This window comes from Crotalus tigris, unplaced genomic scaffold (genome assembly GCF_016545835.1).
Source record: "Crotalus tigris isolate CLP2741 ecotype Arizona unplaced genomic scaffold, ASM1654583v1 scf7180000020317.251278, whole genome shotgun sequence".
Taxonomy (NCBI): Eukaryota; Metazoa; Chordata; class Lepidosauria; order Squamata; family Viperidae; genus Crotalus; species Crotalus tigris.
In genome coordinates this window covers 117,961-251,278 of record NW_024097961.1, presented here as the reverse complement: position 1 = coordinate 251,278, position 133,318 = coordinate 117,961, and the positions used below count along the sequence as shown (strand labels likewise).

The 133,318-nt window shown below is 39.2% G+C and overlaps 1 protein-coding gene across 1 annotated transcript; it reads right to left on the bottom strand.

Annotated features, from left to right (window-relative positions):
• Window positions 1-12,073: 12,073 nt before the first annotated feature.
• LOC120318604 (collagen alpha-1(XIII) chain-like) lies at window positions 12,074-117,833 on the bottom strand. The gene is made up of 31 exons (XM_039366420.1): window positions 117,749-117,833; window positions 117,241-117,248; window positions 115,910-115,936; window positions 112,583-112,618; window positions 109,544-109,570; window positions 107,435-107,485; window positions 89,884-89,919; window positions 88,357-88,383; window positions 87,838-87,864; window positions 79,014-79,040; window positions 78,395-78,421; window positions 72,214-72,270; window positions 66,748-66,846; window positions 66,277-66,309; window positions 64,661-64,687; window positions 63,820-63,855; window positions 58,968-59,030; window positions 51,959-52,003; window positions 48,994-49,020; window positions 47,874-47,936; window positions 38,669-38,764; window positions 36,662-36,730; window positions 35,843-35,866; window positions 32,823-32,876; window positions 32,036-32,080; window positions 30,699-30,788; window positions 26,349-26,393; window positions 26,083-26,124; window positions 23,955-23,981; window positions 18,455-18,535; window positions 12,074-12,151 (listed from the first exon to the last, which is right to left on the bottom strand). The coding sequence occupies exons 1-31, from the start codon at window positions 117,831-117,833 to the stop codon at window positions 12,074-12,076; spliced, it is 1,479 nt and encodes a 492-aa protein (XP_039222354.1).
• Window positions 117,834-133,318: the final 15,485 nt, after the last annotated feature.

The window sequence follows — 133,318 nt, the reverse complement described above, 5'->3', positions numbered from 1 at the left end:
CCTTGTCTGCTGGTAGGATTATTATGCTTGTGTCTTCTTTCAGGTTACGTAGTGCTGTCTGTTCCTCTTTGGGTAAGTTGCTTTTGGGTGGCTTGCTGGTGCAGAGGATGTTGGTGATTTTGAGTCTGATTTGGTTAGCGTCATCGGGGTTGATTTTGGTCAGGCTGGTTTCAACTCCACATATAATGGTTTCAGTGGGGATGTGTTTGGGAGCGACTGCAAAGTTGAATCCTTTGGAAAAGACATTGGTTTCGGCTTTGGTGAGGATCCTATCTGAGATGTTATGCACTGTTTGTTTCATGTGTGGCTGTGAGGGAGGAGGGGTTTGTTTCTGGCGTTATTGTAGTCTTCGGAGTTTGTTGGTGTGTGTATCTGTCTTGAGGGTGGTCTGTGTTTCGGCTCTCCAGACGGCGAGTTGTGTGGATTTGTCCCAAAGTGCGGGGTGGATCTTGTTGCTGAGTTTGAGGTGGAGTGTGAGGAGATCTTTGTTAATTCGGTCTAGGAGGAATCTTTTTGTGTGAAGTTCATTTCTGATTAGGGCCAATTCTGTTCTTTTCAGGATCCGTTTGGTGGCTGCAGAGTTGGAGTGGAATTTCATTTGGAAACATGTGGGGATTAGATTTTGATCTCGGCAGTTACGTAGGAATGCGAGGTCACATAAAATGGAAGCTCTTTGGACTTCAAGTTTTTCATAGGTCCTGGTCAGATGGTGGATTTCCTCCCCGTAGAGGTTCGATATTTGTTTTCTGAGGTTTTCGCGGGTATTTGTATATAGGTCTTTGGTTGTTCGGGTTTTCTCCCGCGTAAAATTGGAAGTGTATTGGCAACGTTTCGACGAAGTCACATTCGTCATCTTCAGGCTGGTGTTTTTAGCTTCTTGCTTTGAGCAGCAATGTGTGGTTTTAGCTGTTTCTTCCTTTTAACTGCCAGTGAGGGTATGAACTGATTGGATGGGAGCTTGGCTGTGTTCTGATTGGGTGGAGGTGTGTTCTGAATGGTTAGGGGCTTGGCTGTGCTCTGATTGGCTGGGGGAGTGTTCTGTTTGGTTGTGCTCAGGTTAATCTGAGTTGCAGAGGGTTTTAAGATTTTGGGGTTAGGGAGTCGTTTGTCAATAAGGGCAGGTTTCCAAATGGCTGGTAGGCGGGAGGTATCATCTCGCTTGTTCATGCTGTGTGGGCGTTTTTCTATCTCGCTGGCTTCTCTGATTATTCTGTTATTAAAATGTTCACTTTTGGCAATGGTTCTGGTATTTTTAAAGTCAATTTCATGTCCTGTGGCTTTAAGGTGTTGGACCAGGGAAGATGTTGGTTCCTCTTTTTGGACTGAGTTCTTATGTTCTTCAATGCGTGCACTTATTCTTCTGTTGGTTTGTCCGATGTATGTGGTGGGACAAGTGGTGCATGGGATTTCATATACTCCTTGATTTTCTAATTCAATTTTATCTTTGGGGTTTCTAAGGATGGTGGATATTTTTCTGTTTGTGCAGAATGCTGTTTTGATGTTGTGTTTAGGAAGGATCTTACTGATTCTGTCTGTGGTGCCTTTTATGTATGGGAGGAGGGCTTTGCCGTTTTCTTGTTCTTTGTCTTGGATTTTAGTGGGGGTTTCTTTTGGATTAGGTTTGTAATCTTATTTCTATGGAATCCATTGGATGTTAGTACATTGGTGAGAGTGTGTAGTTCGGGTTTTAGGTGTTGTTCGTCAGCTAAGCGTTTTGTTCTGGAGATGAGTGTCTTGGCTACAGAGGTGATCTGTGCTGGGTGGTGGTGTGAGAGAGCGTGCAGATAGCGGTTTGTGTGTGTTTAAACCCCTCGGAAACTCAGATTAACCTGATGCACAACCAAAACAGGAACATTCCCCCCAGCCAATCAGAGCACAGGGCCAAGCCCTTAAAACCATTCAGGAACACACCTCACCAATCAGAACACAGCCAAGCTCCCATCCAATCAGTTCATACCATCACTGGCAGTTAAAAGGAAGAAACAGCTAAAACCACACATTGCTGCTCAAAGCAAGAAGCTAAAAACACCAGCCTGAAGATGACGAATGTGACTTCGTCGAAACGTTGCCAAGACACTTCCAATTTTACGCGGGAGAAAACCCGAACAACCAAAGACCTATATACAAATACACGCGAAAACCTCAGAAAACAAATATCGAACCTCTACGGGGAGGAAATCCACCATCTGACCAGGACCTATGAAAAACTTGAAGTCCAAAGAGCTTCCATTTTATGTGACCTCGCATTCCTACGTAACTGCCGAGATCAAAATCTAATCCCCACATGTTTCCAACTGAAAATCCACTCCAACTCTGCAGCCACCAAACGGATCCTGAAAAGAACAGAATTGGCCCTAATCAGAAATGAACTTCACACAAAAAGATTCCTCCTAGACCGAATTAACAAAGATCTCCTCACACTCCACCTCAAACTCAGCAACAAGATCCACCCCGTACTTTGGGACAAATCCAAACAACTCGCCGTTGGAGAGCCGAAACACAGACCACCCTCAAGACAGATACACACACCAACAAACTCCGAAGGGACTACCAGGAACGCCAGGAAACAAAAACCCCTCTCCCTCACAGCACACATGAAACAAACAGTGCATAACATCTCAGATAGGATCCTCACCAAAGCCGAAACCAATGTCCTTTCCAAAGGATTCAACTTTGCAGTCACTCCCAAACACATCCCCACTGAAACCATTATATGTGGAGTTGAAACAAGCCTGACCAAAATCAACCCCTACGACGCTAACAGAATCAGACTCGAAATCACCAACATCCTCTGTACCAGCAAGCCACCCAAAAGCAACTTACCCAAAGAGGAACAGACAGCACTACGTAACCTGAAAGAAGACACCAGCATAATAATCCTACCAGCAGACAAGGGCAACGCCACGGTGGGTATGAACACATCTGACTACCAAACCAAATTAACCAACCTACTCCAAGACTCCACATACAAACCCCTAAATACAGATCCCACCACCTACCTGGAAAAAACCACCCGAACCAAGATAAAAGCCTCCCCCATTAGCGAAGAGATCCAGCAAAGAATCATTCCCAGAGAGAAATCATCCAGATGCCCCAAACTCTATGGTCTCCCAAGATACACAAAGAAGGAACCCCACTCAGACCCATAGTCAGCTCCATAGGCTCACCTCTACAAAACCTAGCCAAATTTCTCGCCAAACAACTACAGCCCTATGCAGAATCCATCACCTCACACGTAAAAAAATCATTCCAGTTTATAGAGATCATAAAGAAACAAAGCTTACAGCCCAGCGACCTACTAGTGAGCTTCGATGTCATATCCCTCTTCACCCAAGTGCCTATCAAAGAAGCCTTGACAGCTATTCAAAACAAATATAACCCCCCCAAACACATCTTAGATCTGACCAACCACTGCCTATCCAACACATACTTCATCTATAATGGACAAAAATACAAACAAACAGAAGGAGCACCCATGGGATCACCCATCTCACCTGTCATTGCCAACCTCTACATGGAACACTTTGAAACCCAAGCTCTAGAAAAATCGGACCACAAACCCAAACTCTGGCTCAGATACGTAGACGACACCTTCATAATCTGGCCACATGGGAAAGAAAAACTGGACAACTTCCTCACACACCTCAACAGCCTACACCCCAAAATACAGTTCACCATGAAACAGAAGCTAACAACCAACTTCCCTTCCTGGATGTCTTAGTCTACAAGAAATCCAATGGCTCCCTAGGACACACCATCTACCAGAAGAAAACACACACAAACCGCTATCTGCATGCTCTCTCACACCACCACCCAGATCAACTCCGTAGCCAAGACACTCATCTCCAGAACAAAACGCTTAGCTGACGAACAACACCTAAAACCCGAACTACACACTCTCACCAATGTAATAACATCCAATGGATTCCATAGAAATAAGATTACAAACCTAATCCAAAAAGAAACCCCCACCAAAATCCAAGACAAAGAACAAGAAAACGGCAAAGCCCTCCTCCCATACATAAAAGGCACCACAGACAGAATCAGTAAGATCCTCCATAAACACAACATCAAAACAGCATTCTGCACAAACAGAAAAATATCCACCATCCTTAGAAACCACAAAGATAAAATTGAATTAGAAAATCAAGGAGTATACCGAAATCCCACATGCACCATGTCCCCCACATACATCGGGACAAACCAACAGAAGAAATAAGTGCCACGCATTGAAGAACATAAGAAACTCAGTCAAAAAAGAGGAACCCAACATCTTCCAGGGTCCAACACCTTAAAGGCCACAGGACACGACAAAAAAAAAAAAAATTGACTTTAAAAAATACCAGAACATTGCCAAAGTGAACATTTTAATAACAGAATAATCAGAGAAGCCATCGAGATAGAAAAAACGGCCACACAGCATGAACAAGCGAGATGATACCTCCAGCATACCAGCCATTTGGAAACCTGCCCTTATTGACAAACGACTCCCTAACCCCAAAATCTTAAACCCCTCTGCAACTCAGACTAACCTGAGCACAACCAAACAGAACACTACCCCAGCCAATCAGAGCACAGCCAAGCCCCTAACCATTCAGAACACACCTCCACCCAATCAGAACACAGCCAAGCTCCCATCCAATCAGTTCATACCCTCACTGGCAGTTAAAAGGAAGAAACAGCTAAAACCACACATTGCTGCTCAAAGCAAGAAGCTAAAAGCACCAGCCTGAAGATGACGAATGTGACTTCGTCGAAACGTTGCCAAGACACTTCCAATTTTACGCGGGAGAAAACCCGAACAACCAAAGACCTATATACAAATACCCGCGAAAACCTCAGAAAACAAATATCGACCCTCTACGGGGAGGAAATCCACCATCTGACCAGGACCTATGAAAAACTTGAAGTCCAAAGAGCTTCCATTTTATGTGACCCGATCCTAACGTAATGCCGAGATCAAAATCTATAATTCCCCAATGTTTCCAACTGAAATTCCACTCCAACTCTGCAGCCACAAACGGATCCTGAAAGAAACAGAATTGGGCCCTAATCAGAAAATGAACTTCACACAAAAAGATTCCGCCAGATCCGATTAACAAAGAATCCCTCACACTCCAACCTCAACTCAGCAACAAGAGCACCCCGCACTTTGGACAAATCCAAACAAACTCGCCGTCTGGAGAGCCGAAACACAGACCACCCTCAAGACAGATACACACACCAACAAAACTCGAAGGGACTAACAAGAACGCCAGAAACAAACCCCTCCTCCCCACAGCCACACATGAAACAAAACAGTGCATAAACATCTCAGATAGGATCCTCACCCCAAAGCCGAAACCAATGTCCTTTCCAAAGGATTCAACTTTGCAGTCGCTCCCAAACACATCCCCACTGAAACCATTATATGTGAAGTTGAAACCAGCCTGACCAAAATCAAACCCGATGACGCTAACAAAATCAGACTCAAAATCACCAACATCCTCTGCACCAGCAAGCCACCCAAAAGCAACTTACCCAAAGAGGAACAGACAGCACTACGTAACCTGAAGGAAGACACCAGCATAATAATCCTACCAGCAGACAAGGGCAACGCCACGGTGGTTATGAACACATCTGACTACCAAACCAAATTAACCAACCTACTCCAAGACTCCACATACAAACCCCTAAATACAGATCCCACCACCTACCTGGAAAAAAACACCAGAACCAAGATAAAAGCCTCCCCCATTAGCGAAGAGATCCAGCAAAGAATCATTCCCAGAGAGAAATCATCCAGATGCCCTAAACTCTATGGTCTCCCCAAGATACACAAGGAAGGAACCCCACTCAGACCTATAGTCAGCTCCATAGGCTCACCTCTACAAAACCTAGCCAAATTTCTCGCCAACCAACTACAGCCCTATGCAGAATCCATCACCTCACACGTAAAAAACTCATTCCAGTTTATAGAGATCATAAAGAAACAAAGCTTACAGCCCAGAGACCTACTAGTGAGCTTCGATGTCATATCCCTCTTCACCCAAGTGCCTATCAAAGAAGCCTTGACAGCTATTCAAAACAAATATAACCCCCCAAAACACATCTTAGATCTGACCAACCACTGCCTATCCAACACATACTTCATCTATAACGGACAAAAATACAAACAAACAGAAGGAGCACCCATGGGATCACCCCTCTCACCTGTCATTGCCAACCTCTACATGGAACACTTTGAAACCCAAGCTCTAGAAAAATCTGATCACAAACCCAAACTCTGGCTCAGATATTTAGACGACACCTTCATAATCTGGCCACATGGGAAAGAAAAACTGGACAACTTCCTCACACACCTCAACAGCCTACACCCCAAAATACAGTTCACCATGGAAACAGAAGCTAACAACCAACTTCCCTTCCTGGATGTCTTAGTCTACAAGAAATCCAATGGCTCCCTAGGACACACCATCTACCAGAAGAAAACACACACAAACCGCTATCTGCACGCTCTCTCACACCACCACCCAGCACAGATCAACTCTGTAGCCAAGACACTCATCTCCAGAACAAACGCTTAGCTGACGAACAACACCTAAAACCGAACTACACACTCTCACCAATGTACTAACATCCAATGGATTCCATAGAAATAAGATTACAAACCTAATCCAAAAAGAAACCCCCACTAAAATCCAAGACAAAGAACAAGAAAACGGCAAAGCCCTCCTCCCATACATAAAAGGCACCACAGACAGAATCAGTAAGATCCTTCATAAACACAACATCAAAACAGCATTCTGCACAAACAGAAAAATATCCACCATCCTTAGAAACCCCAAAGATAAAATTGAATTAGAAAATCAAGGAGTATACGAAATCCCATGCACCACTTGTCCCACCACATACATCGGACAAACCAACAGAAGAATAAGTGCACGCATTGAAGAACATAAGAACTCAGTCAAAAAAGAGGAACCAACATCTTCCCTGGTCCAACACCTTAAAGCCACAGGACACGAAATTGACTTTAAAAATACCAGAACCATTGCCAAAAGTGAACATTTTAATAACAGAATAATCAGAGAAGCCATCGAGATAGAAAAACGCCCACACAGCATGAACAAGCGAGATGATACCTCCCGCCTACCAGCCATTTGGAAACCTGCCCTTATTGACAAACGACTCCCTAACCCCAAAATCTTAAACCCCTCTGCAACTCAGATTAACCTGAGCACAACCAAACAGAACACTCCCCCAGCCAATCAGAGCACAGCCAAGCCCCTAACCCTTCAGAACACACCTCCACCCAATCAGAACCCAGCCAAGCTCCCACCCAATCAGTTCATACCCTTCACTGGCAGTTAAAAGGACGAAACCAGCGAAAACCACACAGTGATGCTCAAAGCAAGAGCTAAAAACACAAGCCTGCTGAAGATACGAATGTGACTTCGTCGAACGTGGCCAAGGACACTTCCAATTTTTTACGCGGGAGAAAAACCGAACAACCAAAGACCTATTACAAATACCCGCGAAAACCTCAGAACACCAATATCGACCTCTACGGGGAGGAAATCCACCAAATCTGACCAGGACTATGAAAAACTTGAAGATCCAAAGAGCTTCCATTATGTGACCTCGCATCCTACGTAACTGCCGAGATCAAAATCTAATCCCCACATGTTTCCAACTGAAATTCCACTCCAACTCTGCAGCCACCAAAAGGATCCTGAAAAGAACAGAATTGGCCCTAATCAGAAATGAACTTCACACAAAAAGATTCCTCCTAGACCGAATTAACAAAGATCTCCTCACACTCCACCTCAAAATCAGCAACAAGATCCACCCCGCACTTTGGGACAAATCCAAACAACTTGCCGTCTGGAGAGCCGAAACACAGACCACCCTCAAGACAGATACACACACCAACAAACTCCGAAGACTACAAGAACGCCAGAAACAAACCCCTCCTCCCTCACAGCCACACATGAAACAAACAGTGCATAACATCTCAGATAGGATCCTCACCAAAGCCGAAACCAATGTCCTTTCCAAAGGATTCAACTTTGCAGTCGCTCCCAAACACATCCCCACTGAAACCATTATATGTGGAGTTGAAACCAGCCTGACCAAAATCAACCCCGATGACGCTAACAAAATCAGACTCCAAATCACCAACATCCTCTGCACCAGCAAGCCACCCAAAAGCAACTTACCCAAAGAGGAACAGACAGCACTACGTAACCTGAAAGAAGACACCAGCATAATAATCCTACCAGCAGACAAGGGCAACGCCACGGTGGTTATGAACACATCTGACTACCAAACCAAATTAACCAACCTACTCCAAGACTCCACATACAAACCCCTAAATACAGATCCCACCACCTACCTGGAAAAAACCACCAGAACCAAGATAAAAGCCTCCCCCATTAGCGAAGAGATCCAGCAAAGAATCATTCCCAGAGAGAAATCATCCAGATGCCCTAAACTCTATGGTCTCCCCAAGATACACAAAGAAGGAACCCCACTCAGACCTATAGTCAGCTCCATAGGCTCACCTCTACAAACCTAGCCAAATTTCTCGCCAAACAACTACAGCCCTATGCAGAATCCATTACCTCACACGTAAAAAAACTCATTCCAGTTTATAGAGATCATAAAGAAACAAAGCTTACAGCCCAGCGACCTACTAGTGAGCTTCGATGTCATATCCCTCTTCACCCAAGTGCCTATCAAAGAAGCCTTGACAGCTATTCAAAACAAATATAACCCCCCCAAACACATCTTAGATCTGACCAACCACTGCCTATCCAACACATACTTCATCTATAATGGACAAAAATACAAACAAACAGAAGGAGCACCCATGGGATCACCCCTCTCACCTGTCATTGCCAACCTCTACATGGAACACTTTGAAACCCAAGCTCTAGAAAAATCGGATCACAAACCCAAACTCTGGCTCAGATATGTAGACGACACCTTCATAATCTGGCCACATGGGAAAGAAAAACTGGACAACTTCCTCACACACCTCAACAGCCTACACCCCAAAATACAGTTCACCATGGAAACAGAAACTAACAACCAACTTCCCTTCCTGGATGTCTTAGTCTACAAGAAATCCAATGGCTCCCTAGGACACACCATCTACCAGAAGAAAACACACACAAACCGCTATCTGCACGCTCTCTCACACCACCACCCAGCACAGATCAACTCTGTAGCCAAGACACTCATCTCCAGAACAAAACGCTTAGCTGACGAACAACACCTAAAACCCGAACTACACACTCTCACCAATGTACTAACATCCAATGGATTCCATAGAAATAAGATTACAAACCTAATCCAAAAAGAAACCCCCACTAAAATCCAAGACAAAGAACAAGAAAATGGCAAAGCCCTCCTCCCATACATAAAAGGCACCACAGACAGAATCAGTAAGATCCCCATAAACACAACATCAAAACAGCATTCTGCACAAACAGAAAAATATCCACCATCCTTAGAAACCCCAAAGATAAAATTGAATTAGAAAATCAAGGAGTATACGAAATCCCATGCACCACTTGTCCCACCACATACATCGGACAAACCAACAGAAGAATAAGTGCACGCATTGAAGAACATAAGAACTCAGTCAAAAAAGAGGAACCAACATCTTCCCTGGTCCAAACACCTTAAAGCCACAGGACATGAAATTGACTTTAAAAATACCAGAACCATTGCCAAAAGTGAACATTTTAATAACAGAATAATCAGAGAAGCCATCGAGATAGAAAAACGCCCACACAGCATGAACAAGCGAGATGATACCTCCCGCCTACCAGCCATTTGGAAACCTGCCCTTATTGACAAACGACTCCCTAACCCCAAAATCTTAAACCCCTCTGCCCAATCAGACTAACCTGAGCACAACCAAACAGAACACTCCCCCAGCCAATCAGAGCACAGCCAAGCCCCTAACCATTCAGAACACACCTCCACCCAATCAGAACACAGCCAAGCTCCCATCCAATCAGTTCATACCCTCACTGGCAGTTAAAAGGAAGAAACAGCTAAAACCACACATTGCTGCTCAAAGCAAGAAGCTGAAAACACCAGCCTGAAGATGACGAATGTGACTTCGTCGAAACGTTGCCAAGAACACTTCCAATTGTACGCGGGAAAAACCCGAACAACCAAAGACCTACATATATATATATATATATATATATATATATATATATATATATATATATATATATATATGTCTTTGGTGGTTGGGTTTTCTCCCGCGTAAAATTGAAGTGTCTTGGCAACGTTTCGACGAAGTCACATTCGTCTCTTCAGGTGGTGTTTTTAGCTTCTTGCTGCTCAAAGCAAGAAGCTAAAAACAACAGCCTGAAGATGACGAATGGACTTCGTCGAAACGTTGCCAAGACACTTCCAATTTTACGCGGGAGAGAAAACCCAAACAACCAAAGACCTATATACAAATACCTGCGAAAACCTCAGAAACACACACACACCACACACACACACACACACACACACACACACACATATATATATATATATATATATATATATATATATATATATATATATATATATATATATTCTGGCCCACAGATCCCTTCTAAGGAGCAAAATTCTTGCATTTTAAAAAAAAGAACAAATGCATTCAGTTATAAAAGACTGATATATAGTTCATCAGTTATATACAAATATTTCATAATTTCAAAAAAATTGAGATTATAGGGACTGGGTGAACTGGTATGAAACCTGACAGAAATAATTGTCCATTTCTAAGAACCCAGAAATCCTTTGGGGAAGAAAATGGATTAATCTATTGGATTGAAATTCTGATTGATAATAAAAAAAAAGAATTTTTAACTCAAGACAGGTATTCTGAGACAGTTAACCACATCAACATGGTCAATAATTCCAATATATTTTAACTATGTACAATCTCTATTTCCTCATGCATATCCTGCATTTTACCACCTTTTGCATAAACAAGGTAATATTATATTACTTTCATAACATTTAATGGATAAAGGAAGAAAGATGAAGCAAAGAAACCTATATTTTTTCCCCAGCAGTGTTGACTTTTCTTCAGCTCACATAATTTTCATATCTGCCATTTGTCTGTGAGCAAGTGGGGCATGAATAACATCAGAGAATAACTGATTGTGTGAACCTGGCTAAACACAGACTAGAAGCCCAAAGTTCTGAACAGCAACCATTGTTAAGCCGCCCACCCATAATTTACATGAGATTAACTGATTAAAATTCAAAATCATTGCCCAATTTAGATATAGATGAAACTGAGATCACTTGCCAAGGTAGGACATTCAAATTTGACATCTGGCAAAGCAAGATGGTTGTGGTTTTACTTCCAAGAGCCCTATCTATCTATAAAGAACACCAAGGCTTTAAGGAGATCATCAAGAAGAAGCTTGAAATGAAAGAGCAACAGAATTGCTTTCGTTTATACAGCTCATGTTCAGTGCATTCTCTTGGCTCAGAAAAATGGGTGGAGATGCTTTAAGCAAGATTTTAATGGGTAGAGAAAAAAAAAGAAGACAATAGACAGCTGACAATATGACAACAAAGGTACATCACATGTACAATGACTACATGCAAAGGTTTCACTTGTATTTTACACAATGTCTCAAAGGTGTTTTTTTTTTTTTAAGGCAGCTGGACTTTCTTTGTTTTTCCTTGAAGGTGTGTTGTGTTTTATCCAAGAAACTTCTTCAGTTCTGACTTCTTGGATGAGAAGTGAAATGTCTTCAAGGAAAAACAAAGGAAGTCCAGCTGCCTTTTGAAAAAGCACCTTTGGGACAGCCATGACCTGGATGACTGAGAATCACCATAAATATTTTGCACAATATAATTACACAGATAAATAAAGAGGCCAATTATCCCAAATCCTTGGAACTTTGTGAATATGTTAGGATATGAAACTGTACTATACTATTACTGAGCATCAAAATGCAGTAACTTCCCTTCTTCTATTCTAGTTTTGTTCTGTTGTTGGAAAGACAGTGATACAAATATGATTATGGCAGGACAGAGGAGACAAATCACAGCATCAGGGAACAGGAACGTAGGGAATCGGAGAAATGACACTCACCGGTGGGCCAGGCCTGCCGTCTAAACCTGAAGCGCCCTGGACAGACAGGGAGGGGTTAACAAAACAAAAGGCAAGAAGGAAGGGGTGAGGAGGGGAAACAAGAGGTGAGTGAAGCCGTGACCAGAGACAAACATGTGCTAACCATAAAACAAAACTTAGCTCTCAAGGACAGGTGATGGCACTTACAACAAAACCAACAAAAAAAAAGCAGACACTGAATGTAATGTAAGCTGGTAACTTGAGCAGGACTGTGAGGGTACAGACTTTGATAAATACTTCAGCAGGCAACGGAACAAAACATTCCCTAAACTTTGCTTTCTCACCTTGAGCAAAACTAGACACATCCCTGTGGTGACCAAAAGTGTTCCAAAGTAAATTCTCTTGGACATTTTTTTTAGAAAATGAAAGTATTTGTTTTGGATGGATGAGTGTAGGCTCAGAGGAATCCCACAGTGATTGCAATGGGCTTCATAAACCATTCATAAACTCTAGTGGTTAATTTAAGTGAGAGGGTTAAAACATTCACTCTGCAGTCCCTACTCAAGAGCATAAAATTGTAATTGTGCCTCTCTCGGGAGGAGAGCGAGCTGCATAGGACTGTTGGTATTATCAGCTTCAGAAGAGGGTTTACAATAAAAGCAGGGTTACGAGTAGTTGTCTTGCTTGGTCTGCATTGAAAGTACAAGTGTCCATGTCACTAATAATTGGAGCATATTTTTAAGCCTCCACTCTTGTGCCATTCACAGACAGAGTTCCGACATCGTGACCTTGGATTTCCTATTCAATCTAGTGATTGTATGAATGCTTAAAGGGCTTCCTACTCTCAGAAGAAGGGGGATATAAATGTATTATACCTGTTTTGGCTTTATATCTTTAATACTAGGACATGGAAAGGAAAATATTTAGCAAACAGGGAATCTTGTTTGTCACTACTTTCTCCATCACTTGCCCAAGATTCTGATCATATTTATTGGCAATGCAGGTTGATAGCAAACCTGTAATAGAAAACTAGTACAGGTAGTCATCAATTTACAACCACCATTTTTTTTTACACTTACGACTGTTGCAGCATCCCCAGAGTCATGTGATCAAAATTCAGAGGCTTGGCCACTGATTCATATTTATGAGCTTTGCAAAGTCAACGGGTCAGCCAGATTTACTTAACACTCGTGTTACTAACTTAACAACTGCAGTGATTCACTTAACAATGGTGGCAAGAAAGATCGTAAAATAGGGCAAAACTCTTAACAACTGTCTCACTTAGCAACAGAAATGTTAGGTTCAATTGTGGTCATAAAACGAGGACTACCGGTGTATGTTCTATTTTGATGGAGAGACTAATGAATTCTGGATTTGAACAATACCAGTTGTTTTCTTCTCTCCAGGCACCAGTTGAAATTGTGACCTTTGATCCATTAAGTGCTGCAGTGCTTTGGAAAGCAGCTCAGGCCCCAAAGTGATGAACATGTTATATGAGCTTAGTTTGATTATTGAATAAAAGAGTTACCTTCATAATTAGAAAATAAAACCAAAAAACAAGACGGAAAAAAATGCGACTAGAGGTTAAAATTTCGGGAGGCAATTTTTGGTGTTGCCTTTTTGTGTGTGTTGGAAATCTTTATAACTTCAGATATATCTAAATACCAAATAATATCTCATAATGGGCCACTTTCATTCAGATGCATTAAACTGAGTCCAATTGAAAATTGTGACGGGCAACACAGTTCAGTGTGCTTCCTATTACTGGGCAGTGCAACTCTGCTTTTTAAAAGCATGTTTGAAAACAAAAAAAAAAAAATATGAAACATGAAAGAATCAAAGAGTAAAACGTGATTATAGAATGCAACTAACTAACAGTAGATCTGAAGTGTCATGGAGGTTATAGTATTATTTTAATATCCTTAGTTACTTATAAATTTATGGCATACATCATTTTTTAAAGGAGAGATTAAAAGTGGCTATTAAGCTTCAAAGTAAAAATACCTGGATAATGTAATTTAATCACTAGATTTATGGGCTATAATCATAGGTAAGTTAGGTCAACATTAGGAATCTAATTTCTTATAAAACTGAAGTATAAAGTCTAAGAATAATAAAACCCAAATTGAGGATGCAGTACAAATATATTCTTACATTCAGAGATTTGGGAAATTAATAAAAATTAGAAAATTTAAGACAGCTTTCAAACTGAACTTCTTAAGAAATAAAAGTTATTTTCAATAATATTTCAGTTGACATTTATCCACAGATCCCTAAGTTTTCCATAGGAAAAGTGGTACTAAAACTACTGGGACTTAACTTAGGAAAGCGACTTTTGAATAAAGGCCTTTTTTTCATTCCAAATATCTGCAGCCAGGGAAGCACGCTATTCTACGAAATGATACATACATTAGCTTGAACATTAGCTTTTGCATAGAAGGATCAAAAGGACTGGTTAATCGTTCAGTATGCACTAGTTGTTGTTGTGAATCAAAAATCTCAAATGACATTGTTCTTCCTGGAGACATTATTAAGTCATCCAAGCATCACTAGTTGCTAGGAGAAGTGAAATTGACCTGATCTCAGGCCTGAAAAGTAGGACAAAGTTGAAGTACTATCTCTGGGGCCAAATGCCTTAAGAAATACTTTAATGTTAGATTTACCAACAGTAATCAACCTTAATTGATAGCAGGTGAGTGTTAGAAGGAGCAAAATAATCCCAGATTACAAAAAATAGGATGCTTTTAGTATACACTGCCATGCATCCATTTTCAGGGTATATGTGTTCGTGTGTGTGTGTGTGTGTGTGTGTGTGTGTGTGTGTGTGTGCATAATTCTTATGTAAAGCTCTTTATGTCATTTGCTGTAACCATCTCTCTTCCCCATTGGTCTTCAGATGAGATGCTTTTTTGTGCTGTTTCCCCTTTTATAGATTTTTCTACAATAACATAGTACATTTTCAATCTACCTGTTTCTAGATTTTTTTCCTTAGCTTGAGTTTTTGAATACTTCTGTTTTTAATCTATTATTGTTTTTATAAGATTTATTTATTGTACACTGCCTTTTTAATGGGTTTGGAATGAAGCTATCAGATTCTTTTCAATAGGCAGACATGTGAAAACAACATTCTGTTGCCATGTGGCTTTCTTAGAAGTCCTTGGAGAGAAAAATATACGCAAAGGCAACACTGCAGATTTTTAGAATGTTGGGAGAAAAAAGGGAGAAGGCATCTCTGAGATAAAGCTGTTAAAACTTGTTTGCTTCTGGTTCGAATTTCATAGATTTTCAATGTGAATTTTAGTGAAAAATTCAAACCAAATTTTATCACGTTGGTTTAATAACCCACAAGGGAAAAGAATTTGGGTGAGAAGGTCTGTCTGTCTATCTGTCTGTCTATCTGGCGGTGCGGTGGCTCAGCAGTTAAGATGCTGGGCTTCTTGGCTGGAAAGCCGGCAGCCCAGGTTTGAGACCCAAGAGCCAAGTGACGGGGTGAGCTCCCATCCTTGCCCCAGCTACTGCCAATCACCATTTTGAAAGCATGCAAATGCAAGTAGATCAATAGGTACCACTTCGGTCAAAGGTAATTGCACTCCATGACATTATGCTGGCCACATGACCGTGTAAATGTCTTCAGACTGTGCTGACTCAATGGCCTTGAAACAGAGATGAGCACCACCCCCTATGGTTGGCAACAGCTTGCAGAGTCAAATCCTTTACCTTTACTTCCCAATTTTCAGTGATTTTCCTTTACCTCAGTTGTTTTTTTTTGGTTGTAAGTTCTGCAAAGCAAATCTTTTCCTTACTTTCAAAGCTTTCCCAAGTTATAAAAGAGGAGAGTATGTCACTATGTTTACAATGTTTACTTCTGAATAAATTATCCTTTCACAGATAATTAATTTTGTTTTTCTTGAGATTGAAATTCTAGACCTGTTATATCTGTGCTGTAAAACTTCAGGCTTTGGGATAATAAAATGATCATTAGGAGCTGCCCAATTGGCTGAAAGATGGGTGGCTGTATAAATAATGTATAAATAAATAAACAAGCAAAATAAATAATTAAATAAATTGCTAACTCTTTGAAGCATCTAGTGGTCATCTGGAATTCTGGAGCCCAAGTAAGCTAGCCCTATACAATACTGGAATAGGGGACCTGAAATTGTCCAATAGTTACTGATATTTCTATTTTTAAGAATGAAAAGGAAGAAAAGCTAATGCTGGACCAATTATTGTCCCATTCAGAAAATTGTCATTGCTAGCAAAAAGGAAGGCTTTTCCTTTCCCCTTCCTCTGAATGGTGCAAGAATTCAGCAAAAGTTTTAATACTATGGATATGATTTCTCCTCATCTTCATTAAACATGACTTTCCTTTTCCCCAAGGAAAATTATTAACATTTGGGTTCCAAGCCACCAAAAGTCTTTTTGTTTCCATTATCAATTGCCTTCAATCAAAGAAGAACAATAGTTTTTCCCAACATAAAATACACAGCTTAGCACATTAAGATTTCCAGAAAAATACATCAGTTCCACCAGTAAGAGACACCTAACAAGTGGGAAACAACGTTCCATAAAACAGCTAATACTAATCTACATCTGATTTGGTATCACATCAAGCTTTCATTTTGAATTTAATTGAACCAGAGGAATAAATATTTGTGCTACAAATTCCCACTTAGGAGTACAGGTAGACTGGGTCAAGACCAGAACATAGAAATTCTAATATTATAATCTGAACTGAACTGGTCCTTAAAATAAATACGCATTAAGAGCAAGGTGCCTACATACATACAAGTGTGCATGTAGGAAAACATATGCTGAAAAGAGTGTTCCCTTGTCCAATTTTTTAGTGCCTCGTTTCTTGGTAAAACAATAATGTTTGTATTTCCACCTCTAGATTTGTTTTGCAATCCATTCAGGTTTAGTATTCTCATTCATCTAATTCTAATTCTCTAATTCTTTCTAGCTCATTGGTTTCCTGCTTGAGCAGGGGCTTGACTAGAAGATCTCCAAGGTCCCTTCCAACTTTGTTATTCTGTTATTCTGCTCTCAACTTTCCTTCTTCAAAAATATGTTAGCATTGCTACTGAGAGGCAAGGAAGAGGCATTCCCATGCCTTCAGAAGTGTGAAAATAACAGCTTTGTCAGAGAGACTAATACTAGTGCTGCTGATTTTCAAATTTCTCCAGTTTTCAAGTTTCTACTGCTACAAAGCAACAATCTCAATAAGAAAATTGTTCAGTATCTACCTACTATTTGTTCTTCCCTACTACCTCTTAATGATGTGGCCTCATGACGGTTAAAAAAAAAAAGTGGATATTGCAGCTCTAACTGCCTGTTACAATGTTATCTACAGCAGCCACCAACATGCAGTGGTTGAGTTCACCGATACAAGTTGTCCTCACTTAACCATCACTCATTCATCACCCGTTCAAACTTGCAATAGCGCTGAATAAGTGATACTTATGACAGGTCCGTGAAGGTTCAGTTGCTGCAGCACCCCAAGTGATCATGTGATTTTGATCTGGGTGCTTGGTGCCTGGCTTGCAATTATGATGTCACAGTTTCCTAAAATCACTTGGACACCATTTGCAACCTTCTATTCCAGCTTCCTACAAGCAAAGTCAGTGGGGAAGCCAGCAGGAAGTCTCAAAGGATGACCATGTGATGCCCTTGCTTAATGGCCATGTAGGATTTGCTTATAGATGACAAGCAGGAAATGTTAGAACTGCTACTGCTGAGCAATGTGGTCACATGACATTGTGCTTTTCAACTGCATCACTTAGAGACAGGAATTCCAGTCCCAATTGTCGTTGGTAACTGAGGACTACCCGCAGCAAACCACTACCATCTGGGCTTGCAAGAGAATCCAGAGAAAGCCTCTTTGTTGTGAGCAAAGTATAAAAAGTTGTGTGTTGGGAAAAATGAGCTGAATGCAGTTGTGAATTAATCCATATGTCAGATACAGGAAATGGAATATTCTTGGATAAGATTTTTCTTACTTAAATAAGAAACCCAACCTAAATATCCATTCCTGAATTCATGAAGAAAACTATACCAGATAGTTCCTGTACCTTGTTGCAGGTCTTCCCCTCCTCTCCCATTTTTGTCAATAAATAAATTCTGTGAGTTATTTCATATCTCAGAGTCTGAACTTGCACATGAAAGCCTTTTACATGATTAGGAATAAAATAATGTTAAAATCCCCTGAAGCACTTTTCTTGATGTCCACATTATCCAAGCGATAATTTTCTGGAGGAATTTCCTCTGATTTTTTGGGGGTGATATCTGAAGTATTCTCTTTCCTGAGTAATTGTATTCATTGTCATGTCTTGCTATAGTTTCCTTTTCTTTCTAGATACTTACGGGCAGCCCCAAAGGACCTCGATCTCCTTTTTCTCCTTGGATACCATTTTCACCTTTTATTCCATCAATTCCTGCTTCTCCCTAAAAGAAAAATATATCAGAAGAAAGCTAATTCTTCTCCAGTAAGTTTCTAAACAGGAGTTAATTGGAGAGAAAAACACTTGGTGACACCCAAAAAGCATTTATATAGCAATGATGAGATGATATTTTGCTAACTTTGCTGAGGACTGGAAAAAGAGAATTTTCAACTCCTGTATGAAAAAGTAATTGAATTTCCCAAGAAAATGAATGGAAAAGGAACATAAAGCAGGGAGGGGGAACGACAGCTCCTTTATGACCTGTGGACTTCAACTCTCAGAATTCTTGACCCAGCTATGCTGGCTCAGGAATTCTGGGAGAAAGGGGCCGTTGTTTCCCACCCCTGACATAAAGGAAAATGTAGAACCTGTTTGAAATGCAGAGAGTGGAGTGACGCTCTTGGGACACCTGGACAAGAATGTTTTGTGGGACATTCATGTGAAAAGATAGTGGATGAGAAAAAAGGTGCACAAAAGAATGATTGCTACAAAAAAAAAAAAAAAGGAAGAATGAGAAATAAAGAAAGATACGGGTAGTCTTCAGCTTACGACCAAAAACTAAGCCCAAAATTTCCATTGCTAAGCAAGACAGTTTTAAGTGACTTTGCCCCATTTTATGATTTTTCTTGCCACAGTTCTTAAGTGAATGACTGCAGTTAGTAACATGGTTGTTAAGTGAATCTGCACTCCTCATTGTCTTTGCCTGTCAGAAGGTTGTAAAAGGGGATCAGAGGACACCAGGGCACAGCAACCATCATAGATACATGCCGGTTGCCAAGCGTCTGAATTTTGATCAGAGGACCACAGGGATAGTGCAATGTTGTAAGTGAGAAAAATGGTCATAAGTCACTGTTTTCAATGCCGTTGTAACTTTAATCAGTCACTAAACAAAAGGTTGTAACTCAAGGACTACCTGTGCTCTATCATGTGTACAGTATACTGAAAAAAGAAAGTTGCAAAGAAAGTAGACAGAGAGAACAAAGAACAAATAGGATTACGAGTAAGAGGAGATGCAGCCTCATTTTAATGGGATTAAAAAGAAATTGCTTGAAAGGGCTGAAGAGCAATGAAGAAGGAACCTCCAGGAAAACAAGTGGAATGAAAAAGAAAAGTAATAAAACAATTTGGGATGGAAGTGAAGACAGGGAAAGACAGGATGAAGAATTTCAGAGATTTGTACAGGAACTATAGTGATGTCAGCAGAATTGAAATGAATGCTGTAAAGGCAAATGTGCAAGAAAAAAAACTAAATAACAAATGGTAGGAGAACATTAAAAATTGTAAGAATGCAGGTAGATGTGGACAGAATATTTGCAGTTAGATTAAAATAGGGATGCCATTTGTTTATTTAATGGATTTGTAATTTAAATAAAGTAGGTCTGAAGGTTGCCTCTGTGCCTTTAGGTGGGAAAAATGCTAATATTGCTCCTTTAGATAGAAACAAAAGCAGCAAAAGTGAATGCAAAAGGTACAGAAATATTTGTTTATTGACCAGGAAAGAGTTTGGCTGAAATCTTATTAAAAAAAGTATAAAAGTTAACAATGCATCACATTGGGATATGCTTATTGTGTATCTGTTCATATAAAGACTGCTCGGAGAAGTAATTCTGAATTATGGAATCTGGCATGTATGGATCTGATTGTTGATTACTGAATAAGTAAAGAATAGTCTATGATTGCAATAAATTGTTCATGACAATAAATGGACTGCTTACTAAATGGTTCAACATTAGCAGGTAGGAAGATAAGGATGGGTGATTTCCCCTTGCTTTTAAAATGTGTTTATAGATGTATGTTTGTGGTATTTTGATCTTAGAAGTGATAGGAATGTATTAATTGTGGCTGTATATCTACTTACATATGTTGACAGTGCCAACATGAATTACAGTGAATATTGCACAGATTGTATGATGCATTGATGAGTCTGTACAGCCCTACATATTTCTGTTTGGAAAGAGAAATGGAATGAAGGACAGGACATGATCTATACATGGAAAAAAGCTAGAGCAAACCCATTAATTTATTTACCTTGATAGGAAGTTGATCGGAGATAAGAAAAGCTAGAGAAATTTGAGGAAATATAAATGCTAATTTAAAGGTGGAGGAGAGTATATCATTCACTGTGAGCAATAAACATTTGTGAAAAGAAATGAACACGAAAAGAGAAATAGAAATTATTGTGTTTCTGCCAATTTTACATATGGAGGTGAGAGTTGGATCTGTCAGAGGAAATATAAATATTGAATGTAGTAGGAACAGAATACTTAAGATGCTTCTGTGGTAAAATCAGAAGACAGAATGTAAAAAATGAATGGATGTTGAGCGAACATGGACTTACTATAAAAGGAGAAGATGGTTTGTTTATATAGTGAGAAGAATAAATGGGTCAAAAAGAAGAGGTGATTGAAACAATCATGAGTCAGTGAAACCCTCAAAAAAAAAACCCACAGAAGTTTAAAGAACAAAAGCTGGTTTGAAATTATTTCCCTGGCTTGGAAAGGTGGCTTCTGCTTTTTTATGGGAAGAAAGGCATTTCACAAATACTGAAAGGCTATAATCTATTTTTATTGAGACACTAAAAAGGAAAAAAAAAGGAAAAGGCTTCTCTCTCCTTTCTTTTTAAGAAATTTACTATTTCTACTTTTTTATATATATACATTACCTTAAAAGACAGGGAAAAAAAACACTGATTTTTGAAAAGGACTTTCTTAACTTACTGAGGACATCTAGTGGCAAAAATTTAATACTGCAACCCTGCTTATTTCTTCTTATGAACTTTAAAACACTAAAGATAAACTGTGCACCTGAGAAGCTGTGGGGGTGGATGTTTCTACATTAAACAAAGCCTCTACAAAAAAGAAAAAGAGATCTCTTTTTAAGCATTAGTATTAAAATGGAGAAACCTCAGATACAACTGAATTGTGCACTTATATTGGAAAAGATTTATGAGGCCACTGCAGAAATTTGTGCTACATTTAAAAACTGTACTTCAGAATTAAGATCCAGAGACTCTACTATATTTGCCCAAATTGATGTCCAGGTTACAATTGATTACGGCATAAATCAAAATGTGCCAGAAGAGGAATTTACAGAGATAAAAGAGGAATTTATTTCATCTGACAATCCCTTCTCCAGCAACTTAGAGAACCAGAAGAAGCAAAGACTAAGACTTCAAAATACAAAGCAACTACATCGCAAAGAGAACAGAAAAAGACGTTTACTGCAGAGGAAGAGATTTATACTCTCTCAAAGGTTATTACAAGCAATAGGAATTGATTTATTGGTTAAAGGAGAAAAAAGATGCTTACTACAGAGTAATCTTTGCTCAAAGATTACTACAAGCATCGAGAATGGATTTACTGGTTGAAAGGGAAGCATCTTCATGGAAGCCAATGTGGCATAGAAAGAAACTCAGAATCAGACTCAAAAACAAATTTAAAAATGTTTAATGGAGCAAAAGACAATGTTGATTTCATGGATTGCTTTAAGGATAATGATTTAGAGCTGAAAAATGCAATTATACACATGCGTGTTTAAATTAGTAAAAATTGTTGAATGGATTAAAAGGCAATATTGGTTCTATGGATTGTTTTAAGGATAATGATTTAGACTTAGAAGTAAGAAATCTACAATTATATTCATGTGTGTTTAATTTAGTTTGATGTCTTTTTTGCTTTATGGCGGTTTGTTTGGTATGGAAATATGAAAGTTAAATGTGGAATGAAAAAAGAAACTTGGCTTTACAGAGACTAAGAATGCATCTCTTGGAGTAATAGATTGATTTAGACTGGAATTTTGAAATGTTTAATTAATTAGGAGATTTTTGTGTATAATAATATGTTTCATTATGGTAATTAATTGGATGAAATTTGGTTTGTTTAATGAATGGAAATGAATTAAGTCAAATGATTTAGATTTAGAAGTAAGAAAATTATAACTATATATATGTGTAATGTTTAATTAATTAAGAGATATTTGTGTATAATAATACAATTTGATATGATATGATAATATTGTCTTTTTTAAACTAAATTAGTTATTATTGGAAGAAGAAATAAATAAGATTGGTGATAAAAAAGGGATGAGAGAGATTAAGAACTTGAATATATTTGCAAGAGATATTTGAAGGGGTAATATGTTGATGCAAAATATTATTTGATTATGGTAATTGAAATTGATAAAGTTTTAATAAACAGATTTAGTAGTAATAGAAATTTAGGATAGAAAGGAAATATATTAAATTTATTATGCTACTTGAGGGAAATAGAGAGATTATAACAAATGTATTAAGTTGCGCTGTTATTGTGTGATTTTATGTTGGAATCTGTGTTTATCCAAACACCACGATGTGTCTCAAACACTTTTTGTTAAAACTATAAAACTAATAAAATATATTTAAAAAAAAAAAGAACAAAAGCTGGCATATGAAGGGAATACAGATAGGGTCCAAATCTGATGATCTGCACAATAGAAAGGCATTGAGAGCAAATGCTCTTGATATAAACTAGATCAGCGTTTCTCAACCTTGGCAAATTTAAGTTGCATGGACTTCAACTCCCAGAATTCCCCAGCCAGTTAGGCTGGGGAATTCTGGGACTTGAGGTCCATGCAGCTTATTTGCCAAGTTTGAGAAACACTGACTAGATTTTCATTTAATTTGTTTCCTTTTTTCATGTCTTTACATACCTCTTATATTTTCCTATTCTTTTTCAATATTTTCCATAATGATGCATACTTGGAAGGGGGATAACACAATGAATGTGAATGCACGTAGAAAAACAAGTGATGATGCAGGTCAACATTCTTAGTATAAAACAGGCTAGACGTTAGTCAGATCAGCCTATTTCATAGTTCTCAAACTCTAGGTTGTTTTTGGATTCTAGCACTAGAAATCAAATGACATTGTGCAACTATTAGATTTTTTTCTCCTGAATGAATGTTCATTCAAAGAACAAAAAAGTGGAAATATATCTGAAATGTGTATCTTGGAGAAATTGAAGTTTTAGGAATTAAAAAGGGCCCTTTATTGGAATGTAATTTCCCATGTTCCAGCAGATGAAGATTACGAAAAATAGGACTCTACAAAATGACCTCCTCCTCCTATTATGCTAATATCGGGGATTGACACATAATAGAGCTAAAAGGGTTTAGCTGTTTTACATTGTTACACATGCTTTTCAGAGATATAACAAATATTTGGGGAAAAAATGAAGGATGGATAATCCACAGCACTGTAGGCACTGTTGAATGTCAACCCTCAAAAACTTTAGGCAAGAAATAGGGATAAATGCTTTTAATCAATCACAGGTTGTTTACTCCTGCTCCAAAATATGCAAAGCCATAATTTTTCTTTTAGAACAGCACACAAAGTATTTTATCTAAGATGCGTACTTGAGTTCAATTTGATTATTTGTTCTTCTTACCTTAGGTCCCGGTAGGCCTTGAAGACCCTATAGTTGGAATTTTTTTTTAAAAAGTTGATATAATTTTCTTTCAACTTAAAATTCTAGCAGTACAAAGACACCCAGATTTTCTCTACTATTGTCATTCTTAAATTGTTCGGCCCAATTACCCCTTTCCCTTACCAAATAATGGCATTATTTTCACAAAACCCCCAGACTCAATTGCTTTACATAAGTGTCTTGTCAGTGGCAGTCCAAAATGGGATCTTTGACTCACAAACAAGCAATTATAAATCATTCCATTACCCTGAGGATATGCCCAAATTACTCACAGCCTTAGAACCTCTGTTCTACAGGTAGTCCTCATTTAATAACAATAATTGGGGCCAGAAAATCCATCACTATATGGTGTTGAGTATGATGTCACATGACCATGCCTCTCAGGAGTGACAATTCTCATAGTCCTAATTGCCATTAAGTGAGGACTGTGTGGGTCATTAAGCAAAAACTTAATATGACTGTGACCTCCAATTTCCTGTTGGCTTCCCCATTAATTTTGCTTGTGGGAAACTAGCAGAGAAGATTGCAAATTACAATTAGGTGAACACAGGATACCGCAATGGTCAGAGATGTGGGCTGGTTCCCAAGCCCCCAGATCATGATTGTGTGGCTGCAGGGGCACTGTGGTGGCTATTACTACAAGGGCCAGTACTACATATTCAGTACCAAGGACTTCCTGTACTGGCTAACTAACATTTTGAGTCACAATGTGGAAGAAATATCTGCATTACGTTTGCTTGCATACTCATTCTTTATGGAAACTAACTGTATGGTTCCAATAATAATATACTGTATGCAGTGCTTTTGTCGATTGACCCTCTTGACAAATCACTTAAAAGCATCTAAATATATCCAATAAAACAGGGAATGTTCATTATGATTTCTATAATTCTGTAATTCCCATAGGACCCAAGGAATCAAGAATGACATAAGAAGTTACTTCAGAGAAGTTTCTTTATCGTTGCTCACCTACAGGTAAAATTCTTCCTAGCCTAAAGCACTTATCTACATAACTATTAGATATAACTTGTGGGCTACATTCCACTATATCCAATGTGTACTCTAGAAATTTGTGGAGCTAAACATTTTGGTCACTGCCCCTCTTTTTTTTGAATATTCTCCATGCTCATAAACCAGACTCCCACTAATGCTTCTTGATCTTGTAGTGGTGTAAGCAATGATCAGCATGGCCTCATTATGTCCATGTGCCCCCCAGCTCTGTTGGTTGCATTGGCTACCAGTTAGTTTCTGAATGCAATTCAAGTTTCTAGTTATCATCTATAAATGCCCTCAGGACATAGGGCCTTGCTACTTGAGGGAACATGATTCTCTGGTTACTTCTGCTTCTCTGCTGCAATCAGGAAAAGGAAGTTCACTTTAGGTCCTAGTGATTAAGCAGGACCAAGAAAATGTGATTTCTCTATCATGGTTCCTGTTTTCTAGAATGATAACCCTGAGATCCAGATGGCTCCCACTATGATAACATTCAGGAAGATATTGAAGATCTGGTTATTCTCCTTGTTAAAAGATACAATGGACAGACCAACTTGAGACAATTGTACTTATAGTGATTAGCAATAGCAATAGCACTTAGACTTATATACTACTTCACAGTGCTTTACAGACCTCTCTAAGTGGTTTACAGAGTCAGCATATTGCCCCCAACAATCCAGGTCCTCATTTTACCAATCTTGAAAGAATAGAAGGCTGAGTCAACCTTGAGTGGTCAAAATCGAACTCCTGGCAGTGGGCAGAGTTAGCCTGCAATACTGGATTCTAACCACAGTATCACCACAGCTAATTACCAATTATTGCTCCTTCAAAAGCCAGATTTGGTTTAAGTCAAGGGTCTTCAAACTTGGCCCTTTTATGACTTGTGGACTTCAATTCCCAGAATTCCTGAGCCAGGTACACTGGCTGAGGAATTCTGGAAGTTGAAGTCCACAAGTCATAAAAGGGCCAAGTTTGAAGACCTGTGGTTTAGGTCAATGTATTTGGTGGAGGATTTTGCCACAATAAAGAGATGGTATTAGGAAATACTTTAGAAAAGGAAAAAATATTTATAGTTCACATTGTAGAAAAGACTTACTGGGTTTCCAGGGGGACCTTGAGGCCCTGGTGGACCAGTTACCTAAAAGCCAAATAGAAAAGCAAATGTCATTGTCATAATAATTCACTTTCATGCTCAGTAAATAAAAGCAATAACCTGACCCTTCCTCAAAAATTATTATGTAGAAATTAAATCTATCATTTTGAAAGTAGTACTTGGGAAGAAGGGATGTAGAAAAATGAGCTATAGTTAGAGAAAGGAGGAGTTTGTCTAATGTTTTAAAACAATGTGGTTGGATCACTTACTGAAGCCCCAGTATCTCCTTTTTCTCCAGGTTCTCCCTTCTCTCCCTGTAAATACAACAATATTGTAATAAAAAAGAGCATCCATGCCAAGTTTTTATAATAGTGAAATTTCAAGATGGCTAAAAGTTCAGACAAAGATATCAGGAAGACGTAAATAAACATGCAATCACTGGGATATTTCTAGAATACCATTAAATGCTTCACTGGTTACTATAATTAACTAGCATTCTAATTTATGCAATGTCTTTAAACAGCTTAAGGATCTTTTGATGCAGACCCTCAAAAAGGGAAAAAAAACCACACACGTGTGTGTGTGTGTGTGTGTGTGTGTGTATGTGTGTATGTGTGTGTGTGTGTGTGTGTGTGTGTTTTCTGAGGTTTTCGCGGGTGTTTGTATGTAGGTCTTTGGTTATTCGAGTTTTCTCCCGCATAAAATTGGAAGTGTCTTGGCGACGTTTCGACGAAGTCCCATTCGTCATCTTCAGGCTGGTGTTTTCAGCTTCATGCTTCGAGGAGCAATGTGTGGTCTTAACTGTTTCTTCCTTTTAACTGCCAGTGGAGGTATGAACTGATTGGGTGGAGGTGTGTTCTGATTGGTTAGGGGTTTGGCTGTGCTCTGATTGGATGGGGGGTTGGCTGTGCTCTGATTGGATGGGGGAGTGTTCTGTTTGGGTGGGGGCTTTGTTGTGCTCAGGTTAGTCTGAGTTGCAGGGGAGTTTAAGATGGTGGGCTGCGTTGCTATTTTTTGGCTTCGCATTCGTGGTCATGCCTCATCTTCATGGTGGGTGTCAGTTTGCTTCATGTATGGATTGGAGGGGTTTAAAGTGGCTAATGATGCAGCTGTGGTCTGGCTTCTGGTTTGTGGTCGTGCCTCATCATCGGTGTGGCTTTGGGTTTGCTTTTTGCATGGATGTGTGGTGGTGACATCCTGTGTGGTTTTAGTGAGTGTGGGTCTGGTGTCATTCTTTGTGTTAGGGAGTCATTTGTCAATAAGGGCAGGTTTCCAAATGGCTGGTAGGTATCATCTCGTTTGTTCATGCTGTGTGGGCATTTTTCTATCTTGATGGCTTCTCTGATTATTCTGTTATTAAAATGTTCAGTTTTGGCGATAGTTCTGGTATTTTTAAAGTCAATTTCATGTCCTGTGGCTTTAAGGTGTTGGACCAGGGAAGATGTTGGTTCCTCTTTTTTGACTGAGTTCTTATGTTCTTCAATGTGCACTTATTCTTCTGTTGGTTTGTCCGATGTATGTGTTGGGACAAGCGGTGCATGGGATTTCATTTCAAATAGCAAGGCAGCCCACCATCTTAAACTCCCCTGCAACTCAGACTAACCTGAGCACAACAAAGCTCCCACCCAAATAGAACACTCCCCCATCCAATCAGAGCACAGCTAAACCCCTAACCAATCAGAACACACCTCCACCCAATCAGAACACAGCCAAACTCCCACCCAATCAATTCATACCTACACTGGCAGTTAAAAGGAAAAAACAGCTAAGACCACACATTGCTCCTCGAAGCACGAAGCTGAAAACACCAGCCTGAAGATGACGAATGGGACTTCGTCGAAACGTCGCCAAGACACTTCCAATTTTACGCGGGAGAAAACCCGAACAACCAAAGACCTACATACAAATACCCGCGAAAACCTCATATGAATATGATAAAAACTACCAAAAATGTGATCACCAGGATCTAGGAATGCTCGTCTTTATAGAGCATTTCTAGATCCTGGGTTATACTTAGACAGCGTCAGCAGTTGCTGACGAAAGCTAAGTGTTTAATAAAGTTTTTAGTCTCAGTGATCACGTTTTTAGTAGTTTTTATCATGAATATACCTGGGACATGCATTATATATATATATATATATATATATATATATATATATATATATATATATATATATATATATATATTTTCTGAGGTTTTCGCGGGTATTTGTATGTAGGTCTTTGGTTGTTCGGGTTTTTTCCCACGTAAAATTGGAAGTGTCTTGGCGACGTTTCGACGAAGTCCCATTCGTCATCTTCAGGCTGGTGCTTTCAGCTTCGTGCCTCGAGCAGCAATGTGTGGTCTTAGCTGTTTCTTCCTTTTAATTGCCAGTGGGGGTATGAACTGATTGGGTGGGAGCTTGGCTGTGTTCTGATTGGGTGGAGGTGTGTTCTGATTGGGTGGAGGTGTGTTCTGATTGGTTAGGGGTTTGGCTGTGCTCTGATTGGATGGGGGAGTGTTCTATTTGGGTGGGAGCTTTGTTGTGCTCAGGTTAGTCTGAGTTGCAGGGGAGTTTAAGATGGTGGGCTGCCTTGCTATTTGAAATGAAATCCCATGCACCGCTTGTCCCAACACATACATCGGACAAACCAACAGAAGAATAAGTGCACATTGAAGAACATAAGAACTCAGTCAAAAAAGAGGAACCAACATCTTCCCTGGTCCAACACCTTAAAGCCACAGGACATGAAATTGACTTTAAAAATACCAGAACTATCGCCAAAACTGAACATTTTAATAACAGAATAATCAGAGAAGCCATCGAGATAGAAAAATGCCCACACAGCATGAACAAACGAGATGATACCTACCAGCCATTTGGAAACCTGCCCTTATTGACAAATGACAAATGACAAATGCTTCACAGTGGAGGAAGAGACTAACAGCACACTTGCATTTTTGGATGTCCTAGTCAGCCATCAGCCAAACGGCACTCTCCACACGACCGTCCACCGAAAACCAACTCATTCAGACAGAATTTTACATTATAGGAGCAATTATCCCATGTTGCACAAAATTGGCTGTATCAAAACACTGTTTAGGTGTGTGAACATCCACTGCAACATGGATAGGACAAAGGTGGAGGAGAGAAGTCATCTATACCGGGTCTACAGGTGAAACGGCTACCCAGCTGATTTCATCAGATGGTACAGCGGACTGCATGAGCCTCGCAGAATGTAACACACAGGCACCCCTATGGCATTGACAATACTACTGTATGTCAATGGAGTGTCAGAGGCAACGGCACGGATATTGGCTCTGTACAATATCAGTATTGCCTACAAACCGAATCAAACCCTATGTGCCAAAATAATGCACCCCAAGGAACCACTTCCCAATGAAGAAAGATCTTCGGTGATATAAGAGTGAAATGCAAGGACTGTCACTGTAATTACATTGGGGAGACGACCAAACGGCTTAGAACTAGGATCCACAAACACGAGCTGGCCATTAGATGACATGAGCAATGCTCAAAGTGTGGGTCCATATGGCCAGCAAAAATCACACACTCGACCTTGCCAGGGCAGAGGCCATCACCCAGGATGTCACCAAGGGCAGTTGGTTACTGAAGGAGGCTTGGCTGTCAGATGAGCACTCAATTAATCACCACATAGAACTAGTGCCAGCTTATCAGGCACTTAAGGAAGTGGGAACAACAGAGCAACAACTCATAGCGGGTGCAACGCGCGCAACCTATGCAAGATCAGAACCGCGGGCTCATGCAACAGCAAAGAATTATGACTGGTGAAGGGGAGAAATCCTCGGCACGATCTGTGCAGGAACCAATGATGGGAGGCAGGGTGCCACATACACAAAGGGGGGGGGTAGCCATAGGACAGGAAGCACTGAGGGACTATCCTGCAGCAACGTGTATCCAGACACGTCCAAAGCAGGCAAAGAGAATGACAACAAGAGAGGCGATGATCCCTGAACTTATGAATATACAGACAGACGCGAGACAATTAGAAGCAATACGATCAACTGGGCGGGTAGACCGGTAACATGGTCTATGAGCAGAGCGCAAAAAGAGCTGGCCTTATAAGCGGGCTTTTGAACCTCCAGCATTCCATTCTGATGACGTTGGCAGTTAGCCGACAAAAGCTAAGTTTATTAAACAGTTGTTTTTTATTTATCCTATTGTTCGCCCATTTCTCTCAACATGAATGTACCTGGGATTCGTATTTTTAGTATAATTAGAGACAATATATATTTGACCTCAGGGATATGCTTGCATGCCCCTTGTCTATTTTTTGTTCCTTCTCAATGACTGTTTTGCAGTTGTTGCTCATAACTTGCAAAGCTGACAGTCATAAGAAGTCTCTTGGTCAAGAATGAAGCTATGTAGAGGAATGGGTCTTTGGAGTCTTTGGTCTTGACAGATCTTGAGTCAAAAGAATCCACTTGTAAATATGCTGAGTGGCCTTAATTGGCTATCAGAACTTCAGCTGAGGAAGAAAGTTCAAGGCATATTGCTTTGCTCAAGGCGTATTGCTTTTATCTCCTAAATAATTTATACTAGTTGACTTTCTTGATGGCAATGGCAACTTTTTTGAGAAAAATCATTTGGTGTGCTTACTGTAAAACCTGGACGTCCACTTGGGCCGATGAGACCAGGAGGTCCAGGCATCCCTTGGTCACCTTTAACTCCATTTAGGCCATCAAGACCCTACAGTGGAAGAAAGATTTAAGGTGGAATTATGCAATGAGAAACTCTAATTGCTTGTTTCTTTCAAATGGGAATATTTGTATATGAGCATAGTTATTGCATACTACCCCCTATGTACTTTTGTTCCTCTTTAGAATCAGAGGATCATATGATTTTATGATTTTATTGAGGCACACGGAGTCCTCTGTGAAAAAGTTAATTTCTTGATGTGTTTTTAACAGTCTCTAGTTTAACACAGTGATGGCCAGGAGCTCTGTCTGAACTGGAGTCAATTCCTGACTGATAGATTCCTCTGCTTCTTTTTTCTTCCCATCCAAGCCAGGAAAACACATGACCTTTCTATTTGTAGCAACATCTTTGAAGATTTGATAACAAAAGAAACGTCAAGTGTTTTTTAGTCCTATCTGTCACTATGGGGCCCTCAAACACCTCACTGTAGACTTGGAGGATTTGCTGTTTTGTCAGTGGCCTCGCCAAGGATTTTGAGGGGTGAATCTTAACATTATATAGCTTGGCCGGAATTGTGAACTGCATCAAACCCAGACGCTCAAATGTTGATCCAAACAATAGCAGTTTCTGATTGGCTTCCACAATCTCAAATTCAAGTTTGTGGATACCTCCACATACGCTGCATTCTGTTTGGAAAAGTCTCAATGATTCCATTAGTTCCCCTGAATATAACTTCAGTTTGTTGCAACTAAAGCAGGGGTCCCCAACCCCCAGTCCATGGACCAGTACCAGGCCGGGCATGCCAGCAACCAGGCCACACAAACAAGCAAAGCCCCATCTGTGGGATGCAGGCAGCAAACAAAACCATACCCCCTCCAGTCCACGGAAAAACCTCTCTCCATGTAACCAATCCCTAGTGCTCAAAAGGTTGGGGACCTCTGGACTAGGGTGAAGAGATATCTCAGGGGCCAGTTTCATTTTGTCTTTTAAACTCATGACATCACATGTTGCACCTGACTCCAGCTGGCAGGGTTGGATTATATTGTTTAATCTGAGATTTACAAACCATTTTTTGCCCTTAGAATTTACAGCACCAATGCATTTCTTTATGTAAACCACATAACAAAGGTCTCTTCCAATTGTTATTCTGTATTCTGTGTAGACAGTATTTTTCATTTATACAAACTCAAAAATGCCTTTGTGCATCAGCTCCAGCTTCAGAGAGCAGAGACACTTTTTTGAGAATGTAATGTTGTATTCAGTCATATAGTAGCCATTTCTCATGTCTAGCTCCTTACCTTTTCTCCATTATGTCCTGAGGGACCTGGCAAACCAATTTCACCCTGAGGGGAAAAAGTGAAGGATATTTTTTCATTTTCTTTTTATGAATCTTAGAACTTTGCAGAAGAGATGCGAAGACAGAACAAATACTTTAAAAAAATATGTTACTTGAAACTTGGCAAATAACGAGGGAATAATTCCATTCAAAAAATTGTGGATCAATTAGCACTAAAAGTTGAATTATAACCTAAATTTGTCAGATTCCAAGAGTGAAAATAACGCTTGTTCTTTGGGTCTCTAAGTTGTTTTTGAATTTGTATTGTTAACAGGATATAATTGTGTCAGCTGTAACCTAAATTTGTGCTGGATAGGAAAATGAGGCACACACATTTTATCCCCTTCTTCTTTCCCTGTTGTGTACTGCAATCATCCAGTCTAATCTTTTAGGATATCCACAGATTTCTGTGAGATAGACAGCTATATAAATCATACAAATAAATAATAAATTAAAAGAAGATGGGTGGTCAGCAGGACGAAAAAGAAACATCTGCTGCATTGGGAAATCTCCTATTAGCAAGTTGACAATTCCATTTGCACCACAAAAGCTCTCATAGAGTTTTCATTGTAGTGCATTTTACAGGGGGATCCATCTCCAGGTTATGATTATCCACCTTTTGTACTGACAGAGAAGAACAGTATCTTCCTCTGCTTCTTTTTAATTTTCATCATATTCATTTAATTTTAATGAAGGAGATGGAAAGGACTTTATCTTCGCTGACTGTTAAGAAATAATAATGGAGTTACCTTCTGGCCAGGCTCTCCTGGTGGTCCTGCAACACCTGGAAGACCAGGAGGCCCCTGATAGGAAAAAAAAAAAAAAACACCCACCCCTCATTATTTGACAGTATAGAAATATAATTATTTATTTCCCTTTCTTTTTTTAAATAATATTGTTATTTGGAATAATATGTGTATGTGTATGTGTATGTGTATGTGTATCCGTATCCGTATCCATATCCATATCTATATGTGTGGTGAATGTATAATCAATTTCTTTGAAGCTTTTTAGCTTAGACAAATGTCAAATGGGGAAAAAATCAAAGTACAATGAAAAAAAAAAGATATTTTACTGAGTGACTTTCAGACTTAGACTATTGATCACTCTTCAATACCCTAATTATCCTGGCAAATGAATAGAATGCCAAAATTAATTTATCTACCAGTCCCAATTAAGTATTGACTACACCTGTAAAATACAGGAGAGAGAACCTGACATTTCCACTGTGCTAATGTTGGTCAGATTGGCTGGGAATTATGGAAACTGTCATCCAACCTATCTATAAGGTGCTAAATTGAGGGGGGGGGGAAATTCAGGATATACATGTGATTTCCTCCTCTGCTCTCATTGGCTAGTGTATTAACGAATTATGGAAGAAAGCTTTGCATATGAAGATGGCCATCTGAACTGTAAAGAGGACCTGTCGTTTCCTCCTCGTCACCCACAAACTATATAATAATAATAATAATAATAATAATAATAATAATAATAATAATAATAATAATATTGGAAGGGACCTTGAGTGTCATCTAGTCCAACCCCCTATACCATTTCAGACAAATAGCTGTCCAGTCTCTTCTTAAAAACTTCCAGTTTTGGACCATTCACCGCTTCTGGAGGCAGGTTGTTCCACTGGTTAATTGTTCTAACTGTCAGGAAGTTTCTCCTTAATTCTCTCCTTGATTAGTTTCCATCCGTTGCTTCTTGTCCTGCCTTCAAGTGCTTTGGAGAATAGCTTGACTCCCTCTTCTTTGTGGCAGCCCCTGAGATATTGGAACACTGCTATCATGTCCCCCCTCATCCTTCTCTTCATTAAACTAGACATACCCAATTCCAGCAGCTGTTCCTTATATGTTTTAGTCTCCAGTCCCCTAATCATCTTTGTTGCTCTTCTCTGTATTCTTTCTAGAGTCTCAACATCTTGTTTACATCGTGGTGATCAAAACTGGATGCAGTATTCCAAGTGTGGCCTTACCAAGGCATTGTAAAGTGGTATTAATACTTCACGTGATCTTGATTCTATCCCTCTGTTAATGCAGCCTAGCACTGTTTTGGCTTTTTTGGCAGTTGCAGCACACTGCTGACTCATATTTAAGTGATTGTCCAATAGGACTCTGAGATCCCTCTCACAGTTACTACTATTGAGCAAGGTACCACCTATATTATCTGCACCTTTGGTTTTTCTTGTCTAAATGTAGAACCTTACTTTTTTCACCACTGAATTTCATTTTGTTAGATAGCACCCAGTGTTCAAGTCTGTCCAGTGTTCAAGTCTGTATCTTAAGCCTGTCTTCTGGAGTGTTGGCTATTCCTGCCAGCTTGGTGTCGTCTGCAAATTTGATGAGTTCCCCATCTATCCCCTCGTCCAAATCGTTGATAAAGATGTTGAAGAGCACTGGGCCCAGAACAGAGCCCCGGGACACACCACTACACACTTCCCTCCATGTAGATGCAGTTCCATTGAGGACCACATGCTGAGTATGGCCGGTCAGCCAACTACGAATCCATGTAGTGGTGATGCTGTCTAACTCACATTTTTCTATCTTATCAAGTAGTAGGTTGTGATCGACTTTATCAAATGTCTTAGTAAAGTCCAAGTAAATTATATCCACAGCGTTCCTCTGGTCCATTAATTTTGTCACTTGGTCAAAGAATGTAATACGATTTGTCTGGCATGATCTGTTTTTGACAAACCCATGTTGGCTTTTAGTAATGACTTTGTTTGTCTCTAGGTGTTCGCTGATTCATTGTTTGATTATCTTTTCCAGAATCTTCCCAGATATTGAGGTCAGGCTGATAGATCTGTAATTTCCTGGATTCATTTTTTCCCTTTTCTGAAGATGGGAACTACATCAGCTCTTTTCCAATCCTCTGGTAGTTCCCCAGTGCTCCAGGATCTTTGAAAAATATACTTCAGTGGTTCTGAGATCACATTTGCCAGTTCCTTGAGAACCTTGGGGTGTAATCCATCTGGTCCTGGTGATTTGAACTCATCTAGGCTGGACATGTGCTCACTATTTTCTTGCCTATCTTCACTTGTGTTTCTATTCTGTTTTTTATGGCACTATTTTTGATAGGTTGGTCTGTTTTTTCCCTTTGTGTAAAGACAGATGCAAAAAATGAGTTAAATAGTTCTGCTTTCTCCCTGTTGCTTGTCACCTTCTTGCCACTTTCTCCCACTAATGGACCAATCATTTCCTTAACTTTTTTCTTGTTTTTTACATGTTGAAAGAAGCTTTTTTTGTTATTTTTGACTTTGGTCGCAAGCCTTAGTTCATTTTGAGGCTTAGCTTTCCTCACTTCATCTTTGCAGGCTCGGGTTATTTGCTGATATTCTGCCTTAGTTATGTGCCCCTCTTTCCACTTTTTATACTTGTCCTTTTTATCTTTCAATTTATCAGAGAGTTCTTTATGCAGCCATGCTGGTTTCTTTTGAATGACTGGAATGTAATACCTGATTCACACATCCCTGTCAAAAACAAGTTCTTCACCTCAGACTATGATCCCCTGCTTATTTGAGTTATCATCACAAATACCTTTACCTGTCTCCTTAATGTCCCTATTAAGGTCAGCAGCACTGTATCTGTTGTGCAGGGACACAGCAAAAGTTGGCTGAGGAATTCTGGGAGCTGAAGTCCACAAGTCATAAAAGGTCCGAGTTTGAAGACCCCTGTATAATACATTTGTCTGTATTTCTAGGCCTGTTCTCCTATTTAACTGACTTTTTATTAAGTACCACAACTTATAAATAAGAAGATTAACTCACCATGAGAGCCAATGTTCGTATCTCCTGAATGGAAGAACAGTTAAGTGTTATATATTATGTCTATCATTGATGCTACAGTGCAATAGGTAAGATATGATTCACATAATTTCAAGTAATAATTTTTTTTCCAGACAATCAACCTGCCATTTAATGCACAGGTATCTTTCCATCTGTGCCTTCCAATACCTATTTCAGAGGATTAGCTTTTACGTTGGAATAATACGAGATCTAATACAATTAGCTGGTGCCAATCAGTCTATAACAATAGTATAGATCCATAGATTTGACACTACCATCTTCATCTATGTGTCTAGAAAAATGGAATAAAATAGAATAAATGAAATATGTGATCTAATCATATGCTATAGCACAATTTGTATGTAACCCTCAATTTTTCTGTATATAAGCAAAGAGGAAAGAGGAAAAGGACTATAAGAAAGAGGAAGAAGAGGAAGAAAGGATTATAGGAAGAGAAAAGGACTAGAGGAAAGAGAAAAAGGGTTATTGGAAAGAGGAAGAAGACTTTAGGAAAGAGAAGACAAAAGAAAGAGAAAAAGATAAAGCAACTAGAAGAAGAGGACAACCAGCAGCAAGGTGAATGGACTCATTTACATTGGTAATGAGTACATCAGTGGGTACCTCAAACAACAGGTAAGCACACATCACCATAGAGAATATCTATGTGGTGGCTAGGAGTACAAAATGACTTGACGGCATATAATCAATCAGTCAACAGCAAATTGCAACAATTAATAAAAAGGTTCACAGAAGCATTACCATGATAATCTGGTATCTATAGTATATCTGCTACATCCTTACCTGCAAAGCTTCATTGATATTACCATTGTAGTCTACCGTTTCACTCTTCCCTGGTTCGCCCTTGAGGCCCTAAAAGAAAGTATACATGGTTAGAACTGGAGTTCTGGACTAATACTAATAATAAAGTATGTGTGTCCATGGAAACCTATTCTGTGAGGAAAGTTGCAAAACTCTTGTCACGCACAAAGCAGCTGGGTTTATAAATCCTACTTGGCCGAAGTGCATTTGGCTGGTTTTTTTAGACTGTGATACAATGAATTCAGCACATATAATACAGGAATGGCAGTTTAGTCCTTGGTAATATTTAGAAGAATTTAATATTTTCTGTTTATATAGAGCAGAGGTGGTAAGCAGTGGCCTCTTTATGATTTGTGGACTTCAACTCCCAGAATTCCTGAGCCAGCATGGAAGAACTATGTTTTAACACAAAAAAGTAAAGTAATCTCAAGTTGAAAAGATTTTCCAAAAATTACAAAAAGTTCAATGTTACCCCTTTTCAGCAAGATAAGAATTTTGTCTATTTTGCATCCAATACCTGGCAAAATGGAGCATGTGGGAACTGACATTGCTTGCTGGAGGCCTACTTATATTAATTTTACTTTTATTATTGATATATACATTTATATAATAATTGAATTACTGTAATCTGATCTGATTTTAACTACAGATACGTTGCTTTAAAATATAATGCATTCATATGTTATCATGACAGGTAGATTGATTGGATTGTGTTCCTTCTACTTTCCTATTGGCTACTTGGGGGACAATTGGAAAGCACTGATTGGACTATGGACTCTCTACATCAGGGGTGTCAAACTGCCGGCCCATGGGCTGGTTGTATCATATGGATGCCGCGCCTACCCCAGCTCCGGCAATGCAAAAAAAGTCACGATACGTCGCGACATGTCACGTGACGCGGCAAGTTTGACACTCGTGCTCTACATGCTATGTTCTGAGCTTAGAATTAGGGAAGATGATTGCAGGTCAGTTTATAAATGTATTTTTCAGATATTGTGGGATGGAAACATTTGGCATGGAACTGCCTTAAGTCTCTTTCCACATTAATCCAGTATATCATCATGTAAGTCCGTATGAACATGAACTGTATGTTACTGTAGAACTTTTGTATGTGTGTGTGTGTGTGTGTGTGTGTGTATGTGTGTGTGTTTCATATTAGCTGATGGACTCATTAATTCACTGACTACAAGGGGGTGGCATTTATTCCCCTGAGCAACTCATTGGCTGAAGATATTCACTCACAATGGTTCTGTTCCCCTTAGCTGTTCTCCTGGTTGTGTATCTACACACTTGGAAGACACTTCCTCGGGGGGGGGGGTCTAGGACAAATTGCTGTGGCAACTTGCCACAGCCAACTCATCACAACCAACTCATTGTGGGACAACTTGCCAAACCAACTCACTACTGGACAACTCGCTGTGGGACAAGAATTACACTAATATCAAAGGAACAATGGAATGGAATCATTAAAGAAAGGATGACAAAGGAGGGACAGAATGAATGATAAAAATTAAAATATTTTTTAATTATTTTAAATAATTAAATAGAATTGTTGAATTGTCCCGTGGCAAGTTGTCCTATGGCAAGTTGGCCATGATGAGTTGATTGCAGCAAGTTGGCCACGACAAGTTGTCCCATTCTGTGCTTTGAGGCAGAGGTCTCCAACCTTGGCATTGCTGGCTGAGGAATTCTGGGAGTTGAAGTCCACAAGTCTTAAAGTTGCCAAGGTTGGAGACCCCTGCTCTGAGGGGTGAAGAAGTGAAGCAAGCAGAATAAGAGAGGTAGGGAATTTTATACCTTGAAGAAACTAAAGAGTGGTTTTCTATTTGTTTGGCAAGTACTATTTGATGAAAATCTCTCTCTCTCAGTCTCTCTTTCAATAGAAAAAACTATCCAATGCACTATGTAAACTACTGTATACATCCAATATACAGTATTGAATAGTCATTTATAGCCCACTTCTGAACATTTTTTCATTACATGTATCACCTTTGGTCCTGGAGGCCCTGGCAATCCTGGGGGTCCTGGAGAGCCTGGTTCTCCTTTGCTTCCTCCAAGAGCATTGCTAGAATCTCCTTTTTCACCCTTAAGATAATTTAATAAAATGAGCAATGATTAATATTATTGAATCCTATTTTCTATATGCAAAGGCAGTCTGTTGCTCGCAGAAATGATGGAATTGCAACTCTGGGAACTCTGGAAGTCTCAACACATTTGGAGAAAGCAGTTAATTTTCAACTTATGACCACAATTGAACCCCATAAGACAGCTGTTAAGGGAGTTTTGTCAGATTTTGTGACCTTTCTGGCCACAATTGTTAAGCCAATTACTGCAGTTATGAAGTTAGTAACACAGCTGTTAAGAGAATCAGGCTTCCCCATTGCCTCTGCTTGTCAGAAGGTCACAAAATGTGATCACATGACCCTGGGACATTGCAACCATCATAAATACACACGCCAGTTGCCAAGTGTCCAAATTTTGATCACATGACCATGGAGTTGCTGAACCGATCATAACTGCAAAAAACGATTGTAAGTTACTTTTTTCATGCTGTTGTAACTTTGAATGGTCAGTAACAAATGGTTGTAAGTCGAGGATTACCTGTTTCAAGTTGGTAACAACTTGAGAAAGGTGACCTTACTTAATGGATCATTAACATCAAAGATGTTCAAGCCAGACTCAATTGTTGGAGTACCTGTCCTGTGATTAACCAAAACAACCCCATAATATACAAAAGAGGGCTACATTGGATATTTCAAAAGAACCTTCCCAAGATTAATATAACGGGAAACGTTGATGGTGGGGAAACAGTTTTGTAAAAATTAAGCATCTTCAGGGGATTGGATATGGGAGACTTTTGAATGGTGCTGCTTGGAAACTGGCTTTTTTTTCTTGCTGGATTTTTAAATGAAACACACACAAACCCACAAATTATATACATAATATATAGACAGACAGAGAGAGACAGAGGCAGACTGAGAGAGACAGAGGCAGACTGAGAGGGACAGACAGAGACAGAGACGTACACAGAGAGAGACAGAGACAGAGAGAAAAAGAGGCAGATAGAGAGACAGAGGCAGACAGAGAGAGAAGAGACAGAGACACACACACACACACAGAGACAGAGACAGAGAGACAGATGGAGAAAGAGAGACGGAGATAGGCAGAGAAACAGAGACACAGAGACAGAGAGAGACAGAGACAGAGACCAGACAGAGAGAGACAGAGAGAAGAGAATGGGAGAAAATACACATAAAGTAGGATTGTATTTATAGTTTAAACATGGAGTCTTCAATCTGTAGTAAATTCAGTCTCACTCATTACAGGTCCAATTTTTATATATGTGATGCCCAGAGGAAATCAGCAATTCATATGCTTTTGAGCTTGCAATAAAACAAAATATGTCACTGTTCTGTTTCCCATTTAGATAACAAAACAGACCTTTTGCCCTGTGGTTCCAGAAGGTCCTGGATCACCAGGTTTCCCTTTCTCGCCCTGCTGAAGAAATACCAGTAAGATCATATACTGGATGCTATAATTTATTTGATCTTGTAATGGGGATTGAAAAAAATGACATAATATGGCATCCTCTTTATAGTTTACTTATGCCTCTTACAAGCTTTCATCCAGAAGAAGGTCCAGATTTTCAAAATCCAACCTGGATGTCTCACCCAAACTATTCTCTTTTTGCCCGGAAAGCCTGGGCATCTGTGGTGGGAGGGGAGGAAGTTGATGTCCCATTCAACATGATGTCATTGCAGAAATGATGCAGATTACATACAGGTAGTTCTCCACTTACAGCCATTTGGTAAGTTAGTGTTTGAAGTTATGGGAGCACTAACAAAAGTGACTTACAACTAGTCATCACACTTACAACTGTTGGAGCCTTCCCACGGTCACGTGATCAACATTTGAGTATTAGAATTAGGATTACATCTAGCCTGAGCCCTGATAATTTGGAGACCTTTTCATGAGTAAATATGGAAAATGCTGACTGTGTAAGGACCCACCCCACTTTGCATCTTAAGAAGACAGAACTCTTGGAATAATTCTTCCAACAGGAATCCTTTATTAAGAGAAAATGGTTGCAGGCATGCTAGACAGGACTTGGGGTTCAAGCTCTTCCATTCAAGGTTTTAAGGGGTTCCCCAGTAGTCCCACCCAATCAACCCCCCTTCCAGTGATAGTTTCAAGTATCACAATTCCGCCCCCTTTCTTCTTTCTTCCGTCTGGATGGGGACTTCAGATAACTACATGAAAGGCAACTACCCTCCTTTGGTATGCTAACGCTTCGAGGTTACAATAGACACACATTCAGCATTCCGCTCTTTGAAGTGTAAAGAAGGAAGTGAGGGCCATAAAGCCCCTTTGTTCTCCCCCTTCTCTCCCTCTTATGGCAGAATCCAGAGAAGGCAGAATTGGGAGTTTCTATATTTGATAATTTAAAGATGAAATATAATTGGATTCTGACATCCGGCCCCTCTTAACAATAAGAGAGATCCACCTGAAAGAAAACACAAGTATAAAATTTAGTCAGGCTTGTTAGGATACTCTGTGTGAAACTTCTTCAATAGCTTCGGGGCTCTGACATGACGTTTATGGACCCACTCATTTTGTGAGGGAGGTAGGTGTTTCCAGGCAACTAGGTACTGAGTTGCCCCATGATATCTCCTAGAATCAAGGATTTCCTTTATTTCGAAGTGTTGTTCACCCTCCACCATGAGTGGAGGTGGTGGTGGGGGGATTTTTGGCCGTAGATGTGACTGATGCTCTCTTTTCAGCAAGCTGCAATGAAAAATTGGGTGTATTTGCCTGAGGTTTTTGGGTAATTCTAATTCTACTGTTACTGGATTTATGATTCTTTTAATTGGAAAAGGTCCTATATATTTTGGTCCAAGTTTTTTACAGGGCTGTAGGGACTTTAGGTATTTTGTAGATAAGTACACCATTTCTCCTATAATGAATGGTGTAGGCTCAACCCTTTTTTTATCGGCTTGTGCTTTGTATGCCCGCCTAGCTTCATCTAGTGATTTTCTGACTATTGGCCAGGTGTTTTGTAGGTTTTCCATCCATTCTTTCAGTGAAGGGATCGTTGGTTCTTTTGGGGTTAACTCTGGCATAGGGTTGAAACTTTGACCGTTGGCTATTTGAAAAGGAGTGTAGCCTGTGCTGGAGTGGACTGCATTATTGTAGGCAACTTCTGCAAAAGGAAGTAAGTCCGTCCAATCACTCTGTTGGAAATTTAAAAAACATCTCAAATATTGCTCAAGTACCGACTGGCAGCGTTCCGCTTGTCCATCTCCTTGAGGGTGGTGGCTAGATGTCAATCCCTGAGTGGTCCCTAAGAGGGATAAAAATTCCTTCCAAAATGCAGACGTAAATTGCACTCCCCTATCAGAGATGATGCGTTGGGGTGCCCCGTGCAATCTGTAAATGTGCTGGATGAAAAGTTTTGCTAAGGCCTTTGCAGTGGGAATTTTTTGGCAAGGGATAAAGTGCACCTGTTTGGAAAATAGGTCCGTGACTGTCCAGATAACAGTATTCCCATTGCTTTCAGGCAATTCCACTATAAAATCCATGGCTATTTCCCTCCAGGGGGCTGAGGGACTTGCCACTGGTTGTAACAGCCCTGGCGATTTCCCTTGCAACCTCTTTGCTGATGCACAGGTTGGGCAGCTGGCAACATAACTTTCTATGTCCTTTTTTATTGATGGCCACCAAAATTGCCGTTTAATTAAGTGTAAAGTTTTTACAAATCCAAAATGCCCTGCTGATTTTGTGTCATGGCAAAGTTGCATGAAAGTTAGTCTTTGAGTTGTTGGTATATATAACTTTTCCCCTACCCAAGGCAATCCGTCTCTCATTGTGCACACATGTTTGTTTTTCTGGAACCATTCATCTGTTTCCAAACTTTTTCTGAATTCAATCCCAGTTTGGCTGTCCAGTTGTGGTTTTATTTTGGCTTGGGTTCTTGTGGTTACTGGTGCTGCCAGTTGTGACTCTGCCATTATTGGTCTAGAGTCTGTGGTTCGTGCGCTGTTATATTGGGGCATGCGAGATAGAGCATCTGCCAGGAAGTTCTTTCTTCCTGGTAAATGTTTGAGCTTAAATTGGAATTGGTGAAAATGCTGGGACCAGCGGGCTTGTTTGGGATTGAGTTTCCTGGAAGTTTTCAGGGCTTCTAAATTTTTGTGATCAGTCCACACCTGGAAGGGGATTTTGTTGCCTTCCAGGAACTGTCGCCACGTGAGTAATGCCCAACGTATCCCATAAGCCTCCTTCTCCCATACGGGCCAGCGCTGTTCTGTTTCCGTGAGTTTCTTGGATGTATATGCACAGGGTTGCAATACTGCATCATCATTTTCTTGTAATAGCCCAGCCCCCACTGCCACATCACTTGCATCTGCCTGTATTATGAAGGGCTTGTCCATGTCTGGGTGCCTTAGTACTGGTTCGGCAGAAAAAAGTCTCTTTAGTCTCTCAAACGCTGCTTGGCACTCCATTGTCCATGTTAGTGGCTGGCTAGGTTTTACTGAGGATGTTCCCTTCGTTTTTAGTAAGTTAGTGAGGGGCAAGGCTATCTGTGCAAATGAGGGGATGAATTGGCGGTAAAAATTTGCAAAGCCCAGGAAACTTTGTAGTTGCTTTCTTGTGCGGGGTGGTGCCCAATTTAGTACTGCTTTGACCTTCTCTGGGTCCATTTCAATGCCCTGTGGGGATATGCGATAGCCTAGGTAGTCTATCCTTTCCTGGTGGAATTCGCATTTTGAGAGTTTGGCATATAGGTGAGCGGCTCGCAGCTTCTTTAAAACCGCTCTGACAAGTTTGACGTGTTCTTCTTTTGTTTCAGTAAAGATAAGAATGTCGTCCAAGTAAACAAGGACCCCCTTAAATAGGTGCTCCCTTAGAATGTCATTGATTAATTGCATAAAGACTGCAGGGCCCCCTTGTAATCCAAATGGCAAGACTTTGAATTGATAGCACCCCATGGGGCAGTTAAATGCAGTCTTCCATTCGTCCCCTTCCTTGATTCTCACGCGATAGTAAGCTTCCCTTAGGTCTAGTTTAGAAAAAATTTTCCCTTTCGATAGGTGTGACAGCATGTCTTTCATGAGGGGCAGCGGGTATAGGTTGCTTTCACTGATTGTATTCAGGGCCCTATAATCCACGCATAAACGTAAAGAGCCATCCTTCTTCTCTCTAAAAAGGACCGGGGCAGCCACTTTAGGCTTGGCTGGCTCAATGAAACCTCTCTCCAGGTTTTTTTTTATAAATCTTTCCATTTCCTCCTTCTCCTTTGGGCTCATGGAGTATAATCTGGGCTTCGGGAGTTTTGCCCCAGGCTTGAATTCAATGGTACAGTCTGTGGGTCGGTGGGGGGGAAGCTCATTCGCCCTCTCCTCACTGAAGACTTCAGCAAGGTCCCTATATTCCTCTGGTATTTCTGTTAATCTTTTTTCCTCTCCTATGGATGCTTTTTCTATTCTTGATTCTGGTAGCCTCCCTTGGGGTTTTAAGTCCATAGGGTCCCCCTTCGGGAATTTGATTTCTGTCGTCCTCCAATTTACCCAGGGGTTCCATTTTTTCAACCATTCCATCCCTAGAATCATTGGGCATTCCATACCTGGGGTCACCACAAACGTTAAGTCCTCTTCATGGTTGCCCAGGGAGAGGTGTATTGGCAGAGTGGCTAGGGTAGCTGGCACCCCCCCTGCTATGGATCCATCTAGCTGGCCAAATGAGATTGGTTGTTCCAGTCTCCTGGATGGGATGCCCAGATTCCCCACTAGTGTTGGGCTAATGAGGCAGCGGGTGCAGCCAGAGTCTATTAAGGCTTTCACCTTCACAGCTTCGGGCATGGGGGGGATTAATATAGTCACTGTTTTGAAGATGGGTGTGATGCATCCACTTACCAGGGGTTCGCCCTCCGAGCTGTCATCTGAGGCATCCACCGTCCCTGTGGTGTAGGCTGGAGTTCTTTCCCCTTGGTGAGCAGAGGTGGGGGTTTCTGCAATTTCCATCATTTTCATGGCTGTTTCTTTTGGCTTAGCTGAATACCCTCTGGGTTTGTTGATCGGGAATCTGTCTGGGTTGTGCTGGGGGCCTTTGAGCGGCATTCTACAGCTCGATGCCCTTCTCTTCCGCACTTGAAACACCCTATTTGCTTCTTGGCTGTATCCGATGATTTCACCGGTTGGTGTGTCAGCTCAGGCGGGGGGCGGCTCCATTGTTTTCTTCGGCGGTGCCTCTTCAATATGTCGATCTCTGCTTCCTCTGCCAAGACGTACCATTCCTCAAGTCGATGTGGGTCCCCTCGGGGCAGGCAAGCATCATATAGATCATAGTTTAGTCCGTCTTTGAAATGGCCAAGGAGGATGTCTTCTGGCCAATTCAGTTTGCTGGCAATGGCCCGGAATTCTTGTGTATACTCGGCCACTGGGCGTTTGCCTTGCCTCATCGTTGTTATTCTTTCACGGGCTTTGCGATCAGCCAGGGGGTCTTCAAATCGTCTTCTCAAAGAGGACATGAAACGGTTGAAGTTACTGAGTTCTGGGGCATTGGAGTCATGCAAGTTCACTACCCAATCCGCAGCTGGTCCATCCAGGGCAGATTGCACGATCCGGATGCGGGCTTTGTCGCTGGGAATGTCCTGCCCATATTCCTCCATGTAGCTGAGTACTTGGGTTAGGAAAAACCCCAAGCGTGTTGGCTCCCCTTTGAATTTCACCTCCAACGGTGGACGTCTTGGAATGGATCGGTGCCTCCGTTGTGGGTGGTAGTGTCTTCTGTCCAGATTGCCATCTGTGGTCCGGTAGGGGGTGGGGGCTCCTGGATCAGTAGATGTCCCTGGGGTTGCAGGTTCCACGTCCCCCTCGGTGTCTCTCCCTTTGTGGCTCCAGGAACTGGGGCGGCCGTAGGGCTCAGTATTCTCCTCTCCTAGGGAGCTGAGAGTTCTCTTCATCAGGTCAATAGCTTTCTCTAGGATCCAGTCTGAGTACGGTACCCAGCTTCCTCCCTCTTCACTTGCGTGCAGGGATTTCTCCATCTCCTGCTTCCATTCTGGTTGCTTGGTCCCCTGTCTCAGGGTCACCTTTCTTGATTCCTTTCTCCACTCACTTTTCTTTCCAACGTTCATCGACCAGCGAGGCTTGTGGTCCTGTGTCTCCACCACTTCTTCTCCCGAGGAATCTGACCTCTCAGATCCCAACATCTGGCAAGGTTCCAACTGGGTCAGCGGCTCTCTTTCCAGGGAGTTTTCCCCCTCTCTTTCTCCATTGTCTGACATGGTAAATTTTTTGCAAAATCCCCCGGCAAGGGTCTCCCTTCCAGGTGGATTAATTTTGCAAGTCCTGTCTAATGTAAGGACCCACCCCACTTTGCATCTTAAGAAGACAGAACTCTTGGAATAATTCTTCCAACAGGAATCCTTTATTAAGAGAAAATGGTTGCAGGCATGCTAGACAGGACTTGGGGTTCAAGCTCTCCCATTCAAGGTTTTAAGGGGTTCCCCAGTAGTCCCACCCAATCAACCCCCCTTCCAGTGATAGTTTCAAGTATCACAATTCCGCCCCCTTTCTTCTTTCTTCCGTCTGGATGGGGACTTCAGATAACTACATGAAAGGCAACTACCCTCCTTTGGTATGCTAACGCTTCGAGGTTACAATAGACACACATTCAGCATTCCGCTCTTTGAAGTGTAAAGAAGGAAGTGAGGGCCATAAAGCCCCTTTGTTCTCCCCCTTCTCTCCCTCTTATGGCAGAATCCAGAAAAGGCAGAATTGGGAGTTTCTATATTTGATAATTTAAAGATGAAATATAATTGGATTCTGACAGACTGCCTGTTTCCATTGGGGCTATAGTAGTTCTGAAGGAACAGATCTGGAGCTTAGAGGTTCTCCAATTGTCATCATTGTTACTAAAGGCCTTATACCTATCTTAGCCTTTCCTGGTCAGAGACAAGCTAGTTTCAATTTTAAATTGTTGTAATGCATATATTTACATGATGACTAAAGTTGTCAGTCCCACTATAAGTGGCACAAATGTTTGGGATTATCTCAAAATCATTCATGGTTCGAATTTCTACATAACAGCATCAGCTCTTTAGAAATGATTCTCCCACAATATTTGAGAGGCTCCTAATATTGCATCCTTAGACCAGGGATCTTTAAACTTGGCCCTTTTATGACTTGTGGACTTCAACTCCCAGAATTCCTCAGCCAGCATGCCTAGCTGAGCAATTCTGGGAGTTGAAGTCCACAAGTCATAAAAGGGCCAAGTTTGAAGACCCCTGCCTTAGACCAACGTTTCACCCAAGTTACTCTTGGGTGAATATTAGAAGCTTTTTTTCCTCCCATCCATTTTTAATGTATTTTACATATTTTCTTTCAATTAGTGTAACATACCAGTTCATTATCATTTCTTAATAAGGTTGAGGAAAAGTACATTAACATCTTCACAACATAATAGATTAACACTGGAGAGTAGTGATTAATAACTAGATACTAAAATCAAGGCACTGCCATTATCTGACAAAAATCATTCACTGAGCTCATATGAATGCCTCATCCCTTTCCTAGGTCTACTTACTAGAAAATAATTTAATTTCTGGGGTGCAGAGGGAAAGGGCCTAGACATTTAGTTTTTCATTGCACAGAGGATATTATTTGGTCACTAAAGGCCGTCCTCTTGTTTCTAGGAGTTCCTGAAGATTTGGAAAAACATGCTTCTGGATTACCTTATCATATATAATTGGAAGTGATTTTTTAATGTGCATAAATAAAACATTTGAAATCTTAAGGAGAGTAACAAAACTTGGTATTTGGTATTCCATCCCAGAATGAATCAATCTGGCACACATTCTTGTGGAAAGATCTTATAATTTTTCCTTCCCAGAATAAAAGAACACAGAACACAGAAGGGTCTAAATCCATGCAAAAACCATGCTACATCATAACACTGCTATTAAGCTTTTGGCATGCTGAGATGTTTATTTCATACTTTCAATTAAAACCAAATTGATCAAAAATAACATAGTTTTGTTGGCCTTGACTTTTGAGTTACATTTCAGCCGTGTAAGCAATGGAAATGTCTTTCCAGTTTGGAAAATTTAGCTCACAGCACTCGGATCAGAATTGTGGGTTGTTGAAAAGGACAATGCAGGCAAACAAAATCCAAGCTTTGTATCTTTTCCTACCCTGTACCCCCTTTTTCCAGGCAAACCTGGGGGGCCCATCTTCCCAGAAATTCCACGTTCTCCCTTTTTAATTTTTTTGTAAGAAAAAAAAGGACACACAATAATATAGGTTTTATGTAGGAATAATGAAAGGCAATTCTAAGACCACCCCAATTCCCACTTCTCACGTGATAAATTTTTATTCATTTTGTACCAGGCAACATATTCCCTTTCTCTATTTCACTTAAGGTTGCTTTCCCTTTTATATGATGGGTATATGTGCATATATGTCTTTCTACCCAACACTCCACCTAAGCATCCTACTGATATAAATAATAAGAGCACCAATATAAAAATATGCTTTAAAAACTAGTGATAAGCATAGCAACAACAATAATATTTGCATAATGCTTTGAAGTAGTGTGAGCAAGTCACATGATGGCTACTGTTAGTATCTCTCTAATGTACATTGGAGAGGAAGAGAAGAACTAAGATAGGGCTCTTCAAACTTGGCAACTTTAAGACTTGTGGACTTCAATTCCTAGAATTCCTCAGCCTGGCTGAGAAATTCTGGGAGCTAAAGTCCATAAGTCTTAAAATTGCCAAGTTTGAAGACTCCTGAGCTAAGAGATAGTGGTTTGGCTCAGATTGTAAGGCCAATGAATGAACTGTGGATTTCTTGATTCAAAAATGAATCACCACATGACAATCACTCTTATTCCTCTAAGGAAGATTCTATGGTAAGTTAATAGTGCTTCCTGGCACTAAAGATTCCAGCGTGGAACAACATGTATGAATAGTGAACAAGGTTGTAGTAAGTTTAGTTTGGAAATAAATCTCTCCTTTTTTCTCTCCATAGTAGGGGTCTCCAAGCCTAGTTACTTTAAGACTTGTGAACTTCCAGAATTCTGGGAGTTGGTCCACAACTCTTAAAGTCGCCAAGTTTGGAGACTCCTACTCCACAGCAAACAGAAGAAGCCAACTACCCCATTTGATAGCCAACATATTTGACATCCAGCATATTTTTAATCAGTTATTCACATATTGGTTATTATAATACCAGATCTACTTAAGAGACTAAAATAAAATATGGCTGAATAAATTTAGCACAGATTATTATTAATTTTTTTAAGTGCAGTACCTTTGCTCCTGGATTCCCGGGTTCACCCTACATTAGGAAAAAGAAAAAGAAAAAAATACTGAGAAAAAGGGATGGCTCTTTTCTTCCTGAGTAATTGACTTTTTGTGTCAAAAACTTTGTGCCCAAGACCATTTCAGATTTCTTTCAGTTTCTATTTACATCTATTTAAAAATTCCAATAAATCTCACACAGAGAAATTCACTAACACAAAATTTTACCCAGATATAACTGGATCAACAACCTTTTAGAAAATAAAATGAAACCTGGAAGAATAAAAAAGTTGATAGGTGAGTTTGGATTAATATTTAGATTTGTGTATGGAAGTCATGAGGAGTATATGGGGCACCCAATCTTACTATTCCTTTATAATATTGTTGTAGATCTGAGGGGCATTTTTGCCAATGCCCCCTCAAGTCACATTTAACGAGTTGGATACAGAAAAAAACAGAACCAATTTCCCTTTCTCTTTTTCCATATAAAAATGCTACAGCCTGCTATTAAACAAACTTATATAGGTGCTCATATACCAGAAGAAACTCTTGGGGACTATCCTGGCAAGAACATTGTCAAACCCAGTTCTAAGCAGGATTCTTATGGAATAGAATCTTCATCAGTATTAAAGCAGGGGTGTCCAACCTTGGTAACTTTAAGACCTGTGGACTTCAACTCCCAGAATTCCCCAGCCAGCATGGCTAAATGGAGAATTCTGGTAGTTGAAGTGCAAAGTATTAAAATTGCCATGCTTGGACAATCCTGAGCTAAAGCATCTGTAAAAATACGTAGCTCTTCCTTTTATGTCATACTACCTATTGTAATGGCAGCAATTGCACTACTTAATAGTACCACATATCTATCTAATCCATTCAGGGAAGTCAATGGGGAGGGGAAAGCTCTCAAAAGTCATGATCATGGGCACAGCCATGCAATCAAACCTCTGCTGGATGTAATGATACATCAAAAACTAAATGATAATGATATATATATATATATATATATATATATATATATATATATATATATATATATATATATATATATATATATATTATATATCAGGGCCAGAGGACAACTCTGAATATTTAGAATAAAATAATTCAATCTATTTGGAAAGTGCTTACAAAGGACATGGCAAGGAAATGAATCATATATGAGCAGGTTCTTTTCTGCTGCTCTTAGGTATGTTTCTCAACATGAGAAGCAATGCTAAAACTGATTATTTTATTCATCTTTGGGGCAAATCTCCTGCCCACTTCAGGCAGTCACAATTGACTGCATCTCCCCAGTCACAATTGACTGCATCTCCCAGGGGGAAACAGCTTCAAGAGAAGAAAGTAGAAAAATAGGAAATCAGCCTCATGAATTAAAAAATCTTCCTGGAAATGATACTAAATAGTAAGCAAAAACAACTAAGAAAGCCAAATAGATGAGATAAAATGAGGGCATACAGAAGTGCAAAATTCTTTATGGCTATGTTGGTGAAAGAGCTGCATATTCTGCAAATTAGTGATATGGTTAGTATCTGTTAGGCCAGTGATCTTCAAACTTGGAAGTATTAAGATTTGTGGGCTTTAACTCCCAGAATTCCCCAGCTAACATGGTGAATGAGGAATTCTGGGAATTGAAGTCCGTACATCTTAAAGTTGCTAAATTTGAAAAGCCCTGTGTCAGGCTATTCAGTAAGAATAACAAGAGTAGGTATAAGGAGAAAATAGGAATAGGTAAGACGATTATGGTTAGAACTGGGATAACATGTCTGGAGGCTTTCATGCAAAAGATGAACAACAAAGATATGGCTTCTTGAAGAGCCCAATCAGAAGATAATTGAGAAGAGCTTGCAAACCATAAGAGGAATGAAACAGGCAGATGGAGATAGAAGAAGAGGGGAGAAGGATCATACCTCTCAACTTTCTGAAACAGAAATCAGGGACAAAGCTAAAAAACACAAGGACAGAGATGGAAATCAGGGCTTCTGTGTCATAAACAGATGAAAGAAATAGTAAGAAATGAATCAGATGTAAGTAAGGGTTAGTACCTATGGGCTAGAAGGATGAAGAGGATGCTAGACAGAAAACAAATTTTGGATGATAGTTTTAATTGAAGAAATGGCATGTCAGTCCTTTGTCAAATAGATAAATTTAATTTTTTTTCCAATTTGAATGTTTTAGAAAATGTGCATTTCTTGAGTGCCTGATATATACATAGTTAAACCTAAGCCAAACAGGGATTTAAATCAAAGCACAAACTTCAATGCAATTCTTATCTCTGAAAACTAATAAAATATTAGAACTTGCATCAAATGTTGTTCACTTCTACAATGTAATAATATATAATAGCCCAACAAATCTCTTGATGACTGTTTTGTGGTCACATTAATGAATTACATAGTGATTTCAATGCATACAGTATAAGAAAATATGTAAATTTTCTTTTCCTTATTTCTACAATGGAAATGCAGAAATGAACATGCCGTTTGTTCAACATTTTTTCTTTGTTCTTTCTCTGCTAAATTGAACTTTATGATTTGCAGTGATTTGGATCTGATTCCATAAAAGTAATGCAGAGGATTTAGTCCTGTGACAGACATAGCACTTGATTATGTAGCAAAGGGTTGTTCAACCTTGGCAACTTTAAGACTTGTGGACTTCAATTTCCAGAATTTTCCATGCTTGCTGGGGAATTTGGGGAGTTGAAGTTCACAAATCTTAAGGACTGCCAAGGTTGGACAGCCCTGATGTTCCATTTTGTTCTGCTCTCTGCTCTAACTGCAATGGTTTTGGGAGAAGACCTAGCTGGTTTAAAGAGTCGCAGAATGGTGCAACTCTTTCTGTGCAACAGGTGCAACATATATATGTATAAAAGAGACATATACACACACCAGGTTGGAGTCATATGCAAAATGTAGGAGAATAGTTGAAAGGTATGGATTAGAGTAGCTGGATAAATCACTCCATTCCTTGCAGAATACCTGAACTCCTTGTTTTCCTGGCAGCCCTGGCATTCCCCTTTCCCCCTGGAAGAGGAAAACAAAATAAAGAAGATAAAGAGCAAGGAAGAATGGGGAGAAAATGTAAAGTTCCCAGAGTTAATTAGTGATCATTAAAAGAAAACTGTTGCATAAGATTCTAAAAAGCTTTGAAAGTCAAGAATAAAAAGGCATTGTAATGGCAAGAGGCTCAGAGAACTGCCGGTCCTTTTGCATGGCATTCAATTGGCTGAAATTAGCCCCTTGCAACATTGACTACAGTTTGCAAAGAGCAAATGTTATATTATTTTATTTTCAAAGTACCTATATTGCTTTGGGGGCTATTAAAACAAGCATTCCACATTACATGGAAGATAAATCATATCTTTGGAATAATATTATATGCAGAACAAAAATAATATTACTGAAATGGCACTTGGTTAGGGAAATTAAGTCACATCCAGGAAGGCTTTACCACAGTGTTTTTCAAACCTGGCAACTTTAAGAAGGGAGGACTTCAGTGGAAGGAAAGGCCCTGGGGAATTCTGGGAGTTGAAGTCTACTTATCTTAAAGCGCCAAGAACAATTGAGAGAACAGAGAAAAATCTGTAATACTTTAATCATAACTACTCTGAACCATAAAAAGATTACTTTAAATTCAGCATTTTCCAGCTCACCTTTTCTTTACAGCTTTATGAAGGAAATTGACCCAGTTGTGTTATGGGAATGACTCAGTGCAAACACCTCAACATATGGAAACTGGTGTGGAACGATTTAAAGTTGATGGAAGTCAATAACACCTAATATTTTTCATTGTTAGGGTAGAACTTGGCAACATATATGAAGCGGGAACTGACAGAAATGATATCCCAGTGCCAATTCCCTCCTCAACTGCACAGTATCATTTACTGCTAGCAGTGTTTTTCAATCTTGGCAGCTTGAAAATGTGTGGACTTCAACTCCCAGAACTCCTCATCCAGGGGAATTCTGGGAGTTGAAGTCCACATGTCTTCAAAATAAGTTAGTCCTTCCCCTAGCTGAAAAATCCAAGGGACAGGAGTATAGGGCTTTTTGGCTAGGCTGTTCTGTATTTTAACTATGGGAATAATAATAAATTGCTTATATTTTTACAACCAGATTTGAGATAAAAATGGAAAAAACCCCTTCATTCTGAGTTTAGTGCAATAATGACCAGCATTATTATTTTTAGCCTTAATCATGCCTAATTTCATTTGCATTTTTAATTTAGTGGCCACACATGATTTTGTTTACACACAACTGCCACACTCAGGGATAGTGTTATAGGGTCATCAATAAACACAAGAGAGCTAGGTGGTAGTGACAACACTACAATCAAAAGCAATTGGGGCAAATCAGATGAATGGCAATCATAAAGATTAAGAGCAGCAGTTAGGAAGAACAAAACTGCCGTTGCAAAACAAAGAAGCAAAGTGTTTATATTTGCAACAAGTAGCAACATGAACAAAGGTCATTACCCAAAGATGAAACTACATAAATCAATTGCAAATTTGAAATATGACATGGACAGATAATGTCTTCTGCTAAACCGCCAGAGGGCAGTAGAAGACTTAATTTGAAAGTTCAGAATTTGCCCAAGAGCACAACATCTCCTGTTGGCATCCTTTTTAAACTTAAATCTTTTATGGGGGTTGGGACACTTTTCTACTATGTTACATGTGGTACCTTCTGATTGCTAGCTCACTGTAAAGTCTGCATTAAGAAGCTGTATGTCTTCAAATTTACCAAATTAGCTGGGCTTATAGAGTCAAATTCTCCAGAAACCTGTAGTAGATAAGTTGCATGTCTTTTGTTCAGCTGCTCATGGAAAATAATAGGCAACTTGCACGTTCATATGGAAATCAACACTAAAATATGTTGAATGGATTGGCCCTTCTTTCTTTTCTTCTATCAAAATGTTTGTGAAAGAGTCCTGGAGCTGCATCAAACATAGGTTAAGGTAGGTGGCATTTGAAAATATCTAAAAGGATCTTAAACCATGCCATCAAATGTAATGTTTGGTGGGTTTAATAATCTACTCCTGAAGCAATCCACCCTCCAAATCAGCAGGAACAACAATCTCCAAAACATTGAAGCAAAATTCTGGACAAAAAAAAATAGATTCCCATCCATTCAGTGAAGACAGCATTGTTGAATTTTAAGGAGATGGATCACGTTGGATGCAATTAATAGAAGAGAATTTAGGGGGAAAAAAACACAAGGAATCCATCCTTGCGAAATCATTGCGATTTTTCTGACGAAGCGGACATTGTGACACAATCTGCCAAATTATTTGCATAAAAATAAGGGGCCAAGGAAAACCTATAAATGACTGGAATTTGGCTGTTGGACAGCAGGCAGCATCTAGCTGATCTACAGAAGTCACATCCTTCATTAGCAAATTAAAACAATTCATTGTTTTTTAAAAAATTGAAAATTATTGTAAGTGTAATGTTTTCTCTTTTTCTTCTTGTTTCATTCCTTATGCAAATCACTGCATCGCCTTGTCACACCATTCCAAGCCCTTATATTCAGTCTTTCATCATTTATAATTGGTTGGAATCTTTGAAGATGTCCATAAACGTCTCTTTAACTTCTTGATGACCACTGATATCTTGTCTCAACAGTATAATACACAAAATTTCAGATAAAGGCAGTACTACTGAACTCCATTTGTTTTTGTTTTTTTTACAGTTACTTATCTTCAGTTGAGTAGCTATTGTATTGTTTTATATAGAAGTCTGATGTGATATGCTTCTTTACTGGGGAAAGAAAACAGGAGTTCTGTTGTCCATCAGCAGTGGCAGCATGTGGATGGTCCTTATCATATAGTTATCATTGCTTATCTGCTATGCCCTCCATCACAGCCCCCTTTTCCCACAAGGCAACAAACATGCCTGGAAATCTTGACTGGAGAAAAGATGTTTACTAATGAAATCAACAGAGAAATTTAGCATGCTTGATCACCCAAGCAGGTCTTCATGAAGCTTTACTTTCATGGCTCTTCAAGCTGTTGAGGCTTATGCTAACTGTCTTACTGAGTGGAGAAAAGCAAAGCCTTATACTTGGGCAGGAAAAACCAAAGGAACAATTATAGATTGTGTGAGACCTGGCTTAAAAACAATAACTGTGAGAGGGACTTTGGAGTCCTAGTGGACAATCACTTGACTACGAGCCAGCAGTGTGCAGCAGCAGCCAAAAAAGCTAATACAATCCTGGGTTGCATAAACAGAGGCATAGAATCAAGATCACATGAAGTATTAGTACCGCTTTATAAAGTCCTAGTAAGACCACACCTGGAATACTGCAGCCAATTTTGGTCACCATATCACAAAAAAGATGTGAATGGAATGATGTAAAACAAGCATTGGGACAGCTTTCCTTTGTTCTTTAGAAGGCCTGTGCTGCATTGCTTCATGGAGGAGCTTCAAAGAGGTGCTCCACTCAGAGCAGAACACCCTTCAAAGCTTTGTACAGTCCAACTACCTACTATTTCCTTTACAAATCTGTATATTTGCTCTCCAGTTTTAGAATGAAGGCAGTTACTCTTTCATTCCTTAGAAAGTAATTGACGTGTAAAATTCAAATTTCCTACTAAGTTGCTCTGAATGTTGCATATGGTGGACTTTCTTCCTTACTAATATTGCCTTGTCAAATCTGGTGGCCTGGTAAAATGTTAAACTACAATTCCCAGCCCTGCTTGTTAAGGATTATGGGATTTATTGTCCAGAACATCTGGAGGACATCAATTTGGAGAAGACTGTATTAGTAACTGACTATACATGTTTTGATTGCTCATGAAAATGAGGCGATAAATCAAGGAAGACTGTTTTGGATCAATTATTGCTGACTTTTACTGCAATATGTGTATCATATAACTAATGTTGATCTAAGCAGATCCTGATGGGAGCAGGGAAATAAAATAAAAAGCATCCATTTCCATTTTTAGATCAAAACGCGCACATTTGCATTTATGATATATGAGAACCAGGCATTTTAACTCTGGCCAGGCAATTTTTGCTTTACCTTTTGTGAAAGTTAGCCAAAATGGTAAGATGCTTTTTTTAAAAGGACAGTAATATATTTAAATTGCATGGGCTCAATATAGATTTCAGTTGAATAAATAACATATGGGCATTAAATCAGGTTAGCTTTTCAAAGAATCCTAAGTAGTAAAAGAAGAGAAAGGAGCATGCCAAACCTCAGCGTCAGGACCTCTTGACCCCAGATAGATTTGATGTGTGTCAGCTAGCCAGATTTTTTGGGGGAAAAAACCGCTCAATCCATTCCCTCAAGGTGCAGGAAAACAAGAAATCATCAGCCAATTTGAGTGGTCAAAGTAGAGGCCTTTGGCAAGAGTCAAATTCCAAGGAGCCCTTCAAGGTAGTTTTCACTGAGTAGGCCTTTGTACATGGTGGAAATAAGACATGGGATGTCTGCTTGTGATTAATTGAATGGCAACACAAGACAGATGTCTTTGCCACTAAATAAGTCTGTCTAGGGCTGTGGTTTTCATAACAATGGGTTATTTTGAGTAACAAAGTGTCCTGTGTCAAGTTGACCTCAAAGTATTTCCATGCCTACCTTCAGGCTATTGTCTGCCTTTCTCCCCTATGCAAGGGGAAAAGCAGAAACAAAACATTCAGAAACAGAGATGGAGGAATAAAGAGGAAAACAGACCAACTCAGCTGCCACATCAAATGGGTGCAGAGTGAAAGAGGTTTATTCTTGAAACTCAGGATGTTGAACTAGCCGGTTGAAGAAAAGGATTAGGGATGACATGATAGCTGACTTCCAATCCTTGAAGGGCTGTCAAAGAACAGAGGGGGTTGATTTATTCTCCAGGGCTGGCTGAGGAATTCTGGGAGTTGAAGTCCACAAGTCTTAAAGTTGCCAAGCTTGAAGACCCCTGCTCCAAAGCATCAAAGGGCAGGACAAGAAGCAATGAGTGGAAGCTCATTAAAGAGAGATCTAACCTGGAAATAAGGAGGAATTTCCTGACATTGAGAATGAATAATTAATGGATGGAGCAGCTTGTCTGCCAGATTTGTGGTTACTCCATTGCTGGAGGTTTTCAGGAAAAGATTGGACAACCATTTGTCTGGGATGGGTAGGAGGTTGAACTAGAAGCCCTCCAAGGTCCCTTCCAGCCTTATGATTCTATAATTCTATGAAAAGATTGGGAACAGACTTTTTTTTTTTTGGAAATGTCATCAGAGCGAACCAGATATATCACAAGCCACTGAGTCATTTGCTGCCTTTTGAAATTAATGTGGCTATCCATGCAGATGGCCAGTGTGGTATCTTGACTAAGATGTTGTTTGGTGTCAGAAAGACTCAGGTGGTGGTCCTGCTCAGCCACAGATGCTCCCAAGGATAGATGTTCTTTCCCTCAATCTCACCTATTATATATGGTTGCTTTTTGGGGGTGGGGAAGAAGGAGAAAGAGGAGGAAGAGGAGGAGAAGAGAGAAAGGAGGAGGAGGAGGAGGAGGAGGAGGAGGAGGAGGAGGAGGAGGAGAAGAAGAAGAAGAAGAAGAAGAAGAAGAAGAAGAAGAAGAAGAAGAAGAAGAAGAAGAAGAAGAAGAAGAAGAAGAAAGCATCATGTATGATCTCTTGAGTTCCTAAATGAAAGATGGGATTAAATCTAACGAATCTAAATAAAAGCAACAAGAAGCATCTTTTATTTCAGTTTCATGTGAAAGTTGAAAAAAGTAGGCTGCTGCAATGAATATCAGAAAAGTGTTGCTTCCATGAGATCAACAGCACTTGTGAGTCAATTTTGGAGCCTCCATAGCCTTACTTTACATAAATTATAATAATAGTACATATATATGAAATAAAGAAGTGGAAAATTTCATTTGGCCCACATTTTTTAAACAATCTGAAATATTTTACACTATTTATTCAATGGTAGAGTTGGGTGGCTATAGAAATAATAAAATAAATAAAAAGAATAAATAAAAACAAATAATTTACACTTCCTTGTCTAATATGAAGATTAATTCCAATTAATTAATTAATTAATTCCTTTTCTTTATATTTTGGAATGCCTCTTGTCATTTGAATGCAAGGGCAAATCTTAAAAATTATATCCTAGGAAAAGCAAAAAGGAATTTTTTTTGAGCATCACAGGCTACAGAAGACATTGGACAGAACAGAATTTGTACAAAAGGAACACAAAGGATCGGGTTATTCATTCCTTATGAAGCATCAGAAAGTGATAGTATTTCTATAGATACAAAGGAAGAAATAGTTTTGCTATCACTTACATAGTGTATCTAGTGACAATATTATCGGCTAAAAAAACCTTTCTGTGGCTATTTTTGACACTGGAGATCTGCATATATAGAGAGAGGTGTTTTTAGAAAGATAATATAAACACCCCTTCTTCAGAGATTGACATATACCTTCATTATATATCCTGCCAATTATACATGCAGCCAGGTTGTAAAATAATCCTAAGCATGTCTTGGCTTAAATATCTAGAGCAGGGGTCTTCAAACTTGGCCTTTTTATGACTTGTGGACTTGAACTGCCAGAATTCCTCAGCCAGGCACGCTGGCTGAGGAATTCTGGGAGTTGTCATCCCCAAGTCATAAAAGGGCCAGGTTTGAAGACCCCTGATCTAGAGCATTGTTTCTCAACCTTGTAGCTTTAAGATATGTGAACTTCAACTCCCAGAATTCCATAGCCAGCCCTGATGGCTGTGAAATTCTGGGAGTTGAAGTCCATATATCTTAAAGTTACAAGGTTGAGAAACACTTGCCTAGGGTGTCTGCGGACAAGGGATGATCCTGATGAACAGAGATTCTACCTGACGTGAAGATACTCTATCCATACAGGGCTGCTTCTTATATTGGAAGTGCCTACCTGGATTCTTTTCTTCCCTTGCAATATATGGCCCCATCACGAGACCATTCTATTTTACATGCCAAAATGATTCTCTTTTCAGTTCAGAAGATGAATATTTGTTAGTGCAATATTATAATTACCTTAGGGCCAGCAGATCCTGGAAGTCCAGGTGTTCCTGGTAGGCCTGTCTCACCCACTTCACCCTAAACAAAAGATGCAAGACAATGTAACAACAACAACAACAATAATAATAACATAATCATCATCATCATTATCATCTGCCATATATTATCCCAGACTTAATAATTGTCTATAACAGGGGTGTCAAACTGCCAGCCCGCAGACTGGATGCATCATAGCGAAACCGTGCCCACTCCATTGTCAGCAATGGCAAAAAAAGTCACGATATGTCACAATATGTCATGTGATGTTGCGAGTTTGACACCCCTGGTCTATAAGAAAGACAAAAAAGTCTGGATAATATACGTGGCAGTACTTGGAGACAGCAAAATAAAAAAAGAAAAACAAGAGAACATCACAAAATACAAAGGCCTGCAAATAGAAATAGAATGACTGTGGCAAAAGAAAACAAAGATAGTCCCAATAGTAGTAGGCGCTTTGGTTGCAATCCCAAAACAACTGGAGCACCACTTGAACATCATCAGCATTGACAAAATCACCATCAGTCAATTGCAAAAGGCAGATTTACTTTGGAACAGCTTATAACCTGTGACAATACGCTTAACACCATCAAACAACATCTGCCTACCACAGGTTCTTGAAAAGGGCTCAGCAGGTAGATAAAATTGCTAAATCCAGTTTAAACACCTGGCTGACTGTGCAACAAACAACAACAGCAGCAACAACAATAATAATAGATATATAGAGCGAACCTTTACAAAATGCATGCTTTAGGATAAGACCCCCCCCCCAAAAAAAAACATAGTGAAGAATTTTTCCTGCCTAGGAGACTACACCTACATTTTTAGGGGATGGGAGAATGAAGAAGAATTTAAAAAATGTTTAGAAAAGCATAGTCAAGATACGCTGTCAGTCGCCAGACTGGTTATGGATCCCTCCTTTTCAAAGCAATGAATACTTGTCAGAATCTTCAGGTTAAGCTGTAATCTTGCACAAGAAGCATTAGTCTCTCCCCCCCCCCCTTTGTGTGAACATGTTAATGCAAAACACAGCAGGGAGGAAATGGTCTTGGTTGAGTAGGTTTTATATGTTCCTTATAAAACTCTTTTAAACCAAAGTTACCTTCTGGTTTCGGAACGATGCACACAATAGAGCACTGGAAGAGATACGTTTGCATTTGACATTGGGAAGTCGTCCTTCCCAAAGTAACTTTCCCTTCCCTGTTCTGAAAGAACCTCCATCTCAGTGAAGATCCAACCTTCCAATCATTCTTTTCTCTCAATAATAGAAAGCCAATATAAGTAGTGTAATCAGAAGTCAACATGGGTTTGTCAAAAACAGATCATGCCAATCAAATCTTATTGCATTTTTTGTGGACAAAGTGACTAAAGTGACCAGAGAAATGCTATGGACATAATTTACTTGAACTTCAGTAAGTCATTTGATAAAGTAGACCACAATCTACTTCTTGATAAGATAGAAAAAAAGTGCGTTAGGCAGCATCACCACCACATGGATTCGTAACTGAATGACTCAATATGTAGCCCTCGATGGAACTACATCTACATGGAGGAAAATATGTAGTGGAATACCCCACTGCCTTCGATTCAGTAATCTTCAACACCTTCATAAACGATTTACATGAGGGAACAGAAGGGGAATTCATCAAATCTGCAGATGACACCAAGCTGGCAGAAATAGCCAATACTTCAGAAGATAGATTCAAAATCCAGAAGGATCTCAACAGATTTGAACCTAGCTAACAAAATTAAATTCAATGGTGAAAAAAAATATCTATCTCAAGGAGGCATCTGCTCTAGCCTTCCAAGCATTCTTTTATCTCAACAATACAGAGCCAATGTAAATAGTGGTGAAGGTATTGAAGTCCCTGGAAAGGGGAGATTCTCCTTCACAAAAGCTCATTGGGTGAGCCAGTCACTCTATCTCAGCCCTCACAGGGTTGTTGTTGTGGGAGGGAAAGGAAGGAGAAACCATTGTGTTTGCTGCCTTGAGATTCTGAATGAAAAGTGGCATATAAATCTAATGTAATACAATAAGAAAGATCCTAGGATTTTCTTCTTATAGGTCAAAATAAAAATTTTCTTCTACTGATTACAAATTCAGACCTGTGAAGTGCTTCCTATATTGTAAGAAGACAGCTCTTTCACTGATGCACACCCACACAACCGCAGATCAGTGACTTGCTTAATTCTCCTGAGAGCTGTAAAGCCATTAAGTATTGCATAGTCAGCTAATGAAGAAAACATCATTGTCATTGGAAAAGAGGCCATAAATTGTGCACACAGATGTGAAAAGATGGATCTGGGCCACAGAGACTATGATTTTCACCTCTTTGCAGAAGGCCAGCTCTTTGATTTATGCAGATTTCAAGAGAAGTCTGCCAAGTGTTAATATTTTAGCCAAATAATGTATACAAACTTACGCAATATGCATAACTGCAGACTGCTAAGAATATTAATTCCTGTTTATACAATTATCTATTGAATTGCTCTCTTTTATTAGCATTCTATCCTTTCACTGCCTGAAATGAATTTGTCTCTTTAGTCTTAAAAAAAAGAAGAAACAGGGGTGACATGATTAGCCGTATTCCAGTATTTGAGGGGCTGCACAAAGAAGAGGGAATCAAATTATTCTCCAAACACCAAATGGTTGGAAACTGATCAAAGACAGAAGCAACCTGGAATTAAGGAGAAACTTCCCAACAGTCAGGACAATTAACCAGTGGAACAGCTTGCCTCCAGAAATTGTGGGCACTCTATCACTGGAGATTTTTAAGAAGAGACTGGACAATCATCTGACTGACAAGGTATAGGATCTCCTGCTTGAGCAGGGGGCTGGACTAGAAGATCTCCAATGTCCCATTCTATTCTATTCTATTCTATTCTATTCTATTCTATTCTATTCTATTCTATTCTATTCTATTCTATTCTATTCTATTCTATTCCATTCCATTCTACTCTACTCTACTCTACTCTACTCTACTCTGTTCTGTTCTGTTCTTCTCCTCAGTTATATTAGATCAAGTTGATCCCTCTCTGATAGTCTGAGATCGTTATATCAGCATATAATGCTAGGACAATTTTGTGCAATTAACATATCAATAACTTCCTAAAAGTCTGCATTGGGAGATTCTTCTTTTCCAGAACCATTTAAGGAGAAGTGAATATGGAATCCTTGCTGCTTTCTAACTATGGTTGTTTCTTTGCAGATGTTTCATTACAAAACTAGGTACAATGAGGTAACCTAGTTGGGTAATAAAACACCTACAATCAAACAAACTTGCTCAGAAAGGACCAAGGATTCCAGAGTTCGATCCAGAACTACAGATATTCACTTCTGTTGAAAAATGAATGCCCACTCTCTTGGAGATCCTACACTGCAAAGCTTTCATTGAGCAGGGATTGAACAAACATATTGTTTAGATGCTTAAAACAGATTTATAATCAGAATTATTCTCAGAGTTACTGCAGGGAGTATGAAAGATGGACATAAGCAAGAATTATTAACTAGGCAAAAGGAACTGAAACACTTATTACGTCCTGTGAAACAAGTTAATATTGCTCAGAAAGACATCTTCCTAATGCCCTGGACTGCAAGAAGAGGAGCAGGTGCAGGGCAATCAGATTTGTAAGATTCTGACCATCTCTTATTATAGCCCATCTCAAAATAAGAAGTTTTAATGTTCCTGTGGAACTGATTTCCTGATTTGGTTTACTAGTGGGTCTGACAGGTACCTTTCACCCTGCTATAGTAGCATGATTTAGTAGCACAATTTGACTAATATGATATTCTCAGTAGATAAAATCTGTGGTTTATAATTGCTGTTGTGTGCAACTTCATGCCAATCTTTATTTGTTTAGAAATTCAAGTTCCTGAATCATATTTAATTAGAAGTACATCTCAGGAGCTTGATATACTACTAATAAATGTTTATTTAATATATGATCTCCATCAAATGAATTTTAGTGGACGTAATGCTGGCTTTACACTTTACAGAAATCCACCCTTTGTCATATTTTGATTAGTTTCTAGACTACCAAATACAGGCTACAAAATCTATATGACCCTAGAATTTTCTCTATCTCTAATGGTCATACAGATGTATGCAGCCCAGTCCTATAGTATGAATCTCATATTTATATCTGTAAAATAACAACAGGGTGTTAACTCAAAAGAGAGAGTCTTGATAACAACAGTCTCCAGATTAAATTATTCTACACTCTATAAGTGTAGAATAGCAATATAGTATAGACTAGTTTTCAGAGTTCTGTGCCATTATTACTGCAATTAAATTTCCCCCCTTAAAACAACACTCATCATAAAATTTTAGAATTTAGCCCTAGGTGCTGAACAGTAGATTTAATAGCTGGATTTCAGAATTATTGCAACATGACTTTAGTATGAACTCCTGCCACAATCTACAGTATGTGATAAATTCACTTGAACTTACAGTATAATAAAAGTCAACCATCAAAATAAAATTGATCATAGTAAATGAAGCAGAAGAATAACTACCAATATGTTATGAAAGAATTGAGAAGAATTAAGCAGCTGAGCTTCTTGACTTACTGTGGGTGCAAATGCTTTTAATGGGATATAAAATCAGTCTTTGTAGGATTATGTTACCTGTAATTGTAATTCCTACAGTTCTAGGCCCTGGCACTCTTAGTCAAAGATGCTCACAGTAAGAAATTAAGTAAATACCATGGTTAGGAAAATGCTTAGATATCTATGCATAAGAATGGTGTATCATATTCCGAGATGGCTCTGGATCACTTTAATGAATTTAAATATGCCTACTTTCTAATTCAATTTTTATATTGTTCATACCTTCCTTCCATGGTATCCTTGAAGTCCAGGGTCACCCTATAAATTCAAGCGAACAGAAGAAAAAAAATTGAGTGAATTGAGCTACCTGGAGACTCAAACCAAAACATTTTTTTAAAAAGAAAATGAACACAAATCAAGATTCTGAATAAGATACTGAATTAGCTGAGAATTAGACCACTGGAGAGTATTCATGTCTTAAGAAAATAATTACGATATCTATACTTAAGGGCCATTTTACCCTCTAAGATCCACATGAATTTGGTTGCTAAGAAAAATTGTCCTTAGATGGGAAAGATGGTGTCATGTAGCAGAAGGAGAAATATATGGAAACAAGCAAACAAAAAATACTTAGATTTTGATTGCCAATTTCTCTGTGTCCTAACAAAAGACTTCTGTGTAAGCTCGCTACCTAGTATCTTATTAAACTTCTCCCCACATGTTTGAATATTGAAAGTCAGTTATGTTTTTCAAAATGTGTCTTAGTCAATTCATTTCACACAATTAAATATCATTAAGAACTGGATCCAGTATACAAATAATACACAGCCCAGTTTCTAAGATCATATGTTTGGGAATTAGGAAAATTAAAGTCTAAGACATAGGGAATGTTCTTGCAGCTGGTTAATTTTAGAACTGGATTCTTTTAAAAAATAATTCTTTTTTTTTTAATTGCAAACATTTTCCTTGCTCAGCTGAGAAGCACTTTACAATTAGATCTGATCTTGTCTTGGCAACTGGATTTCTAGCCATGTTTTATCTATTGCAATTTTCATGTACAAAGCACTGAAATTTCAGAAGACTCTGCTAAGATCTGATATTTATTTCAAGGTATTTTACTCACCTTTGGTCCAGGAACTCCTGGCAAACCCTGAAGATAGAGGAACATGAGATCATTAAAGTAGCAAAAATGGGAAAAGCACCTTAGCTGTGGGATAAGATCTGCCCTTCCTTTAGTTCTACTTACACGTCACTATGGTTTGCATTGGTTGTATGAAGTTTAATGAAATGCTTTTCAATGGAGAGATGGATTTGAATCTACTTGGTCAGATTTCAAGGATGCATTTGAATCTGTATTCTTTAGCAATCCCTATACCCTTTGTAATTATGCACTCCAGCCGTGGGATTTCTTTGCTGTTCCTCTATCATTTTCCTCCCTGTACTTTTCAGATTGGAACATAGAAGATAGTAAACTGCCTCAGGTTGCATCAGAGCCCTGGTTTATTACAGGTAGTCCTTGACTTATGACCACAATTGAGCCCAAAATGTACGTTGCTAAGTGAGATATTTGTTGTGAGTTTTGCCCCATTTTACAACCTTTCTTGCCACAATTATCCAGTGACTTATTGCAGTTGTTCAGCTAGTAACATGGATGTTAAGTGAATCTGGCTTCCCCATTGACTTTGCTTGTCAGAAGGTGGCAAAAGCTGATTGTGTGATTCCAGGACATACAATAGTCCTAAATATAAGTCGGTTGCCAAGCATCCAAATTTTGATCACATGACCAAGGGGATGCTGGTTGTAAGTATGAAAAACGTCATAAGTTGCTTTTTTCAGTGCCATTGCAACTTTGAACAATCACTAAATGAACTGTTGTAAGTCAAGGACTATCTATAGTGCAGTTGTCAGATGCAAGAAACCAGGAGCCAGAATAGAGTTCAAAAGGACTGCAAGTTTATTTCATGTTACCTGTATATAAAAACCTGGTATACTAATAGTCAAAGCAGAATTCACAGGGGTGGGTGGATGGGTGGGTGGACTTAAGTTTCTGGTAGGAGCATAGCAATTCCAAGCTGATGATATGTTTGATCCCACCCTCAGGTTCTGCCTGGTCATCTCCTACATCAGTATGGCTAATACTGACTGGTGGAGATTCCACAATTTCAGCCAGTTTTTCCAATCCTGCCTGTAAATTCTAGGAGCTGGGATCTTCAATATGATGTCTTTCACTGAATTGTGAAACTGAATTGAAACTGAAACTTTCACTGAATTTTGTTTAACTCCAAATGTGTGGCATTTTACTTAAAAGCTAACTTTAAAAATACAGTCAGAGAATTTTTTTATAAGAGCTTTCTATGAAATAGCACATTAATTATTCATCTCTCCTTGCCATCCATAAGCAGCTAGACAATTATGAAATATGAAAATTTATGATGGGATCTTATTTCACAATTAAAGCAAAATTAATTAAAAATCTTTGCTCTTGCATGGAATGGCTGAGTCTCCTTCCATTCACTGCCAGTCGAACCCTCAGTTATGCAATATAACCAGGACTAAAATGAGTCCAGAAACGTCATCCTAGGAGAAATATGATTTTTGTCTGATGAATAAACTTTGCAGTGGAATTCATCTATTACTCCATGCAACCCCTGAAATTCAACATGCATCCCATATTCTTCTCAGGCTCTGAGAAAATAATTTTTATGCAAACAAATGCAAGAAAAAAGATTAAATGGCTACCTTTCCATCCTTGCCAGGTTCTCCGGTTTTTCCCTATGGGAACAGAAAAACAAGTCTTTCTGAGATACCACAGGTTCTGTAAATCTGAGCAGACCATCAAAGAGATTTGAAGAGTTTCTTAACAGTTGGCTTGGGAGTGAAATGAGTTCAAATCAGAGAGTAATTACCTCACCCTGGTCCTTTCAATAGATAGGAGCAAGGAAATTGGCAGTCTTATGCAGTCATTTCACAGCAGAATAACAGCATAACAGTATAACAGAGTTGGAAGGTGCTTTGGAGGTCTTCTAGTCCAACCTCCTGCTCAAACAGGAGACCCGATCAGACAAATGGTTGTCCAATCTCTTCTTAAAAACCTCCAGATGATATCAAAGGCTTTGATGCAACCTCAGAAACTAGTCAGACACAGAGGTAAAAGGTAATTCAGAGGTTCTTGGAGAGGGGGAGATCCAGATAAACATGAAAGACACTTACAGCTGGGCCAGTTTGACCAGGTGGTCCTGGAGTCCCGGGTGGTCCTGGGGGCCCAGGTAGCCCTGGAGGCCCTTGGATGCCTGCCTGTCCTTGTTCACCCTGAGGTTCATTGAGAATAACATTACTATAAACACAGCTAAATAACATGGGGGCACAAATAACAACCTAAACCAAGGAACACAGGTAAAGCAAAGCAAGGTCTTGTTAGAAAGTCTCTGAAGGGGGTTTCCAAAACACAGGCAAAGAGTAACTGTGGATAGGGCTGATGGTGCATTCCCACATTTTTTAAAAGCTTCCATTACAATAGGATGGATAGGAAACCAAGTGCAAATATTAAACACCATCCAATAAAGTGTTATAACTTTATTTGGATTTTTGCTGTATCTAATGCTAAAATCCACATCACATGGATTGTTCTTTTTGAAGAGGAAAGGATCCTTCCAGAGGATCAAAAGTGAAGAGAAGAGAAGGAGAATGAATTTTTTTGTAGGTATGCATTTGAAGCATCATAATGGCAAAATCTACTTGGGAAACTAAGAGGCGATACTCCTACTGTGCCCTTTGAATTCCATCTTTTGATCATGCGGTATTTTATGCCATGGCAAAATGTTAACATGAGGCCATCTTCAATGAAGCCTAACAGCATATTAAATTCACATGCAATGGAGCCAAACAATTTTTAATATAGCTCCGATCAACGGCTAAAAAAGTAGCCTATGACATCTAGTGAGGATGGTGTTTAGATTTATTTCTCCATCCAGTGGGATTCCAGATGCATCCTGGAAGGCCAGTCCAGACCATCGTTATCCATAAGCATATCATAATGTCACTGTAACAAGAGGCTTTGCATGAATGGGCATCTTGCTTATACAAGCCCTCTGGCTGAGTTGAACCTACATCTACCAAAGCACGTAGAACATTATCCTCTAAGATGAGGATGAAGAGCATTCTGCTATGGAGACTTCTATCTACTGAAGGATGCTATTGCTGGGCAGCTGAGACGGTACATGACTTGTTAGATGTCCACATATGAAATCTCTGCAAGACTCAATTCTGCTATTCATACAATTGTCTCTAAAGTCAGTGATGGTCCAGTAGATATGGGCAAGTATGAAATTTGTTTATACTTTTATGAAATAATTGTGTTATCCGCTATCCTATTAGAGTAACGTTCCCCACAATAAATAGTTTAAGGCTGCAATTTTGTTCCCACTAAATTAGAACTAAGGACTGAATGCAAGGACACTTGTCTGGAATAGTTATTTGAATAATTAATAGGACATACAGCTCTAAACATCTATTGAACAATCACTGGAAAGCCATGGTTATTTTAGGCTATGTATTTGCATCTCCAAGCATATATAGTAGCAGTAGTTGTGTTCTTCCCATTTTCCTATCTCTCCAGAATGTTGATCTTAAAAGCTGATCAAATATACTTTGTATAACTGACTGAACTATGGACAGTGAACTACCTTTGTTTAGTAGTTTGTGCTGTAAAACAGATCAGTTCCAATAAAATCAAATTAAACCTTTTTCTAAATGCATTATATTCTTTCTTCTAAGATCTTATATAGTCTAACAATACCTTCAAGTCCGGTAACCACCAAACGTGTTCATGCTTAGCTGCTAAACTAAGCATGCAAATGCATTAAAACTTGATCTGTCAATCCTGTGAAATGGGGGACATGACTGAATCTTTGCTTTTTCTAGTTTTAATGAAACCCTCTCCTAGGGAAGACAGGAAGCTGATTAATTACTAGTTTCGGAAATGAACAGACCAGGAGTAGGAGGAAAAGGAGAAGGATACCTGGAAGGTGCGTCTCTTTATGACTGGGGGCGGAGCCAGTCGCACTGAATTGAGAAGAGGCAACAGCTGAAGACCGAGCCAGAAGGTCACAGGGAAAGGCCAAAGGTCACAAGGCAAAAGATGTCAGTAGGGCATCAAAAGTCAAACAGAGCAGCCAGGGAAGAAAATGGAAATGGGAAAAAATAAAATAACCAAAGGAAGGAATAAAAGCAAGTTTGAGTTCATCAATATCAAAGAAGGGGTAATGGAAAAAGCATTGTCATTGGGCACCTTGTAGCAAGCCTCTGAGCCAATCTGTTTCTATTTTCCATTTTACTTCCACAACATGAATGTTGCTGAAGCAGCTATAAATTATTTTAACTTCACTCTTCACAATTTAGAGCAGGGATGTCCAACCTTGGCTACTTGAAGACTTGTGGAATTCATCTCCCAGAACTCCCCAGCCAGCATGGAACAGACATGGCTGGCTAGGGAGTTCTGGGAGATGAATTCCACAAGTCTTAAAGTAGCCAAGGTTGGACATCCCTGCTTTAGAGTATTCTAATTTCTACTCATATAATTTGGAAAATTTATAATGAATTCACCAGTACATTCAGCCAAGTTACACTGCAGTACAACATAGATTCCTTAATTCTTTCTCAGTCTAGCAAGAACACTTAAGAAGTATCTGGCCACATTATCTGTCCTAATCCTATTTTAATTATATACACTTCTCTTTGGAAGAGAACATCTGTAACTCAGATTGAACTACATAGTTCTTGCTGCTCTTTAAGCTTAGTTGTTTGTAGATGTTTTGTTACCCAACTAGATAACAGCAATGTGAGTGAGTACAAACTCTACCCTTATTCAGACTGATGGTGTTACCTAGTTGGGTAATGAATGTCCGCAAGCAAACAAACTCAGAGAATATTTTCTTTGCTTATTAACAAAGATGTCTTTCTTAACAGTTTTGGAGCTTTCTTTCATGAGCTATGCTTCTTTTTCTTAGCAGTCAATATGTTTTTATGATATTGATCCAAGCAACAGGAGCCTTGGATGGTAAGCTCCAAGTGCCAGCATATGGAATTTAACATAAAAAAATAAAATAGGCAGAATCAGTGCAAAGAACATGGAAAGGGTTCAAGTATAATTCCTCAACCCTCAATCAATTCCATGAACGATCTAATCCCTATAGCAATCCTTTAAATACAATAATTCACTCAGAATATATATAAAAATGTTTTTGTTTAATCTCTGAGAATGAACCTCTTTTTAGCAGCTGAGGAGGAAATGAAAGACAATGCAAAGCACCTCTTTTCAGCAAAGGTTCAAACTTTAACCCACAGAAGAGATTACTTTTGGAGCAGATCCTGAAAGGTTACATAAAATGAAATTCACATACGGCCTATTGCCTATATAACACAATTAATCCACTCTACTAATGAGTCAAAAGTTACCAAAGATTCTGGTAGGATGCAGTCGCATTAACTGGATCCACATTTATTCTTTTAAAAATTCAAAGTCTCCACCCACTTCTTCCAGAATGAGCTAGTAGTTCATGAGCTCTTACAAAAGCTGGCAAAATTGCATTACATCATAAACTCCTTTTCTATTGGCCAGGAAGAAAACAATTGATGCATTTTGGCCATTGTACCCAGTATTTCAGATATGTGTTCAGTCAGTGGTGGGATTCAGCCAGTTCGCACCACTTCAGCGGAACTGGTGGCTAATTTTGTGTTGCCCAGGCCCAGAATGGACTTCCAGAAGCGGCATCCACACAGAGAACCAGTTGTTCACATATTTGAATCCCACCACTGTGTTCAGTGCTTCCAGGCCCTGGCAATGAGTTCTGTGATGGAGAGATTTGCTTTTTCAGCTGTTATTTCTCTCCAGCTCTTTGGAAGATTAAGCTGCCAAGACTGGTTTTAAGTGTTCATAGACGAGATGGAATTATTTGACTGGGTGAAATTTAATACCCTGCAGGTTAATTATTTGTTAACTGACTTTTTAAAATGTTCCTATAAGCTTTTTTTCCCTTGAAAACCCAGCTAAATAAATTATTTCAGTTTTTCTCTTGCTAGACTTGATAAGAACTACTGGAGTAGCCACTTCATGATTTTCTACTCTTTTCAGCAATCCAAAGACATCCAAAAAAATCATCTGGTGTTCCCGAAAATACTTACTACTACAATAATACTACTGATTATTCACATTAAGATTTCATTTCTACAATGAAAGTTACCCTGTTTTCACCAATATAAATGCAAGAAGAATCAAATCTTGTCACGGCTCAAGTCTATTCCTGCAAATATCATTTTGTGGCTTAGAGGTGTGCCTGCAGGTCTCCCATGACAACAGCTGTAGACACTAAAGAGTACACATTTCTACTCATGTCTAAAGTCACTTGCTCTTTAGGACAAGTCAAGTTCCAGTCTTGTTGCAAACTGAAATGTCTTCACAATATTGCACCCTGCAGTCCGGTTAAAAATAGAGAACATGTTGTGATAATATATTGGAATGGCAATTTTGGATTGAGAAGGTCACAATTAGAAGCAGATCCAAGGCCAGAGTGGTATTCACAAGTGAATAACAGAAACAAAATTGCCATGATCCTTGGAGTTCATAAAATGAAGTGAATAAGCCAAATTGGAGTTTGCATGATTATGTGTTACATGTAATCTGGTTAAGGCACTAAATTTAAGCACAAGTTGTGGTGCTGCTGAGGTTAGTTGGTAAACTGCACCAAGATCTTCTTACTGTCATTATGTCTCAATCTTTGCTTGATTATATTGTTTCCAATAAAAAGAGATTCTGTCCAGAGATTTATTTATTTGTCATTTAAAAATATGAATATCTGCATATTTATTTTCTAAAGACGTGAAGTAAAACTTTGTTGGTGAGAAGATAACCTTAAAAACTTTCCCATTTTGTGTTTGGTACTCAATTTCACAAGCCTGCCATTACTTGGAAAGGAAAATTTTGAGAAGCTATTTGTAAGAAAATTTAAAAACAGCAGTGCTGAAAGGCTGATGTGTGACAGGAGATCCTCTACTTTGTACAAAAATACTGAATTCATGCCATAAAAAAGTTTGGAGGAAATCAGGACAGTTGAGGTGGTTGTTGGTCCCTCATGGAGATATCAAAATAAAACATCAAAGTCTCAGAAGATAGCCACAACTGATCATTTTCTGGAATTCTCATTTAAATTTCAATTTTTTTGCCATTCTTCCTCACAATCTTATGTAAATTCAGGTGAGAAAATCAAATCAAATAAAATCAAAAACCAAAATTAACATAAGTTAACTTTTATTTTGATACCCTGCATTGACCGTTTGCATTTCCAACTTACAGGGTGATCTAGAAAATTCTAGTTATGCTGTAAGGCCACAAAACAAAAGTTGGGAGCAGCTGTTCTAGACTGATGACCTGAAATTCCTACTGGTATTATCAGAAATTGCTGGTTACAATGCAGAGAATGGCTCATTTGTCTATAGCGAAAGCCTCGGTAAGGAGGTATGTCTATAAGGCTTGGATTTAGATGTCCATTTTGACAATATGACCTCCCTGATTATCCACAGACATGTTACAAAATGTTTGGTATTGTTCAGGGTATGCAATATCCTTTTTTGTTGTTTTTGCAACAGGACTGGCAAAGGTCAAACCATTTCTTTCTCACAAACCTTCAATGCAAGGATGTGATTAGAACGCAGAGCTGCAAGTGTGGTGCTTAGATATTCCTAGGGGGACAGTGGAAATACACAATGGGGTCAATTCAATTCACCATATCATCAAAGTCATAAAACCAATGTGGTTTTATGTAGTTCAAACAGCAGTTTGGTTTGAAAACTCCACCCAGATATTATGCTTGTATCTGTTGTGGGATTTTTTTTTACCTGTTTTGGTCATCTCATCATTATGATGGCATTAAATTTCCAGTTCTTACTTTGCTGACAGTAAAGAGAGGAACATCCAATAACATCCATTCATATATCATTAAAAGTTGCCACTAATACTGCAATCAGACTTCAGACAACTATTACTCAAACTATATAAGAGAAGTTGAACATTCCTTCATTATTCTCCCTCCCTCCCTCCCTCCCTCCCTCTCTCTATCTCTCTCTCAAGGCAAGAAATATATTTGCTATTAAAATCCATATCATGCAGACTATTGTTTTTTGACTAATATTGAATATTAAGAAATCAGTTGTGATATTGGAAATTGTGGCTCTCCAAATATGTTTGGCTTCCATAATGTCTAGTCATCGTAGCCTATATATGTTGGAAATTAAAGTCTAGCATATTGTCAGAATCCAATTATATTTCATCTCTAGTTATCAATTATAAAAAAACCCATTTCTGCCTTCTATGGATTCTGTCATACGATGAAGGGAAGGGGTGAACAAAGGGGCTTTATGGCCCTCACTTCCTTCGGTACACTTCAAAGGAACTGGATGTGTGTATCGCCAAAAGAACTAACCATAACAATGGGGCTATTACCTTTCATGTAGTTTTCTCTGAAGAAAGGAACTGGATGTGTGTATCACCAAAAGGACTAACCATAAGAATGGGGCTTTCATGTAGTTTTCTCTGAAGTCTCCATCCAGCCGGCAGTGAGGAAAAGGGGGTGGGAGTGTAATGCCTGAGACTGTCGCTGGAAGAGGGGGGTGATTGGGTGGGGCTACTGGGGATCCCCTTAAAACCTTGAATGGGAGAGCTTGGACCCCAAGTCCTGTCTAGAACGCCTGCAACCATTTTCTCTTAATAAAGGATGCCTGTTGGAAGAATTATTCCAAGAGTTCTGTCTTCTTAAGATGCAAAGTGGGGTGGGTCCTTACACATATTTAGAGGGCACCAGATGAGGAAAAAATCCCCCCAAATTTGCAACCCAATAAATGATTTTTTTCAATATTATTATCTGAAAATTAAATGAAATTAAAAATATTTTTATGACTTAAAACTTTTGGGAGGGATTTAAGAATATTAAATATTTTAAATATTTAAGAATAATCTGAAACATAGCAGAATGTTACAAGCAATAACACAGCCTTCCTCCTGATTAGCTTTTTAAGTTAAATTCTCAAATTATGCTTGTTGAAATCCATATGTTTTAGGACAGGCATGCTAGCTGAGGAATTCTGGGAGTTGAAGTCCACAAGTCATAAAAGGACCAAGTTTGAAGACCCCTGCTTTAGGATTTCACCTCCAAAACAAAAGAAAGCAAAAATATGAGCCGTTTAAAGTGTAGCCTTACTCCCTGCAAAACTGAATTTTCTCAGCCATGTTCTTTGTTTTCTTACCATTGAGATGGAGAGAGATTTCTTGAATAATAATTTCAATAACCAACAGTGTCCTGAGCTGAAATGGCCAGGTATGAAATGGCCTCTTTGTGGCCCTATATTTTTACTTCTTTTATTTTATGATCATGCTTGGGGCTCTTTTCATTTTAATCAGTGCAAGGAGGACTTACCTCTGAACTCAGAAATTGTTCAGACATCAAACAATACATAATACTCTACTGCCATTGTTCTATTAAGTAAATACACTAGGCCAGAACATCAAGTTAATCAGCCAGCTTTTGCTTCCTATCCTCTTCTGTTTCAGATGCCTCTGAAAGGTTTATTATCTACATAGTGTTGTCATCCAGAATTTTTCACCAGCTGTAGCTCCAAATTTCTCTTGGAGGAAGTCCAGATCTCAAGTCTGTTTTCCAAAGGGATTTTCAAATCCTGAACAGAAAGTGTTTAAGCTTCTGCCTCTATTATCATTTCACTCTTGATGTTTAATGTCTTTTCAATGTATTCCAAAAAGCAATAGACATTGTTTGTGCTGGATTAGATCTACTCTTGAACCTCATGATACATGCCTTCCACTTTGACTTTGGAAGCAGCGGACTCAAGATAAGGCAATCAGCTGGGCTGCCTTCCTAGCTATCTGGAATTTTGTGAATAGGTAAAGGCTATTAGGAAGGTAAACTAATGAAATTGTTCCCAGCCAGCCCTTCTAACCTTCCATGATGATCTTTTAAATAGCTCCCAGGTCAGGGCTACAAATCTCATTCATGACTATGGATGCCAGCAAAGAAGTTGAGATTTATATATGCATTTTTGTTGCTGTCTGATGAGAGTCAAGAGTTTTGCAGCTCTTATCTGGTAATCTGAATGCTTTGTAGCATGGTTTTTAATCTGAGAAGGTAGACATAATGCAACAAGGCAAAGAATTACAGCTAACTACACTTTTTACTTTCTAAAAAAATACCCCATGTGGTTCCTTTAGGCAGTATAGGGTTTTTAAAAATTTAGTAAAAGTATTTATATATTGCTTTTTAATTGAAAATATTTAAGTAGATGATGCTAAAGACTGCTGTTTTCATTTATGCAAAATTCCCAATTCTGAATTTAATTTTTAAATGTCCAAAATAATTAAAGTTGAGATGGGACAAGAAACTTGATCAGCACCAAAGTGATTCAACGGACGTGTTGACTTTGCATAGTTAAGTGAATTTATCTGTGAAAAATATTCACCTAGAATGGAATCTTTCTCTATTAGAACTAGGCATTTTAAGCAATACATGAAGGCATTCACGAATCTATGATATTACATTTTAGAAATTCCAGAAAGAGAACCTAAGATAGCCATGTGTTATCTGCTTTGTGAAATCTTTATTTTTTGCACTCTTTTTTTACAAGTGCATAGCTGAACTCAAGACATATCTAAAATACTTTATATTTTTTTGCTGCTATTTAGGTTGGCTATAAGTAGTTTCTCTGCCCTTAGCCAAGATATTAGTTCTATGCTTGGAAGATTCGGCCCTGAAGCAGATAGCAATTCTATAGTTACATCTGTTAAATTCTTCCAAAAATGGAAAAATAGTCCTCGACTTATGATCACAATTGAACCCCAAATTTCTGTTGCTAGGCAAGGCAGTTATTAAATGAATTTAGCCCCATTTTATGAGCTGTTTTGCTGCAGTTGTTAGTGAATCTGGCTTCCCCCATTGATTTCACTTGTCGGAAGCCAGCTGGGAAGATTGCAAATGGTGATCACATGACCTTGGGATACTACAACTGTCATAAAAACATGCCAATTGTCTAGCACCCAAATTTTAATCACATGACACCAATGGTTTGGAATGGTCGTAAAGGTGAAAACCAGTTTTCAGTGCTGTTGTAACTTCAAACGGTCACTAAACGCATGATTGTAAGTCAAGGACTATCTGAGTTTTTCTGAAAGAATGATGCTATTTTTCTGAAAGTGTCTTATACTTCCAGACCTAAAACAGCAAGACAATTTATTGAAAATGTTTTAGCATCAATTTAGACCTCACAAAACCACAGATATGCACATTTTCCCACCGCCTCACCTTATAGAAACATCTAAATCTATCTGTGGTCATATGTAGAAGTTTCTAAATAGAAGTTTCCCTTCCTTACATTTCCAAACTTTCAGCTATAAGGAAGGATAAACGTACTACACCCTTAAGGGAAGGATTAGCTTAGATTAACTCCTCATTTTTGCATCCCTACCCTGAGGTCATAAAGAATAACGAAATAAAAGGCAATTGCCTAAGTGGCAAATATTGGGAAAACTATTGATAGGGAACCAACCTATTTGCAAGTGAAAGGCCATGGATTACCAGTTGCTGCAGAGCAAACAATGGGCAGGACTATTGGTTTCACAATGTACTTAGAGGCTGCTTGGGGCTAAGGATCGGTCATGATGGAATGCTGGAAAAGATGGACTTTAGTCAACAAAACATCTTGATTTACCAAGATCTTGTTCTGGCTTTTTACAACTTGTGACTTAAATTAAGATTTAGACTTTGCAACCTGGTCCTAATCCTCCTATAATTTCTGGAGCCCTCGTGGTACAGCAACACAGTGCTCAGTGATTGCCCCATTTCTGAATGTTCACATGAGATAATGCTTTCTCCTAGCAGTATAACTCATCAATCAATATGCCATAGACATATTTTCTAAGAAGAGAAATTTCTCTGGATGTATGTTAGGATTTCTGTCAGGGCTAATCCTCCATGTTTTCAAGAACCATCTATTAGGTAGATAAACTTAAACTTTGGCTGAAATTTGATGCATTTAAGAAATCTTCCAAGCTGAGATTTGGAACATGAGGTTCTCTTGAGCATTATTGTTTATTGTCCAGATAATCTACAGGAATAACTTTTCTTTTCAACTCCAATCAGCTTCACATAAACAATTGCTTAGTGGAGATTTTGGCACTGAAATATTGTTTTGATGCCTTTCAAGAAACACAATTAAATCTCATCACATGCAATGTTGGCATTGTTAAATATTTGATTTATTTTTTCTGTTTAATGATAATTGTATGCTGTTATGGTTTTATTTTGTTTTTAGGAATGTAATCTGGCAAGAGTCATTGTAAAATTGGCAGTGTACAAATCTCACACATATCGTATGGTTAAGAATTCAAATAAGATTCAGCGGTAATGATTAAGTTTGCATTGCATTCTCAGTAAATTAGCATTGATTAGAGCTATACCATTGGCCCCAGAGATTTTTTTTAAAATACCATCAATTACATCAAATTCATATTCAAAAGTTTCTTAAGACAACTGGAACAGACAAAAACAATACTTGGCTCCTGAAGTTTCTTTTCTTCTCCTATTCCTTGATCATCCACTTTTTATCATGATAAATTTTGCAACAAATGGAAATGTAGTTTTTTTTATTGCCTTTAGAGGATTTTAGAGATTTAGCTGTTGATGGAAACCTTGTTATGCTGAGTACATTTTGCTAACCAGTGGGTCACACATTTTAACTCAATTTCAATTGAGTCAAATTTCGTAATTCTTTTAGACATTAACTTGTTGTCTAAATTGTAACTTGTTCAGATTGTTTAGATTAAATTAAAACATTAAATCCTGAAAGCCTTTTCAGGATTGTCAGCAGATTATTGCTATATAAGATCAGACATGTAATTATGCACATGGTGTTGTGTAAATTCCCATTTTTTTTCTTCCCCCAGCCCTTTTTTAATGCTATGTAAACACCTTTGGCTATTTTAATTCTAAGCACATTAGTATTTGTCATGTTGCTTGTACTCTCTCTCTCTCTCTCTCTCTCTCTCTCTCTCTCTCTCTCTCTCGTTAATTACAGTTATAGTTTATCTAAGCATCCTAAAAGAAGGCAAAATAACATGACATCTGCCCTCTGGAGCATCATCCCCCCCCCCCCGGAGGTCCATCTGGTTCCCACCATGATGATGTTATAAAAGGCATTGAAAACATGGCTGCTCTCCCAGACTCTGGAAGAGTTTGTGCTATTTTTGGGGGGGTTTTTCTGTTTGTGGAATCATATCTTTTGTTCTTTTATCTTATTGTTCCGGCCTTTTATACTGCAAAGGACCCAGAGTTGTTGGGGGTCAGATATTCTTTAAATCTATGCCAATAAATACATAAATAAATAAATAAAATGCTGGGCAATATCTGAATTTTTGCTTCACTTCAGAAGACTGCTTTGCTAAATGGCCATGTTTTATTGTGACTGATGCTTTGGTAGGGTTCCACTGCCATTTTAATATGATCTGAATAAAAGAAACCATAGGTAAGGAGGTGTAGCATTCCCCAATGATTGTTTTCCACTCCTTTCTGATAGCAGAATTTGTGGCATTAGATTATGGAAGGACCTTGATAAATCCCTTTAAAAAAAGACTCTTCTTTCTTTGGTCAAGAAAGGACTCAACCCACAGAATATTGATGGTGGGTGAGAGAAACACAGGAACAAAAGTTGGATCTTCCTAGATGATCTGTTTGAAGTACCATAGAAACTATCCCAACGTGGGATAAGATACAGAGTTCAATTCAAAAACCCAGAAGAATTTGCTTACCCTGTGTGGATATTCTCCGCATTGACCCTGCAGAAACAGAGGGATTAAAAAAGAAAATATTTTAAATCATGTAACCAAAATAGAGTCAAAGAGACAGGACCACAGCAGGTGCATCATTGTGAAGAGTTCTTTCATCTTGGTGGGGATAATGTTGGTTGACCCATCCTGGACCCTGGCCTTGTATCAGAAAGTTCTTGTACTTTTCAGAATATCATGACCAATTTTGTTTATTACAGTTAATTCAGGATCAAATATGCCCATGGATCTAGGATTGCCCATTTAATGTATTCCTTTTCCTGCAATTATAATATTATCTGACTTGGAGCAAGGAAATTTTCAGAGCTACAAAATTCATCAATGAAACTACCTGCCAATTCATTGGAAGCCATTCACTCCACTGAAAATGTACAATTTTCATATGTCATCTCTTGCAGCTGCCTGCTTTAACTATACACTTTTTAGCGTTAGATTTTATTTTTATAATAATTGTTCTTACCTATGCATATGGATTAAAAAGGCAGGTTACGGTACATTCTTTTTAAGCAATAACCAGGGATAGTGGAACTATTGATTCAGACATACAGGAAGAACCAGATTTCAGGTTTCATGTTAATTTTACCTTTTCTCCTTTTTGTCCTGGGATCCCCTATTGAGAGAGAGAGAGAGAGAGAGAGAGAGGGAGAGGGGGGAGAAAGAGGGGGGAGGGAGAGAGGATGTTTAATATTTTTTAGTGATAGCCAATAATCAAAACAGTAATTAGTATTAGCAGAAGTACTTATTAATTGACCTTTAACCTTGAAAAGCCCAAGGTCACATTGAATGAGCAGGGAAATGAACTTTAGTACAAAAATTGTAGCACAAGTTATACAACATACTGGCATTACAGAGAGGAAGAATGAATTGCATCCACTTTTGAGATTATTAATACTTACATATTTTAAAATCCAAGTGTACTTAGAATCTTTCAGACAACCTATATTAAATGGGATTTTACAAAGTGTTTGCAAGGTGGGCACATTTGGAATTTTGAACTGGCAAAAAATTGTAGGTTCACAATAAAATTGCTAAGGTAGATTTGGCTAGGCTTAAAACCTTGTTTATCCAAGGACTAACCAGGTAATTTTACCCATTTTTCTGGTGTAGATGAGCCTACTTCTGCATAAAGCTTCAGGCTACAGTCATCCATTATTTCTACATTGTGAAATGCCTATAGGATCTTTATGGGCTAAGATTCATGGTTAAAGAAAACCTGCCATTGACTCCTGTCTAGAGCTGCAAAATAATTTGGAGGACCACCATACATGTTCATTATGAAGATCCATCCCTATATTTGGATTAAAAGAAAAAAAAAACCACTATTGGTTCTCCAGATACTTTAGAAAACTGGCTCTGTCCAGAACAAAAATAAAGGGAAAACCCACCACATTTGTAAAATAGAGGAAGCTAAATGACAATTATTTTGAGCCACGGAAGAGGTCAATTGGAAGTCTATCTACTTTGGGCCAAATCAAGGAGAACCTGGCCAAACCAAGCTTGCAGCATTTAATAGTTTGTATGGCAGGATTATTTCATTAATTTGGATGAGGGGAAAAAAATCCTGTGTACGATTCTAGCAAAATCAGAAATTTACTCACACTGAAATGAGATATGTGTCTAGAATAGGTCAAGGTAGCAGCAGAATTAGCAAGATAGAGATAATGTTTGGAACAGGGAACATGTTGAGTCCGTGGCGGGAAAACAGACACGAGAAGCAGCTGGAGTTCTCAGGTTTCTTTATTCAGCGTTCAGCTTACAGGTAGATGGCTTCAGGCACGCCCAAACGCTTTGCAGCCTCTTATATAGGCAACTCCCGGGTAAAAGTGTTACTTTTCCCACGCCAGCGCCCGCGCATGCTCACGGCGCTGGCGACAGCCTGTCTGGTCCTGGGCAGCTTTGCACCTGCCCGGGACTGCCTGCAAACGCCCGAGCCGTTTGCAAGGCTCGGGACATAACACCCCTTTCCCCCGGGCTAAAACTACTACCAACATACAACATTTATTTTATACAACATTTTGCTCCCCAGTGCTCCCACTGTTTACTGGCTTTTGCCTTGCCAGCAATGTTATGTAATCCTCTAAGTACTTAGGAGATTTCTTTGCTCTCTGTGACCTTCTAAGCTCTGGGTTACTAGCAGAAGTTCCCTGACTGAAGGGAGGTGTGAGCCTGTTCTCCTTATTGTGCCTTGGTGCCTTCCAAGGACTGTGCCCCGATGCCTGGCCTGCTTGCTTGCCCACCGGGCTCGTCAGGCCAGGGCTTCTGTCACTATGTGACCTGGTTGACCTGCCTAGCTGTAGACCCTCGGGCCCCTTGAAGTGATAGCCGCTGCTGGGCGTCTCTGTAGAACCTCCTAGGTCAGTCCAAGACCTGTCAGGAGGCTGTCCATTCCCTGAACCTCGTTCTGTGTTCGGGCTTGTGTGGGTTTCTGTACTTTCCCAAAACTCAGGTGTTCCCTGATTTGTGCTAGAAGTGTTGTAGTCGGGACTTGATTCCTCGACTATCTCTGTGTATGTTTGACCCCCTGTAGGATTTGGGGTAAGGTCAGGCCAACTTTGGGGATTGTATGCCAGCTCTCTTGCGGGGAATGAGTTGTTGGGATGCTCCCGGGTTTCCTCCCTGGCTGGAGTGCTGTGTGATGTGTATGGAAAGTGAGTATGCCCCCGGGGTAACTCCCTGGCTGGAGTAGGCGTGAGTGCCTATTGTGTGGGTAAGCTCCATGAATTCCTTTTCGGAGCAATTGCGGAACCCTGGGATGGGCCGTTTGTGGCTCCTTCAGTGGAGATGGACAGTAGCTCTTGCCCTTCCCTTTGCTCCAAAGGGTCCCCCTCCCCCCCTGGAAAAGACCCAGGAGTCTCAGTTGGAAGATGCCGCCTAGGGCGGAGTTGATCAATGTGCCTGCGCAGGACACGACCGTTGTCCAAGGCTACCTCGTAGGATAGAGGACCAGTGACCCTGGAAACAGAAGCGGGGACCCATGTATGACCAGGCCCGTAATTGCGAGTCCAGACCGGGGCACCCACAAGTAATTGTCTCGGTGCCCTAGGATGTGAGGTAGATGGAGGCAATCTGTCAGGATGCAACCGGTCAAGCTTAGTAGTAAGTTGACGCCCCCAACGAAGTTCAGCTGGACTTCTCCCTGTAGAAGTGGACGGTGTGGTGCGATAAGAAAGGAGAAAGTCAGCCAACCGGTGATGCCAGTCCCCGTAGGTGAGTCTCTTCAAGGCGTCCTTTGCGATGCGCACCATGCGTTCCGCCATACCGTTGGTGGACGGGTGAAAAGGCGCAGACGTGGCATGACGAATCAGGTTTGCCTGTAAGAAAGCTTGGAATTCGGAGGAGGTGAATTGAGGTCCGTTGTCGGACACAATGACATCTGGCAGCCCGTGTGCAGCAAAAATCCCCCTCAGTACCTGAATAGTCTTTGCAGTGGTGGTGGATGAGACAGGTACAACCTCAAGCCATTTTGAATGGCTGTCAACAAGGACCAAGAAGAAATGGCCCTGAAAGGGCCCAGCGTAGTCAATGTGCACCCTAGACCATGGGGACTGTGTTTCCTCCCATCTATGCACAGGAGCTTGGGGCATCTCTGGGTGAGATCGTTGGCACAGGTGGCATGCATGCACCTTAGCCTCAATATCTTTATCTAAAACAGGCCACCACAAGTGGCTGCGTGCAAGAGCCTTCATACGAACAATGCCAGGATGACCCTCGTGGAGGGAATCTAAGACCCTAGTCCTCATTGAGGTGGGAATGACAACTCTGTTTCCCCAAAGCAGACAACCCTGAGAAAGGGACAGCTCGTTTCTTTTGGACCAGAAACTCTGAAACTCAGGACTAGGGCAGTGCTCAGGCCAAGCAGACAAAAACCAGGAACGGACACGTGAAAATGTGTGATCTGTACCTGTTTCAGCGGCAACATCCCTGGCACTAAGAGGGAGCTCGGGCAAGGCTTGGATTGATAGAATGTTGACAGCTGGCGCAGGGTCAGCTTCTACTACTGGCAGAGGCAATCTACTGCGGCCATCAGCATGGCCCATTTCTTTTCCAGGCTTGTGGAGTAAGGAAAAATCATATGCAGACAAAAAAATAGACCACCTAAGCATTCTAGGGGAAATGATGTGGGGAGTCTGCTTACGTGTGGTAAACAGTCCCAGCAGAGGTTTATGGTCAGTGAAGACCGTGAAATGCCTGCCATATAGAAAGTCGTGGAATTTTTTAATTCCAGCAACAACAGCCAGAGCCTCCCTGTCTATCTGAGCGTAGTTGCGTTCAGCAGAAGACAGTGTTCTGGAGTAGTATGCAATAGGAACCTGAGTTCCATCAGACCTGAGGTGACTCAGGACAGCTCCAACCCCGTAGGGGGACGCATCACAAGCGATGCACACAGGAAGAGACTCGTTGAAATGTGCAAGAACACTGTTAGAAGTGAGCAAGGCCTTGACTTCTTTAAAGCAAGCCTCATGCGCTTGTGACCACTGCCACACAGCTTGTTTGTCTAGTAGCCTGTGAAGGGGCTCAGCTACACTAGCTTTATGTGGAAGAAAAGAATTGTAGAAATTCAGGAGGCCTAGGAAGGCCTGAAGTTCGGCCTTGGACTTTGGCCTGGGTGCTTCTAAAATAGCAGTTAGTTTGGATTCAGCAGGGTGAATCCCAGCAGCATCAATTTTGAATCCCAGAAATTCAGTAGAAGGCACCCCAATCTTGCATTTGTCTTTTTTGAGCTTGAGGCCTGATTTCCTGAATCTTAACAGGATAGCCCTAAGCCTCTCAGCTAGAATGTGTGTGGAATCTCCTGCAATCAAGACATCATCAAAGTAGGGGCAAACCCCTGGTATACCTCGTAGTGTGTTTTCCATCACGCTTTGGAAAATCCCAGGAGCGACATTCACTCCAAACTGTAGCCTTTTGACCTTAAAGGCTCCCCTGTGGGTCACAATAGTCTGAGCTATGGCAGCATCATCATCAACAGGCAGCTGTTGATATGCTTGAGCCAGGTCAAGCTTTGCAAAAACACGCCCCCCCCCCTTGAGGGAGGCCAGGATGTGGCTGACCACAGGAACAGGGTAGGCATGTTGCTGCAATGCCTTATTAAGTATGCATTTGTAATCAGCACAAATGCGAATGTCCCCATTTGCCTTTAGAGGCGTGACAATGGGGGTCTCCCAAGGGCTGGAGTCAACAGGTTCTAGAACTCCCTGTTGGATTAGTTTGTCTAACTCAGTGTCAATCTTACTCTTTAAAGCAAAAGGGACCCTTCTTGCTTTAATTCTAATGGGAGTGACAGTGGGGTCTAGCTTTAAGGACACAGGTGTTCCTTTGAATGTGCCCAGCTGGGGGCTGAAAACATCTGCAAATTCTTTGCAGACTTTCTGTAGGTCGAGTGTTTGTAAACTGTTGAGTCCTGTGACGTGTATCCCCAGGGCCTCAAACCAATCGAGTCCTATGAGACTCGTTCGTTCACCCCCTACTACTAATAAGTCTAGTGGACCTTCAAAACTCTTGTATTGCACATTAAGGGTGGCCTCCCCCTTAATACACACTCTTGAGTTTTGAAAATCTGTCAATACAATATCAGAAGGCCTTAACTTGGCCTTAGTCCCACTACTGGAACAGATCTTCCTAAATGCATGCAAGGAAATGATGGAAAGGGCAGACCCTGTGTCTAGTTCCATAGATAATGGAACCCCTTGTAGCTTCACTTTGAGTGACAGCTTTTTCTTAATGGGCTTGTGTGTGCCTGTCCTGAAGATGCTTCTTCGCGAAGCGCAAAAACCTACCCTATTCTGGCTGGGGAATCTGGTACCTTTCAGGCGCAGTTCTTCCTGAGGTTGTACCTTTCGTCGGCCCAGACACACAGCTGCAATGTGTCCTTGTTTGCCGCATGCCCGGCAGGTAGCGGAGCGGAACTTGCAGTCGGTTCTCCTGTGGCGACCTCCACAGCCGATGCACTTGAGCGGAGCTGAAGAGCTTCCCTTCTGATTTTCTTCCTTCGCGGGGTGTAGACGGTCGACTTCCTCGTCCGGATCCTCCTCGGAGTTTCGTTGGACGTCTTCCTGGTGCACGGATGCACCCTCTGGACTGTTTCTGATCGGCCGCATGTTCTTGACAGCGCCGCCTGCTGCTTCTTCTGCGGTGACTTCCCTTAAGGCATCTTGGAAGGATAATTCTTCCTTAGCGAAAAGTCTCTGTTGTAGCTCTCGATGCCTTAAACCGCACGCGAATCGGTCCCTCAGTCGTTCCTCGAGGTCCTTGAACTCGCAGTGCTTGGCGGCCTTCCGTAATGCGGCGATATATTCCTTGGCTGACTCACCGGACCGTTGATCCCTCTGTTCGAAGGTGTGGCGCCATGCGATGACAGACACCTTGGGGTGAAGTGCTCCTTCAGCAGCTTCTTCAGGTCTGCGTAGCTTACAGACTCTACTGGAGCAGGTGCTGCAAGGTTTTCTGCGATTTCGAAGGCGTCCTGGCCGCAAACGCAAAGCAGGGTGGCAGCCTTCAAGCTATCTTCCCTCACTTGGTTTGCCTTGAAGTAGTTCTCCATCCTGGATACGTAGGACTCCCACCGCTCTGGATGTGAGACGTCGAATTCCGAAAGCCTTCCGATTTTCACCATCTTCAAATCTTCAGGAGACGGGTCTATCAGCCAGCCTACCCCCGAATGCGCACCGGATTGGCGGGCAGCTGCCGAATCGACGCCGTTCCTTTCCGCCGCTCAGGACTCCTTGGGTAAGCTTACACTTCTTCCTTTCCAGGTAGTGCAAGGCATCCCACCTTCGTCGCCAGTGTTGAGTCCGTGGCGGGAAAACAGACACGAGAAGCAGCTGGAGTTCTCAGGTTTCTTTATTCAGCGTTCAGCTTACAGGTAGATGGCTTCAGGCACGCCTAAACGCTTTGCAGCCTCTTATATAGGCAACTCCCGGGTAAAAGTGTTACTTTTCCTGCGCCAGCGCCCGCGCATGCGCACGGCGCTGGCGACAGCCTGTCTGGTCCCGGGCAGCTTTGCACCTGCCTGGGACTGCCTGCAAACGCCCGAGCCGTTTGCAAGGCTCGGGACATAACAGAACACATGTGCAAAAAGCATGTTTGTCCATAGGACAGGTTAAAAAACTCAAAATGGCATGCATGTAAAAAACAGGGCAGGGCTTCAATCACATCTTGATTATTCTACACCCATTCATCCACTGATTCTGCAAGCAAGATAGGCATATTCTGGACTATTACTATTTGTAGTTTCTAGTGACTGACATAAATAATTTTGCTGACAGTTTATTTTCAAAATCCTTTGGAATTTCTGAGTTATATTTCTAATTTAAAAAAAAACTGGATCAAGAAAGTGGTCCAAACAATTGCTTAATGTTCCATCCTGTTTATTTCCCAGCTTTTTTCTCACCTTCCTCCCATACATGCATACACTGGTACTATTCTTCTTGAGATATATGTGAAAAACACACTTTTATAGTTATCTATGTTTATAGTTATCTGTAAAGCACATGGTAATTCAGTAAGGCGATTTTCACATAATTCCCACAGTGGAAAAAATGACCAGTTAACAGCATGCACAGTATTGTATATATTTTTTAGATTCCAGTGATTAAAAATCCATTTGAATAAGTGTTATGATTTCCCATATTAACATCTGTTCCTAAGCCCAGTCATAAAATCAACCATCTGGGAAATTCGGACTGAATTCACACTATACTATTCTTATAATATAGTGCTTGAGATGTTGTTTACAGTACAAGTATTAAACACTGAATCCAAGGCAAAAATATGTCATTTCATTATTTCATATGGTGCCTTGATTACAGTTCCTTACGGTCTCATAGCACCTTCTAGCATTTCTTAACCATCATGGGGTAGAGTATAAAATTTGTCTTCGTTGTGGTTATTTCAGCCCAATAATGACCAGAGATTGCTTGAAAATGCTTTAATTCAAAATTGGGTATACTGCCTATTTCACAATAAAATTTTCCAAAATGGTTTGAAGAGAGGAGACTACTGAATTGTATTTCATGGGCAACTCATCAGACCATCAGTTCATTCTGAATTTTATAATCACCATTCAAATACCAATCCACAATCCTTATTTATATGTGTAATTCAAAAGATCAATGAAATTCTTAAGGTCTATAGTGTACTGCCTCAAGCTCATTACCAAACTTAGTCTGTTTCTGTTGGATCTATACCAGTGTTTCTCAACCTTGACAATTTTAAGGCATGTAGACTTCAACTCCCAGAATTCCACAGCTAGGAGTTGAAGTCCACATGCCTTAAAATTGTCAAGATTGAGAAACACTGATTTATACAATCTCAATTGAGAAAGTGACTATAACAAGAAATGCTGATTGCAAAAAACAGCACAGGTGAACAGTGTTTTTATGATTGGGAAATGAAATCATGAGCAATAAAATAAAGTCAAATAAAGAAGCAAAAACACTGTGAGCTGATTTAGATATGTATTTCCCTTGTTCCATGGTTGCAACATAAAAAGATAATATAAATAAGCCATTCAAAATCACATACAACAGTGTTAAATTTTGTGCCCCTTCACAACCAATACTACACTTTCACATAAACATACACCATTAGATGACAATAAAATGGTAGAGGGAAGAGGCCATAGAACAATCTTTGGTATTACTTCAAATTACAGATGTGAGATTATGCTTTTGAATGTGGTTGTAGAGTGTTTTTGTTAGGCACACTTTGTTTATAATGAATATAATCTACACCACCACTAGATAGGAGTCACAAGTTGGTGTTTTGGTGTCTGCGCTACCATCTCATGGTCATTTGTAATACTGCAACCACACTATGGTAACATATTTATGTTTTAAACATCCCTGGCCAAGAGAAAGTTAATACGCAGAGAAGGGTTTGGGAAATCATTTAACATTCCCCAAAATTTTGAAATCAATTTCTAGAAATCTGTTGGATCCATTTGTGAAGTATAGTTTTCTGTTTTAATTCCACAACAACAGTTCTGCCCATTCAAAAATGTCATACTTTCCCATTATTCCACAGAAGCAAACCTCTTTCTGCACATATAGCATTGCTCTTAAAAAGTATATGATTGTTTTAAATAAATCTAATAGTATATCAACAGCTGTTTAATAAAGACCAAGATAGAGTTTACAAATTTCTCAGCACAAATCACTATTCTGTCTTTCTAATCTGCCAAAGAAAGGGAAAACTATTCCTGGGCTGGAAATCTGAATTTCACCTCTAAGCAATTCTCACCAGAGTCAGGCATGCTGGGGACTGTATTTTAATTCCATCTGGAGAACCTCAAGTTTTCTACATTCCCTATAAAGATGGATCCTCAAAAACATCCCTGCCATTTATCCTTTTCCATGAAACTTAATAAGTAGAATGCAGCATGCAGAATTGATTAAACATCTTATTACCATTTCCCCTTTCTGTCCAGGTTGCCCCTGAAAAAAAAATAAAAAAAAGAAGTGGGTTTCAGTATAAACCTTTTGAACATTAAGATCAGACATTTTAGATCTGTCCTGTTTATTCACCAGCTGGAGGAGGGGAGGGGAGGGGAAGGAGGAGAGGGAGAGGAGACCAGAGGAGAGCAGAGCTGAGAAGAGAAGAGAAGAGAGGAGAGGAGGGGAGGGGAGAGGAGAAGAGGGGAGAGGAGAGAGAGGAGGGAGGGGAGGGGAGGGGAGGGGAGGGGAGAAGAGAAGAGAAGAGAATTTAAGTATTGTTGCAAAAGGTTAATTTCCAACCTAGGGAAAATCTCATGGTATTCTGCTCATTGTTGCCCCTTTGTCTATTAACCCATCTGAATTTATTCTCCTGATCATTTTGAAATAAGCATTTAAAACAACCTTCTGGACAGAAACGTGAGGGGGAAGATTATGGGAAAGGGGGGACTCAAAGACTAAAGGATAAAATCAATGGAAAATGACTTCACTTACTGGTTTGCCATCCAAACCAATTGGACCCTAAAAATGAGAAGGAGAAAAGAGGTTTGAGGGGTTGGGGTGGGCACACACACACACAAACACACGCACGCACACACACACACACACACACACACACACAGAGAGAGAGAGAGAGAGAGAGAGAGAGAGAGAGAGAGAGAGAGAGAGAGATCAATTGATTTAAATAGCAAGGATTTCTTTTGATATCATATTTTTGTCTCGCTAGTACAGCCCACCGCCTTGATCGTGTAATGTTAGGACCAGAGATATAAATATATCGAAAAGTGGGGAAAAAGAAAGTCAATATTTAAAATATGCATGAGTGCACTATTTTAACAGTGCAGTGAGGATTGTGGGAAAGGGAACGAGGGACAAGGTGAGCCATTACCTTGTAATATAGATAGGCCATGAAATATAGGTAGTCCTCGACTTGAGCCCAAGATTTCTGTTGCTAAGTCAGACGTTTGTTATGACGGTTTTGTCCCACTTTACCACCTTTCTTGACACTGTTGTTAAGTGAATCACTGCAGTTGCTAAGTTAGTAACACGGTTGTTAAGTGAATCTGGCTTCCCCATTGACCTTGCTTGTTAGAAAGTCCCAAAAGGTGAGCACATGGCAACCATCATAAATATGAATCAAATTTTATTCACATGACCATAGGATGCTGCAACAGTTGTGTGAAAAATGATCAAAAGACACTTTTTTCAGTGCCAATGTAACTCTGAATGGTCACTAAACAAACTTTTGTAAGTCGAGGATTACCTGTATGTTATTGCATTACATATCAGTAAAGAAGTACATAAAGGCAGATTAGTTTAGGATTGTTATAAATTATGGCCAATTATCTCCTGGAATGCAGTCAAAAATGACAAGGATGTTAAGAAATGGTTCTTATTTATATTATTTTTACATTTCTTTCCCTAGCCACTGTCTTTTCAGTCTGTTCAGTTTGCTAATAAAATGGTTTTAGATGGTAGGCAGGTGAATTCCAAAATATTTTTTTTTCCTATTGGAGTTTAAGAGTTTCAGTTCCGAGATGTCAGCCCACTGAACATTTATCCATAACACTGACTGAAATGGAAGTTAAGCCAAATGATTTATGCATTTTTGCAGCTGGTTTGAGCTTATAGAATTTATTTTATTGAATCATTGTGGAAGGAAATTCCAACAGTAATGTTGCTAGTTACCTTTACTGTAAAAAATGGATATGGGGATGCAAATCACTGCAAATCCATTTCAAATGTTGGATCTGGTTAAATGAATTGATTTGAAAGATTGAACTAAAGCAATCCATAACAAATTCTATTTTATGCATCAAGCTGCTATGGTTTGATGTATGATTTGATTCAAAGAGATGATGCAATTTATTGCTTTTGAATCAAACAGTCAGAGCTTAGAATACATCATAGTATTATATTAAAACAAACAATGTATTTTACATGGTATATTTTTAACATGACCATTTTCCAATCTGTGCAATAAATAATTATTCAGCAATTTATACTAAAGATCCTACTTACTGGAAACCCAGGAAAACCTCTTCTTCCAGGTTGTCCCTGAGTGAAACAAAACAGAACAAGAAATTTGAAAAAATAAATCCATCTGCAGCATTTTTCTGACTATTTCACTTCTGTTGAGCTTAAATTCCCTCTGCTGTGTCGTTAGCCAGATGAAAATGGCTGCACTTGTTTTAGATTAACTCCTAAATATGGAAAATAAATTGTACAAATCAAAACTATTTCAAAGGTGACAGAATTCACTAAATAAAACAAGAAAATCCTAAACCTTTTTTCATCATGCATTTTTCCGCCATTCCTGGTTTTTGTATATATTTGGTCATGGCCATTAAACAATTTTCTATTTTTTATTGGTGATTATATTCTTGCCTTTGCGTCTTTTTCCAAGTCATGGGCATACCTATGTAGATATAGTGTTTCCGATGTGGCTAATTTCCTTTTCCTGAAATTGTTTCCATGCTCTTCTGGCAATATGGAAATCCTTCTTTTCATCCATGTGGTTCAGTTTCAAGCATAATTTCAAGCCACATGAATGATGGATCTTCCAGAAATTGAGCATGGCATATGTGGTTGTAAACACTCCTGGAGCCAAACTAAGAGAGTAGAAAATGTATTTCCCAATCAATATGGAAATAACTAATTGGACAAACCAAAACAAGCAGCTGTGTACTGGTCTGAATGTCACTTGCTGATTCTATCACATCATCACAAAATCTTAAATACAGCATTATTTAGGCCACCTAATGACTTCTAGTTGAGGTTTTAGATTTCAACTGCTTTTTGTCATAGAAAACAGAGCCAATGGCAAGGAATTTGGAGAGGTGTAATCCAAAACTTAGATTATCTCCCCTGCATGTATGAATATTGAATGAAATTTGTTGGTGCAGATGTTCACCAGCAGCATATCCAAACAGCCTACCATAGGAAACAGTATCTGTTAATTCTAAAATACAGATGTCTCTGGGTATGATCAAAGGGCCTAACCTAGAGAGTAGGCAGAACCTGGCCAAAGCTAATTCAGCTACACAGGACTTACCAAGTTCTGGGTGAAATCAATGGGTGAAGCCAAAGAAGCCAACAAAGAATTAGGAAACCCTTTTCTAATTAGAGGTATTTTCAGGGCCATCTAGTGTGGACTTGAAAAAAACACAGTTTTAATAAAACAATAGAACATATGTAGCCCAGTCCTGTATGAAATGGTCATCAGAGAGTAGGGATGCTGAGAGCAGGAAGTAGAAGGAACTCACGTTCCAGAGCGCACACCAGCTAATTGGAATGGCACCATTTGTATGCAAGAATGAAACGAGGCAGGTGGTTCAGACTGCCCTGTTCTAGAATAGAATAGAGCTGAAAGGACCTTGGAGGTCTTCTAGTCCAGCCCCCTGCTCAAGCAGGAGAACCTATACCATCTCAGACAAGTGACTGTCTAGTCCAGTGATGGCGAACCTATGACACGCGTGTCAGTGCTGACACGCGTAGCCATTTGGGGTGACACGCGCAGGATTTTATGCGATTTTATGCAATTCATCCTCGGCTCCTGCACGCCGAGGATGAAAGAAATTTTTTTTTGTTTTCGCCATGGAAGAGAAATCCCCACGGATACCTGGCGGGTCACTAGGTTATGTGGGACTCGAACCCACTAAAACTCTCCCATTATGACTACCGCCCCCCTAGAGCAACCGTACCACTACGGCCTTGGATCCAGGAAGGATGAAAGAAATACGCTCTGTGCTGGATGAACGGGGGGCGGGATGTGTGATCTCTCCCACCCACACTCACTCATTCACTGTGTCCCCGCCGCAAACTTCAGCCTGCGCTGCCGCCGACTGACAGGCAAGCACAGGCACAGCCCCTTTATCAGCGCAGGGGCTGCTGGTAAGGCGTGCGTGCCGTGCGCACACACTTCATCAGCACGGCTGAGAGTATGTTAGGGAGGACCCCCAGGAGAGGAGCGCAGGAACAGTGCGCGCCTTTCTCCAGTCAGGCCGCAATTAGTGAGTGCCACACAGTAAGGGGGACCTGTGAGCGCCATTAGCAGCAACTATTGGGGTGCCATGGACTTGTAATTGCCCACAAGAACTGAGATAAGTGAGGGGGAGGCTGTGTTAGGCTAGTTAACCCCTAATTGGCTAACAAGCTATCTATAATTCTATCTGCTGTCACTGGCCCACTGATTGAGCACCCAAAAAATAAAAAACAAAGGTTAAGTAAAGGGAGTGGTAGTAGCAGTGGCCGACCCTTTCAAGAGACATGGAGCGAGATGTATGGTATTATAGAAAAAAATGGCAGATCATTTTGTGTTCTATGTACTGAAACGGTAGTAAGCAGAACGTGGACTATAAATAGACATTTTGAAACTAATCATTCCCAGCTCTTGGAAAAAAGTGAGGATGAAAGGAAGGAATACATTTCCAGGAAGCTACACCTTTATAAGAGCTAATCTAACTCCATCCTTAAATTTATAAAAGGCTGTACAAATTTAATATCTGCAAGTTTGAGCATTGCTCACTCCATAGCTCAGCATGCAAAAGCACTTAATGAGGGAGAATTTATTAAAGAAACTCTCCTAAGATGTGCACCACTTCTATTTCACGATATGCAGAATAAAGATGCAATTATTAAGAGAATATCTGAGTTACCACTCAGTAGAAATATCATAAAAGACCGAATAATGAGACTGAACCAGTGATGGGCAACCTTTTCGGCGTGGTGTGTCAAAATTCGGCAAAAAATCGAGCATAACTCGCGTGGTGTGTCACTTCGACAAAAAAACACAATTTTGCGCAATTTATAGTTTAAACTACAAAAATGTATAATTGCAATATATAATTGTATTTAATAAACCAAAAACAAATTATTTAACATACCTGTTTAGTAACTTCTTTGTTCATCAATCTGTCGATTTCGTATGTTGCCCTTGATATTATTGAACTTGTTTGGGGTGCCGTGAACTGAGATAAGTGAGGGGGAGGGCGAATTCTTTAACTAACCTGCATATTAGTGACTTTTTTGTTGCTGAATTTCATTGGCTAAATCTTCAATTGAAGGTTGGTATTTTGTACACTTCAGGCCCAAGCAAGCGCTACTAACCTCATCTGTCAATCTGTTTCTTTTGTTGGTTTTGATATTATTTAATGCTGAGAATAAGGTCTCACAAAAGTACGTAGAAGGAAAAATTGTGAGTAAAGCTGTTGCTATATTTTTCAGGGTGCTAAAAGTGTCTGGTAGTCTGTTCCAGGCACTCCAAATTTCCTGTTCGTAGTGGCACTCATCTTGATTCTCCAAGCAGCCCCTTTCCAGATTCTCAAGCTTTGACCTCAAGTCAACAAACACCTGAGCCCAGATGCTGTCTTGAAATTCTGCAAGCTGCATCTCCAAATCATCTATTTGCGTCCATTGGAAACCATTTAATTCCAAACTATTGTAGACTACTACATCAGGATACTTAATTATTCTCATGGTCTGTTCTAGGCTTCTAAATTGACTAAATCTATCAGTAAGCTGGTCAAGTAACGAGTCTAAAACATGCTGGCACTTCATATGCAAGAGTTCCACTTCATTTCGTACAGCTGCACTGGCCTTCTCAAAATGCTTTTGTACTCGAGGAAAATACTTATACGTTTTAGTTTCTACATCTCGCTTGAAAATTTTTACTTTATTTTCAAAAGCTTTTATGTATCCAAACATAACATCAAAACTTTTGCCAAAACCTTGTAACTTTAAGTTCAGTTCATTAACATGAACAGAGAGATCTGTAAAAAACATCAGGGTGTTGACCCACTTATCATCATTGAGCTGAGGAAAGTTTCCCAGATCCTTATCTTCAAGAAATACCTTAATTTCTTCAAAGCACTCCACAAAGCGCTCAAGAACCTTGCCTTGGCTCAGCCATCTTACATTATTGTACATCAGCAGTCCACTGTAGGTGGAATCAACCTCCAGTAAAAGTGCTGAAAATTCTCGCTTGTGAAGGGGGCGAGCAGCTATTAAATTAACTATTTTTGTAACAACTGACATTAAGTCATTTAAGTCAGTGAATCCTGCCTCGGCACATAAAGCCTCCTGATGGATAATACAATGAAAAGGCACAATCGGACATCTAATAGCTTCTGTAAACAATTTCACAAATCCAATTTTTTTTCCCACCATGTTTGGGGCACCATCTATCGTCACTGACACAACTTTAGAGATATCAATGCTTAGGTCGCAGAATGTTTGCATAACAACCTTACATATTTCGCTTCCTGATGTACTTGTTGGAACTGATACTAACTTATCAACTCTTCTCTCATTGTGTGACTATCAGAATATCGACCAATAATGGCCAACTGAGCATGTGACATGACATCAGTAGTTTCATCAAGACAGATGGAAAAATATTTACAATTCCTTATGTCTCTCTTTAATTGATGTTGTACGTTTGTGTTCAGTCTCATTATTCGGTCTTTTATGATATTTCTACTGAGTGGTAACTCAGATATTCTCTTAATAATTGCATCTTTATTCTGCATATCGTGAAATAGAAGTGGCGCACATCTTAGGAGAGTTTCTTTAATAAATTCTCCCTCATTAAGTGCTTTTGCATGCTGAGCTATGGAGTGAGCAATGCTCAAACTTGCAGATGTTAAATTTGTACAGCCTTTTATAAATTTAAGGATGGAGTTAGATTGGCTCTTATAAAGGTGTAGCTTCCTGGAAATGTATTCCTTCCTTTCATCCTCACTTTTTTCCAAGAGCTGGGAATGATTAGTTTCAAAATGTCTATTTATATTCCACGTTCTGCTTACTACCGTTTCAGTACATAGAACGCAAAATGATCTGCCATTTTTTTATAATACCATACATCTCGCTCCATGTCTCTTGAAAGGGTCGGCCACTGCTACTACCACTCCCTTTACTTAACCTTTGTTTTTTATTTTTTGGGTGCTCCATCAGTGGGCCAGTGACAGCAGATAGAATTATAGATAGCTTGTTAGCCAATTAGGGGTTAACTAGCCTAACACAGCCTCCCCCTCACTTATCTCAGTTATTGTGGGCAATTACAAGTCCATGGCACCCCAATAGTTGCTGCTAATGGCGCTCACAGGTCCCCCTTACTGTGTGGCACTCACTAATTGCGGCCTGACTGGAGAAAGGCGCGCACTGTTCCTGCGCTCCTCTCCTGGGGGTCCTCCCTAACGTACTCTCAGCCGTGCTGATGAAGTGTGTGCGCACGGCACGCACGCCTTACCAGCAGCCCCTGCGCTGATAAAGGGGCTGCGCCTGTGCTTGCCTGTCAGTCGGCGGCAGCGCAGGCTGAAGTTTGCGGCGGGGACACAGTGAATGAGTGAGTGTGGGTGGGAGAGATCACACATCCCGCCCCCCGTTCATCCAGCACAGAGCGTATTTCTTTCATCCTTCCTGGATCCAAGGCCGTAGTGGTACGGTTGCTCTAGGGGGGCGGTAGTCATAATGGGAGAGTTTTAGTGGGTTCGAGTCCCACATAACCTAGTGACCCGCCAGGTATCCGTGGGGATTTCTCTTCCATGGCGAAAACAAAAAAAAATTTCTTTCATCCGAGCCGAGGATGAATTGCATAAAATCGCATAAAATCCTGCGCGTGTCACCCCAAATGGCTACGCGTGTCAGCATTGACACGCGTGTCATAGGTTCGCCATCACTGGACTGAACACAAACGTACAACATCAATTAAAGAGAGACATAAGGAATTGTAAATATTTTTCCATCTGTCTTGATGAAACTACTGATGTCATGTCACATGCTCAGTTGGCCATTATTGGTCGATATTCTGATAGTCACACAATGAGAGAAGAGTTGATAAAGTTAGTATCAGTTCCAACAAGTACATCAGGAAGCGAAATATGTAAGGTTGTTATGCAAACATTCTGCGACCTAAGCATTGATATCTCTAACGTTGTGTCAGTTGACGACAGATGGTGCCCCAAACATGGTAGGGAAAAAAGTTGGATTTGTGAAATTGTTTACAGAAGCTATTGGACATCCGATTGTGCCTTTTCATTGTATGATCCATCAGGAGGCTTTATGTGCCAAGGCAGGATTCACTGACTTAAATGACTTAATGTCAGTTGTTACAAAAATAGTTAATTTAATAGCTGCTCGCCCCCTTCACAAGCGAGAATTTTCAGCACTTTTACTGGAGGTTGATTCCACCTACAGTGGACTGCTGATGTACAATAATGTAAGATGGCTGAACCGAGGCAAAGTTCTTGAGCGCTTTGTGGAGTGCTTTGAAGAAATTAAGGTATTTCTTGAAGATAAGGATCTGGGAAACTTTCCTCATCTCAATGATGATAAGTGGGTCAACACCCTGATGTTTTTTACAGATCTCTCTGTTCATGTTAATGAACTGAACTTAAAGTTACAAGGTTTTGGCAAAAGTATTGATGTTATGTTTGGATACATAAAAGCTTTTGAAAGTAAAGTAAAAAATTTCAAGCGAGATGTAGAAACTAAAACGTATAAGTATTTTCCTCGAGTACAAAAGCATTTTGAGAAGGCCAGTGCAGCTGTACGAAATGAAGTGGAACTCTTGCATATGAAGTGCCAGCATGTTTTAGACTCGTTACTTGACCACTTTACTGATAGATTTAGTCAATTTAGAAGCCTAGAACAGACCATGAAATAATTAAGTATCCTGATGTAGTAGTCTACAATAGTTTGGAATTAAATGGTTTCCAATGGACGCAAATAGATAATTTGGAGATGCAGCTTGCAGAATTTCAAGACAGCATCTGGGCTCAGGTGTTTGTTGACTTGAGGTCAAAGCTTGAGAATCTGGAAAGGGGCTGCTTGGAGAATCAAGATGAGTGCCACTACGAACAGGAAATTTGGAGTGCCTGGAACAGACTACCAGACACTTTTAGCACCCTGAAAAATATAGCAACAGCTTTACTCACAATTTTTCCTTCTAAGTACTTTTGTGAGACCTTATTCTCAGCATTAAATAATATCAAAACCAACAAAAGAAACAGATTGACAGATGAGGTTAGTAGCGCTTGCTTGGGCCTGAAGTGTACAAAATACCAACCTTCAATTGAAGATTTAGCCAATGAAATTCAGCAACAAAAAGTCACTAATATGCAGGTTAGTTAAAGAATTCGCCCTCCCCCTCACTTATCTCAGTTCACGGCACCCCAAACAAGTTCAATAATATCAAGGGCAACATACGAAATTGACAGATTGATGAACAAAGAAGTTACTAAGCAGGTATGTTAAATAATTTGTTTTTGGTTTATTAAATACAATTATATATTGCAATTATACATTTTTGTAGTTTAAACTATAAATTGCGCAAAATTGTGTTTTTTTGTCGAAGTGACACACCACGCGAGTTATGCTCGGTTTTTTGCCGAATTTTGACACACCACGCCGAAAAGGTTGCCCATCACTGGTCTAGTCTCTTCTTAAAAATCTCCAGTGATGGAGCGCCCACAATTTCTGGAGGCAATGTATTTCATTGGTTAATTGTCCTCACTGTCAGGAAGTTTCTCTTTAATTCCAGGTTGCTTCTCTCTTTGATCAGTTTCCAACCATTGTTTCTTGTCTTTCCCTCTGGTGCTTTGGTGAATAATCTGAGCCCCTCTTCTTTGTGGCAGCCCTTCAAATACTAGAATACTGCTATCATGTCTCCCCTATTTCTTCTTTTCTTTAGACTAGCCAAACCCAAGTCCCACCACCATTCTTTGTATGTTTTAGTCTCCAGGCCGTTGATCATCTTAGTGGCTCTTCTCTGAATTTTTTCCAAACCCTCAATATCTTTTTTATGGTATGGTGACCAAAATTGGGTACAGTATTCCAGGTGTGGTCTTACTAGGGTTTCATAAAGCAGTACTAATAGTTCATGTGATCTTGATTCTCTGCCTCTATTTATACAACCCAGGATTGTATTAGCTTTTTTGGTTGCTGCTGCACAATGCTGGCTCATAGTCAAGTGATCATCTACTAGGACTCCAAGGTCCCTCTCACAGTTACTGTTTTTGAGCCAGGTCTCACCCAATCTGTACTTGTACCTTTGATTTTTCCTGCCTAAATGTAAAACTTTGCTTTTCGCCACATTGAAACTCATTTTGTTGGATAAGGTCCATTGTTCAAGTTTGTCAAGATCTTTTTGCATCCTGAGTTTGTCTTCTGGGGTGTTGGCTACTCCTGTCAGTTTGGTGTCATCTGCAAATTTGAGGAGTTCCCCTTCAATTCCTTCATCTAAGTCATTTATGAAGATATTGAAAAGTACTGGACCTAAGGCGGAACCTTGTGGTACCCTGCTGTTTATTTCTCTCCATGTGGATGTGGTGCCATTGACATGTTGAGTTCAGTTTGCCAGCCAGCTACAGATCCATCTGGTGGTGATGTTGTCTATTCCATCTTTTTCTAGCTTACCAAGGAGTAGGTTGTGGTCTACTTTATCAAATGCTTTACTGAAATCTAAGTAGACTACATCCACAGCATTTTGCTGGTCTACTAGTTTAGTCACTTTATCGAAGAATGAAATAAGATTGGTTTGACATGATCTATTTTTGACAAACCCATGCTGGCTACTAGTTATAAATTTGTTTGTTTCTAGTTGTTCGCAGATCTGTTTTTTGATTATCTTTTCTAGGATCGTCCCAGGTATTGATGTTAAACTAATTGATCTGTAGTTTCCTGGGTCCATTCCCCCCCCCCTTCTTGAAGATGGGAACCACATCAGCCCTTTTCCAATCCTCAGGTACTTCCCTGGTGCTCCAGGATTTATGAAAGATCTGGTGTAATGGTTCTGAGATAACATCTGCCAACTCCTTCAGAACTCTGGGATGTAATCTGTTGGGTTCCAGTATTTTATACTCTTATATTCTCTTACCATTTTCCTGCTTATTTTAATTTTTGTTTCTAGTTTGTCTTTTGCAGTGCTTTTTTTTTTTTGGTATGTTGGGCTATAGTTTTTTTTTGTGTGAAGACTGATGCAAAGTATGAATTAAGCAGTTCTGCTTTCTCCCTGTTGCCTGTTGTTTCCTTGCCATCTTCTCTAACAGCAGATGATGAATAGATAGGTGGGAGGGTGGGCAGGATTACTTCTCAGGTGGAAAAGAAAATGAAGGCGGAGGTTACCTTCTGTGCAGGCTGGGGAAGACTGAGGACAATGTCATCTCTTCCTGCCCTCCCAAAAGGATAGCACATGATCCTCAAGGGGGAGGAAACAGGAAGTATAAATCAGCTCCAAGTTTCAATGTTTTATAAGGGTTATAGGATGGAGAAAGGAGTCAATCATCAGTTGAAGGAGGGAAAGAAAATGCATACAGAGAAGGAAAAAACTTCTTTAAGCCACAGCTGGCTCATACCAAATGGATCTTGGGGAGGGGCTTTCTCATTCATAGTCACAAAGCCAAAGCCTAAGGATGCTACTTAGCATTCCAGCACCTCTATATCCTTTTTCTGGGCAGGAAGAACCCATTCCCATTGTAAATGGGCCTGGGCCCATGTCCTATTTTTATGTAGGGCTGTCTAAAGAATATCTTCTATTTGGATTCAAAGACTTATCTGTGCTAGGTTCATATTCTGTTGACCAAAAGTACATAGATATGTAGTTTTCTTGACAGCAGTATGGAAGAGATTGGTACTGATTTCTCCCAGAAGGTGTTTTTTTTTTTTTTTTACTTTTACTGGAATAAATGTAAAGCACTACAAGAGTTGTCCATCACAATTAGCACCACAGTTAGATGGCATAGGGTGCACACAAAGTTAGCAAGTCAGAGTCGTCTCCCTCCTTGGTGAAATGAATCAAATACAATTATATCTTTTTCTAAATTTGCATGTGTATATGTACATTTCACTATGCAAAGCTGTGTCCTTTACCTTCTTGTCACTGACACATAAACAGCCATCGTTAATGTAAGCCAATGCAAAGGAAATGAAAAACAAAAAAGCAGACCTATGCAGGATTGTGTCTAATGTTCACTTCTCCTTCCAATGTTCTTCTTATTTTACACAAATGAAGGAAAATGAAGAGGCCCAGGCAGAAGGGCTTGTTCTGAACCTCAACCAATTAGTTTGAACTTTCTGAATCAATTACATGTGTGTCACAACTTCAAGCTTACTCATACAGTGTTTGTGGTGTAGTTTGCCTGGGGTCACTTTAGAGAAATAGACTTGATGGCATGGTTGAAATGATCTGAATTAAAACATATGGAGGAAGGATAAAAGCAGATGCCATTATTGTTGGCATCTGCTACCAGCCATGGAAAAGATGTAGATTATGTTTTCCAAAAGCAAATTATAGACACTTTAAAGAGGTATGATGTAGTCAAACTCAAAACAGTATCATGCCAGAGTACAAGATATATGGAATAGGTTCTAGGGAAGTATTTTCAGTTGAAATCTTGGAAAATTGTCCCAACAGAAGATCAGCTCAAGAAATGGTAGGTTCCTTTCCATTATGTCTTCAGAGACTAGATAACTACCTGATTGGGATGCTTTAATTGGAATGTCTGCACAAGACAGGGGACATGGACTCTGCCAGTTGCTCCCCACCCTGGGATTCTATGATTCTAATGGCAGTGTGGATTTTATTAGTCCTAACTTCTGTTGGGAGACAAACTCTTCCAAGCATTGTGCTTCCAAGATATTATTAACCCATGTAGCTGACATTCCCCCCCCTTCATAAACTGGAGGAATCTCAAAGGATTAGCATCTAATTCAGGAACATCTAACATTTAGTACTGGGGGCTTCAAACTTGGCCCTTTTATGACTTGTGGACTTCAACTCCCAGAATTCCTCACCCAGGAATTGCTAATTACTGATTACCTTTTTTCTGTAACTCACATAATAATGCTTACTTGGAAAAGGAGTGGGAAAAAGTGTAGGAATGTATGTATGTGTGCATACATGCATGCATGTAGAAAAAGTCTGAGTTTGAAGTGAGCTCCTGAGAAGTTCAGAACACAGCCAGAATCTTTGCAGCAATACTGGAACACTTCTGCTAAGACCAAAACAGCTGTTTCAAACTGAAAACAGAGCACTAGAAAACTAGATCAAGCCTGTTGACCCCAAAAGCTCATTGCTGCTTGATGAAAGCAGCGATATTCAAGTTGGAAATGCTTTGCACACCAAAACAAAGCAATGGTTACTAAGAACCCTTCTTGTCATAATCATAAAAAAACCCTAAGGTTGCACAAATGCTCTCTACCTAATATATCTTGCTCAATATTCTGCACATCATTTAATGCAGTACCCTATGACTTTCCAATTTCTAGTGAACTAAGGATAAGATGACATATGTTCTATATCAATCCAGAGGCTTAAAAACAAAAGTATTCATTAGTGGTCCTTTCTCAAACTTGGTGAGATATCAGGTAGGGCACCAGAAGGTTCACACCTAAACTTGGTACATATTACATTTTCATGTATGATGTAGATGCAAAGCTGGAGATAATGAAAAAAGATCTTAGAATAATTGAATGTATAGCAGCAGTGTGATGTGGTTGTAAAAAGACAAAGTAATTTAGGCTGCATAAATGCAAGAATAGTTTTGAAATTGTGGAAGGGAATGTTCCATTATATTTATATTGGGCAGATCCACCTTAAATAATGGGTCAGTCCAGGGCACCATGTTTTAAGCCAGACACAAAGACACTAAGAATGGAAAGAAGGGCAATGAAGATGACCAGAGAACAGTAAATCAAGTATACAAAGACAGACTAAGGGAACTGAATATCTTCAGCTTTGAGAAAGAATGACTGAAATGGGATATAACAGCACTTTTAAAAGACTTGGTGTTTCACTTAGAAGAAAATCAAAGTCTGATCCCTTTTATTGCAAAGTTCAAGGCAGGGCATGATCGTCTTACGTTACCTAAAAGCAGAATCTTATTAATGTTAGGAAAAGCTTATTTAATGGTGTGTATAGTCCAATAGCAGAACCAATCAGCAAAAAAGATGGTGAGGTGACTTGTTCTAATAGCTGATAGACAGACTATACATCATCTATTGGGAATGCTTTGTTTGGGATTCCTGTACCAAGCAGGAAGTTGGAATTGATGGCTTTAAGTAGTCTCTTCCAATTCTAAGATTTCATGAGAAAGTTTAAAACAAAGGAAAGGTAAAATCTTCTCTTTTGAAAATTATAACACTGTAGGATTGTACTCCTGTCCGAGTTTTGATTATTATTTTTATACTACAACCATTTATATCTAATAGAAGTTGCATTCAGATACAAAATTATGACTCACGTGGTAAAGTCAAATATTGTACTTAAAATGAATTCTTAATATTTTATCAAAAACAAGACTTTTACTTTGATGAATAAATTCACACCTATCACCAAGTTACAAAATTGTATAGACTAATTTTGATGGGAAGGAGACTCTTTATGGTTGTGTTGTTAAATTTCTTGAAGTTGGAAACTCCAAGATACAATGCAAATGATGACAAAGATCCTACTATATTAAAATTATTTTAATGAGTGAAGGAGCCTCACAGTCAGCAGTATTCACCAGGGTTGTCAAAAAATAGAAGATGGCAGTTGTAGTAATATAATTAATGCCCCACACCTTTTGGATAATATGAACCTATAAAAGTGTGGGGTTTCAATGGTGTTGCTTCCATTATCCAAGGTTGATCTTCATTGCAATTCTTTCTCAATCTATCTTAGATAATCCTTATTCTGTTGATTTATCTGCCATCAGACTATGCGTCTCAGAAGAAGATACTGAAGCATTTTATAGGAGAAGAATGGCCGTTTAATTTACCACATTATTTCAAATCTCTTGGATGTTACAGAAGAAAATGGAAGTAATATATCTCTTTCTGGGAGTCATGTCTGCCAAATGCCTCCTTGAAGAATATTTCCTAAACTTCTAAGGAATCTTAGAATTGTTTCTTGTATATTTTAAAATTGCTGCATGGAATATACTTTTCCACTGACAAAAAACATTGTACAAGCCATGAAATTAATATTTCAATCGCCTTAGAAATTGACCTAAATGTTCTTCTTCTTCTTAAAAAAATGCTGAATGCTAGGATGACTGGAGCATTCTAAACAAGAATGACAACAAAAAGAATCATTTGGTCACATTTGCTTTGGTGATAAATATATAAAACTACCTGGAGCTATTGTCCAGGTGCCAAAGGGAGCTGAGCTGCAATAAATCCAACAACTTGTGCATCACTTAGCTTTTGAAATGAGAAAGAAATGAAAATAGCTTTTGATTTTTTTTTAAAAAAAATCATTCATATGGCTAAGAAAAGAATGCAGGAGGAAACCTGGAAAGGGTGCAACCTGGCCTCGGATATCATCTCCAGCAGGAGACAATAAAAAGGCAGAGCAAAAGTTCAGGCATTTCAGATTCCCAGAAGCCTTGAGCTTTCCCTTCCTCAAATGCTGTTTCCTTCAAGTGCTCCATAATAGAATTGTGGGAACTGCCAAAATTGCAGAGAAAGTCTGTTTCTGCCATGCTGAGCATGCTGCTTTGCTGAAGCCAAGAAAAAAGAAAAAGAAAAAGCAAGTAACACTGACTAGATGAAGCCCTCTGGGTCTGCAAGTGTTCACCTCACTTTGCTTCCAAGAAAAGCGTCTGGAAACTATTTGCCATTGTGCATCTGTCCAAAGCATGCTATTATTCCAGCTTCCTTGCTTTTGTTTGCTATCAAGAGCTCCTTAATGGTTATCACCAGCCTGCCATTAAACTAGATAATTTTTTACAATTGGTTCGCAGATCGAACAAAGAACATTTCCCTTTGTCCTTCCTAGTACCATTAATTGTTACAAATATAATGCAGGATTTTTCCAGTCACAGCCCTAAATTATTTAGTACTCCTGTAGGCTTATCCTAGTAAAATGTTCTCTAGGACGGGTTTCACATTCAGATTAAGTGGTTTTATCGTTACATGCAACAAGGTGCCCAACAATGGACTAGAAACAACAGGCCCGAAGTGGCCAGGGTACTACAAAGGAAGTGTGTTGGGAAGAATGTGAAGGCAGAATAACTGAATAACAGAGTTGGAAGGGACCTTGGAGGTCTTCTAGTCCAACCCCCTGCTCAAGCAGGACAATCTCATTTCAGGCAAGTAGTTGTCCAGTCTCTTCTTAAAAGCCTCCAGTGATGGAGCACCCACAATTTCTGAAGGCAAACCGTTCCACTGGTTTATTGTTCTCACTGTCAGGAAATTTTGCCTTAGTTCTAAGTTGCTTCTCTCCTTCATTAATTTCCATCCATTGTTTCTTCTCTTGCTTTTTGGTGCTTTGGAAAATAGGTTGACCCCCTCTTCTTTATGGCAGCCTCTCAAATATTGGAACACTGCTATCTTATCGCCCCTAGTCTATTTCACTAGACATACCCAATCTCTGCAACTGTTTTTTTAATAATATTTTATTGGTTTTCCAGTTTTACATTTAAGTATTTGGAAAGCAACGTGGTGATTGGGTTAGTCAATAGTTCAATAACAAAATGTTTAGTACATATCTCAGGTTACCTCATCAAATATTTCTTCTTTATTTCCCTTAACATTTGCTATATCATATTTAAGCTAATAAATTTCTAATTGTATCAAACTCAATTAAAACTTCATTATCACATTTATCAATACATTTTTGCTTATATCCTGTTTTTAAGTTTTACCTAATTTTTAGTTTTTAATTACAGTACTCCAATTTAACCTTTAATATCCATAGTATTTAAGTTTCGGGTAAACCAAATTTCTTGTCTCACTACATAAAAGTTATAATATCTAAAATACACATATTACTTACTTAAATATATTCTTATTTTAATTCACAAACATTTTCTATTTCTCATCCTAGAACATAATGGAGTATCCTTTGTTATCTCGTCCATCATCTATATTGTCTGGGCTAAACAATAATTCAAAATTATTTCCTAATAATTAGTTTTCATTTCCCTTATAGGTCTAAGTCCTCAATATTACGCCAATTAATCTCTTATTTTTTATTATTTTCCAACAATTTTTAAAACTAATAATCAAATTTCCCCTCATCTTAAAATCTCCCTTTAGCCTATTAGTTAAGACTTTAGGATCCTCTCTAATAAATCAAACAACCCCATTTTTTAAACCTAACTCTAGCTTTCTTTTTATGCCAACCAGGCTTCCATACCAATGCTTTTAGATCATCAGATAGATCTCCCTTCATTCTTGTACATGTTACTTGAATTAAAGGAGACCATCTAACTGTCAATTTTCTGGAGGGACTGGCCCATTTATAATCATTCAGTTGTCACCCTAGTGACTCAGATCCCCTTATTTGCTCTAGTATAGTTGTCTTCAATTTGATCTGGTCTTCTTCTTCCTCAGGTTTCTTCTGGTTTAAGTAGAAAGTCACATCCAATTTTGTAGTTGTTATTTGATTGTTTAAGTTTTCAGTAAGCTGTACTTGTTGATCTTCAAAGCCCTCCGTCTTGATTTTACTTTCTTCTGCTTCTGTTGTCTTTTGGGTTGTAGGTTCTTTAGTTGTAGTCAGTGTTTCGCTTTGTAGATTTAAGCTGGCACCTTGGTCTTTCAGTCTAAATTTGATTATCTCGGTAGCTTCAATAATTTTTTCAAGTATAAGTTTGTAATCAAGCGACATCTGTTGCTGGTCTTCCTCCATTTCTGACATGGTTATAGATGGTCCTTAGTGAAGGCTATTTATTAAACAAGAGTCAGTAAGTGTTCACCTCCACAGTTCCAAAAAACCAATTTCACTGTCCAGCTGCTCTTTCAGCTTATAATCTCTCTTAGATAGTGCCAAGGTCAGATCTGGGCTGTAAGTCACTTGTCAAGAATAATAAAAATAATAGATTGCTATACCAAGCTTCGTCACCAGATGTCCCCAATAGCATTTAAAGTGTTTTCCAAATCCTGGGCTAGGTTTTTTATCCAATTTAAGTTCTTCTTTTTTCTTCTTTTTTACAAGTAAATAAAATAGCAGGTCCCAGTAAGAATAGGAACTTTTGGGTCCCCAGATTCCCCTCCCCCAAAAAAAATATGTAAATCCAATTATATTAAGTTATTCTTTTTGATGCTTTGTTCTCCCAGGTAGTCAAACACCGCCATTTTAGAGGGGGGGGGGGAGAAAGTTCCCTTCCCTCTCTCCTCCGAAGGGGAAGAATTTCAAAAAGCTTTTAACAGGAGAGTTACTTGGGGTATAGAGAAGGTAGAGTCTCACCCAATTCCTCCGCGTTGCTTTCAAAGTGCTTGTTTGTAATTTTGGCCTCGGCTGGTAGCAGTTTAATGACGGACCATGTTGATGGACGGTCTTTTCCCTGTCAATTAGAACAACTGTCCCAGATCAAATGGGAGGGCTGCCGCCCTTCTGTGATCACTCAGAGGTCCTCTTCATGCTCGTCGCCCTTCTAGGGCGACCTCCAACCCTTTTCAGGGTCCCCCGGTAGGAGAAAACCAGATGGAGGGGAGAGCGATCGCCCTGAATGTCCGCCTGTGCCGCGTTTGCAAACTGCAAGCCTCCACAACTGTTCTTCATATGTTTTAGCCTCCAGCCCCCTAATCATCTTTATTGCTCTTCTCTGCACTCCTTCCAGAGTCTCAACATCTTTTTTATATTGTGGTGACCAAAACTGGATGCAGTATTTCAAGTGAGGTCTTACCAGAGCCTTATAAAACAATAATAACACTTCACATGATCTTGATTCTATGTTTATGCAACGTAGGAGTACATTGGCTTTTTAGGCAGCTGCGGCACACTGCTGGTTCATATTTAAGTGATTGTCCACTAGGAGTCCAAAACACCTCTCATGGTTATTCCTATTAAGCCAAGTTTCACCTAATCTGTACCTGTATATTTGTTTTTTCTTGCCTAAGTGTAAAACCTTACTTTTCTCTGTATTAAATGGACAAATGGAAAGTAGCCCACAACCTTTCTTTGTCCCAAATTTCCTACTGTGAAATGGATTTTCTCTGTACCTCTCAATGTGTACAAAATTACCTTAGGCATGCATGTGTAATTTTCTCTTGTGATGATTCTGAATTCTCTACTATATTAACAGTTGGCTGGTTTTCCTTATATTTATGCTTTGCTGAAATGCTGAGATTGCATAATTTGGCCCATTGATGTTAGTTGCTCTGTTTAGATCTGGGAATGTTTTCTTCCTTTGTAAACATAGGAGAGAAAAATGCTGATAAAATCATTTTTTGAGGTTTTTGTGCTGAGGCAGTACACTTTCTAACCAATATATTCTGCAATTTCAGCATAAAAACAAACTTAGCCACTGGCAGAAACCACATCATAATACAGTCACTTGAGAACAGATGCCAGTAGGATCTTAGGATTCCCTAACCCTTTTCTGTGATTCATCCCACACCCTGTAAAGCAATGTTTTTCAAACTTGACAACTTTAAGATGTGTGGACTTCAACTCCCAGTATTCCTCAGCCAGCATGGGGTGGCTGGCTGGCTGGGGAATACTGGGAGTTGAAGTCCACACATCTTAAAGTTGTCAAGTTTGAGAAACACTGCTTTACGGGGTGTGGGATGAATCAGAAAATGGTCAAGATTAAGAAACACTGCTTTAAACACCTGGAGGAAATAATCAGAAGACATGGAAACTTACTGGAGGTCCACGGGGACCAATGATGGACATGCCAGCCTCTCCTGGAGCTCCCTGCAGGGACAAAGAGAGAGAATGTGTATGTAGAAAAGAAGACCAAAACAAAAATTTTAAAAAGCAGGTTAGAGATTAATATTAAAAAAGAGGCAGAAAAAAACAAGGAGACAATGATGAAGGTAAGCAATAATGCCAAAGTGAGTATTTAGAGTGAAAAATTCAAAGGAACGAGAGGAGACGGCTGAAAGGAACTTGTGGCCAAAGAAATAATAAGAGGAAATGAAACATTTATATAAAGGGAGATTAAAAAGAACAATACACACACATATTCTTCATTGTGATTAAAAGCAGGTTTTAACTGCAAGTCCCCAGGCCTTTTCCAATCAAAACAGGGAGCCATTTTGGATCTATCCTGAAACTGGATCAAAACAGTACTCTGAATTCCTCAGGAATGGAAAGTAATCTCACCTCATGACCATAAAAACCATTATTGGATGCCAAATTTATCTTGGGTCCAATGAACATTCTTCTCCATTGCAAAGCTATCTTGTTTAATCTGGGGTTTAAGAGTAATTAAGAAGCAAGCTACCTGTAAAAGGCTGTGGAATTTATTTTGTCATGCAGTCTCTGTCTACAAGTGCATGGACTCAAAATGTTTTTGTTAGTCTGAGAACACAATGCTTTACACTGTCTGATTTTGACTGCATAAATCATCTTTTAGCAATGCTATGTAGACTTTTGATTCCATTGACGGAATGGGGCCTTTTAAAAAATGCCATTTCTATAGGGTGTGAACTGCAGCAGAAAGGCAACCATGGATTGAAAAGAATATTTTAAGATCCTCTTTCATTTGCTTTCCTCAGTTAGTTGATGAGGCTTCCTTTGCAGACGAAATATAAAGTTTGCATCTGGAATTCTGTGAATCTTACTCAACCAATTGTGCCGAGGTGAGGCTGTCTAGGATGCAGCTGGTAGAGTTAACTACATCTCCAGGTGTCATTTTCCTGGACTCTCCAAGCACAGCTCTTAGTTATGAAACTGAAAACAGTTCCAGAAAGTATCAGATAAGGCCAGCTGCAAACAGTGGGTTTATCTGACCATCCATGCAAAGAAGCTTTGGCCATGCTAGTGTAAATTATAGTAAACAAATCAAAATTTCTGAAACTTTAGATCATCTCTGAGCTTTTTCAACAGAATATATTTTTTTAAAAAAAATCTTGTCAAACTATACATAATTGTTGTAAAGTGACAGTCCAAGAGCTGTTTTGAATCACAGTGTGCTATGTGTCCACATAATATTATGATGAAAGGATAAAATATAACTGTTAGGAATAAACTAGGATGGCAAAACATTTGGAAATGTTAGCAAGAGATTTAGAGAGTTAGCTAAATTGGTCTAAATCTCATTTTATAAGCCACTAATGCAAAAAAAACAACAACAAAAAAACAACTGGTAGAAATCTAACAAGTATCTCTGGCCCTTCTATTTATTTTCAGGAACAAATTGCTATTTTGAAGATGTGCATGTATTTGCATGTATTAATTTTTGTAAAATAAGATGGCTTTTTTGATTAATAATGGCCTTTGATAAAAGGGCAAGATCTTTTAGAGGCATGTCCATATAGTTTACATAGCAATGATATGGAAATTGCAACTTCATTCTGGAATATTTTTCTAACTAGCCTACAGCCTAAGGAAGTTTACAGTGTATAAGAATAATAATTAAAAAAAATCAAGATTGTGACCATGATGGTACGACTGAAGCTCCACCTTTTCTACTGATGGTCTCCCATTCATGTGTTAATCTGGTCTGATCATGCTTAGCTTATCAAGATCAGGGATGACAGATAAGTGCTTTTCTTTGACTTGACCCTGACTGGACAGTAATCATTTCTTGCTTGCTCGCTTGTTTATAGGATTTGGGCTAGATTAGGATGGAAATTAGGCAAATCTCTGGTTGCCCAAGGCCAGGTCTACTTCTCAGGACAATCTCTTTCAGCTCCTGGGAGTTGTCTCATGTGCTGCAATTTAAATCACAATGACAGTCTAGTGGTGATGGACCACAACTATTGACAACCCCCATCTGAAGTGGTTAACTGGAAAAAGCTGACTCACCTTCTCTCCAGGTGGACCCTTGACTCCCTGGGCCACCATTATATCAGTCGCAGCCACATGCAACAGGGTGAAGGGGGAGAGAAAGAGAGATACAAAACATAGGAGTCAGTGTTAAGGCACACTAAGCACAAATACACACTCATGCCAAAAAGAAAATTGGAAAAGAAAAGACAAACAGTGAAACATGCATGATTTAATGTTAACATACAAGCATGGTGAAGTGACCCTGATTTTGATTTTCTTACATTTAAATCACCTTCAAAAATTCTTTTTTAAAGTTCTCTTTCACAATTTTTATTAACCAGTTATATAGGGAAAAAGAAATATAGTTTCTGAAATGTACTTTTTACATTAGAAATGAGAAGTACGGTATCATGATTGAATGTATATGTGTGTGAATCTGTTCTCTTAATGTTATTAATATTATGGTTGTTCACAACAGTGTGAAGTCACGATTGGCAGGTTTTTTTGGCTGGTATTGGCCTTCATACACATCAAGTTCTTCCCAGGAACAAGAAGCTAGCATGTCATAATATATATCAGCATAGTATATATGTGAATCTAAGCAGTATGGCCTTTTGCAATTGACTGATAGAAATGTTATCAATATTATTCTGTCAAAAAGCTGAAATTTCATGTGATTGTGCAACAAAAGAGAAAGATTCTTCTGGGCATGTTTAATGCTTAGGGATGCTTATATGGGATCATTTGTATACATAAGTGTTGTCCTTCAGATTAAAGTGACAGTCCAAGAGCTGTTTTGAATCACAGTGTGCTATGTGTCCACATAATATTATGAAGATGAAAAGATAAAATATAACTGTTAAGAATAAACTAGGATGGCAAAACATTTGGAAATGTTAGCAAGAGATTTAGAGAGTTAGCTAAATTGGTCTAAATCTGGTAGAAATCTAACAAGTATCTCTGGCCCTTCTATTTTCAGGAACAAGTCGCTATTTTGAAGATGGTGTTGCTTAATTAGGATGTTTCCAATTCTTGTTGGCCAAGGCATTTTTTTGAGGAATGAAAAACAACAACATTGTTAAATTCCCCCTTACATTGTGCCCAAGAGGACAACACTGGATAAAAGGACTATAACTATAGAACTACCAAGGAAAATGGTGATTTGACACCCACTAGTGATGTTAGTGGGACACCAGCCATTTCTGTTAGGTATGTATCCATAACCTCAAAGTAAATTGATGGTGAACAGGGAAGGCTCCTGCTTAAGCAAAACTCGTGAAAAAGTCAAAGCGTTTAAATAGTGTTGGAACTGAATTTCTGAGGAAATCTGAGAGTTGAAGTCCAGAAGTCATAAAAGGGTCAGGTTTGAAGACCCCTGCTCTATAACCTAGTAAAGTCCATTTAGAAACTGCTTCCCCTCATACATATCTATCATGTTTTATTGTTTTCAGTAAGTTTAGAATAACTTTTCAGGAAAGTTTTGTATATTCCCATTAAGAACAACATCTCATGTTATCTGAAGTGTTTGTATGCTTTTGGTATATCATCTTTGTTATGCTAGGCATTTAAAAACCTATTTTTCCAAATTCTGAGTAGAAACCACTCCCCTCAGTAGGATCAGCTTTATATGAAACAGAATATTTAATTGCCCCAATAAAAAGGGGATTTGGGTGTGTGTTTGTGGCTCTCTCTTCCTCTCTCTCCTTCTCTAGCTTCTATAGATATATGTATGGTTTTCAGAAAATAGGAGAAAAGATTCAGGACTCAAATAATAGGGTACATTGCTTATTGCCCTGAAAGTCAGAAACCTTCATTAGAAGAAGTAGAAGAAAAATAGATAGAAAAATATCCATTTTCTTATTTCCTAGTGCAGGTAGATGAGTGGTGGATCAATAACCTCCATAAAATTTGTATTAAAATAGAGGATCATCATTGTAATAGTTTTTTGTTTACAAAAAATATGAAACTTTATTATTCCATCTTTAGTATACATTAAAACAGGGGTCTTCAAACTTGGCCCTTTTATGACCTGTGGACTTCAGCTCCCAGAATTCCTCAGCCAGGCATGCTGGCTGAGGAATTCTGGGAGTTGGTCCACAAGTCATAAAAGGGCCAAGTTTGAAGACCCCTGCATTAGAGTCAGGAAGATGGCTGACAGTAATGTTCATCAAGGAAAGCATGCAGAAAGCATAGAACAGTGTTTCTCAACCTCAGCCACTTTAAGATGGATGGACCAACTCCGAGAATTCCTCAGCCAGCAGAGCCATCTTAAAGTGGCTGAGGTTGAGAAACATTGGCATAGAAGAAACGGCTAAAGAACAAATTGTTGAAACTTTTTTGGGAGGTGATGTGGGGATTGAACAGATGTTAATTGTTTGTTAAAAAAATTATCAGTACAATGTTCCTATTGGTGTTTTGTTCCATTCTAACAATGCCCTTTCTTAAGCAAAAATCACGCCTAAAGTGATTACTGAACTTACTCATTTTAATGCACTTTTTCTCAATTCTTGAAAAAAAAAGGAAGAAATAAAGCTCTTCCTAAAGGCCTTCATTCATATACCAAATCTGATACTAAAACAAAACTTCTAACAAAATAATAGATTTGGAAAGACTTTCTGTGACCTATGCTGATTCAATGTCCATGTTATGAATTTAACAGAATAACAGAGTTGGAAGGGACCTTGGAGGTCTTCTAGTCCAACCCCCTACTGAAGCAGGAAACCCTATATCATTTCAGACAAATGGTTGTCCAGTCTCTTCTTTAAAAACTCCAGTGTTTCAGACTAGTATATCTCATGAGCTATCTGGGAATTGTATTTTCCAGTAACAGGAAGATTTCAGTTGCAATAATACATATATCTGTAGTTAAGGTGAAATAAATATGAAAACAAATTAAGCCACCATTCTGTGCATATTTGAAGTCTTGGAGAAAGCTTATTGAACTAACTAGGGATTATTTCTGAGTAGACATAGCACAAGTAATTGAAAATTTATATCACATATTTGTAGATCAGTTTAGTAGCTGCAGGTTTGGAAGCAGTAATGACAAATAAATTTAAGTGACTTAAGACTTACCGGCTGTCCACGGATTCCCATGGCTCCTTTGTCTCCCTAACAATTAACACAAAATCAGAAGATAATTGGCAATTGACCACATGTAATGATAAAAATTGACACAAATTCATTTAAATATGAACATTTAGACAATTGCACTGATGATTTTGGATTTTATCCATAAGAATATGTGTTTGGAAGATCATTGAATTGTTTATCAACTGCCATGGTCCAACACAGTAAAGTCATCTGTATAACTGAAAAGTTATTTGTATAACACTGCAAGTTTTTGTGTCAGAGGTCTATATTTTTTCAGTTTTTCTCTTTTTATTGTAATTTATTTATTATTTATTTTAATTTTCCTGTAACAATAAGACCATTATTGAATACATTATAACATGTTTAATAATAATATTATTATCCAAATAATAGTATCCAATGTTTTTTCAATCATATTATTGTATTCACATTCTGCAACATTGGAAGATGCTTATTCACCAAACATCTGGATAAAATCCTGTTCCACATTGTCTGCAAATATCCGTAAGTCAGAGGGTTACAGACTTGTTCTTAGTCTTTCTAGTAAATCTAAATATTTAGAAATTGGACTGGAATATTGTGGACCAAGATATTTATATAACAAACCACATGGGTTTTGTTCAGGAAACCCTGCCAAGATTCAATCAAGCAAATTTTTGTAACCATAAGACTTACAAACATGCCAGGGAAAGGAAGGAAGGAAGGAAGGAAGGAAGGAAGGAAGGAAGGAAGGAAGGAAGGAAGGAAGGAAGGAAGGAAGGAAGGAAGGGTGTGATGAATGAGGTAAGATAGGAGACAATTTCATTTCTGCATCTCATATACATGCTGGGCTCAAATGGAATTGCACGATACCTGCATCCTTACTTACAGCATTAAGAATAAGCAATACATTCTTATGAGAGAAGGATGATCATAAACATGATGACAAGAAATACATTCATTTATGAGTAAAACGTATCACCTTACAGTAAAGTGGTACATATTTCCTAGAATAACAATTCAATATTGCATGTCTGGTGATCTATCATGTTTCTATTATGTTTATCACTGGAACAGCCAAATAGTATACAAAATCAAAGTGAAAAAAGGTCTATATTTTGTTTTCCACCCTGAAGGTTTTTAGGAAATATACTCTGGGTCTGTGTTGTTTGCTTGCTGGTTAGCCTTCAGAAATCATATATGTTACCTAAAGATATGAATCACACTATCCATTGAACTCTACTATCCTTATCTTCTCTTTTGAACCTGAATGGTTATTTCAGGAAGCTGAGGATATTTTTGATTCCTGGTGATAGTAAAATTTATTATGGTCACTAGATTCATAACATCATAAGAGCTTAATGCTGAATGTTTCTACTGCCTGGAAAAATAATTATCTTGTATTTATTGTCTCTGGAGAAGACAAAATCTAAAATACAGGAGATAATATAAACAAGCATTAGGCCAGGGGCCTTCAAACTTGGCCCTTTTATGACTTGTGGACTTCAACTCCCAGAATTCCTCAGCCAGCATGCCAGCACAAGTCATAAAAGGGTCAAGTTTGAAGACCCCTGCATTAGGCAGTAAACAATACAGCAAATTGTCACTCATATTTACATGAGTCAGAGACTAAGGTATGGGATTGTGGTAGAATTAAGGACAAATGTGTTCAAACCTATTTGTAACCATACCCATTTTAATAAAAACTAAAAATAGATATTTTTGTTTGAGCCTTTTATTACATATGTGCAGTTTCATTTTCTGCTGACTATGTAGTATCCCTCAGTTCCACATGATAAGGGGGCTGTGGAAGTTGCCTTTGCTGAAACTAAACATAGCTCCTTTGCTCCTCTATGGAAGGCTAGCAGAGCATGAAAGCAGGAAAAAAAATATGATTCTGTACAATTTCTCTGATTTTTATGTATCTGGTTTTTGTACTGTTGTGTTCTGAAGAATCAACATTGGCTTTCTGCCACAGGTAGAAAATGAACAAAAAGTTACAAGGACTCAACTCTCTAATTTCCCAACAGTCTGACCTCCAAGTACCTCACACAAGGAAGGTACTTAGGTGTAGATCTGGGAGACTCCTTTAAGATGCTAAATTTGGGTTTCCACTGAACATGCTCCCATGTCTGCAAAATTCAAAGATGGGGAATATGTGAACCTGCAGATATTGTTCGATTCTAATTCCTATCAGTCTCGTCCATTGGGACCAATGATTATTGATGAGATCCGCTGTAATCCTGCGTATCTAATAGACTAGAGGCTCAGATATAAATCAAAGACTGATCAATCCAAGGAAACTTCTTTAATTCTTAACACTCCCATAAATATGATAGGCAGGTTGCTAGGATGCTAATGTCCGAAGGCTGGCCTCTTGCCTCATAGCAATTTTCCTGTGGTTTGGTTTGGACTAAACCCACCTTAATATTTGGTCTTTTTTGTTCATGGAATTTTGTGACTGAAAGGACTGAAGAAAAAATAACCCAGACCACTTAACATCTAATTAATGGGCATCTCCTTACCACTTAGACAAAACAGATTTAATCTGTTTGCTGTCTAGTACAGAGTAGCCCGTTTCAGTCCATGTCTATTCTTCTCTGGTATTTTGATGTTTTGTCTCTATGTACTTCAAGCCAATTTTTTCTCCCTTCATCTCCTTTTGAATAGGCAGGGGAGGAAGTAAAGTCTGGCATGATGAAATGCAACTACTACAAAAGGTTGCCTCCAAATCTGTATATATTCGGCTAGTTCTAATTAAAATATTGCCTGGTCACTTATTTATTCTCCATATGATCATCCTAGTTCACTGAGGTTTATTTATATTCTTGTATCATGAAGTTTATATTCTCCCATGATGGGATTTGTTCCAAAGAATCTGCAAATCATTTCCATATCCAAAATAATATTTGACCAGGCTTGCAATAATTCACAAGCTAAATCTGGAAATGCTGAGAATCTAAAATCCTTTGGATGTTGTCTGACTTGAAATATTCTCAGATGTATATTCTTTTCATGAGTGCGCCTTTTCCGTTGTGGGGCTAGATCCGAGAAGCAAAACCAGAAGTGGGGCAGGGCAAGAAATACCTTAAGCAACATAAGTTCTTAGGAAAGTCATTTCTTTGAAAGGGAATGATCCTCAGCTAATGCAATGGCAGAACATCATATTCTGGAAACTTAGCCCTCTTTACAACTCAGTTTTAAAACCCTCCTCCTAAATATTCCTCTCTATTTATAACTTGTACTGTAAGCATGTAGTATGGATTGCAGGTGTCAAGAAAGGAAGAAAAGAGAAGGAAAATACAAAAAGAAGAGGGGGGAGGGATTTACCGGAAGGCCAGGTCTTCCTGTAGGACCCTGAAAAATAAAACACAGACACAGAACAAAGGAGATGATGGCACAAAGAACAATGGATCTGAATAGTGAAAGAGTTACTGAGTTGGATTTTGGACTTCAAGAATGGCACAAAAAGCCTGTTCATCGGCATTTCTAGTTGAGCATTTGTAGGAAGCAATGTTGCCAGGTGGGCTTAGCCAAGCTATTCCCAGTTAAAGCAGAAAATGCTAGGCTAGTTTGATGGCTAATCTAATTCTGTACAGACAGCTTGATATATCCTGGTGTTCATGATAGGGTTTAGGGAGGAGAAGTGGCGGAACAAATATTTTGCTACGGCCAAAAGCCCACAACATAAAACAGCCGGCAAAAATAAAACATCCAGACTTCCAGTAGACTCCCTTCCCACAAACCGGTATGTTATAATTCATTTTTATCCTGGGAGTAACTCACATTTGCATCAAATCATCATATTGTTTAGAAAATATTACACTTCATTTAATATTTCCCCAGACAACCTGCAGCTACCATCTACTAAATTACAGAGGGCAATAGAAGTCTTTCTTTTATTTATTTGAATGCTATTTGTAATACAAAGGCAAAAGGTTGGATGAAAAGTGTCACTCCTAGAAGCCAGCTAGACTATTCAAATCCATGATTTAAAACTCGTGAATATGTTTATTGACCAAGTAGTCATCTGATATATAGTCCAACATCCTAGCTTTCACTGTCTCTCTTCAATAGATGCATCAATGTTTCCCTTCCTACCTTTTCCATCCCTATCTCACTGTTGCTATTTTTTCTTATTCTAATTTCCTGTCGGTCTCGAACTGCCATTCATCCTAGATCCCCGTCATGCTGCTATGCTGTCATTCTCCACTCATTATTTTGTTTTGAGAAGTTCATTTTCTGCTACACAATGTCAGCCCCACTTGGTGAACACTATAGTGTTCAATATAACTACAATTTGACAGCACTAGCACTAGAAAAACTCAGGCACAATATACTTAGGCAATAATTAAGTCGAGGTAGCAGATTCTCAAATGTTTGTTCTTTTGACTATACAAATATAATATGTTTGCTTCTGAACTCTCAGTGATGTTTTTAACCAACTCATCAGTCCTAGCCGAGCTCAGAGAAGTCAAAGGCTTTTTTTCTTCCCATCATGGAATATGCTGCTATCCACGTGAAAAGGAAACGAATGCATTTGTGAATCTAAATGGCAGAAAATTATTAATTTAAAAACTGTTCTCTCCCTTGCCCCAGGGCCCATTCACTTTACCCACAGATGTGCTCTTCATAGCAGAGTCAAAAGCTTTGGTACTTACAGGGGGTCCTGAAAGAAAAGAAAAATACAGACATAGTTAATATTCCAAATTCAATAGCACCATTGTTTTATGTAATAAAGCTTCCACAACATATCAATCAATCTTCCTTTATAACAATCCAGATTTACCCAACATATATAGAAAAATAGAATAGAAAACATTTCAGTACAGTGGAAATGCGGTCTATCTGAATTATATGAAAAGACAAAAATACCAGATTCTAATTCCTGAGCAGCCAATCTTACGTATTTAAACTAATGGCATATTTAAGCAATATTAACACATACAAGCTGAGAAGGACTTTAACACTTGCTCAGTTTATTGCTCTTCCTTCAGCCATTTTGCAAGGCAGATACAAAGAAATTCTATGTACTGTTTGATTATGTTCATGTGCTATAAGAACTATAGAATTTGCCCACATTTATTACAGTGCTGCTGATAGACAGATATTAGAATCTATTTTATTTCCAAGTCACTCTGATTCTTTCTACATGTAAATTCTGCTTACTGATCAAAGGGACTCTTCCTTTTCGGATGTTGACAAATTTTGTTATGCTGCTAGTAAGACAAGGTTTAAGTTGACTGATCCCCATCTATAATGGGATGTGTGGATGACCTTGGGGGGGTGTAAGGGGAAAAGATGCTGCCAAGGAAACAATCAGACAAGAGAGGGAGGAACCCTCAGCAGCTTAATGGACAGAGAAAGAAAGGTAAGAAAGACCAGCTTCAATGGCTCAAACAATTAAAAGAGGTTGTAGGAAGTTTCTACTTTCAAAACTGCAATTCTGTTAATATAGCCTTACAATAAGGTAGAATTAGCTCATCTGATCGTATTTCCTGTCTGCTTTGCCTGGCAAAGCTGATACCATCCCTCAGCATAGTATTCAGTAACTGTGTCTTACTGTGCCAATACTAAATAAGTACATGTGGATAAATTAACTGGAAGCAGTTAAATAGCAATAGCACAAACTTATACACCACTTCACAGTGTTTTACAGCCCTCTCTAAGCAGTTTACAGAGTCGGCATATTTTCCCCCAACAATTTGTGTCTTTTTTTTACTGACCTCGGAAGGATGGAAGACTGAGTCAATTTTGAGCTGGTGAGAATCAAACACCTGGCAGTGAGCAGTGAGTTAGCCTGCGATACTGCATTCTAACCACTGTGCTATCACGGAATGATTTGTGATTCAGAGCTGTGATACTCTTTAGAATATCTCTTCTCTTCTTACACTGAATCACCTGCACTCATCTCTCTGTCCTGCATGTTGTGGAAGATGTTGAAGCACAAGCTCACAATAAGAACCCTAACAGTCTACACCAGTGGTTATCAAAGTGTGGTCTGGAGGTGCCCTGTTGGTCCCCAGCTCACTGTCAACAAGTTTGCAAAGTAAAATCCATACATATTTTAAAATGTCTCAGTGTTATTTCTAATATAGTAAATATTGATAGATCATTTCAGTGGTCATGTGGCTAGCATGGCTATACATCAAAGGTGCATGGAACATCGTTACCATCCCCTTGCATTTGCATGCTTTCGAACTGCTACATGGGCAGCTGGCCATATGACCGTGGAAGGGTCTTCGGACAATGCTGGTTCCCTCAGCCAAGACACAGAGATGAGCATCGGCCCCTAGAGTCAGACACGACTAGACAGGGTACATATAGGATACATATAGCCTACATAAACTGAAGCTCTTTGGGGTCATAAAGTGTTTATAAGAAGGCAAGAGGGTCTTGAGACTAATATGTTTAAGAAATGCTGCTCTACACCATCATATGTTGATGGCAAAGGATGAAATCTAAGATACATTCACATGTGTATTCGTACCACTCCTACTTAGATCAGTTTCTTGTCTGTATGATGGGGCTGCCACAGGCAGAGGGGGCTAGGTTGTTCACCAAAGCACCAGAGGGCAGGACAAGAAACAATGGTTGGAAACTGATCAAAGAGAGAAGCAATCTGGAACTAAGGAGAAACTTTCTGACAGTGAGGACAATCAACCAGTGGAATAGCTTACCTCCAGAAATCATGGGCAATCCATCCCTGGAGGTTTTTAAGAGGAGACTGGACATTCACCTGTCTGAGATGGTATAGGTTCTCCAGCTTGAGTAGGGGGCTGCACTAGAAGACCTCCAAATTCCCTTCCAGCTCTATTCTATTCTATTCTATTCTATTCTATTCTATTCTATTCTATTCTATTCTATTCTATTCTATTCTATTCTATTCTATGGCTCATCTGTGATATATCAGAGTTCACAGCTGAGCCACATTTCAGTAGAAGCATTATAGCTCTGTGGGGCTTGAAGAAGAGTTATTTCCCTTTCAGGTCCTAAGCTCTCTTTCCTCCTGCTAGAGGCTAAAAAAACGAAAACAATACAAAACCCAAGAAAGTCCATTTGCCTTTTGGAAAAAGTTCCTTTGGGACTACCATGAACTGGATGATTGAGAATCTCTCATGGACATTAAGCCCCATAATCTTCACAACTCACAGCTGCTTTTACATGGATCATGGGAGAGTACAAGAGGTCCTCGACTTACAACCACAATTGAGCCCAATTTTTTTGTTGTTATATGAGACATTTGTTAAGCGGGTTTTGCCACATTTTACGAACTTTCTTGCCTCAGTTGTTAAGTGAATGATTGCAGTCAGTAAGTTAGTAATCCGGTTGTTAAATGAATCTGGCTTCTTCATTGACTTTGCTTGTCAGAAGATCACAAAAGGTGATCACATGATCTTGAGAAACAGCAAAGGTCATAAATGTGAACCAGTTGCTCAGCATCTGAATTTTGATCATATGACCATGGGGATGCTGCAAAGATCATAACTGTGAAAAATGGTTGTGAGTCACTTTTTTCAGTACTGCTGTAATTTTGAATGGTCACTAAATGAACTGTTGTAAGTCAAGGACAACCTGTATCTTGGTAACTTTACAACTCTATTACAAACACTCAGAATTTCCCAGGTTGAAAAAAATACCACATATAAGAATGTGATTGGTGGAAAGTAGGGTTGTGTTCTACCTTGTCAGTGAGAGGGTGCATTGATTGACTCTTGGGATGTTGTAAAGCATTTTAAAATAGGGAGCTGTTTAAGATGCAGGCAGGTTACTTGAAACATCCTGAGATTTTGTAAAATGAAAATGATTGCAGTGCAGAAGAGATCTATGAATACACCTGATACTTTGCTGTAGAGATATGCTGTGGCAAAGTATTGTGCAAATAACAAGGAGGTCAATTGTGGACATTTTTTTAAGAGGGCACTGCTGATCCTGTCATCACAGAATCCCAGTTGAAAGGCTTCCAGATATCCTTAGGCTTCTTTGAGAGCTCTTTTGAAAGAAAACAAAACTGGATGGCAATTCTTGCAATAACAATCTCAGTACATCTGGAGTGCAGAAGGTACAGCATGCTAGTTTAGAGGAAGCCTGTATTGGTGCCTTATGGGGCAAGAACTGAACAATGATCAGTAGCGCAAAGGTAACAGGGCAGCACGGGCGGCACACAAGTCCTATAAACAAACAAGCAAACAAGGTATCTTTAAACTTTTCTGCATATGTTCTCAAAAGTAGCTCTATACTTTTTATTGTGGTGTAAATTTGCCCTGAGAATTTGCCCAGGAAACATTTTTAGAATGTACTTCTGGTTCCTGTTTCACTTCTAAATTCCTTCTTCTCTTCTCAGTATCAAATCCATTGACAATCCATTGTCCAGCTATTCAATACCTCCTAAATGACATCATGCTGAAATTGTAGGCTGACTTCCAAAACCTTATCTGCTCCTTACAGATTGCCCAACACCTTGGAAACTGATGTGACCAGCAAAGTATGCCTGAACTCCTTCATCATCTATTACAACAATACTAGTTGTTCATCAGTAGTGGGCTCACAATTTGGGGAGTATAATATCAGTTAACACCCTTTGGTGGCATGCTTAACTCCCAGGGCTCTTCATCATAACCAAGTTGAAATGTTTTCACTAGTTACTGATCCATTAGAAAACTGTGTTGACATAAAATTTGGTACCCCCAGTAGCAATCTTTATCATGGCAGAAACATAATATTAGTAAATACTGTTCCCTTAGTAAGGACAGGGTTTGGTAAATTCTCCAAGCTTTGTTACTCTCCCTGCTTAACTTTCATCAAAAACCACTAGTCTGTGTCAAAACATCTGCCAAACTTTCATCTTAATGTGGATGAGGCTGGGCCTGGGGCTGAGGATATGCTCAGTTTTCAAAGATGGCTAGACCAACAAATTTAACTATCTGACAAAAAGTATTTTGTTCTGCATGAGTGTGTTCAAAGGGGGTGTATTTCAGAAGAGTACTGTACCTTAAATGGCCCAAACAATTGAGGACAGGTAAGAGGAGGAGTGAGACATGAATCATCAAAGAGATGGATAGTTCTCTTGCTTTATCATGCAACCCTCCCACAATTACTGGTGGTCCCTGCTATTCAGATTGTTCCAGCACTTCAAGCTGAAGATAGGCTTTGGAGACCTGGCAGATTCAGGACGAGTGCCTGGGGGGGGGGGCTGGGGGGGAAGACAAGGTGGGGAAGATATTTCTTCTTTTGCCAAAAGGAGAATGGCCTTGGAAGACTCCCAGAAAAATAAAAACAGGGCTAAAATTAAATATAAAGAAGAGCAAATTAATGACAACTGCTTTTTGATTTTCAAATGCCATAAAATTTCCATGCCTTATAAAAATAAGAATCATGCAAGCTATGGTATTCTCTGTGGCACTTTGTGGAAGTGAAAGTTGAACTTCGAAGAAATGAGATAGGAAGACTATTGACACTTTTGTACTTTGGTGTTGGAGAAGATCCCTGAGAATACCACACATAACCAAGAAAACAAAGAAAGGGAAAAGACATCAACCCAGAATTCTTATTTAAGACGCAGATGATAAGGCTCAAGTAATTCTAGTTCCAAACATTATGTGAGGATCTCACTCTCTGGAGAGGATTCTAATGCTGGGAAAGATGGAAAGAAAGAGAAGAGGAGGATGATCAATAATAGGTGGATGGATTTGGTTATTGTGGCAATAGATGCACCATTGGAAGACTTGAAGAATCAGTTAGAAACAAATTGTCATGGATAAAATCAATGTGGTAGCTAAGAGTGGATAACAACTTGATGATACATAACCAACCAACCAATCAATCAATCACAGGGAAGGATAACTTAGGGTTTCCTCAAGATATGGACTGCTGATCAGATAAAGTTGTTCAGGCTACTTGTATCAAGTAGCTTAGTCAAAATACCTTCCACTCCTCTTTCTAATTATGTGTTCCTGGGATTAAAATCACTAAATTGTGTATTGAATAAATATGTGGAATTGAATTATGGCCCTATGCCACCCCTGTCCAATTTCTTAGTTGAATAGTAAAAACAATGAACATAGCAAGCACAAACAACCAGATCCAGATGAGAAGAGTTCACTTAACTACTTTATTGCTTATGCCTAATTTCACAGCAATCTTCCCAGTCTGCATCTGAGCTATACTAGATAAGGTTCAAGAGCATTAGAAGAGAGGAAGTGTCAGATTTTGCCTTCTCATGCCTACTTAATGACTCTAGACTAATTCCTTGCTTGACTTCTCCCCTTGGCTTGGACAGCCTCTCTCCAACAGAATTATTGAGCAAAAATTGGAGAGAGTTTAGATTGATAAGAGAGATTTGTGTCCCAATTTATGTTTGGTCATGAAGCCATGGGCAAAACAATATTTCTCATTCTAATCCAGAAATATGGAGCTTGTGATCCTTCAGATGCTGTTGACTTGTGACTCTTAGCATTCCGTATCATTAACCATATTTGCTTACGGAGTATTATAATTCAGGAAATCTTGTGAAGCAGATGTTTCCCATTTTTAGCTTAGCTTAAAGTTTCATAAATGCATCCATATACAGTGGCTTTCTTGTAGTATGAAAATAGTTTACCATTATCACCTTCTAGTATGTTTCTTTCAATTTCTCTGTCTAGCTTAACACATATTTCCTGATATTTTCCATCCAAATATTAATCAAGTCCAACCCTGCTTAGCTTTACACAATCAGCTGGGCTCTCTTGCTTGTGTAACTTAGCTTAGCAGTCAAGACACATCCACTCTTCCATATTTAACATCCTACATGTCCATCTATCCTATGATATCAACATTATCTAGTAAACAATATGTGCATGTCCAGCTCATTGTCTTTCCATGCTTCAACATAGTTTTCCCACCCAATTTCTGGCATCATTCAAATATGAATATATTTTACAACTCTTCTGATTTTATGGAGGTTCCTCTCCAAAGTTTCTATCAATCTAGTTGAACATCCAGTTGCTCATTCAATTATATTTCTTTTCTCCATTCTAAAACTAATTAAATTGTCCTGAATAATCCCAGAGGCTTTGTGTCTTATCTGCAGTAGACAATGTTAGACCTTAAAGGGAGGGGGTTTAAACTCTTTCTTGTTAGTGGAGAACTGGTCTTAATTTCAGGATTCATGAAGGATCAATCAACAAGCAGCAAAAATAATAAATTGGCCAGTTTACTCAGCAAACATCTCAATAGTGTTAATCCATTAAAGTGAACGGAAGATACTGTGATAAATCTGAGGAAGCAACAAATGTACCAATACTAATGTAATTGCATTAACTTCTTATTAACAAGTTTTGTTGCAATGAGCTGCTTATATAATCATTTCTTTCATTTTCTACATTTTGGTAAGCCAGAATGAAATGAGATGTATGGTTTTATAGATGGATGATATCTATATCTATATCTATATCTATATCTATATCTATATCTATAGATAGATAGATAGATAGATAGATAGATAGATAGATAGATAGATAGATAGATAGATAGATAGATAGATCTCAGTTAACATGGAAGACTAAGAAAAGAAGAGGTGGATGGGTTTGGTTATAGTGGTGATGGGGTGCAGTGTTGGAAGAGCAAATGACCAGGTTGGGGCAGATCAACATGGAGAAAATCTGTATGGTTGCCAAAAGTCAACACCAACTTTATAACATATCACCAATCAATGTTTGTCAGCAATCTGTTTTGTAAAAATATTAAAATGGGGTGCCACAATTTTTTAAAAATAAATCTATACATAAGCTGACCCATGCTTAGCTGAAATGAGATGTTTCAAGTTTAAACCAGATAATATTTATTTGCTATTCTACATTCCATTTGTATACAATATATTCAGTCCCACTAACCCACTGGACTGAATTGAGGGGGGGGGGAGGGTATCCCTTCTCTTTTCGGACTTCTGAAACGTGAGTCCATTTTGGCTATAAAGCAATCAGCCCTGTTGTTAAAAGGACTGGTTAGAGGGTTGCAGGATTAGGTCTTCAAATCTCTCACCTGAGCATTGCCATACCTGTTTGTTCATCTTCCTTCATAGCTGAATAACTCTGGTCAAAAATAGGTAATGATTTTGCTGGATTTGTCCAACAATTGGCATGGAAAAATCCACAGATCTAAATCCCAAGAAGTTTCTTATGCTAACACCAAATATGATTTAAAACAAAAGAGTAATTTTGCTCAATTATTTGTATCAATCTGCTTTTGGGAGAAAGTCTTTCCAGAATGACTTTCCTGTCCCCCACCAACTGATGATCTCATAGCCGTTAGGCCATATGTGACATTTATGGTTATGCAATTCATATTGTTTGGTCATACCACTTTAACATAGAAAAAAAATCTGATGATTGATGAGGGAATGAATTACTCTGATTTCCAGATATTTGGGAAATAAAGAAAATAATATTAAAATAATCCGTCCCTGATTAACATGTTAAAATATACATTATAATTAACAGTAATGCTTTATAATATAATTTGATACATAAGCTTTTCCCTCCTTTGTTCATGATATTGGGGGAGAAATAAGTAGGAAGTCCTCCCCCACTCCCAAAAGCGACAACTAAAATTAAAATTATGTGACAACTAAAAGGAGGGAATATTTTGCTTAGACCAAAGATTAAATCCTTTCAAGAAGTGAATTGACTTGGCTGTGTCTGGTGAAATTGTATTCTTTTTGCTGTCAAATACGTAAGATAGTTTGGCTTTTTCCTATGAAAAACTCCAGAGAGTTGTTCCAGCCAAACCCAAGAAATTTGAGGTTAGAGACCTAATGAAAAACGCCTAAATATTCTTTACCAAAAGTATACTCCTAATATATCAGTCTGTCTAGAAGGTGTGAAAACAGAAATAATTTTGTGGTTTTGCTGCAGACTAATTTTCCTGTTTTTATTCTAATTCTTGGCCTAAAAAAACACCATTTATCTTTGATCTCACCCTTTCTCAGTCTAATGTCTCTCTCCCCCCAGAATTCCCCAGCCAGCATGACAATAGCCAATACCCAAATTGGCTGAAAAAGTCTAGTGTTGTAATCTTGATACATTTCATTGGCATGAAGTCAGCAACTTCTACTTAAAGTGTCTGACTCTGCCTTTCGAAAATCCCATAGGACAGTAGACCTGTCCATAAAAGAGCCATCAACCAAAAGGGTTTGATGGCTTGTGGGAAAATATCTGGTGCTTAAGCTGTCAGACTTCTTTCGTCAGGTTCCTGTGCTCTCTTCAAATGTCTGCAGAGATTGCTTGTAGGAAATAGATCTGAGTACCTTTTTGTGGTTTCTTTTCAAAGAAGGGAAATGGGATACTCATATGATGTAATAATGGAATAAGATACTCAGTGATGTCAGTACTTTTTATATAATTTGAATTTTTTTAAAAAAAGAGAGGTATACAAGAGCCCCCAAATTAGCCTCATTCATAAGAGGTGAGACCCAACTACAAACTCATCTTGAATTGTAGTATGATGGCAAACACAGAATAGTAGAAACAAATAGCTGCAAATGCACAATATGTTCTGATTTTTCAGTGTTGCCATTGGAAATCCTACCTTAACCATGAGAGCCAGCTGGGGGACTTTGGACCAGTCACTTTTTCTCAGCCCAAGTTGTTGTTTTTGGGAAAATAGAAAGAGAAAGGTGTGTTGGATATGTTCACTGCCTTGAGTTATTTGTAAAAATAATAAAGGTGGGATGCAAAGAAATAAATAAACAAAACAAAACTTTTTGGGGGGAGGGTTTATATTTTTCTATAGAAGGGATCACGATTTCCCTTTCTTGGTAGCCAAGTGTCACTATTGACAGGAATCAATGGGATGGAATCATCTTACTTTCATCTTACTCACTGCATGAATCAAAGAATGCAAACTATTACACATTAAGGCAGATAGGCTCCAGAAATCAATGTCCACCATAATTTGCATCAACTGTAATGTGCAGATGTTTTGAGAAGCAATTTTATACAATGGATCTTAAAATCCTTTAAGCTGAGCTCAGACATATCAATGTAGGGATTTTTTTTTTTTGACAACAATATAGTAGTGGTCTTACACTACATTCATCCAACATTGTTTTCAACTTTTCAGCCTATTGCCCTGATCTTCCATTCAGGTATTAACCAGACCCTGGTTAGTATAATGGGCAAAAGGAATAACTTTGAGCTGCAACAAAGACAAACCAAGGAAGCAGCAAGTGGCTATTTAAATGTCATTTTACTACATCTAATTTTTATCACTAGGGCATCTTCCACAATTTTTATAAAAGAATAGAAGGTCCAAACTAAAAAGCATAAGCACCTCTAAAAATCCATAAAAGTAAAGAAAATGTTCACTATAATGCTAAAAGCCAAACAATGAGATTCTACTTAAAAAAATAATAAAAAGAAATCCTAAATTTTAAAAATGAAGAGTAGAATTTTAAAACTACTTTATGGATAAAATTTTTAAAAGCTTGCTTGCTAAATACCAAGACACTAAGCACATATGTATGTGCATGTACCTGTGCCTATGTATGAAACTTGGGGCTCATGGGCTAGTGAGGTGTAAATTGAATCATATATTCAACTGGGATTGTAAGGATTAAAGGAACAATTTCCTGCCTAAAGCAATAGCAGCTGAAAGAAATGTTACTACTCCCCTACAGAGCTGGCTTGAGAGTAGGAAGTCCTCAGAAATGTATTAGCAAGTGGAATTGTGAAGGTGGGATGCAAGTCATTATAGACAGGGCATCGAAGGATATGTGGGCTAAGTTTTCAGGTTCTTCTAAGATAGGGGTCTTCAGACTTGGCCCTTTTATGACTCATGGACTTCAACTCTCAGAATTCCTCAGCCAGGCATGCTGGCTGAGGAATTCTGGGAATTGAAGTCCATGAGTCATAAAAGGGTCAAGTTTGAAGACCCCTGTTCTAGGAGGCAAAGGCAGGTTTGCTCTGCAAGGGAGCTTTATTGTACTTTCCTTCAAAACTGCAAGGGCAAAACATAAAAATGAGCTTAAGAAAAAGGTCTACAGTGTATTGGGCATGTATTCTTAAACATGAGATCTGTGGCAATGAAAGGTTTCCTACTTACTAATTGCCAGTACTGCTGAGCCTATTCTCCCTGCTGGACCTGGGAGAACTAAGTTAAATAACTACTGCTGGATTATGGCTTTTGTTCTAAAACCAGGAGGGTTTTACCTTACAAAGGTATAATAAGCCATTCTGAATTCCAGTTTTCCAGGAAGAGGGAGATGTATTAAAAAGGATAATGGTAACTGGAGAATTACTAGAAAAGCGGGACTTGAATCAAAAATAAGGTTGGCCTGTGTGGATCATAGATTCCAGGAGAATCTTCCTGGTTTTGAATCACATGCTGCATCTGAAAGGCAGCCACGTCTTCAGAATTCTCCTACGCCAATGAATTCTGTCTCTGCCTCTCCATCCCACTTGTGAGAACCATGAGACATAAAGCCTTCTTACAAAATTCTGAACAATACCCTCTTTAGTTCATAACCTATATTCTCAGAGTTGTGCTTAAAGAGGAGCTTTATATTAAATAGAGTACAACTGCCTGAAAAGGTTCACACATCATGCAGGCTATTGGATGAATCGGTGAGGTGTTTGGGGAGCCCAATTTTAAGTGGCAATCAGTCATTTAGGAGTAAATCTCATTCGATCAGTGAAATTGATATCTAAGTTAACGTGCGCAAGGCTGTGTTTTTAGCTGAATAATCCTGGCTTAATATGTTTCTCTGTTTCCTTCACTTATAATAAAACCAGGGGTCTTCAAACTTGGCCCTTTTATGACTTGTGGACTTCAACTCCCAGAATTCCTCAGCCAGGCATGGGAGTTGAAGTCCACAAGTCATAAAGGGCCAAGTTTGAAGACCCCCTGAATAAAACCTTTCAAAGTAGGGCCAGTTACAATGTCTGGTTGCCTATTACAGCTTTCTTTCCTCCATTGCCACATCCAAGTGTTCTCTATCCAATTTTGACTTTCCTAAAAGCCCTAGCAGATGTTGACCAGGACACTGTTGTACTTCTAAATAACATCTCACAAAAGTCACTGATTCTCTATCAATCTGCCATGGCCAACCAATAGTTACTTTGATCAATCAATAGGATGAAAGTGGGATGATTCCCCCCCCCAATACTGATTAAACTCTAGATGACTTCAGTTAAAAATGTCATACTGAATAATTCAGCCTTAGGCACAATGAACCATTACTCCAGAACTCATGAATGCACTTTCCATGAAACTACTTAACCGTAACAGCCTGATTAAAAAGACCGATGAGTTTATGATGAAAAGGTCAAAGATCCGCTAATTATTTTTTTCTCTCTCTCTCCCAGATTTGATGGAACATGGTGAATTCATTCACCAGACTTCAAATTTCTATCTCAATGGAAAAGTGGAAATTAACTGCATCAGTCACTCAGTCACCCCCTAGCAACATCTGCATTGCATTATAGCTTACAGAACTGGAGGTGAACCACAATCAGAGAGCTTTAAATCAAAAACCTCTGGAATTCACAGAAAAGAATGGATTGGATTCATATTTGTATTTTTAAGCTCATTTGTATGCCCCCCCCTTTTCTTGACCACTGTGAGAGAACAGAGGAAACACCTCATTTTCTTGCTATCATTTATACTACAACTATCATTTGGATAATTTGGGCAACGATGAGGGGAATAAAGTGTCAATGATGTTAACTTTATTAAATGTCAATGTCTTTGGCAAACATTGAATCGGGCCATGCTGTACAATTTTGGCACGTCTGATTGTAACCTAAGCTTAAATAAATGTATTCAGCTACTGCTACATGACATTTTTCAGGTTATATGGAGAAGTTTTTAGAAGGAATGTTACAGCCTTGAAACCACTTTAGGGTAAAGTTAAAAATAATCCATAGTTAACGTAGCAGAGACTGGTTCTTCTGTTAATGCTCATCCTTGCAATCTTCTGACCGCATAGTGAGCAACTAGACCATATTCCTGCTTGAATGAATAGCAGCTTCCAAAGAAAGAACTGTTTCTTTCAGTGACTCAAAAAAATTTAGAAAAAGAAGAGTCAAGACATAGAGTTAGAGGAGGAAATAGAGGTTCTCTGATTCCTGCATTTTTCATGTGTAGCCATTTTTGGACAGCAGAGAAGCCATAGGTATGGCTGGTTTCTCCTGACTTGATCCTTTTTTCGAAAAAGGCAGATGCATTTCTATGAAGTTGTCTGGCATAAGAAATAAACATTTCAGATACCTAGTTATGCCCATGTGAGATCAGAATTTCCCACACATGTGATCTTGAAGTATCCCACTTTTTCCAAAGGATCTTAAGACCTTTCCAAGGATAGCTGGCTGAAAGGCAGAATAGAATAGAATAGAATAGAATAGAATAGAATAGAATAGAATAGAATAGAATAGAATAGAATAGAATAGAATAGAGCCTTGGAGGTCTTCTAGTCCAGCCCCCTGCTCAAGCAGGAAAACCTACACCATCTCAGACAGGTGAATTTCCAGTCTCCTCTTAAAAACCTCTAGGGATGGAGGGCCCACGATTTCTGGAAGTAAGCTATTCCACTGGTTGATTGTCCTCACTGTCAGGAAGTTTCTCCTTATTCCAGGTTGCTTCTCTCTTTGGTCAGTTTCCAACCGTTGTTTCTCGTCCTTCCCTCTGGTGCTTTGGAGAACAACCTGGCCCCTCTGCCCTGTGGCAGCCCCTCAAATACTGGGATACTGCTATCATGTCTCTGCTATTTCTTCTTTTCTTTAGACTAGTTCAGAAGTTGGCAACCTTAAACACTCAAAGAGCAACTTGGACCCGTTTCCCAGAGAAAAGAAAAAACTGGGAGTCGTAAAACTTACGCATGGTGAGGAGGGGGAGCTTGATTGAAGAGCTGAATTAAAAAGAAATAGAGGCTGCTGTGCATGAGTTCTCTCTCTCTCTCTCTCTCTCTCTCTCTCTCTCTTTCTCTCTCTCTCCCTCCCTCCCTCTCTCTCCCTCCCTTCCTCTCTCTCTCTCCGATCTTCTGCATTTACAACCAATTGTGGCATTCCATGATTTGGGACATTTTCTGCCAGTTCCTGGCAAAAAACACCCATGTGGGAAAATGGATTCTCTTAAAAACCACATGATTTGGACTTTCAACTATGTGATTTGCTTAATGACTGCTGTAAAAATGGTCGAAAAACTGGATGCAGTCATGTGGGTGCCTCAGCTAATAACTGCAGTGATTTGTGAATGAAATTCAAATTGCAAACTTTGCAAGTTTGGTGGGGAATATTCAACCCATACACACACTCATTTATATCCTGTTACAACTTGCACAAATGCAGACTTCTCTACAGCCACATGGGAGTTGAAGTCCACGAGTCATAAAAGAGCCAAGGTTGCCTACTTTCTATTCAAAACCTGCACAAGAGCATATTCAAACATGTTCTGCTATATACAGTTAAAGCCCCAAGATGTTGCTCTAGTGGGAAATGGTTAGAAAAACAACAATCATTTTATATTTCCACTGCTTGTATTCACTGATACAAATAGTAAATGTCTAACAATAAAAACCCTTGCAGGGAAATCTTAGTGTCTCCAACGCCATGACTTTGAAGCTGCAATTACTTTAAGAGAGCCACAGCTTTGTTAATAGAAAGTGTCCAACTTTGACAACATTGCCAAGTTTGTGTTGGCAAACCAGTTTATTGTGAGATGTTAATTAAAATGGCAATGACCCTAAAGTAGATTTTACTAAGGAAGTAGAATGTTTAGTTTAGTTTAGTTTAGTTTAGTTTAGTTTAGTTTAGTTTTCTGAAAAATTACAAAAATATGCTGGATTTCTTTTCACAACAAAAGGTTGAGACCCTTTTGGTAGGCAGGAATATGGCTCACAGGATCCAACTCAAAATATAATCAATTTTTAAAAATCACAAACAAAATGTGTACTGGAAGATTGGAAGGAATTACTATAAAAGTACATATTAGAAGAAGGGGACGACAGAGAATGAGATGGCTGGATGGAGTCACTGAAGCAGTAGGTGTGAACTTAAATGGACTCCAGAAGATGGTAGAGGACAGGAAGACCTGGAGGAACGTTGTCCATGGGGTCAGGATGGGTCGGACACGACTTCGCATTTAACAACAACAACAAAAGAGATAACAGCTGTAATTTATATAAACGATGCTTATAAAATGTGAACACAGGTAGTCCTTGACTTATGACCAGTCACTTACTAACCTTTCAAAATTATAACAAACCTCCCCTTAAGATCTGGATTCAAAGTTCCAATGGCCACTCCCCCCCCCCCGGTCACATGATTGCATTTTGGGTGCTTGGCAATGGACTCACATTTATCATTGTTTGCAGTGTCCTGTGGTCACATAACTGCAATTTCTAATATTGCTTTGGGGTAAACTGGTGTTTATTTCCAGTTTCTGGCAAAAAAAAAAACCCCTATTGCAGACAATGGATTTGCTTAATGACCACGGTGTTTGCTTATCAACTGTAATTTCAGGTCCAATTATGGTCGTAAGTAGAGAACTACCTGTATTAATATTGTACAAGACAAAAAATGTGGATGTATTGTTGTGGCTATGAATAAAGATAGCAGAACATTGACAGTACCAAACTGGATAGACTACTTTAAGAAAGAAGAAAACACCCTTTTTTGAAATTGAACTTAAAGCATCGCATAGCTTTGCTGTTTAGAGCAGGGGTGTCCAACCTTGACAGGCTGGAGGGGTCTTCAACTCCTAGAATTCTCCAGGCAGCATGAGGAATTCTAGGAGTTGAAGTGCACAGGTCTTAAATTTACCAAGGTTGGACACATCTGATTTAGAGTCTTTATTACTTTGTTGCTTGTAGCATCAGTGGAACAGGCTGGTAACTCCAAATTTACTCCTGTGCTACCTTTATGCTGACCTTGTCTGCTTGTTCTCCTGCCCTGATTTAATTAGTCTCATTTTATTATTTAATCTCTTCTAATATGCAAACAGCCTCAAAACCCAGAGAATCCATTGCATTTTTGTGACAGCAATATTTTTTATTAGCACAAAGCAAAGATCGGCTCTATAAGGCTTCCCAATGGGAAAAACTTCCAGGGGTCTTCAAACTTGGCCCTTTTATGACTTGTGGACTTCAACTCCCAGAATTCCTCAGCCAGTGTCCTAACGCTAGTTGTCAGTCCCACTATAAGTGGCACAAATGTTTGGGATTATCTCAAAATCATTCATGGTTCGAATTTCTACATAACAGCATCAGCTCTTTAGAAATGATTCTCCCACAATATTTGAGAGGCTCCTAATATTGCATCCTTAGACCAGGGATCTTTAAACTTGGCCCTTTTATGACTTGTGGACTTCAACTCCCAGAATTCCTCAGCCAGCATGCCTAGCTGAACAATTTTGGGAGTTGAAGTCCACAAGTCATAAAAGGGCCAAGTTTGAAAGCCCCTGGTTTAGTCTAAGACAAGACACTTGTACCTACATAACCAATCCCACTTCCTCCCCACCCAAATGGTTTCTCTCTCCTACAACCACTAAGCAACTTAACTGCTATAATTGCATCCTTCAAATGGCCAGTTTATTTTCTCCCGAAGCCTTCAGCTCGCCACTGAAAAGTCAGACAAAAATGGTCATCCACCATCATTCCAAGCTCTGTAATTAGTGGAAAAATACATCTGTTCCTTGCCTTTTTGTCTGTATTGAAGAACATCCACCCTGGAATAGAAACCAAGCATAACTATGCCAGTATCTTAT

Excerpts from the sequence above, each read along its gene's own strand:
- LOC120318604 (XM_039366420.1), bottom strand. The coding sequence starts at position 117,833 with ATGGGGATCAGTCAACTTAAACCTTGTCTTACTAGCAGCATAACAAAA. Across the intron at positions 78,422-79,013 it reads CAGGACAAAAAGGAGAAAAG|GGTCAATGCGGAGAATATCC; the intron begins GTAAAATTAACA and ends CTGTTTCTGCAG. Across the intron at positions 36,731-38,668 it reads CAGGGCCTCCAGGACCAAAG|GGCCTCAAGGGCGAACCAGG; the intron begins GTGATACATGTA and ends ACTTTCTTTTAG.